Consider the following 144,179-nt stretch of genomic DNA (forward strand, 5'->3'; position numbering starts at 1 on the left):
CTAGGGAGCCAATCAGCAGGCTTAGGCTGCTGGCCAGGGGCCTGGAAGCTGCTACTCAATTCAGAATCTCTTAGGAGATAGACTCAATCCACACTCTGGAGACCTGCAAGTAAGGGCCTAACACACTTTTCACTCTAACAATACTGTAACTCACTCTCCTAGCCAAATAACGACTGTACAAGCCCAATAAACATAGCTTAAAATAACTAACAACAGATTACTGCTGTCTCAGACCACCCTCTGTTCAGTCTCTGATGTATAATATATCTGTTGCTAAGGGGTAAGGGGGGTGATTAATACAGTTTCACTCAATAGCTAAGACTAATTTGGGAGCTGGGGGTGGATTGCTTAACGCACAGATATGAGCAACGATCAAGGGAGAAACTAGGAGGTAAAATCAGGTAGTCACAAACAATTTGAAAATACAACAGATTTTGGACTCCAAAGCCCACAATTCAACAAGTACAATGAAACAATCACGGGCAAGTAAAAACGTCAAATTTCTAAACAAAACAGGGGGAAAATGATGCAATCTCGGGCAGGAAAAAACTTAAATCTTTAAACTGTAACAACCACAAACAAAACAGGCGAAATGATGATGCAATCATGGGTGGAGGGAAATTGCTTTTTAAATTTCGAGAAAGAGATAGCACAAGTCTACCTTCTGCCATTGGTCCTTGGTTTACTGCAATCTTGGGCACAGGGAAACTGCAGCTATATAGAGCACCCTGCAACACCAGTGACATTCTGAATCTGCTCACCTCTAAGGTTTGTTTTTCTAGCAAGATTTTTAAGCATAGGATTAGCACAGTGCCATCCATGCTGAGATCAAAAGGGACAAGGGTGTTTGCCATTTCTACAGCAAAGTGTTTAAGCATAGGATTAGCTAGTCCCTAAAGCCTTTTACAACTCCAGGTGCACTATTACAGCTTTGGATTGGTAAAATACCATCCAAGCTAACCTGGAATTAATAAAAGGAACCCTGGCATATGTTTCACTGTCATTACAGCCCTTCAGAGAGGTTTAGCCTTGTACAGACACAAGGCAGTATCCAATATAAGTCAAAACAACATCATTTAAGGCTTAGAGTGCCGCATAAATTATGCAACAAATATGCAAAGAACTCTGGATAGTTCCCAAGATTAGGTGGAGAGCAGCTCCTATATAGAGTACTCTACAGTGCCAGCGACACTCTGAATTTGCTCACCTCGAACCTTTTCTAAAAATGTGTGATATATCAAATACACACTACTACTACACTAAAATTAATAATTAATAAACAATAAATATCAAATTTAACACATTACAAAAAATAAACAAAATATTCAGATAAAATATAATTAACTCATTACAATTTAAAAAAAATCTGATTATCCAATTCAAATGTACTAATTTAACTAACAATTCATAAAATATTATAAAATAAAATATAAATATAACATATATTTTAAAACATTTCCTCAACTACTCACTTACAAATCCAAGACCATGTCAATAACCCCAAAAAATGTAAATGAATATATTTCATTAAGTATATTATCAAGGCCTAAAAAATAAACTTTACTAAATTGATCACAAATAAAATACCATTCCATAATACCTTATAGTACTAAAACTAGCAAAGCATTTTAAAAAATAAAAACAGATGTTATATAGAACAATATTACATAACATTATATTAAATATGTGTTATATTTTTAACAAAGTAAAAAAACTATATTCGTACCTGTGATATTAAGTCCTATGATATTATTGGCCTCACAATATATTTTTAATGGTATTAGGGTGCCAAAATATTTTAGAACAATATTAGGGCCAAGGGATAATTTTCTATCTTATATGCATTCTTTACATGAAGCAATCCTTTTTTTACTGTTTTTCCCAGCACTGGAAAAGCCAACAGTTCAGATTTTAAGGGGATAAACTGTATGTGTGAATGGGATGCACGTAAAGCGCATTTGTGAGTACCTGTACTCATATGTGCAGGTACAATAAATCCAGACCTAACAGGATTGCCAATGCTTGTTTAAGGTAGTTGACTTATGCCATTCAGGGCTTTTATGGTAATAAGAACAAAATAATGAAATGTACATGCCCTTTACATGAGTAAAACATGGGCGTTTTTTTGTTGCGAAAGTGAGTAGAAATAGGATTAGGGTTATGCACAGTATTTCTTGTGTCAAAGAAGTCAAGCTGGTTTTATTGTTTGTAATGCATGTATTCAATCCACTAGGGTCCTGCTGGATTCTAACATAATTCATGTTGGCACCAAAAATGAAGTACTGCTGAAACTCAATGGAGCACTCACAGGCACCACTGTAGCCCTGAAGACATGATTGAGTGCTCCTGTAAGCATCCAAATGAGCTCCTTCTTTAGACGCCAAATATAGGTCCTTTGGACACCAACAGCGGGGCTCAAGAGACATAAGAAAGATTTTGCATGTACCGAATGCAACACCTAAAGGAGCTCCTGCAGGCACCCCACTGAAGGTCTACAGGATCCCATTTAGCTCCTGTGGGCCCTTGATGGAGTTCCTGCAGACACACAACTCATCTTCTTCCAGTCCATAGGTAAGGTCTTCTGGCCACCCAACTGAGCTCCTGATGGCACTCACCAGTGTGCCTGCAGACACTCAACGGAGCTCCTGCAGCCATTAAAGTGAGCCATGCAGGTACTCAATTGACCACCTCTGTTCACCTCATTAAGCCTCTGTAAGCTCTCCGCTGAGCTCCTGCAGGCACCTGTATATCACCTGCTGGAACCCAATGGGTAATGCATGCTCCCAACAATGAATTGTGGTGTACTCAATGGAGGTACATTAGGCTACCAAGGAAGCTTCTGATGGACCCCACCAGAGTTCCTGCAAGCACCAAACAGAGCTTCTTCATGTGCCTCTACAATCTCCTATATGCACTTTACTGATCTTCAAACTCGTGATGAAGAATCTGCAGTCTGCAAGCCCCAAATAGAGTTCTGGTGGGAACAGATTTGAGTGCCTAAGGGCACTGAAGTGATCTTCTGTAGGCACTATTAGGTTCCTACTGTGACTGCTCTGAATGCTTAATGGGATCCTAAAAAGCCCCTGCAGACAACAAATTGATCTCCTGAGTTTGTTCCAAGGACTTAGTGTTGGAAAATAAAGTACTTCTGCAGGTACTCAGCTGACTTCCTGTATGCACCTAGAAGAGCTCAGATTGGTAGCCACGAGAGATTCTGCAGGCACCCTACTGAGATCCTGAAGGTTCCCAACAGAGCTCCTGCAGCCGTCCACCCCGATGTATACACTTTCCACAATGTTTGTTGTACTGTAGTTATAATAGAAAATCTCTCCCCCCACCCTTGTATGCACTTTCCACGATGGTTGTTATATTGGTATTGGAATAGTAAAGCTGGCCACCCTTTCCTTAATTTATGCACTTTACCCAGAGATTATAAAACTGAAGTGAGAATCCTAAATCTGACCTCAGCCTCGCGTCCCAATGTATGCACTTTCCCCAGTGTTTATTAGATTGGAATTAGAACAGTAAATTTAACCCACCCCTCCATGTTTATACTTTCCCCAATCATTGTTAGAATGGGGTTAGAATATCAACTCTGATCCCTCCAACGTGTGGTGTTAGATTAGCAAATCTGACCCTCCAAATGTATGCACTTTCCCCACTGTTTACTAGACTAGAGTTAGAATAATAAATCTGAACCTCCGCCACTCCCCTCCCCCACCAATGTATGCACGTTTCCTAATTTTTGTTAGATAAGAGTTAGAATAGCGCATGTAACATCCTATTTCATGCATTTATCCCAATGTATGTAGAATTTTAGTTACAATTGTATGTGAATTGTTTTTGTTCTTTTAAAAAATAATAATATTGGATTTGAGTTAGGTTACTGCATATTACTTTATCCTGGATTTTTAAAGCTATTTTGAGTATATGTATTTTAAAATTATGTTTGACTATTTTTTCATTCATTTTCTATTGTGTTTTTGTATTGCTTACTACATTTATATTGTTTGAGTATTTAAAAATACTTTTTTAAATATTGTTTATTTTTGTTTAATTCGTGTAAAATATGTTTTCATTTGTATTAAATGATTGAGTAGTATATGATTATGTTTTTGAAAATGTCAATCACTATTAATATATATCTGTAATTTAAAAAATGTGTATAATAAATGTATTTTAATTTATAATTTAATATATTGTTCTAATCAATTATAAATCTTTTTCTAAAGCCATATGTATTTTTTATTGAATAAATGATTGTTACATATTGTTTTTCTCTTATTTAATTATATGTTAATTAAAATTAAAAATACATACTTACCATTATAATGGTGATTATTTTGGACCACAATATTTTTGTACTTTACAGTATAAGTGTGTACAGTCAATAGTTTTGGTAGAGAATGTTTTCCACAATATTTTTGAGGTTGATATTTCCTCATACAACCAGGTTCCTAATTCACTCAACTGCATCAATTACGTGTTTAATATATTGAAGCAATGACTATAAAACACCTTCCTAATCAGAAAGGAAAGGAAGGAAGAAAAAGACATGATAAATCAAATGAGGACCGCTTACAAGACACAGTTCTTATTGAAACTTCAAACACCCTGGGTCTTAACCAATGAGTCAGCAGACTAATACGTGTAACAAGTCACACTTTGGATCTTGTTTTAGAAAGTGAAACTGTAATTCTTATGGGGCACCTTCTGTAATGGTCTGTCAACTCCCTGGTCACCTTCCATCATCAAACATATCCTATGGTTGAATATTCCACAAAAGGTGACTTCTATACCTGGTCCTACCAGATGTTGAAACAACATGGGCGGAATACTTCAGGAAACATTACCACTTGAAAAAAACGCATATGCTCCTTGCCCTAAATCAAGAGGGCTTTCTGATAGCCCAGCAACAGTCCATAAGACCATACCCACAACCTGGACAAGTGGGACCCCCAGCAATTTAAAAAAAAAAAATTCCGACCAAAGAAACACCAATAAATGGTTCAGTACAAAATTGGCAAAACTTTAGCGAGTATATCATTTGCTGGAACATAATTGCCAGAAACTACCAAGGGGGGATGTTAGCATACACTGCAAGCTGTAAAGAAAAGGCTACCTCAAAGTCATCAAAAGAGTTTATGTTGACAAACATATCCACAGAGTCCCAAACCAAATTAGACAATTTTTCTAATGTTATCACTTGTTGCTCCAAAGACATCACATTAAACTTCCCAACAACATTGCTACTATCTCATGATCCTCTTTGAAAATAAAAATTTCAAAATACTGGACATCATTTCACTTAGCCATGTACCACCAATATCATCGTCATATCCCGCAAATTTACCACATCCCACAAGGGCTTATTTTTCTGCATTTCAGTTCCTGGAAGAAGCACAAGCATATGAGATAAAAGCATCTAAAAGGGCACATTGACACATTCATTGCAGCGCATATAAAGCAATTTTTCTGATACTAGGAACTGACATTACAAAGATATTAAATGCTTCCCTGACAAAGATAACAGTCGCCAGTCAGTTGAAATATGATAATATTCTGCATCTCTGCAACTGCAAACCTGCAAGACATCTCCAACTCGAACCAACTTGGGTGCCTTCTGGATTAATAATGGTCCTCTGTCTCCTGATATGCCATACAATATGCTTTGAATGTTTAAAAGAATTTGAAAAGTTCTAATATGTTAACCATGTTCTATTTTATCTTATTAGTGGAACATCAAGTTGAGGTGCCTAATTGACATTAACCTATTGGAGTAATAGGATTAAACGAATGGCTTTGTAAGATGCGGTTATTTATTTTTATGTTATAGACTCATGTCAATTTTGAAAATTCAATTATGTAAGAGAATCTGCCCCTTTGCGACCGGTATTTTTGCATTTGGGATGCATCATCCCAAATGTAAAAATCGCAACTTAAGGAATCACTAAAATTGCAATTACTTAAATTGTGATTGCATTTAAGGAATCGCAAATTGCGTTTCCTTAAATGAAATGCATTAAGCAAAAAATTATTGCGATTCCGCTATTAGGAATCGCAAATTACCATCAAACAAAAGTTGATGGTAATTTGCGATTCCTTTGAAAAAAGTTTGGGGCATGTGTGTGCGCAACATGTGGAAAAAGGGGAATTTCTGGGGTGCAACAGGGTATCCTTTTGGAACCCTTGCACCCTTCAAATTGCATGCGCAATTTGCGAATACCTAGGGAGTACTCGCAAATTGCGCATGCAATTCCCATTGATTCCTATGGGCCTCTAGGCCCATAGCAATGAATGGGAATCAATTTCCTAATTGTGACTCGCAATTTGCGAGTTGCAATTAAGGAATTTTGAGGAATCGCATTATTTTTGCGATTCCTACATGAATTGCATTTTGCGATTTCTAAATAGCGAATCGATAAAATTCGCTATTTAGAAATCGCAAAATGCGGGCTTGATGCATGTGCCCCTTTCTGTTTTATGTTAGGTAATGTTTGCACCCACATTTGTCAGTTGAAAATTATTAACAGATATAATTGGATTTGTGTATAAAATGAGGCCTCAATATCTGTTAATAACTTTGTAAAAAACGTGCATTATTGGAATATGGAATTCTGAGATTGGAAATTATGAAATAGGCCAACTCTCTTTCATCTGCTATTTGATAAAGGGTAAACATACATATTTCTTTTGTTTATGAAAAATATGTCATATATATGAATTTGCATTAAACAATACAAATTTTTATATGATGGATTTCTAAATAGTTTGTGTTACATGTTGTGGCATTTCACCATAGTGGTGATATTCCTTAAAGTATTTTGAGATTGTATCATATGGCACTTTTAATGATTTGAAACATTATTGTTTTTCTAAATGATTCTTTTGTTATTTTTTTATAAAAGCCCTGAAGAAGTTTTTATAAAAGCCCTGAAGAAGTCCTTTCCATAGATTGGCATGAAACGCGTTGGCTGTATTTATTTATCCTGCTATAAATGTGAAATAAAGGAGAATACTAACAATACATGAATACTTTGGACTTGTGACATTGTGGAATAATTTTGTTGAAATTTATGACTGGATTTTACTAATTAGTTTATGTACGTGTGGTCTCCCCCTTCCATTATTTGCTTTCCATCTCCAACTACCATCCAATCTCCAAACCACCCTTTCCCAGAAAAATCTTAGGGAAGGATGTAATAGACCAGCTGTAAGACAACAGTGAGTAAAACCATCCCTTAATGAGGAACACAAACTGCACGTGCGAACCAGGCTCCTTAAGATACTCACTTATAAACTACAAAGGGTATAGAATGAGGCAGCCAAACTATGCCTGAAATTGTGAAAAAGTGACCAAGCAAAGCAAGCCCAAAAAGCTCTTCACTGGATGCTGGTAAAAGAGAAGATAAAATTCAAGATACTCTTTCCCATCCACAAAACTTACTGAAACACAGGGCCAGCGCCTCTCAAAAATCTACTATGCTCCAATCATGAACCTCACACCTAAAATCCGGAGAAACACAGAAGCAAATCACCAGGTGTCCAGAGCCTAAAATTCTGGAACTCCTTGAATACGAACCTCAGAGCAGAACCCAATGAGTTCTGTTTCAGATTTTTTTTTTTTAACTATTCAAGGCAGCATTTGACTAGAACTTTGCTATTCGCAGACCCCTACCTTTCAGCTCTCTCCAACTAGGTGCACCATCTTGGACATGGATAGCCTCTGCTTTTCTGCCTGATACATTACTTTACCTCCCCACTCAGTGCATATAGCCTAGACATCTGTACAAAGGGCAGCATGTTAAGAGCATCTTCCTCTATTGTCTTCCTGTTCAGGTCTCGAAAGGGTCTTGGGTTATAACACCTATCCTTTTGCCCAGATCGACATCTCCCACTTCAGTGGGTTCCGTGCTCGCTACACCACTGGATTCAAGAAAGCCTGGCTGATGACGGGTGATACCCCCAAACAAGTCCAAGGACGCTTGTTTCTGGTCCAGGGATGACCTGGCCTATCAGTTCAGACTGGACTGTTCCCATAGGGAGCAGGGTCAAGACTGTTTTGCATATGGCTGGGTCTAAACTGGAATAGAGAGCTGTTGGAGCCGGCCTCGTGGCGTGGTCCTGTTCCCCCTCGCCAAGCCGCACGAGGTCCCCTGCACCTCGGGGCTCCTCCATTTTGGATTGTACGTGACTCTGCGCACCAGCCTACGTGACCCCGCTCAACCCGGCCTCGGCCCCCAGCAAGCCCCGACATCAAGGCACCAACAACTGGCCAGGGGGTACCACGTGAACACTTCCCCACTCCCGGCGGAGGGCAGTATCGATGGGACCCCCAACCGTCCTCCCACACCTAGGTGCGATCGCCCCACAGTTCTCCTGGGCCTGGCGCCTCTCCTGCTGAGCGTCTGGCCGCTCCCGACCCGGCCTCTCCGCCCCCCCCGGGCGCAAGGGTCCGGACATCAAAGGGCTCCAGACCTATATCTGGGGCGACTCTGCAACAGGACAGCAGTTGTATCCCGGAGTCAAGAGCCCTGCTGATCGGATCGCGGCTGACCCTACGGAGAAAGACTCATCCTGGAACCACGCTCTGAGCCCTGCTGACTACGTCGCGGCTCCACCGTGCTTAAAGACCTTCACGAACCTTTGGGGCCCTGCTGACGCTGTCGCGGCCCGACCTTGTTGAATTTACCATCAGAGCCCAACTGACCTCGTCGCGGCTCGACCGAAGCGGACCTACCACCGGAGCCCTGCTGACTGTGTCGCGGCTCGACCCAAGCGGAACTACCACCCGAGCCCTGCAGACACCGTCGCGGCTCTCCACGTCCGAGCTGCTTTGAGACCAGCACCTGCCACTCCGGTCCCCGGAGCCACCTTCGGCCTAACTCAAGGTCTGGCGCAGAGCTTCCCCGTACCAGGTTGGTACTAAGACTGTCCCGCTACCCTGTCCCTACAAAGTCATTGAGACTCTTTCTGGATCTCTCGATCCCCCTGTAAATATTTCGAATATACTACTATTGATAAGTACCTAGATAAGCAACTGATACAGAGTCCTGTGTGGTGGTGTTACTGGGCCTAGTACGATCATAGGAGAAAGACCTCTCCTAGGAGGCTTCTCAGCGGCGCTCGGCTATAACTTTGCGGTAGGAAGGTGCCCCGGGGTGGCCCCTCTGACCCCCCGGTGGTCCTCCCTCCAACATTTGGTGGCCAGCAACGGGATCCGAGCCAGACGCAATCGTACAGGCAAGTAACGCACCCGCTGCCTAACCAGACGGAAAAAGAAAGAGAACCATGAGCAGCCAAGAAACAACCTTGGCCGCAACCTTCCAGCAAGAGAGGTTGGAAGAATACACCCACAAAGAATTGAAACAATTCTGCAAGGACAAAGGGATCCCAACCACAGGATTGGGCACCAAGGAAGAAATGCAGAAAGCCCTGAAAGCCTGGGCAGAATCCGAGGCCACTCCACCCCAAAGCGACCTCGGCCCGGGACGAAAACCTGCCGCCGACCATGACCCCGGCAGATGGGGGACGAAGCATCCCGGAAGCCGGCCTATCCCACGAAGAAATGCGAGAATGGGAGAGGGTCCGGACACACGAATTGGAACTCGCACGACTCCGGCTGGACGGTGAACTCCTGCTGGCGGAGAAAAAGTTGGCCTTGGAGCAACTACGGCTGCAGGAGGAAAACGAAGAAAAGAAACGGCATCGAGAACTAGAAGAGAAACGGCTAACCCTCGAGCACGAGAGGGGCCTCAAGGAACTCGAACTGAAATCCAAAACGGGGGAGACCAGCACCCCCGGATCCCGGGACGCTCTTCCACTGACCAAGCCAAAGGTTCATATCCCCAAGGATGTCATCAAGGAGTACTATAAAAACGACGACATCCAGCAATGGTTCCAAGCATACGAGGAAGCCATGACCTCCCATCGGGTACCCCGGAAGGATTGGGGTACCGGCCTATGGGGGAGGTTCCTCAGCGAGGGCCGGGATACCCTGCTGCAACTCCCCGACGCAGTGATGACCTCGTACGACCACATGAAAGAGTCCCTACTCACCCGCTACGGACTATCAGCCGAGATGTACCGGCAGTGTTTCCGGGACTGCAAGAAGCTCCCCGGTACCACATGGGTCGAATACGTGGACTTCTTCAGCAGAGCCTTTGAAGGGTGGATAAGAGGGAGCAAGGTCACCTCGTACAACGAACTGTTCGACCTCATTGTCTGGGAGCACCTCGCCAACAACTGCTTTGTCGAACTAAGGCAACACCTCCTTGACAGCAAACTGACCGAGCCCCGGAAGCTTGCTGCCGAAGCCGACCGATGGGTCAACACCCGGGTCCCCCGGAACCCCGTGGGGGACTACCAACGGAGTACCACGGGACCTCCTCGCCAGCGGGGCGGAGGAGGAGGGTCCCACCGCAGTCGAGAATTCCCAGCAGGGCCGCCCCAAAGCCCGCCACAAGGCCAAGCCGCCAACCACACGTCCCCGACCCTGGTCCGTAGGGGGACCCCCATCGCCAGGCCTGGACCCCGACCAACAGTGACCTGCTTCGGCTGCCAACAGACAGGCCACTATGCGAGCGACCCGGCCTGCCCCGTGAACCGACGAAACGGGACCACTGGGCCCCCTCCCCGACAAATAGCCGCCGCAGCCCTGGAGGAAGAAGAAGAAGAGGAGGAAAACCGCGACGTCGGGTCCCCCGAGTGGGAACCGGCTGCCATGTCACTCGTATGCCTGGGCACCCGAGAAATAGTGCCCCGAGCCCCCATCCCGAGCAACACCCAGAAGTACCAGCAGTGGGTCACCATCAATGGGCAACGGGCCGAAGCCCTCCGTGACACTGGGGCCAGTGTGACCGCTGTCCGCTGCCACCTGGTGACCCCCAAACAAATCCTGCCGCATGTCCTATGCCCTGTCCGGACCGCGGACAACACCGAAAGCATGTGCCGGATGGCCCGGAACCCCTTCGAGTGGGGAGGAGTGTCAGGCACCCTGAAAGTAACTGTCCGCGACGACGCTCCAGTGGACTGCCTCCTGGGGAACGACCTGGAGAGCTCCCCCTGGGCCCAGGTGGAGCGCCGAGAGCATCTGGGGATGCTAGGGCTGCCCGAATGGGCCTGCGCCACTACCCGGTCCATGACCGCCCAACCAGCCGCTGCAGCGGCCCCCGTCGAGCCGGCGGGTCCAGAACTGCCACCCTCCTCCGGCACGGAGGAGCCTGACGATGAGGCCGGGCCATCCGAACTTTCCCCCGACGAGGCCGCCTCCCTCAGCGAGATCCCCGAGCTGGCCCAGTGGCGCCACGACGGGGGCCCCACCCGCGAACAGTTCCAACAAGAACAGAAGGCCTGCCCGTCCCTCGAGGGGGCCCGACAGCAAGCGGCCGCCCAGGCCACGGGGGACCCCACGGGAACCCACTGGATCTATTGGGACAATGACTTGTTATATAGCGAACAGAAAGTCGCCGAACTAGGAGCCGGCCTTGTGTTGGTGGTTCCCCTCCGATTCCGAGAGTTCCTCCTGAACCTGGCGCATGACGTGCCCCTCGCCGGACACCTCGGGCGAGACAAGACCTACAGCCGCTTGGTGACCCATTTTTATTGGCCCCGAATGCGGAGAGACGTGGACCACCACTGCCGGTCCTGCCAGACCTGCCAAGCCAGCGGGAAGACTGGGGGTCGAGTCAAGGCCCCCATCCAACCATTTCCAGCCGTCCACACCCCGTTCGAACGGGTAGGGATCGACATCGTGGGGCCCCTCGACCCCCGAACCGCCCTGGGCCACCGCTTCATCCTGGTACTGGTCGACCACGCCACCCGATACCCAGAGGCCATCCCCCTCCGAACTGTGACAGCTCCAGTGGTGGGCCGGGCCCTGATGGGCATCTTCTCCAGGGTGGGGTTCCCCCGAGAAGTGGTGAGCGACAGGGGTACGAACTTCATCTCGAAATACATGAGATCCCTCTGGCAACAATGTGGGGTCACCTACAAGTTCACCACCCCTTACCACCCCCAGGGGAACGGACTGGTCGAGCGGTTCAACAGAACCTTGAAAGGAATGATCAAGGGCCTGGAAGAGCCCCTGAGGAGGAGATGGGACGTCCTGCTGCCATGCCTCCTGTTCGCCTATCGAGAGGTTCCACAGAAATCCCTGGGCTTCAGCCCCTCCGAACTGTTGTACGGGCACCCCGTCCGAGGGCCCCTCAGCCTGGTCAAAGAGGGCTGGGAGGCGAGCGCCCAAGATGCCCCCCCCGACGTCTACAGGTACCTCTTGACCCAGACTCGGAAGTTCCGGGCCCTGGCAAAAGCCAACCTCGAAGCCAGCCAAGAAGACATGAAACGCTGGTATGACGAAAATGCCTCGACCATCGAGTTCGAGCCGGGCCAGCAAGTCTGGGTCATGTCGCCCGTGGACCCCTGCGCCCTTCAGGACAAATGGACCGGGCCCTTCAAGGTGGTTGAGAAGAAGAGCCCCGTCACCTACTTGGTCGACATGGAGTCCCCAAGGAACCCCCTCCGGGTCCTACACGCCAACCGGCTCAAGCCCCACTTTGCCCGAACCGAACTAAGCCTGCTGCTGGCTACCGACGATGGGGGCAAAAGCGACTCCGAGCCCCTACCCAACCCCCTGGGGTCCTCGGACCAAGACGGCTCCATGGAGGGCATCAAACTCTCCACCACCCTGACCCCAGAACAGCGCCATGACTGCCGGCAGCTGCTGCAACCCTTCGCTGCCCTCTTCTCTCTCACGCCCGGGGTGACCCCCTGGTGCGTCCACGACGTGGATACCGGGGACAGCCCCCCTGTGCGACACCGCGCCTACAGAGTGCCCGACCGGGTCCGAGCCTGCATACAAACGGAGGTCTCCAAGATGCTCGCCCTCGGAGTCATCGAGCCATCCGACAGCCCGTGGGCCAGCCCTGTGGTCTTGGTGCCGAAGGCCGCCGCCCCCGGCACCCCCCCCGGAACTCAGATTTTGTGTGGACTACAGGGGCCTAAACGCAGTCACCAAGACCGATGCTCACCCCCTGCCACGGGCAGACAAACTGATCGACCGCTTAGGGGCCGCCCGCTACCTAAGCACTTTTGATCTCACCGCTGGGTACTGACAGATCAGGCTCACCCCCGGCGCCCAGGAACGATCCGCCTTCTCCACCCCCGATGGGCACTACCACTTTCGGGTGATGCCCTTCGGTATGAAGAACGCGCCAGCGACCTTCCAGAGACTGGTGAACAAGGTCCTGGCCGGACTAGAAGCCTTCAGCGCGGCCTACTTAGACGACATTGCAGTCTTCAGCAACCACTGGGCCGCGCACCTAGGACACCTCAGAGAAGTCCTGGCCGCTCTCCAAAGGGCCGGGCTCACGATTAAGGCCAGCAAGTGCCAGATCGGTCAAGGATCAGTGACCTATCTGGGCCATCAGGTTGGGAGTGGCCAGGTGGCGCCCCTCCAGTTGAAGGTCGATGCCATCACAGGTTACTACCGGCGATTTATCAAAGATTATGCAAGTATTGTGGGCCCCCTCACGGAACTCACTTCCAAAAAGCAGCCCAAAACGGTGCACTGGACACCCCGCTGTCAGACCGCGTTTGAAACCCTCAAGGCGGCAATGTGCGCTGCCCCTGTACTACAGGCCCCTGACTACGGCAAGGAATTCGTGGTTCAGACAGATGCCTCGGAGTACGGGGTTGGGGCGGTCCTCTCCCAGATGGACACCGAGGGCCTCGACAGACCTGTGGCCTTCATCAGCCGCCGACTGCTGCCCCGAGAACAGAGGTGGAGCACCATCGAGCGGGAGGCCTTGGCCGTGGTATGGGCTCTCAAAAAGCTCCGGCCCTACCTTTTCGGCACCCACTTACGAGTCCAGACTGACCACCGGCCCCTGCGGTGGCTAATGCAGATGCGGGGCGAGAACCCCAAATTGTTGCGATGGTCCATCTCGCTGCAAGGGATGGACTTCACCGTAGAGCACCGGCCCGGCAACGACCACACCAATGCCGACGGCCTATCCAGATTCTTCCGCCTCGGCGAGGAGAACCCCCAAGGAGATGGGTGACTCTCCCTGCCTTCAGCTGGGGGGGACGCTTGTTGGAGCCGGCCTCGTGGCGTGGTCCTGTTCCCCCTCGCCAAGCCGCACGAGGTCCCCTGCACCTCGGGGCTCCTCCATTTTGGATTGTACGTGACTCTGCGCACCAGCCTACGTGACCCCGCTCAACCCGGCCTCGGCCCCCAGCAAGCCCCGACATCAAGGCACCAACAACTGGCCAGGGGGTACCACGTGAACACTTCCCCACTCCCGGCGGAGGGCAGTATCGATGGGACCCCCAACCGTCCTCCCACACCTAGGTGCGATCGCCCCACAGTTCTCCTGGGCCTGGCGCCTCTCCTGCTGAGCGTCTGGCCACTCCCGACCCGGCCTCTCCGCCCCCCCCGGGCGCAAGGGTCCGGACATCAAAGGGCTCCAGACCTATATCTGGGGCGACTCTGCAACAGGACAGCAGTTGTATCCCGGAGTCAAGAGCCCTGCTGATCGGATCGCGGCTGACCCTACGGAGAAAGACTCATCCTGGAACCACGCTCTGAGCCCTGCTGACTACGTCGCGGCTCCACCGTGCTTAAAGACCTTCACGAACCTTTGGGGCCCTGCTGACGCTGTCGCGGCCCAACCTTGTTGAATTTACCATCAGAGCCCAGCTGACCTCGTCGCGGCTCGACCGAAGCGGACCTACCACCGGAGCCCTGCTGACTGTGTCGCGGCTCGACCCAAGCGGAACTACCACCCGAGCCCTGCAGACACCGTCGCGGCTCTCCACGTCCGAGCTGCTTTGAGACCAGCACCTGCCGCTCCGATCCCCAGAGCCACCTTCGGCCTAACTCAAGGTCTGGCGCAGAGCTTTCCCGTACCAGGCTGGTACTAAGACTGTCCCGCTACCCTGTCCCTACAAAGACATTGAGACTCTTTCTGGATCTCTCGATCCCCCTGTAAATATTTTGAATATACTACTATTGATAAAGTACCTAGATAAGCAACTGATACGGAGTCCTGTGTGGTGGTGTTACTGGGCCTAGTACGATCATAGGAGAAAGACCTCTCCTAGGAGGCTTCTCAGCGGCGCTCGGCTATAACTTTGCGGTAGGAAGGTGCCCCGGGGTGGCCCCCCTGACCCCCCGGTGGTCCTCCCTCCAACAAGAGCCGTGCAAAAAAATATGGATTTCACCCAGATCTGTGACGTGGGATGAATGTTTGATTTGTTCAACATTCCGTCCATCATTGGTTCTATTTGCATTTGTCGCTCTAAGTGGTAAGGGTATGCCCAGACGTCGGTCCCGTGCTCGCTATGCCTCCAGATTCTACCTGCAAAAAGAACAGATGACAGATGGAATGCTAAATTAATCAAAAAATCACCCCCAGTCACAGATCAGGGTTAAATCCATCATTTTTTGCACGCCACACCATACCAGTTTAGACCCAGCCATATGCAAATCAGTCTTGACCCTGCTCCATATGGGAACAGCCCAGCCAAAACTACCAGATCACCTTTTCCCCGGACCAAAAACAAACTTCTTGGTACAGATTTCAGGGTAACGCCCCTCATCAGCCAGGCTAGCTTGAATCTAGTGGCGTAGCATGCACAGGATCCATGTCTGGGCATACCCTTCCCTCTTAGGGCGACAAATGCAAAAAGAAAAGATGATGGACGGAATGCTGAATTAACCAAACCACCAGTCACAGAACTGGGTTAAATCCAGGGACGGCTCCTTCGCTATGGCGGAGGAGCATCACCCCACTGCTTTCTTGCAGTGCGAGAAGCAAAAACATAAAATGGCAATAACTTTTAGTTATTACGATTTTATGTTTGCGTTGTGGGCCAGACGGCGGGGTAGACGGAGCTGCTCTGCTCTCCAAGCAGGGCAGTGGTGGTGTGCCCACTCCTGAGTACGCAAAAACTGTTTGGTCGGCCCTCTTAGGCCGCCCAAACCAGTCATGCACACTTTTCTATTCTCCATGCAGGCTGCGGTCTGCATGGAAAACATGCCCACCACATAAGACCCTGGCACCAATTGCGTTGTGATTGGCTTAGGGGAGGGAGCCTGGCTGCATGCTTCCTGTTCCTGTTGGGAGGCAGGAGAGCAGGAGCTGAGAAAATGCGGGACCCGGCCTCAAGGTAAGTTTTAATTTTTTTATTTATTATTATAACACCTGCACTATCTCCTCCATGACCCCCACCCCGATTGACCCCTGCCTTCCCCGTGTGACCCCCCCCACTCCCTGCACGACCCCCCGCACCCGCCCCCTACCCGCAAGCCATGCCAGCTGCGACTGGTTAAATGTATTCTTTTTTTTGCATGTCACACTAGTCCAGTTGAGACCCAGCCATATGCAAGTCAGTCTTGACCCTGTTCCACATGGGAACAGTCCAGCCCTGAACTGCCAAGCCAGGTCTTCCCTGGACCAGAAACAAACATCTTGGGACCGGTTACAGGGTAACATGACTCATCAGCCAGGCTAGCTTGAATCTGGTGGCGTAGCGAGCACATGACCCACGTCTAAGCATACCCTTCTTACCTAGAGCGACAAATGCTAAAAGAACGGATGAATGAAGGAATGCTGAATTAATCAAACATTCATCCCCAGTCACAGATCTGGGTTAAATCCATCGTTTTTTATGCACATCACACTATTCCAGTTTAGACCCAGCCATATGCAATTCAGTCTTGACCCTGTTCCACATAGGAACAGTCCAGCCCGAACTGCCAGGCCAGGTCTTCCCTGGACCAGAAACAAGCATCCTGGGACCGGTTTCGGAGTAACACCCCTCATCAGCCATGCTAGCTTGAATGTAGTGGCGTAGCGAGCACAGGACCCACGTCTGGGCATACCCTTCGCACTTAGGGTGACACATGCAAAAAGAACAGAGGATGGACGGAATGCTGAATTAATCAAACATTCACCCCCAGTCACAGATCTGAGTTAAACCCATTGTTTTTTTTAATGCCACACCATTCCAGTTTAGACCCAGCCATATGCAAATCAGTCTTGACCCTGTTCAACATGGGAACAGTTCAGCCCAAACTGCCAGGCCTGGTCTTCCCTGGACCAGAAACAATCATCCTGGGAGCAGTTTCGGGGTAACACCCCTCAACAGCAAGGCTAGCTTGTATCTGGTGGCGTAGTGAGCATGGGACCCACCTCTGGGCATACCCTTCCCACTTACGGCGACAAATGTACAAAGAACAGAGGAGGGATAGAATGTTAAATTAATCAATCATTCACCCCCAGTCACAGATCTGGGTTAAATCCATCGTTTGTTTGCACCCCACACCATTCTGTGGGTCCCGTGCTCACTACGCCATTGGATTCAAGCTAACCTGGCTGATGAGGGGTGATACCCCAATACCAGCCCCAGGATGCTTGTTTCTGTTCCAGGGAGAACCAGGCCTGACAGTTCAGGCTGAACTGTTCTCCTGGGGAGTTTGAGTGTCTCCAAGGTGAGTATGCGTTTTTCACCCTCCATAATAGCCCTAGTGGTTTAGAAGCGCTTTTGATGGTTTAAGAGTGCTTTCAAGGGAGTGAGCATTTTTCCCCCTCAATAATACTCCCTAGTGGTTTAACAGCACCCTTGGTGGTGTAAGAGTGCCTCCAAGGGAGTGAGCGTTTTTCACCATCCATAATACTAACTAGTGGTTTATAAGCACCTTTGGTGGTGTAAGATTACCTCCAAAGGAGTGAGCGTTTTTCACCCTCCATAATACTCCCTAGTGGTTTAACTGTGCCTTTGGTGATCTAAAAGTGCCTCCAAGGGAGTGAGCATTTGTCATCATCCATAATACTCTCTAGTGGTTTAGCAGTGCCTGTGGTGGTTTAGGAGGGCCTCCAAGGGAGTGAGCATTTTTCATCCTCCATAATATTCCCTAGTGGTTTTAGCGCCTTTTGTGGTTTAAGAGTGCCTCCAACAAAGTGAGCGTCTTTCACCCTCCATAATACTCCCTAGTGGTTTAACAGCGCCTTTGGTGGTTTAACAGTGCCTCCAAGGGAGTGATCGTTTTTCACCCTCCATAATAATCTGTAGTGGTTTTACAGCACATATTGGTGATCTAAAAGTGCCTCCAAGGGAGTGAGCGTTTTTCACCCTCCATAATACTCCCTAGTAGTTCAACAGCGCCTTTGGTGGATTAACAGTGCCTCCAAGGGAGTGAGCGTTTTTTCACCCTCAATAATACTCCTTAGTGGTTTAACAGCGCTGTGGTGGTTTAAGAGTGCCTCCAAGGGAGTGAGCATTTTTCTACCTCAATAATACTCCCTAGTGGTTTAACAGCGCCTTTGGTGGTTTTAGAGAGCCTCCAAGGGAGTGAGCATTTTTCACTCTCCTAATACTCCCAAGTGTTTTAACAGAGCCTCCAATGGGTTGCAGACCTGTTCCCTCCTGGGTAAATCCTGCGTAATAGTCTGTGGTGCTTTAACAGTGCCACAGTGAATTTTTCATCTGTTGGTTCTTGGTAGACTCAATTTAATGCTCCTTGATGGCTCAGCAGTACCTCTAATGGGCTGCTCGGCTTTCACTCCTGGATAGGCTCCATGTAATACTCCTGATGCCATTCAATGCATGATACTGACCACCCAGAGTAGCGTCAGTCCATGCATGTTCATCTCACACGTACGCTTGTGCTCTGCGTCAGTGCGCCGTGTGCCCACAATGCTTGCAAACATCACGCACCGCATGCAACATACCCCGTACAGTCTTGTCCATAAACAACACCCTTTCAACCACACACTACAAATGGCACCTAGGAACTCGACGAAAATCGGAGCACTTTGTGACATCACTAGGGCCATAATGATCTATATGAAGAATTGTATTGTATTGTGATTGCATTTATATAGCGCTTACTACCTCTGACGAGGTGTCAAAACCCTTTTTTGGCGAGTAGCACGCTACTCCAGAACTCATAAAAGGATTAGTGGTGAATTAGTATAGTAAAAAATGAAAGTAATTTGAGTAGTGGATATGTTAGTCAGTTGTTTGGATTGAGAAGGATAGCGAAAGGGTAGAAGAGGTAAAAAGGTTTGCATTTGTATAGCGCTTGCTACCCCTGATGAGGTGTTGATGTGCTTTCTTTTTTGGCTATCGGACAACCCAGAAAAGTGCTTCAGGCCATCCGAAGGGTCCGGGAAGCGCATTCTAAAAACAATTACAATATAGCACTATGGGACGGGCAACAATACTGAACTTTCCTCACCAATGTGAAGTATGACTCTCTTTCTAATACTATTCAGCATCATACTCTTTCCAAAATAAAAGTGTGAAAGTGGAAAGGGTTATTGGAGAGAAAACTGAGATAAAAGCGGCGCCCCTGAAGTTGCATCACAGTTTGTGTTCAAGAAAGGCTTCCTTCTTTGAACGCCTTTAAAACGAGCCACCCACATAAATACGTCTCTTTAAAGGAAACAGATTGTTCGAGTGAGAATGGAACAAAGGCGCCTGGCAGAGCAGCTGTTTTGGGAGTAAAGAGCGCTTCCTGTTCCTCTGGAGCGCCTCATGCGCGCGGCCTCCTGGCTGTGTGAGGCGGCTCCCCTGTCACCGGCGGCCAGTCACTGATCTCACTAACCGGGGCTTCTGTGTAAGCCGAGGCTAAACAAACACAGATGGGGCTCAGTGTGCCGGCACCAGCGAGGCTGCCGCGGCGCAGCCGGTCGCGGATGACACTCTGACTGCGCAGGGGGTGTGGGTGGGAGGGAGGCGCGGGGCTGGGTCCAAGCTCTTGGACGGCTGCACTGGAGGACGGACCTGAAACACACCTCTCCTGAGGCGCTGCCACTGGGACCACTGACTGCGCAAAGCGTGGCGGTGGCGGCACGGAGCACTGTCCCACTCCACCAGAGGACGGGGAGGGGGTCCTGCCTCTCCTAGATACCGCCGCACTCCACCCGGGACCCTGGTGGTGGCACAGAGCACTGTCCCACTCCACCAGAGGACGGGGGAGGGGTCCTGCCTGTCCTGGATACTGCCGCGGTCCACCCGGGTCCCTGAGTGCGCAAAGCGCAGTGGTGACACAGGGGACTGTCCTACTCCACCAGAGGACGGGGAGGGGGTCCTGCCTCTCCTGGATCCTACCACGCTCCGGTCGGAACCACTGACTGCTCAGGGAGTGGTGGTGGCACAGAACTATAGGACGGGGTAGGGGGTGCTTCCTCCTCAACACCCCTCCAAGGGGCTGCCACAGTCCGGTCGGGGCTGTAGGGGACGCTAGTTGTTCAGAGGGCAGAGACACAGTGTCCCACAGACAGGGCTCCTGTCCTGGACACTCCTCCGGGGCAGTAACACAATTCCTCAGGGTGCACGGGAGGTGCGGAGTACAAAATTGAGTCCCTGCTCCAAAACAGGGCGAGGACGAGGGCCCCTGCACCTCTCTCTGGTATAGCTGCCAAAGGCGCAGAAGGGGCTTCTGGGCGCCTCTCCGCACAAGCTGCTGTAGTTTTGACCGGAGTGCAGTGGACGCTGACTGACTACTCGGGGACTGGGACGCACCGGCCTCAGCTTCTGCAGCAGGACGAGGAAGGGGCTCCCGCGGCACCTCTCTGGGGAGCCGGCAGCATGCGGAACCTGCAGGTGATGGAGGACGCGGCGTGGGGCAGCCTCGTCAAGGAGGTGAACGGCTTCAAGAAACTCAAGCGCAAGAATAAGGAGGCGATGAAGCAGATGCACGGCTTGAAGCGGTGCAGGGCGACCCTCAAGTGTGGCCCACCCTCCGAGAGACCCTCCACCTCCGACGAGGACGCTCCCCAGCTCAGGGTGCTGGCTGACAGCGCCAGGACTGATGCTGCCTCGGCCGCGCTGGACCTGAGGAACGGGGCTTTCTCGTCGGCAGCCGGAATCCCCTCTCGTCCTGCCGGCTGCTTGCCTACACAGAGGAGGGAGCCTTTCCTCAACCCCGCGGCACTGCCTGGCTTCGAGCCCCGGGGGTTCGCGGAGCAGCAGCAGGCGCTCCAGTCCCGCATCGTCTTCTGTCCCCAGCGGCCCCTGGAGGGTTCCTACGCGCCTTCATCCCACGCGCAGCATCAGCACCAGGTCATGTACAGCCCTCCCAGCCCGGACTCCAGCAGCAGCATCTCCCCACGGAGAGGAGGAGGGGACACCGCCGCAGGCCCCCCCAGCGAGGTGCGGGCCATACAGCAGACCCGGCGGCTGCTGGCCAATGCCCGGGAGAGGACCAGGGTGCACACCATCAGTGCCGCCTTCGAGGCGCTACGGAAGCAGGTAGAGAACCAAAGACACTTGCGGAAGCAGACGAGGGGTTGGGGATGTGCTAACCGTAAAACATGTCTGAGTAATACACGGACCCACAGAGAGCACCCTTGAGTGTAACACACAGCGACCCACAGCAAACTTCAAACCACACTGAGCATCCCTCAGTGATGGACACACAGAACCACAGCAGACTCCAGATCACAACGAACATAGGTACACATAGCGCAAGCATCCCTGTGACATGGAGCCCCACAAAGAGCACCCCTGAGTGTAACACACAGCAACCCACAACATGCTTCATACCACAGCGACCACCCCTGAGTGACGGGCACACAAAACCACAGCAGACTCCAGATCACAACGAACATAGGTACACATAGCGAGCATCCCTGTGACATGGAGCCCCACAAAGAGCACCCCTGAGTGTAACACACAGCAACCCACAACATGCTTCATACCACAGCGACCACCCCTGAGTGACGGGCACACAGAACCACAGCAGACTCCAGACCGCAGCGAACATAGGTACACATAGGGAGCATCCCTGTGACATGGAGCCCCACAAAGAGCACCCCTGAGTGTAACACACAGCGCCCCACAACATGCTTCATACCACAGCGACCACCCCTGAGTGACGGGCACACAAAACCACAGCAGACTCCAGATCACAACGAACATAGGTACACATAGGGAGCATCCCTGTGACATGGGCGTGAGCCATGGAGCACCAGAGAGCACCCCTGAGTGTAACACACAGCGACGCACAGCTCGCTTCAAACCACAGCAAACTCTAGTCACAGCGTGCACAGGCGCGTATACACACAGCGAGCTCCAGAAAACAGCGAGCACCCCTGTGCCATGGTCCCACAGCGAGCATCCCCGAGCGACAGGGTCACAGAACGACAGGTAACTCCGCAGCGAGCAGTCCCGAGCGACAGGGTCACAGAACGACAGTTAACTCCATTCCACAGCGAAAATCTCTTAGTGATAATAAAAACAGCCACAAGCAACTCCAGACTACAGAGAACATCCCTAAGTAATAATGACATAGCCACAGCAAACTCATACCGCAGCGAGCATCCACATGTCATGCAGCGACACAAGGGGGCACAACAAACCACAGCAAGCATTCCTGAGCATCAGGCTCAGAACCACAGAAAACTCATACCGCAGCGAGCATCCACATGTCATGCAGCGACACAAGGGGGCACAACAAACCACAGCAAGCATTCCTGAGCATCAGGCTCACAGAACCACAGCAAACTCATACAGCAGCGAACATCCACATGTTATGCAGCGACACAGGGGGGCACAGCAAACCACAGCAAGCATTCCAAGCATCAAGCTCAGAACCACAGAAAACTCATACAGCAGCGAACATCCACATGTCATGCAGCGACACAGGGGGGCACAGCAAACCACAGCAAGCATGCCTGAGCATCAGGCTCAGAACCACAGCAAACTCATACAGCAGCGAACATCCTCATGTCATGCAGCGACACAGGGGGGCACAGCAAACCACAGCAAGCATTCCTGAGCATTGAGGCTCAGAACCACAGCAAACTCACACCGCAGCGAGCATCCACATGTCATGCAGCGACAGGGGGGCACAGCAAACCACAGAAAGCATTCCTGAGCATCAGGCTCAGAACCGCAGCAAACTCATACAGCAGCGAACATCCACATGTCATGCAGCGACACAGGAGGGCACAGCAAACCACAGCAAGCATTCCTGAGCATCAGGCTCACAGAACCACAGCAAACTCATACAGCAGCGAACATCCACATGTTATGCAGCGACACAGGGGCGCACAGCAAACCACAGCAAGCATTCCTGAGCATCAGGCTCAGAACCACAGCAAACTCATACCGCAGCGAGCATCCGCATGTCATGGAGCGACACAAGGGGACACAGCAAACCACAGCAAGCATTCCTGAGCATCAGGCTCAGAACCACAGCAAACTCATGCAGCAGCGAACATCCACATGTCATGCAAACACCGAACCACAGCAAAAACTAGACCACAGCAAGCATCCGTTTACGAGAGACAGTGGCACAAGGAGCCACAGCAAACCACAGCAAGCATCCATGAGCATCAGGCTCACAGAACCACAGCAAACTCTTACTGCAGCGAACATCCACATGTCATGCAGCGACACAAGGGGGCACAGCAAACCACAGCAAGCATTCCTGAGCATCAGGCTCAGAACCACAGCAAACTCTTACCGCAGCGAACATCCACATGTCATGCAGCGACACAGGGGGGCACAGCAAACCACAGCAAGCATTCCTTAGCATCAGGCTCACAGAACCACAGCAAACTCATACAGCAGCGAACATCCACATGTCATGCAGCGACACAAGGGGGCACAACAAACCACAGCAAGCATTCCAAGCATCAGGCTCAGAACCACAGAAAACTCATACCGCAGCGAGCATCCACATGTCATGCAGCGACACAAGGGGGCACAACAAACCACAGCAAGCATTCCAAGCATCAGGCTCAGAACCACAGAAAACTAATACAGCAGCGAACCTCCACATGTCATGCAGCGACACAGCGGGGCACAGCAAACCACAGCAAGCATGCCTGAGCATCAGGCTCAGAACCACAGCAAACTCATACAGCAGCGAACATCCACATGTCATGCAGCGATACAGGGCCGGACAGCAAACCACAGCAAGTATTCCTGAGCATCAGGCTCAGAACCACAGCAAACTCATACAGCAGCGAACATCCACATGTCATGCAGCGACACAGGGGGGCACAGCAAACCACAGCAAGCATTCCTGAGCATCAGGCTCAGAACCACAGCAAACTCATACAGCAGCGAACATCCACATGTCATACAAACACCGAACCACAGCAAAAACTAGACCACAGCAAGCATCCGTTCACGAGAGACAGTGGCACAAGGAGCCATAGCAAACCACAGCAAGCATTCCTGAGCATCAGGCTCACAGAAGCACAGCAAACTCTTACCGCAGCGAACATCCACATGTCATGCAGCGATACAGGGGGGCACAGCAAACCACAGCAAGTATTCCTGAGCATCAGGCTCAGAACCACAGCAAACTCATACAGCAGCGAACATCCACATGTCATGCAGCGACACAGGGGGGCACAGCAAACCACAGCAAGCATTCCTGAGCATCAGGCTCAGAACCACAGCAAACACATACAGCAGCGAACATCCACATGTCATGCAGCGACACAAGGAGCCATAGCAAACCACAGCAAGCATTTCTGAGCATCAGGCTCACAGAACCACAGCAAACTCATACAGCAGCGAACATCCACATGTCATGCAAACACCGAATCACAGCAAAAACTAGACCACAGCAAGCATCCGTTTTCGAGAGACAGTGGCACAAGGAGCCACAGCAAACCACAGTAAGCATCCATGAGCATCAGGCTCTCAGGACAAAAGCAAACTCATACCGCAGCGAGCAAGTGGAGGATTATACTAGGGCGAATATAAGCCAGGCAATGATAGTGAGAGAGTGTGATTACGTAAGTGGTTAAAGGAGTGGGTTCATTAGTTTAGTCAGTGTGAGTGAAGAATAACGAGTGAGTGTATGAGTGAAGATATGTGGGATAGCGAGCCAGTGAACGAGTGTGTGGAGTTTGATACTCACACTGCAAAGTGAACCACTCTGAACCTTCAATTAAAGAAGCCAATGCATGGAGATAACATTAGAAAGTAAACTGCTGAACTGTGGTGTAAGTAAGAGGGGTTTTACTTTGGTCTGAACAAGGACAACTGAGCTACCAAGAAAAGCATGTGAGGCCATTAGGAAGAGACGTTTTTCAGTGAGCGGTGTGTCCCTCGCCAGAGAAGCTGCTATGCTGTGTGGTACTGTTTCCTACTGCATCGTGTTTGTATTTATAGGGCGCTTTCCATGACCCCTGCGAGGCCCTGAGCTCTTTCTTGACTGATGAGTAATTTAGGAATTAATACTACAGCGCAGCTGTTTTAGGCAGATGTTAAGGAGGATACTGGACGAGTTACCTCAGATTTAGTTTCACCCGTATTCAGAATATGCTCTCATAATCATTATGTAGCAGGCGAGGAGCAAGACCAGACTCATTGTCAGTGAAATTGCTCCCCCTCCCTCGCAGCTCCACCATTAAGTGAGGCCTTCCCACAAGCCTCTGCACTCTCGAGTGTTGGCGTTTGAGGCCCTCCTCCACCCGCAGGTTTCACCTGTGCCTCATCCCTGGTGGTCCAGTGGACCTTTGTCTCCATTCTCCTGCTCCGCTTTTTCTCTCCTTTTTCACTAGTTTTTTCCCTCACTTTTATCTCCCCCCTTCACTCTCCTTCTGGGTCTTTCCTCCATTTTCTGTTGTTTTTCCCTCATTTCAAGCTCCCCCTTCACTCTCCTTCTGTGTCTTTCCTCCGTTTTTCACCCATGTCTTACCCTCATCTCAATCTCCCCCTTTCAGTCTCCTGTGTTCTCTGTGTCTTTCCTCCACTCATTCTTGCACTTTTTCTGTAATTTTCCCCTCATTTCAATCTCCCCCTTTCACTCTTCTGTGTCCTCTGTGTCATTCCTCCACTCTTTCTTGCACTTTTGCTGCCTTATTTGCACCTTTCTCTCTCTTTTTGTCTTTTTCCTTTTGCCTTTTTCAGCCCGTTTTTACCTGCCGCTGCTGCCCCCGCGGCCCCTCCCCCAGCACGACCAGTGCGACCGGCCCAATTCAGCTCCCCTCCCCGCCTCCCAGCTGTCCATCCCTCCCAGACCCCTACTTAAAGGCGGCCAATGCGCGGCCACTGTGCGGCCACACCGCCGAGGCGCCAAAGGCAAGCTCCTCTGCGCCCGTCTGCGACCCGACTGTGACCAGTGCCAGGAACCCTGGATCTCTGCACCGCCAACGCTACGACCCAGCGGCACTCCACGCTCTCAACCCAGGCCGCAACAACAACTGCGAGCTAGCATCACCAGCCGACACCCACGGACCCTTTAGCTGTCACAGCTGCCGGCACACCTGCAGCACCGCCAAAACCACTGACCCAGTGCAATCCGCCTGCAAGAACACAACCGAACCGAAGACTCTGCAATGCATCCTCCTCAACGTCTGATCCCTCCACAAACACGCCACTGAAATCTGGGACCTCCTCGACAGCACTACCCCGGATATAGCATTCTTTACCTAAAGCTGGACCAACACCACCTCGGGACCAGACATCGCCACTACCATTCCCCAAGGATCTCCAGGAAGGACCCACCCACCCGCCGGGGAGGAGGAATCACCATCATCCACAAACCCACCCTCCGCCTGAGCACACTCGCTGACGAGCCCACAGACCTGATGGAACACCTTCACTTAAAGATACTGGCCAGCCCTACCTCACCCTCCGAGGAACTCTCATCTACCGACCCCCTGGACCCCGCAGACTTTTCACCAACTCCTTCACGGACATCATATCCCCGCATGCCATCGCGTCCACCAATTACACCCTACTGGGAGACCTCAACTTCCACCTCGACAACCAACTGGACCCCAGCACGACATCACTCCTGGACAACTTCCACAACATTGGACTTTGCCAGATCGTGACCGAACCCATGCACTCAGCAGGACACACCCCCGACCCCCTCTTCACAACAGGAAACTCCATCACCTTCAGCCACACCACCGAACTCCCATGAGCTGACCATCGATGCGTCTACGTCACCTTCAGAACATCCACCATCCACAGACACCAGCACCTGCTCCCAAGAAGAAACTGGACCAGAATCACCGATGACCAGCTAACCTCATCACTCAGCAACTCCACCCCAACCATCGCGGAAAACGATGACGCCAACACCGCAGCCCGAACCATGCTCAGATGGATCCCCGACAGCGCCAACACCATAGCCCCCCTCAAAAAAAAACAACACCCATGCCAAGAAAGCTAGATGGTTCACCACCGAACTTCGAGAGTCCAGACGCACTTGCCGCCGCCTCGAAAAGGCCTGGAGGAACACCAAATCCACAGAAGCCCACAACTTCAGAGCCGCCACCAACGCCCACCACCAACTCATCAGGAAAAAAAAAGCAATTGAAGACAGAATCTCCACTCATGCACACAACAGCAAAGAACTCTTCAACATCATCAAGGAGTTCACCCCACCCACCAGCGAGTCCACCGACATCACTCCCTCACAAGACCTCTGCGACAAACTCAGCACCTTTTTCCACCACAAAATCAAGAGTACCTACGACAACTTCGACAAAGACAACCAACACACTGAACCCTCACCAACCACCCCTGACACCCCAAAGCCAGCGATCGACAACTGGACAGCCCTCACCACCGAAGACACACTGAAGACGATGAAGACAATCCACTCCGGGGCCCCCACGGACCCCTGCCCCCACCACATTTTCAATAGAGCCGCCGACACCATCGCACCCATGCTCTGCCACACCATCAACCACTAACTGGCAACCGCCTCATTCTCTGATGACTGGAAACACGCTGAGATCAACCTCCTCCTGAAGTAACCCTCGGCGGACCCCACCGACCTAAAAAACTACAGACCCATCTCCCTGCTCCTGTTACAAGCGAAAGTCATCGAGAAAGCCATCAATAGCCAACTCGCCACATTCATCGAAGAGCACAACATCCTCGACTCCTCCCAATCCGGCTTCAGAAAAAACCACAGTACGGAAACCGCCCTCCTCGCCGCAACAAACGACATCTGTACCTTACTGGACAAAGGAGAAACAGCAGCCCTCATCCTCCTCGACCTCGCAGCAGCGTTTGACACAGTCTCTCACTGCACCCTAATAAGCAGACTCCATGATGCAGGGATCCAAGACAAGGCCCTCGACTGGATCCTCTCCTTCCTCTCTGGCAGAACACAGCAGGTCAAACTCCCCCTTTCCTCTCGGACCCTACACCTACCACCTGCGGAGTCCCCCAGGGGTCCTCCCTCAGCCCTACGCTCTTCAATGTTTACATGGCTCCGCTCGCCCCCATCGTCACAACCTACGGACGACACCCAACTCATCCTCTCCCTATCGAACGAACCCAACACCGCCAGACACAACTTTTGAGAAGGCATTGAAGCTGTCGCCAAATGGATGAAAAACAGCTGCTTACAACTAAACACCAACAAAACGGAAGTACTCATCATGGGCCCAAACTCAGATGCCTGGAACTACTCCTGGTGGCCCCCCGCCCTCGGAAGCCCGCCCACCCCCACAGACCTAGCACGCAACCTGAGAATCATCCTGGATTCAGAGCTCAAAATGGACCGCCAGATCAACTCTGTCTCGTCCTCCTGATTCCACACCCTCCGCCTTCTTCGTAAGACCCTCAAATGGATCCCCCTCGAACACAGAAAGACCGTCACTCACGCCCTGGTCACCAGCAGGCTCAACTACGGCAATGCACTCTATGCCGGAATAAACAAAAACCTCACCAGCAAGCTACAGAACATCCAAAATGCCACGCAAGACTGGTCCTGCCAAGACACTGCCACATCTCCCATCATATGCGCACATTCCACTGGCTTCCCATCGAAGCTAGAGTCACCTTCAATATGCTAACCCACGCTCACAAGGCCCTCCACGACACTGGACCAGCATACTTGAATAGCCGACCCAAATTTCACGCACCCCAAAGGACCCGACGATCAGCCCAGCTCTCCTACGCTGTGGTCCCCTGCACCAGAAAGACCAGATCAGGAGGCTTCTCCTTCCGTGCGGCCACAGCCTGGAACTACCTTCCGCTCCACCTCAGACAGATAACATCTCTCCCCATCTTCGCAAGAAACCTCAAAACCTGGCTCTTCGACAGACCCCCTCCTTGATGGACTAGAACCTGCGAACCCCTCCTCCCCCCCACGCCTCAGCGCCTTGAGACCCTTACGGGTGAGTAGTCGCGCTTAACAAACACCTGATCACATTATGCGGCAGGGTTCACTAAATTATGCAGCAAGAAAAGACAAATTATGTGGCATAATGCGGCACGTTTTGTGATAGTATTTCTTCATTGTTTTGTTATGTTTGCTCATCTTAACAGATACTGAATACACATTTCACCATGTTAGTACCAGTTTCATACCCAAATACAGCAATATGCAATGAAAAGATGATCAGCCAACCACTGTGAATAGTGCCACGTTTTTAGTAAATTTTGATCCTTTTTGAGCTAGGAACAATTTTTTTTGTTAAAATCTGCAGGATATGCAGCAGATGATGGATTATGTGGCAAATGCGGCAAAACAATATTTGCGCAGGAAAGGCATGCTTCCAGGGGCCTTGCATATAATAAGGTATATATACATTGCACACAATATTGTATTGTAATTTGTTCAAGTGTCAGTGACCAATGCAATCATGGAATATCTGCCAACATGTGTTCTAGATGTTAGTGAAGAGCACCATCTAAGGAGATAGAACTTCAGTGTGGGATTACAATACCAGACAGCACAAACTAAGGGAGCAGAGCCTCAGTGACAGCAGAGAATCCAATATCAGAACCTAAGGCAGAACAGCATCTGTGATAGAAGAGAACCCAACAGCATCAACCAAGGGTGCAAACTTCAGTAATGGCTGAGTACCCAGCAGCAGACACTTAAGGAACAGAGCCTTAGCGACAGCAGAAAACCCAACAGCCAAACCTAAAACAGCACAGCTTCAGTGACAGCTTGGACTCCACAGCAGACATTTAGATGACGGAGTCTCAGTGACAGCAGAAAATCCAAAAGCAGAAACTAAGAGAATAAAACCTCAGTGACAGCAGAATACTCAGAAGCAGATACTAAGGGTGCAAAGTCTCAGTGACAGCAGAGAATCCAAGATCAGAATCTAAGGCAGAAGAGTCTCTTTGACAGAAGAAACCCCAACAACTGAACCTTAGTGAGCTGTGCCTCAGTGATAGCCGAATACTGTACAGCACATGGCAAGTCAGTGACAGCAGAGTAATCCACAGCATAAACGAAAAGAGCAAAGTCGTAGTGACAGCAGAGTTCTAAACAGCAGGCACTAAGGGAACAAAGTCTCAGTGACAGCAGAGAAGTAAATATCAGAATATAGGGGGAGCGAAGCCTCAGCAACAGCAGAGAACCCTACAGCCGAACCTCAGCAAGCCTAGACTCAGTGACAAAGGAATACTCAACAGCATAGGGAACAGAGCTTAGTGACAGCTGAGGACTAACCAGCAGAAACAAAGGGAGCCCGTGCTCAGTGACCTCAGGATATACAACAGCAGATATTTAGAGCGAATAGCCACATGGACAGCAGAGAAACCAACAAGAAACGTTAAGAGAGAAGATCCTCAGTGACAGTAGACTACTAAATGGAAAACACTAAGGGAACAGAGTCTGAGGAACAGCTTATTCCTAACACTAAGTGTAAAGAGCCTCAGTCTCAGCAGAGTACTTAGCAACAGAAGCTGAGGGAACACAGCCTCAGTGGAAGCACAGAACACAGCAGCAGAAACTATGGGAACAGATCCTCAGTGACACCAAATTACTCAACAGTAAATACTAAGAGAGCAGAGCTTCATGGACAGCAGAGTGTTTAATAGCAGACGCTAAGTGAACTGGGTACTCAGCAGCAGAATCTAACAGAGAAGAGCCTGAGTGACAGCAAGGAAACCAACATCAAAAACTAAGGGATCAAGAGTCTCAGTGACAGCAAGGTTATCAATATCAGAACCAACGGAACAGAGCCCCAGCGGCAGCAGAGGCTCAGCAGCGGGAATGAAGGAAACAAGTCCTCTGTGACAGCAGAGTACTCCATGGCAAACCTAAGGGGAAACAGCATTAATGACAGCAGATAACCCAACAGCATAAATGAAGAAGCAGAGCCTTGGTAACATCAAAGAACCCAACAGCAGAACCTTAGCAAGCAGAACCTCAGTGACAGCGGAATACTCAGCATAAGGAGCAGGTTGGCTTTGACAGCAGAGTACTCAACAGTGCAAGCTAAAAGAGTAGATCCTTTGTAACAGCAGAAAGAGAGAGCGCACAGCCTCAGTGACAGTAAAGAACCCAACGGCTGAAAGTAAGGGAGCAGATCCGTAAAGACAGCAGAGCAATCAACAACTGAAATTATTGGAGCCTCAGTGACAGCAGATAAATAACCCAGTAGAAACATTTAGCTAACTGGGCCCCTGCAGAATAGTCAGCAGCATAGGAAGCAGAGCCTCAGTGAGAGCACGGTATACAGTAGCAGAAACTAAGGGACCAGAGCCTTAGAAACAGCAGGGTGCTCAAAAGCAGGCACTAACGTAGTACAACCTTAGTTAGAACAGATTTCAACTGCAGGCATTAAGGGGCCATGGTTTCAGTGACAGTGACAGTAGAGTATTCAACAGCAGAAGTTAAGGAAGCAGGTTCTCAGTGAAAGCAGAGTACCCAATAGCAGATGCTAGCAGGTCACAGGATCTCTGACAGCAAAGCACGCAATAGCAGAGCCTTAGTGACAAAAGTTACCCAACAGTAGAACCTCAGCAAGCACAACCCCAATGACAGCAGAATAGTCAACAGTGCGGGAAGCAAAGTCTCAGTGACAGAAAAATACCCAACAGTATAAAAAAGAGACCAGGGCCATAGCGACAGCAGAGTACTCAACAGCAGAAATTAAGGGAGTGGAGCCTCAGTGACAGCAAAGTATCCAACAGACACTAAGAGGCCTGTGCCTCTGCAACAGCAGAGTACTTAACAGCAGGGACTAAGACTACAAGCCTCAGTAACAGCAAAGTACCTAACAGCAGACAGTAATGGGCAATAACTGCAGTGACAGCAGAGTACTCAACAGCAGAAACTAAGGGTTCAAAGACTCAGTGACAGCAAAGTATCTAACAGACTGTAAGGGGCCTGAGCCTCTGCAACAACAGAGCAATTAACAGCAGAAACTAAGGCTACAAGCCTCAGTGACAGCAAAGTGCCTAACAGCAGACAATAATGGACCAGAGCCCAAGTGACAGCAGAGTACTCAACAGCAGAAACTAAGGGTTTAAAGACTTAGTGACAGCAAAGTACCTAACAACAGGCACTAGGGGAGCGTAGCCTCAGCAAACGCAGAGCACCCCACAACAGAAACTGGGGTGCAGCGCCTCAGAAGCTGCAGAGGAAACAGCAGCACGTCACATTTTGTGGTTGAAGAAAGTCTCAGTAGTAACTGCACTTCTCCTGTAGGATGAACTCGCAGTTGCAGACAATTTGACCAATCAGGAACCAGCTTTCTTCTTACTCGTTTATAAACAAGCTCGGCCGAATGCTCCAGCAGGATTGGCTCGCAGAGATATCTGTGGATTGCGATATGGCCAGTAATATCATTACAATGTGTGCACGACGTATCAGACTCGGCTGTAAACCTACAAGGCAGCCATTGTTGATGAAGAAGGGGCTATCGTGCCTGTGTTCAGAGGCCAAGGCCCTGCTGTTGTGTTCCTGTAGCAACATCCAGTCAACAGTGGGGTCATTTCCTGCAGACACAGCTACTTTGTGACTTTTTAGAGTTTGGAAATCCTTCCTTTGTTTCAGGACAATTTAACCCGTTTTGCACTTGGTTTAGAATTGGGAAGGGGTTTTTGGTGTACCTTGCAACTTCATAAAAGCAGTGCCAGGTTAAACCCTGTGGAGGCCCCTCGGTAGTCGAAATTTAGGGGTCCTATTCGCATATTATTCCCTAATACGTTTTTCATTTTACCAACCAACAATTTTAATAAACCAATTTTTTTACACAAAGCTAAACATTATCAAGTATTAATGTTATTAAACAAACGTTATTATTTTTTAATTTTAATAAACCAACAAAACTTTAAATATTCACTTTCCTCAATTTGTTTGTGGTGAAATCTTTGAGGTTATCCTAGAAGACATCGTATTCACGCATGCCCTTACTGACTGCTTTATTTGTAAAAGAATTAGTGCTTGTGGCAACGCTTTTCTCGGAAGTTCACCTGTGCCACTGCAGAATGTCTGGGTTGGGAAATATCTTGATTCCACCTCATGCCTCCTTCCTCCTCCACCTGCCTTTATCTTGCTCTTGCAGATTCTTTGTCATCCCTGTTTTTTCCCCCTTGTCACTGTTTTGTTGAATTTTTTCCACCTTGATTCCCCTTCTGCTGCATTTCTTACTCTTCGTCTGGGTTTAAATCATACATTTCTGCTGGTATTTTGCTTTTTCAATGCGTGCTGCATTTTGCAGTACACATAGAAACAGTAAATCACCTTTAAAGATTATGTGCAGGAAGGAAACCTTCCTGCACATAAACAAGCGCCCCTGCAGCACAGGCACCCTTGCAACACGGCGCAAGGGTGCCTGCCCTGGCCCTAGGAAGCTTTTTTTAGCACCAGCGCTATGGGAAATGCAGGGGTGTGCTGTATTTCTATAAATACAGCACAACCCCGCATTTTGAAAATGTCAGAGCGCAACGTTGCCAAATTTGGCATCACACTGTGCTCCAACATTTTCTTGTACATACCCTCCTGGGTGTTGTTCTTCGGTTCAGTGCAGTTATGAATACAAAATTCGCTGCCAAAGTTAAACCTGCAGTGGACATTTCTACAGACATTTGCCATTGTGCATAGAATTATCTCACAATGTGAAAACACCATCAGCTCGGGTGAAGACGACCAGGACCCTTCACACAGTTCACGAAGAATGAAATTCAGCAACTTTAGCAAACTCACCAAAGGAATATATATATTCATATATGTATATATATATATTTTTTTTTATATAGCTCGAACGAGACCCTATGGCATCAGAATGCTTTGCATGAGCACCAGCTGCGGTACAGATGGACACATCAATTTTTTGTTCACAGGATGTTGAGCGTCCCTGCCGAGATTGGAACGCGGTTCACCCACCTCCGAGGTCGCCACTCTAGCCCTTAGGCCACATCCTCTCCCCATTCTAAGCTGCTAAGCGTAAAGACTGTTCCTTATAAAGGTCTCGGTAAAGACAACTGTGTTATTGTCTCTATTGGATGTCAGCTTTGAGGGAATCCCCCGCTCTGACGTAGTGAGACACCTGTCGCTGAACCTAACTAAGGCAGTGCGTCTCATCACTCTGCTTGGGGAATTTTGGAGGTCGTGTGGGATGCATGTTCAGAAACAGGGACACACCCACTGGCTTGAAGGGGGCCTCTCTGCAAGGCCCGTGGAGGGCCCCCCTCCTGGCTCAATCAGGAGCTCTGCAGCCGGAGTGCAGTGCTGAGGGACCCCACCACCCCCGCACAGCGGGGACTGCGGGGGTCTGTGTTACGCCCCTGGACACGCCTTCTGTCGGCCTGCTTCTTATCTCCTCTCTGTCTGATTCATATGATGAACGAGAAGCACAAATATTTGTGGAGAGAGGGGACTGAAGCAAGGCTAGTGGTAGCAGAGGCGCAACTAGAGCCAAATTTCGAGGGGGGCTAAGAAAAAATGTCGGGGTGGGGGCTGAATCTTTAAGCAATAGGCAGACTGGAGCTGCAGGGGCTCTTAGAAGGGGTAAAACAACAGCAAGGCCTCATTAACATGCAAATGGTCTTTTAACCCTTTCCGTGCTCATGACAGAACCACTCCATCATGAGCCACGGGTGCCGTGTCCTCATGACGGAGTGGTTCCGTCATGCTGCGGCCGTTGGCGGCCGCTCTGCCCACGCGGCGCTAATTCCCCGCCTGTGCGGGCGATTAGCGCAGTGGGCGGAGACGTGACGGAGCCACTCCGTCATGAGCACAGCTCACCCATGACTCGTGACGGAGTGGTTCCGTCACGAGCACAGCGGCACCGCAACTGCCCCCAAACCCCCCCAGCGCCGCGGCGGAATTCCTGCCGCGGCGAAGGGGTTAAAGACCTGTGAAGTGCTCGAGTGCGGCTGTGTGTCTGCCCGGGAAGCTGTCTCAGCCCCGGCTGCCACACACGACGGGGGTGGGCTGAAGCCCTTTGAGTCCAATGGGTGTTGCGTGCCTGAGTGGTAGCCAACATTGGCGAGCAAAGAGATTCATGTGTTCGCAGACCAGCTGCTTCACCGTGCTGGCTGTATAAAGTTTCAACGTGTTTCTGCCACACGCCTCCAACAGGGCTGCAAACGGGGGTTTCTCCTCGAGCAGGGATCCGCAGGTAATGCGATAAAAGAGCAGCAAAATTACAACAGGAGCTTCCGTGAGCACATTCGCCGACAGAATATGTACCGGGAAAAGGTCTGAATTCGGGAATTATCTCAAAAATGTCCCAACAGCAGGGATCTGTGCCTTCATACCTAAGGTTCTTTTGTTTTGTTTTTGTTTTCTTGCTCACAATTTTTCTTGTAAAATGCACGGGTGACTTTTTGCACCCTTAAGTATGGGTGACTTATTGCATCCTACTGTAGGAACAGTGTCCTTCGTTGGGTTATAAATACATGTATCAGGAGCATGGACACTGGACCTTTAGTGGCTCCTGGGTCCCCCCCTCTTTTTGTTTAATATATATTGTACGGCGGTTCAGCCGAGGGACCTTACTATCTTTGCGTATCTTTTCCTTTCTCAGACACACGAGTACCCATTACTATGACATTAGGAGTAGTTTGTACACTCCCTCTTGACTCACTTATGACGATTAAGATTCATATGCAGCTCCCTTGTGTTTCTTGCGGTTATTATCATTGCCCTAATGCGTGTTCCTTTTCATTAATATTTGGAGTTCACACCTCCTTCTCACTAGCCCCTTTAATAGTATAACGGTTGTCGCGATGTAAGGGGAGGTAATTGAGGAACAATGCCTTTAGCAGCGATATGACAGGTTGCGCGCATGAACTGGGGAGTAGTTCTCCCGTGCTGTGCACCTGCGCACCTGTCTCGGCCGCTACGCATGCGCTGTATGTCATTTATCCGAGGGCCGATCCGGCCATGTAAATCTCCGAGAATCCCGCATTTTACCTACACTGGATCTGTCTCTGCTATAGCGTATGCGCTTAGAGTCAGAATTCCGGAGGCGTGGCCGGAAATGGAATAAACCACCCATACCTTTCTCCATTACTTTAACAACCAGTGCCGGCACCTCATTACCGGTGAACGCAATGGAGGGGTAGGTGTGGAGGAAGTAGCCCGCGCTTTAACGCGTAAGTGGATGTACTAATTTATTGACCTTCCTGAACCTATGAGCTCAGCAGCTCCAGCACCCGGGAACTTCACCATTTATTTATTTGGTTATTTTTACAGCCCGGCTTTGTGTGGGGACCCATTGCTTTTGCCTTTAGAGGGATTGTCTCTTCAGGGCCAGGTAAGCTAACAATGGGCACAACTAATCATGTGTGTCACCAGCTTTTTTCCTGATGGGACCTTTATTTGGCAATATGTTAGAACCTTGGACGCCACATAAATATGGGATTCTGTTTCGGTGATGGGTGTCTCGTGTGTCTGCTATTCTCTTTTTATTTAACTAGAACTTATGTGCACACAGCTGTGGCACATTATGAGGCATCAAGTTGTACTGAAGTCCATATGTTCGGTTTATTTTTATTTTTTGTTTTTCTTTCCTAGGTATTAATCATGAGCGGCATCCATCATACAGCTGTTGCCATACTGTGGGTATATAAGTTGCTGTTCCGCCCTGATTGAGATAGAGGGTATTTTTATCTTATTTACACTGTTCACGTGCACTTCACTGAATCGTTTTATGGTCCTGAAGAAGCGCAAATGACCCTGGTTGGGCAAAAGTAGCGCGAAACATGTCGACCTATGACCTATGACACCCAGGCATAGTGAGCCTTTGGGGCATTGTTTTTTATTGAGCGGTTTTCGGACTGCGAAGGGTACAACAGTTACACTGTCGCTGCATGTTGACCCTTTTTAATTCATTGATTATTTTGCACGCACAATTCTCCGTTGATTTACCCTCTTTTTGAACCCACTCCCCACACACCCGCATGCACCATCCGGCAGTCCTAAAAAGATCTCCGACAAAGCGACCCTTCGGGGGACCCGTAGGGAATTGCAGCGCCGGCCCTACGAGGAGCAACTGCCCGATGATGAAGCATGACACCCCTTGGGGTGTGTGAGGGCATCAGAGGACAAAAACGTTTTTTTTCCCCTCACTTATGGGCCCTTCATACCTAAGGTTCTTTTGTTTTGTTTTTGTTTTCTTGCTCACAATTTTTCTTGTAAAATGCACGGGTGACTTTTTGCACCCTTAAGTATGGGTGACTTATTGCATCCTACTGTAGGAACAGTGTCCTTCGTTGGGTTATAAATACATGTATCAGGAGCATGGACACTGGACCTTTAGTGGCTCCTGGGTCCCCCCCTCTTTTTGTTTAATATATATTGTACGGCGGTTCAGCCGAGGGACCTTACTATCTTTGCGTATCTTTTCCTTTCTCAGACTCACGAGTACCCATTACTATGACATTAGGAGTAGTTTGTACACTCCCTCTTGACTCACTTATGACGATTAAGATTCATATGCAGCTCCCTTGTGTTTCTTGCGGTTATTATCATTGCCCTAATGCGTGTTCCTTTTCATTAATATTTGGAGTTCACACCTCCTTCTCACTAGCCCCTTTAATAGTATAACGGTTGTCGCGATGTAATGGGAGGTGTTTGAGGAACAATGCCTTTAGCAGCGATATGACAGGTTGCGCGCATGAACTGGGGAGTAGTTCTCCCGTGCTGTGCACCTGCGCACCTGTCTCGGCCGCTACGCATGCGCTGTATGTCATTTATCCGAGGGCCGATCCGGCCATGTAAATCTCCGAGAATCCCGCATTTTACCTACACTGGATCTGTCTCTGCTATAGCGTATGCGCTTAGAGTCAGAATTCCGGAGGCGTGGCCGGAAATGGAATAAACCACCCATACCTTTCTCCATTACTTTAACAACCAGTGCCGGCACCTCATTACCGGTGAACGCAATGGAGGGGTAGGTGTGGAGGAAGTAGCCCGCGCTTTAACGCGTAAGTGGATGTACTAATTTATTGACCTTCCTGAACCTATGAGCTCAGCAGCTCCAGCACCCGGGAACTTCACCATTTATTTATTTGGTTATTTTTACAGCCCGGCTTTGTGTGGGGACCCATTGCTTTTGCCTTTAGAGGGATTGTCTCATCAGGGCCAGGTAAGCTAACAATGGGCACAACTAATCATGTGTGTCACCAGCTTTTTTCCTGATGGGACCTTTATTTGGCAATATGTTAGAACCTTGGACGCCACATAAATATGGGATTCTGTTTCGGTGATGGGTGTCTCGTGTGTCTGCTATTCTCTTTTTATTTAACTAGAACTTATGTGCACACAGCTGTGGCACATTATGAGGCATCAAGTTGTACTGAAGTCCATATGTTCGGTTTATTTTTATTTTTTGTTTTTCTTTCCTAGGTATTAATCATGAGCGGCATCCATCATACAGCTGTTGCCATACTGTGGGTATATAAGTTGCTGTTCCGCCCTGATTGAGATAGAGGGTATTTTTATCTTATTTACACTGTTCACGTGCACTTCACTGAATCGTTTTATGGTCCTGAAGAAGCGCAAATGACCCTGGTTGGGCAAAAGTAGCGCGAAACATGTCGACCTATGACCTATGACACCCAGGCATAGTGAGCCTTTGGGGCATTGTTTTTTATTGAGCGGTTTTCGGACTGCGAAGGGTACAACAGTTACACTGTCGCTGCATGTTGACCCTTTTTAATTCATTGATTATTTTGCACGCACAATTCTCCGTTGATTTACCCTCTTTTTGAACCCACTCCCCACACACCCGCATGCACCATCCGGCAGTCCTAAAAAGATCTCCGACAAAGCGACCCTTCGGGGGACCCGTAGGGAATTGCAGCGCCGGCCCTACGAGGAGCAACTGCCCGATGATGAAGCATGACACCCCTTGGGGTGTGTGAGGGCATCAGAGGACAAAAAAGTTTTTTTTCCCCTCACTTATGGGCCCTTCATACCTAAGGTTCTTTTGTTTTGTTTTTGTTTTCTTGCTCACAATTTTTCTTGTAAAATGCACGGGTGACTTTTTGCACCCTTAAGTATGGGTGACTTATTGCATCCTACTGTAGGAACAGTGTCCTTCGTTGGGTTATAAATACATGTATCAGGAGCATGGACACTGGACCTTTAGTGGCTCCTGGGTCCCCCCCTCTTTTTGTTTAATATATATTGTACGGCGGTTCAGCCGAGGGACCTTACTATCTTTGCGTATCTTTTCCTTTCTCAGACACACGAGTACCCATTACTATGACATTAGGAGTAGTTTGTACACTCCCTCTTGACTCACTTATGACGATTAAGATTCATATGCAGCTCCCTTGTGTTTCTTGCGGTTATTATCATTGCCCTAATGCGTGTTCCTTTTCATTAATATTTGGAGTTCACACCTCCTTCTCACTAGCCCCTTTAATAGTATAACGGTTGTCGCGATGTAAGGGGAGGTGTTTGAGGAACAATGCCTTTAGCAGCGATATGACAGGTTGCGCGCATGAACTGGGGAGTAGTTCTCCCGTGCTGTGCACCTGCGCACCTGTCTCGGCCGCTACGCATGCGCTGTATGTCATTTATCCGAGGGCCGATCCGGCCATGTAAATCTCCGAGAATCCCGCATTTTACCTACACTGGATCTGTCTCTGCTATAGCGTATGCGCTTAGAGTCAGAATTCCGGAGGCGTGGCCGGAAATGGAATAAACCACCCATACCTTTCTCCATTACTTTAACAACCAGTGCCGGCACCTCATTACCGGTGAACGCAATGGAGGGGTAGGTGTGGAGGAAGTAGCCCGCGCTTTAACGCGTAAGTGGATGTACTAATTTATTGACCTTCCTGAACCTATGAGCTCAGCAGCTCCAGCACCCGGGAACTTCACCATTTATTTATTTGGTTATTTTTACAGCCCGGCTTTGTGTGGGGACCCATTGCTTTTGCCTTTAGAGGGATTGTCTCATCAGGGCCAGGTAAGCTAACAATGGGCACAACTAATCATGTGTGTCACCAGCTTTTTTCCTGATGGGACCTTTATTTGGCAATATGTTAGAACCTTGGACGCCACATAAATATGGGATTCTGTTTCGGTGATGGATGTCTCGTGTGTCTGCTATTCTCTTTTTATTTAACTAGAACTTATGTGCACACAGCTGTGGCACATTATGAGGCATCAAGTTGTACTGAAGTCCATATGTTCGGTTTATTTTTATTTTTTGTTTTTCTTTCCTAGGTATTAATCATGAGCGGCATCCATCATACAGCTGTTGCCATACTGTGGGTATATAAGTTGCTGTTCCGCCCTGATTGAGATAGAGGGTATTTTTATCTTATTTACACTGTTCACGTGCACTTCACTGAATCGTTTTATGGTCCTGAAGAAGCGCAAATGACCCTGGTTGGGCAAAAGTAGCGCGAAACATGTCGACCTATGACCTATGACACCCAGGCATAGTGAGCCTTTGGGGCATTGTTTTTTATTGAGCGGTTTTCGGACTGCGAAGGGTACAACAGTTACACTGTCGCTGCATGTTGACCCTTTTTAATTCATTGATTATTTTGCACGCACAATTCTCCGTTGATTTACCCTCTTTTTGAACCCACTCCCCACACACCCGCATGCACCATCCGGCAGTCCTAAAAAGATCTCCGACAAAGCGACCCTTCGGGGGACCCGTAGGGAATTGCAGCGCCGGCCCTACGAGGAGCAACTGCCCGATGATGAAGCATGACACCCCTTGGGGTGTGTGAGGGCATCAGAGGACAAAAAAGTTTTTTTTCCCCTCACTTATGGGCCCTTCATACCTAAGGTTCTTTTGTTTTGTTTTTGTTTTCTTGCTCACAATTTTTCTTGTAAAATGCACGGGTGACTTTTTGCACCCTTAAGTATGGGTGACTTATTGCATCCTACTGTAGGAACAGTGTCCTTCGTTGGGTTATAAATACATGTATCAGGAGCATGGACACTGGACCTTTAGTGGCTCCTGGGTCCCCCCCTCTTTTTGTTTAATATATATTGTACGGCGGTTCAGCCGAGGGACCTTACTATCTTTGCGTATCTTTTCCTTTCTCAGACACACGAGTACCCATTACTATGACATTAGGAGTAGTTTGTACACTCCCTCTTGACTCACTTATGACGATTAAGATTCATATGCAGCTCCCTTGTGTTTCTTGCGGTTATTATCATTGCCCTAATGCGTGTTCCTTTTCATTAATATTTGGAGTTCACACCTCCTTCTCACTAGCCCCTTTAATAGTATAACGGTTGTCGCGATGTAAGGGGAGGTGTTTGAGGAACAATGCCTTTAGCAGCGATATGACAGGTTGCGCGCATGAACTGGGGAGTAGTTCTCCCGTGCTGTGCACCTGCGCACCTGTCTCGGCCGCTACGCATGCGCTGTATGTCATTTATCCGAGGGCCGATCCGGCCATGTAAATCTCCGAGAATCCCGCATTTTACCTACACTGGATCTGTCTCTGCTATAGCGTATGCGCTTAGAGTCAGAATTCCGGAGGCGTGGCCGGAAATGGAATAAACCACCCATACCTTTCTCCATTACTTTAACAACCAGTGCCGGCACCTCATTACCGGTGAACGCAATGGAGGGGTAGGTGTGGAGGAAGTAGCCCGCGCTTTAACGCGTAAGTGGATGTACTAATTTATTGACCTTCCTGAACCTATGAGCTCAGCAGCTCCAGCACCCGGGAACTTCACCATTTATTTATTTGGTTATTTTTACAGCCCGGCTTTGTGTGGGGACCCATTGCTTTTGCCTTTAGAGGGATTGTCTCTTCAGGGCCAGGTAAGCTAACAATGGGCACAACTAATCATGTGTGTCACCAGCTTTTTTCCTGATGGGACCTTTATTTGGCAATATGTTAGAACCTTGGACGCCACATAAATATGGGATTCTGTTTCGGTGATGGGTGTCTCGTGTGTCTGCTATTCTCTTTTTATTTAACTAGAACTTATGTGCACACAGCTGTGGCACATTATGAGGCATCAAGTTGTACTGAAGTCCATATGTTCGGTTTATTTTTATTTTTTGTTTTTCTTTCCTAGGTATTAATCATGAGCGGCATCCATCATACAGCTGTTGCCATACTGTGGGTATATAAGTTGCTGTTCCGCCCTGATTGAGATAGAGGGTATTTTTATCTTATTTACACTGTTCACGTGCACTTCACTGAATCGTTTTATGGTCCTGAAGAAGCGCAAATGACCCTGGTTGGGCAAAAGTAGCGCGAAACATGTCGACCTATGACCTATGACACCCAGGCATAGTGAGCCTTTGGGGCATTGTTTTTTATTGAGCGGTTTTCGGACTGCGAAGGGTACAACAGTTACACTGTCGCTGCATGTTGACCCTTTTTAATTCATTGATTATTTTGCACGCACAATTCTCCGTTGATTTACCCTCTTTTTGAACCCACTCCCCACACACCCGCATGCACCATCCGGCAGTCCTAAAAAGATCTCCGACAAAGCGACCCTTCGGGGGACCCGTAGGGAATTGCAGCGCCGGCCCTACGAGGAGCAACTGCCCGATGATGAAGCATGACACCCCTTGGGGTGTGTGAGGGCATCAGAGGACAAAAAAGTTTTTTTTCCCCTCACTTATGGGCCCTTCATACCTAAGGTTCTTTTGTTTTGTTTTTGTTTTCTTGCTCACAATTTTTCTTGTAAAATGCACGGGTGACTTTTTGCACCCTTAAGTATGGGTGACTTATTGCATCCTACTGTAGGAACAGTGTCCTTCGTTGGGTTATAAATACATGTATCAGGAGCATGGACACTGGACCTTTAGTGGCTCCTGGGTCCCCCCCTCTTTTTGTTTAATATATATCTGTGCCTGACCCCATTGTTACAGGTCTGACCTCTGCTGGGCCCATTCAGTCTTTCATTGTATTGATGTTGATAAAATGACTCCCACTGAGGCTGGTAACAATAAGCTTCTGTGACAACGCGCCAAGACCCCCCTCAGCTCCAACTGGTAACGCTGAAAGCCTTGACACTGGAGTGGCCCCCAATCACAATTGCCCATATTTCAAGCCCTGAATGCCTCCCTGCTCCGTAGCAGGCAGCCGAGCCCAGTAGCCCAGAAGGTGGCCCGAGCCACTGCTCCATAGGATGGGATATCTAACCTGTAATTGACTGTATTTTCATTCACACCTTGAAAGCGTCTCATGGTGTGAGAGATAACAGGTTAGGGTTGCAGAATGAGTGGATCTTGTTTGCCCCTGTCACAGAAACATGCATACAGGTTACCATGAGAGTAGATGGCTGACCTGCTATACAGGTTCGCATAGGTGTAGATGGCTGACATTGTATACACGTTATCATGAGTGTAGATGGCTGGCCAGTGTACAGTTCGCATAGGTGTAGATGGCAGAACTCTTATACAGGTTACCATGAGAGTAGATGGCTGACCTGCTGTACAGGTTTGCATAGGTGTAGATGGCTGAGCTCTTATACAGGTTACCATGAGAATAGATGGCTGACCTACTGTACAGGTTCGCATAGGTGTAGATGGCTGAGCTCTTATACAGGTTACCATGAGAGTAGATGGCTGACCTGCTGTACAGGTTCGCAAAGGTGTAGATGGCTGAGCTCTTATACAGGTTACCATGAGAGTAGATGGCTGACCTGTGTACAGTTCGCATAGGTGTAGATGGCTGAACTCTTATACAGGTTACCATGAGTGTAGATGGCTGGCCTGTGTACAGTTTGCATAGGTGTAGATGGATGAGCTCTTATACAGGATACCATAAGTGTAGATGGCTGACCTGCTAAACAGGTTCGCATAGGTGTAGATGGCTGAGCTCTTATACAGGTTACCATGGGTGTAGATGGCTGACCTGCTATACAGGTTCGCATAGGTGTAGATGGCTGACATTGTATACAGGTTACCATGGGTGTAGATGGCTGACCTGCAATACAGGTTCAGATAGGTGTAGATGGCTGGCCTATGGAATAGGTTAGCAGGAGTTTGGATGGCTTACCTGTTGTACGGGTTAGCATGAGAGTAGATGGCTGACCTTCCATACAAGTTAGCATTAGAGTAGATGGCTGACCTGTTGTACAGGTTAACATGAGTGGAGATGGCTGACCTGCTATACAGGTTAACATGAGTAGAGATGGCTGACCTGCTATACAGGTTCCCATAGGTATAGATGGCTGACCTGCTATACAGGTTCCCATAGATGTAGATGACTGACCTGCTATACAGGTTCCCATAGGTGTAGATGGCTGACCGTCTATACAGGTTCCCATAGGTGTAGTTGGCTGACCTGCTATACAGGTTCCCATAGGTGTAGATGGCTGGCCTACTATACAGGTTAGCATGAGAGTAGACGGCTGACCTGCTATAAATGTAGTATCATTCTGCATGGATGACTCCCTCTACAAGTTAGTAAGGATGTTGACAATTGATTTGCATTTGAGGGGTTTCACATGGATGATCCTTAGAGCCTGTAATGAAATAAAAGCTCAGGGTTGTTGCATGACCTTACTGTTCATCGGTCTTTTAAACCCATTATAACCTGCATTCTGGTGGCCACGGGTATCAAATGTTTTGCCGTTGCTACTTTTAAGTACAGGATGCACATAGGCTATCAGCAGCACTTGACTTGTCTGGTCTTTCTGGAACCTCAGGAAGTCTAAGATACAGAAAGGTGCTCCAGAGAGTGAAGCCATGAGTTTGGAAGGCCCTCCCTCCAAACTCCTGGTATATAAACAAGTGGAAGGGGAGTAGGTTGGGAGAGTCTAAACTTGGATGTCTACTCAGAAGAATAAATGATCATCTTGCATTAATTGCTTTCACTGACAAATTAATGAAACCACCCTGGAATTTTGGTTCTGGCTCCTTACGTGGCAACTCAGACCCATTCCCATAGCTTAGCGCAATATCGCTGTGCCTGTCATACTGGAGCAGTCCTTCCATTTCTCTGCTGTCATCACTGAACTGCTTCGCATGCAGCTGGGCGCCCTTGGCGTAGTGCTGAAACCGACACCGTTCTCCCGGGACCGGTCATCTGCGAGTGCAAAGCAGCAGCCGCTGGCATTAATACAGATATAGAGTTCTCACTCTCGCCTCTCCCGCTTTGGAAAGGAATTCTGGTCCCAAATCAAAAGCACAAAAATAGAGCGCAACACATCCAAAAAGGAAACGATAACACAGTCCTATTCTTTTGCTGACATTGGTCCAAGAGATCAAACCAGAAATGCAGGTCATGTTGTCTATGTCACTCTGCAAAAATGTCTTCTGAAAGAGCTGCCAAAGACGTGTTATGTTATGTTAGGTATCTCGTATATGACAGAACACTTACACTACTTTGAGATATAATGAGGAGAAATATCTTTGTTTCTCCTAGTTTATTACTTTTTAGGTCTCGCCTGACCCAGCGCATGCGCCGGTCTGGCGAGACTTTTTGTGAGGGCTCAAAAAAGTGCTACCACTGTAGCCCAGAGCTACAGTGCATGTGCGCGGGCTTGTGCGCCTCATTTTCGCGGCCGCACGGCCGCTTTGATGTTTGATCGCGATTGCTATCACTTTCACTTTCGCGGCCGCATGGTTGCTTTGATGTTCTCCGTGAGCCAGGTTTTATTTTCCTGTTTATTACTTCTATGTAGTAATAGTGGCACCCGTGCGCCGCCATTACTACAGAGCAGTAATAAACAGAAACAAGCATTGGCATAGCCAATTGGTCTCGCTTTTGGGACCTTATAAGTATTTAGTTATGCAACTGTTGCATGGCTAAACACTTATAAGGTCCCAAAAACGAGACCTATTGGCTATGCCAATGCTTGTTCTATGTGTGCTGCATTCTGCAGCCTACATATAAAGAGGAAAATGCCTCAGGGTATTGTTTTTGTGCAGGAATGGATTGTTTTTGTGCAGGAATGGATTGTTTTTGTGCAGGCAGGTACTCCTTCCTGCCCAAATACAATCCTGTTTAGAACGCAGGCACCCTTGCACCATGATGCACCTTTGCACAATGATGCAAACGTGCATGCATTGACGCTAGGCAGCACATTGTTCACCAGCGCAGGGAAATGACAGGAATGCGCCATATAATGTTAGATACGGCGCATTCCTGTCCTTTCTCTATCATGCAGCGCAGCACAGCAAGGTCCCTTGCTGCGCTGCGTGATTATTTGATACATTTGCCCCGCAATGCTTTATATCAAGGCTTTGCCCCAGTTTGCGTCGCTTTGCATGACTTTGCATTCGCACAAAGTCATGATAAATCTGTCCCGTCATTGGCTTCTGCTCTAATGCAAATTAATTTTGTTCGAATCAACGTTTAGGATACAAGCAGACAAGTATAGCACATCATGATGGCCCTATTCTGAAATCAATTTCATACTTTTGTGTGTTTGATATTTGGCACTTCCTGACATTTTTATGTTGGTGTATTTTGAAACTTTTGGGGAAAACTCAGCTGCAAACGCGTATAGCACCAACTCCATGTAGAATAGCACAGTCCTATTCCAGGCTCAGGTTCCATAACTGCATTGAACAGATCAGCAGGTGGGTGAGCTACAATGATTTGAAATTGAGCTAAAACCGAGGTTCTGCTGTTCGGAAGGATCACCTGCGTCTCCAAGCTGGTGGCCCCTTGAGCGCCAGGTCATCTGCCCACCCCAGTAACAGAAGTTAAACACCTGGGGATCTTATAAAACAGCAAACTTTCATCCGGAAGTCAGAGTAATGCCATTCCACCCTCCTCCTCCTGCACTCTGAAACTTCTAAGGAAAGTCTTTCCCTTTATCCGGCAGGAGTTGCAGATTACTGCGGTATCTGCCCTCCTGCTGCCCAAGCTGGTCTGCAGCAGTGCTTTACTTATGCATTTGCAGAAAAGAGCTTCAGACTGTACAAAACACAGCAGCTCCCTTAAGGTTGCAGATCCTCAAGCATCAGTCTGCCTCTGAAGCCCTGGGCAAGCTTCATTGGCTTCCCACAAGGAAACGCATCGATTTAAAAGCGCTCTGTATTGCTTTTAAGGCCGTACATGAGCCTGGCCCTGACTCCCTCCAGGTCCATACGCTCATCTGCAGCGTTTAATGTAAGTGTTTACAAAGTCAGAAGATCGTACTGGGGCCGAAGAAGCTTCATCACCTAAACCTCCAAGCTTTGAAATACCCTTCCCCCAGATCCTAAGAAACTGACAGGACTGCGAGCCTTTAGGAAAGGTCTGAACACATGGCTTTTTACTCTATACTCTGCTCTCATTCATATTTTCAATATACGTTTTTTGGGTAACCTCTCTTATCAGCTTGCGCCAATGCGCCTTCGGGCAGTAGCGCACTTTCATTTTATTTATTTTATTTCAGGCTTACCTGCAGCTCTGGCTGTGACTTTATAATTGTGATAAACATATGAGGATCTGATGAAAACAGGTTGTTGCGTCTTATTTGCACTAACGTTAAAAGTTCAATCCATCTGCCTGGTAGTTTTAGCTGCAAGCTCACATTTGTTCTGCTCTTGAAGAGTGGGACGTCGAGTTTAATGGAGGTTGGCAGAACATTCTCAGCACAGGCTCCCCCAATGCTTCTCACTATGGCCAATGGTTCCTGCCTGTCTGTGAGAGTCTGATAGAGGCACCCCTGCCCCCTGAGACCATGACCGCTTCAGTTGCCAGCATGCTATGGGTAGCAATGTGCCATCTGAGCCTCTCCAATCCTGGCCATCCAGCCACCTGGCATATGGGCCTGCTGGAATGAGATCTTTGGCTCCAGGCTGGTCACAGAGTGAAACCCGGCTCTCAATACCTCTTGATACAAGCGGTGGATCCCCTCCGTAACCTTACCCGCTCTTCTCTCCGCGGGGCTTGGGCGCCAAGCCTGTATGCGCGAAAATGCAGTCAGGAACGTTTGCGACGGCAGGTTGACGGAGACCTTAGATCTGCCCAGCTGTCCAATAAGTCCTTTGCCAGCTGTCTATCTCATCCCCTCTATGGATGGTGACTCATTCCTATGACATCAGTGTATCACGAGTGTGGTGTAGGCGTAAAAGGTGTAGATTACGGAACGCACTTCCATCAACCTTCTCTTAGGCATGTAAAAAAACTTAAAGTGTCAGACTTACTTCTGGGGACACTGGGTGTGGTTCTCAACCCAGTTTTGTGATTGAACACAACGATAACACTGGATTACCCTAGTTTCGATGTATCACGTATGGTACCTCGTTTGCATGTCTATCAGAATGAGGATAAACTTTATTTGATGGAATTAAATAGACCATAAAAGTACAATAAAAGTAAATGCATTAAAATACAATTAAGATCCAAATATATCCATAACATTACATAATATTAAAACAGTTCATGTAAGAGCCCAATCATGTCTCGTCATTCCCCAATCCGTGAAATCCAAAAAAAGACAATATATGTTCAAAATCAGATCGAGAAGGAAGGAAGGAGAACAAAAACCTCAACTAAGGGTCCGCTATGCGCTACAGCCAACAGGATTGCCGCTTCAAAATGTCTGATCTTCTCTGAAGGGTCCACCTGTGGGTCAGCCTCATGGGACTGCTAACTCAGGCAGGAGAGAGCAGAGCATCGTCAGGATTTCAATCTACTCAGCAAGCTTAATATTAGGGCCCTATCGCCGGGGCCCTAAACCATGTTCTCTCACCTCAATACATGAACAAGAAAGAAAAATGCCACAGCCCTATGACGTGAGAAGGGCTAAGGGGGCCTAGCGGGGGCTACGAGGGGTCGAGTAATTAAAGTGTTGATAGTGTAGTACAGGAAAGTTAGATAAGACTTAAAAAAGATCGTCAATTATCTGACCAAATCAATACAATTATAAAAAATACAAAATCAACCTTGTGCAAGAGACCCAACCCGAAGGTGCGATAGTGTAACATGACCATGGGGCGGAAGATCCGCATACTGCGCCGACACGGGGCGGCAGCATCATATAATCCTGAGCCATTAAATATTGGCTGCTCAGAAGTGACTTTCCCTTCTAAACCTCTCATTCCTCCTAATCTTTGCTACCAATCCGAGGTTGGTGTAAACAGTTGTTATAATTTCGTCAGTGGCTGAATATTGAAGGAAGTAAAGGGCCTGCCTGCAATGACTTGGGGAAGATGTGTTCAAAAGAACTTCAATAGTACATGAGGTGGGTTTAGCATAAAAACTACAAAAAAGCATGACATGTGAAGTACTTTGTGAATAGATGGAATTACGGGATAGGGCTGGAGGTGACTCTCCCAGGTATTGCAATAAGGGAATGCCACGAGCCGATAAATAAAGTATGAACCTTAAAAGGAGGAAATTCTGATGATGCGGAGCATTAAGTAGCAAAAACGGCTGAGGGCCAGCGCGGTATAAGATGCGGTAACTTTGTCCCCCTGGCTGCCCCATACCTTGCATGTCCCTCACTATCCTTTTGTTGAGGGCGAAGAGGGATGAAGGATTGTCAGACAGCTCTGGTCTAGAGAGAGTCAAGGTCATATCCCTGATCTCCCTCAGTCAAGGCATTTCAAGGCCCCGATCCAATGGCAAACAATCTTCAGTGATCGCTCTATTTAATGCCAGCGCCTCATTAGTCCAGACTCGTCCCCACAGCATAAGAGGGTGGGTCTGTTTTTGTCTTCCAAGGGGATTAGCCCCAATTCATTAAGACAAAAGTGGCAGTGCTTTGGGGTTGGGAAAGCAGGGGGCGAACCTATTTTGGTTAACTATGGACCATGGAGTTTATTGAGGCCTGAGACCCCGGCCCTGCAGGTAGCCACACTTACACATTTTGTGTGATAGATTACTAACATACGATGTACAGGTCTCCTTCCTAATTTAGCGGCAAGCTCGATATCACTCTAACATCAAATTGCTTCAGCATCTGCCATGAATTCATGCTCACTAGGGTATTATTGAGGATGTCCATCTAGTTAGTGATCCTTACCTAAAGGAACGCAAGCATTCTTCATATATTTGTAATAAATATTTGCCAGAGTAAAGCATAGGCATGGGTGACCGCTGGAGGGCGGCTGTGGTGGCATTTTACTCATGTGGAAGCAGCATGAGCCAACTTGAAAAGCATCTGTTGGTTTCCTGGACTAATGCATCCGATGTAGGGACCTGCGTTTAACCTCATGGTCACAGGTTCAAACCCCAGCAGATCCACTTATCCTCGTCAAGTCAATAAAATGGGGAATGTGCTAAGATACCTTTCTAGGTCAAGCTGTGCTTTACAAATACACACTTTATGTTAAAAGCTAGTCTGTGAAGGGCCTCTCTGCACATACTACAACAATCCCCTTCACTGAAATAGTTCCTTCTTTAGCTTTTGCAAAATTTAGGGAATTTTACCATAACAATATTTGTACATATCAATAACCAATCAGTATTTGGTGCCACCACAGAGTTCTCTCGTACAGAAAATGTCCCTAGACAGATTGGGGCAGAGTCTTAGACAACCTAAGGTATTATCTAAAACCGTGTAGTAGCAAGCACACACTTTGGTGTGAGTAGGATGGATTGGATGAGTGTGTGCCAACATGGGTACCATTCACTCAGAGAGTTGTCCATACCCCCACCAGAAGCAGTGAGGTCTCTCTGTAGCGCAGAGTAGTATCTCTAGGAGATGCACCGTATTGAAGTTTCACATCTTCTACATAAATAGTCAGGGCATTGACACGTTTGTTTGCAGCATGACTGCAGCACAAATTACAAAACTGAGTCCTCAGAGCCTAGGAAATTGACAGAGATCAATGTATTTAAATAGAGAACACAGGGTAAAACGCTGCATGATGACAGCATTTCGGTTGGTGTCAGGGCTTGCTGAGCTGGTTGATCAAAGTCCCCCAGTCCTGAATCCGCATTGAGGCAAGAACAAAGTATTGCTTATAAAGGTGTGATTTGCTGCTGTGGAAAAATAATGCATCTATCCACTCTGTTGCACCCTTAAATACTGGAATATTGCATGAGCTCCTCGTCAGAGCTTATTGTAAATGTTGTCTTCTAATGCAATAAATGTGGGGAATTGAGCCGCAGAATTAACCATTTTGCACTACGAAATAAAAAAAAATCTTGAGAGAAGAAGCTTCCGTGGGACTTTCTTATTTGCTTCCTTTGTCCAGCACGGGCTGTTATTAAAACATTTTCTAGGGCTTCTAGACCTTTCTGTATCTTGTAAAGTGTGCAACCCTTTTTTTGTACTACATCGTTGTCAATGATCTGCATTTCCTTTCATTTCGACTCTCTACTAACTTGACTTTTTTCTGGGCCATATTAGTCACTATGTATATTATTATTTCTAGAATGATAATGTACATTTTATATTAGTTTCCATTGAAACATAAACTAGTAATTGTGTGGAATGCACTAATCGATCACAAAACACAAAGGGGACGATTATGATGTCGGTCGGAAAGCCTCCGACCTAGCCTCTGCGGCCTACGGTTGGTGGTCAAGGGGGTACCTAGGGTACCCCCCTGTAAAAACCTGCACTGTGTGGCAGGCACCATTGGGTGCCTGCCACAGGGTGCAGGATTTTGCACACACCCTAATTTCTCTATAAGAGTCTTATTACGGACGGTTTACGGCCATAACACAAGCTCCTATCGAGGATAGTGACTATACGACCAAACAGTGTTCCGTCGCATCGTGATAAGGCGGTCGAAACTGCCGACTAGAGGTCGGTCAGAGGAAACTCCAACCGACATCGTATTGGGTCCCAAAGTGTTGTGGATACCCCACATAGCAAGTTGAATGTTACTCTGAATTCCACAATTTCATCTTCTGGGTTGACTAGGCTTAGGTTTTAAGCATTATTTGGTCATGCATAGAAGTAGATATTTTTTACCACGTCTTCAAATTTGAAGTGTTCAGCAATCGACAGAACACAAATGCAGTGGCGGTTGGTACCCCAAATATTTCGGGGGCCAACCAACCCACTAACAAAGAACTGGGAAGCTCATTGCGCCATGACTACAAATCCTTGCCTTAGCACTAGAGTGAAACATGCGTGATTCCAAGCGCAAAACAAGCAACGCTGTAAAGAGAAAGACATCCAGATCGTTTATTGAGCTGTTGGATTATAGAACATTACAAACACGGTTCTGCCTTCAAGGAAAGATGTTTTGAGAAACTCAACAGTGATGCGGTCTGATACTGCTCTTCGCTTGTGGAGACGGATCTTCAAATTGCAAGATTGTGCGTTCGGGACCCAGCTATTTCCGCCGTCACCTTGTATGACTTGAGGCACAGCGTTTATAAGCTTGACACTTCCCTTCCCTTAAATAGCACCCGCTCCGAGACGCCGATTTATCCTACAATGCTTGTGTTGTAATCTGTCGACTTTACAAATCAATCACAAAGCAATGCTTAGTCTGGGCAAATGACTTAATTTCCCTGCATCCAAAATTACACATTCCCCTAATAGATCCCGACCCCTCCAGGCCACCTCCACCCCGGCTTTAAAAAATAAAAGTTAACTTGCCCATTTCGCCGGCTCCGATCCTCTGTGCTCCTTCAGTCCGTCCGTGCCGCGCTGGTGGTCTCTGTAGCAATTAAAGTCTCCAGTCCAATCCACACACTTCTGTCATGCTGCTGATAATGTTCAGCCGCATGACAGCAGCGCCAGGATTGGCTGGAGCGGGCTGCCGCGACGCTCCAGCTGGCACAGGAGGCTTGTGTCTGCTCTTCACCCAGCTGTCTGAGACAGCTAGGTGGAGAGTTTATACTGCGCAGGTCAGGCTGGCCGTCGCAAGACAGCCCGCCAGCCTGACATGCGCTGTGTAAACTGGTGGAGTGAGCACCACTTCCCTGCTGCCAGTCAGCCGCAATGCCCTGCCCCAAGAATGTCTCGGGCTGAAAAAAGAGAAACAAAATGGTAATAAATTCAATGTATTGCCATTATATTTCCCACCTTTTGCTGCGCTGGCAGCAGGGGGGCGACGCTCCTCTGCTCCAATGGAGAGGGGGCTGCTGGGAATGAATTCAATTTATTATCATTTTCTTTTTCACCTTTTGCTGCGCTGGCAGCAGGGGGGCGATGCCCCTCTGCCCTAATGGAGGGGCCACCGCTGCACAAATGAATATGTTCAAGTTTCTTTCATAAATAATATCATAAGAGTGTATAGAGCCCCCATAATTCACCATCCATCTCAACGTGAAAGGATTGATGGAAAATGTAAAGTGAGTGATGTAATAAACTCAGAACTATTTAGATTTGGACATTTATATGAACCTTCTGGGGTTCTTTTTGGCTCATTGCTCAGCACAAACAACAGAGACCGCTCAGTTAAACCAAATGTTCCAACAGGCTCATCTGGAGTCAGCCAACTACCATCCCTGTGGGACGCAAACATACTTTAACTCCCTGTACAAAAATAAAGCGCGAGAACCAGAAGATAGGGAAATTCAGTAGATTATCATGGCCTGTCAGCAGGGCCAACTCAAGGTCAAATGTCCATCAAGAAGAACGAATGCTGACATGCAGGAGATAATGAATGCTGACCCCACTGAGTGAGGACTGGAAGAAAAATAGCTGCTAATTTGAATTCAGTATTCAGCATTGTTTGTGCTTCCAAAACGGGCTTCCGGAGGTTGAAGCAATTGTGAACGATTCTTGCTTAGGAAACCCTCCTTTCCTAATAAATATCTTTTTGGGTTTTCACACTGTTGGGATAGTTATTTGTTGGTGAAAGGAAGCTCTTCAGAGGACTTATCCTGTGACACCATGGATATACATTTTGGAATACACTGAAAACCCTTCCTAATACAGAGGCCTCTCTTACAAACCTTAACCACGCTTAGTGCTACTACCACTTACGTTGTACTGTATTAGCCTCTCGGCTCCCCCTTCCAATACCCCTTTGTTGAGAGCATATGCACTATTGTGAAAAGATAGCAGGCAAAGAGTTATCAGCTAGTGCTTCTATGCAGACTTCACTAACAAGCTGGAACCAGCCTACACTCACTTCCAAGGTGTAACCAGCCCAACCTTGCTGGCAATAATTTACCACCACTCTCACATATATATGGTGTTATATCACTCCTCATTCACTCCCACAGTGGAACCACTACATTGTCACTTCTGAGTTGTGACCATCATGCTTACTTAAGAAGTGCTACCACCTCGCCCTCGCTAGCAAAGACCCAGAAAGACGTTCTCAAGCAACTCTCTGCTGGGGTGACCACAAGTGGAATCCATGCAATTCCTGATTTGCACTGAATTACAAAGAATTATTTTGTTTTGCACCACAGCGAGTACACAGTATTCACGCGATAGTAAAATTGACAGGCCCCAGAGGCCAACTGAAGCAAATGCGACTGATTGTATTAAGAGATGCATCGCTGGCTCAGGTGATGCTACAAAGTGAACATGATGGGCTATCTAGGACCATCTGAGCAGGCTTTTTCCATGCACTAGCATGCACCATTAGTAACCCTCGGTCAAATGTGCAGGACAAAACCAAGTTTAAATGATTGCTATCCTCTGTTGAGCATGTATAAGCTGTAGGTATATATTATCTGTCCCTGGGCGTGAACCAGAGCAGCAGGGTTAGCTTTGCACCATCTCTACTTAACCAGCGTTACAATAGGGATGTGCTTTAAGCAGCACAAGTTGTCCACGAACATTACTTTTATTTTTGTTTAATCTTTGATTTCTGTGTTAATTTTGTGCATGAAAAAACTCAATCAGCAGCTGGTGCTCATTTTACAATACATTGTCATCATTTAAAGCACTCCATGGCGGGTGCTCCCTGCGGGATGTGGTGGTCACTGGTTACCTTGTTTCTTTCACAGGTGCCGTGTTATTCGTATGGCCAGAAGCTCTCCAAACTGGCCATCTTGAGAATAGCCTGCAACTACATCCTCTCCCTGGCCAAGCTGGCAGACCTGGATTACACAGTCGACCACAGCAGTATGAGCTTCGCTGAGTGCGTAGAGCAGTGCACGCGCACCTTGCAGGCAGAAGGCAGGTCTAAGAAAAGGAAGGTAGGTTAATCCAATCTGATTGCATGTTGGTTTAGGGAAAAATACTATTGATTGATATTGGTTGATTTTTTTGTCTACCTGAATATATTCACACAACTTGTCTATGAGATGTGTACCTTACAGACTTAATATTACACTTTTTCTAGGTCTGCACTTATAAGACTGAACAAAGCATGTCATTTGTAAACTGAGTGTGCTTTAAAATCTGTTACCAGACAATTCTGCAGTGGTGTAGCATTGATGTATGTGTTAAGTGCAGGTCTTTAGCCACAGATGGGGGGGCAAGAAGCCTCCAGTATTCAAGAAAACATCCTTTGTCATGGATGCATCGCATGCGGAGTAGATATGTTCAAAGAAGCTCCAGTTGGTGCTGGTCCACAGCTACCTAGCATATGCCACTAAACTTGTACAACCCTTGAAGTGTGCAACTTCCACACCACATCAAATGCGTGGCTTCATGAGTTTGACGAGGACTATGGCAGGCTACCCACAGAGATCAAGGTAATCATACAGGCCCACTGCTCTGAGCATGCGTAATGGGAGACACTGGTCTCTTCCAAAATCCCAGGTGACTAATGACACAAATAGGTGAAGGTGCAAAATACTCCAAGCAGCAGTGTCAGATTGCGAACATTTGTGGCTCCTATCAAATTGCACATAATAATAACTTGTCTTGCTTACAGCGCCTCATGCGCTGTAAATGTTGATGTCACAATTTATGGCACTCTATTTACTGACCTTCAAGACAGGATAAAAGGCTGATCAGGTTTGCCAAGATTCAAACTTGTGAGGTGCCAATCAGCATCTTCTACAAGGAATCAACTCAACACATTGAGCCATTCTTCCAGCATGCTTGTCATAGTTTCTCACCTGTGACAAGAATGAAGCACAACAGAGCCCATGAATAAAATTAAAAGTACTTTATTAAATTTGGCATGCATTTGCATCATTGTTTATCCAGTATGATTTAAACATATGGATTCAAATAAACGGGTGACAAGTAAAATAATGTCCAACATTTGTTTATAAAATAAATTGGGACTCCCCTGTTAAAATTGAGAGTTCACCAAACTGCTACCAAAGATTACGAGGGATACAGAGATGCCGTTCTAACATTAAGTGCCACCACACCAGTAGTGTGGTGTATAAGCAGACAGTGGGTGTAGTGATGCTGCTGAGGCCTGGATTAGAACTAGGAATTTATAAATTGTGGCTAACCATCAGCAACTGGACTATACTCAAGCCACATCTATCCCATGCTTGTCTTCAAGTCGCTATAGGTTGCGCAACTTCTTCAGTAATGCGCGTGTAAAGAGGTCATGTGATCACATTTCGCAAACAGTTAACACCAAAGTGGACCTGAAACTTTCTTCTGTCTACAGAAATACACCAATTGCCTTACCAGCACACAATTTTTGTCTATTGCTTCCAGCGGCAAGAGATAATTTCAGGTTGCGTTGGCCATGTCATCCCAGCGACCTACAGCCAACGTCATACGAAAATGTGACTCAGTTCCACTGGCGATAAAAAGGCAGACATCCAAGTTGGCGCTGGAGTTCTGTAAACAAAGACACATTCATAGGACGCAACATAAGACTTTGAGGCTAATCTGATTTGTAGAATCACGTGCTGCTTTGGGTTTTAAGCCCGGCTTGGAATATCATTCCACAAGAATGGGTGAATTGCTCTGCAAAAGGTTATGGAGTAGCTTCAAGCAATTCCCTGTGAATGCTTCTGCGTCCAGATTAAGCTGCATGTGTGCTGTTGTAAGACCTCTGAGAAGGATAGAAGCAAGGGAAAACTGAGAACAAACGTACTATTATCGCCATTTATGCAACCGCGTTGTGTGGTTTTTTGTGATACAATGAATGTGATTCACAAAACTTTATGCAGTCGCGACACCCCCAAAAATGTTGTTTTGTGGTTAGAATTCTTGATTTCTGACTCAGGATTTGGGGATTTTTTTTCCACAAAAATTAGTTACTACTACAGAGCAGCTGCCTGTACTGCAAATGTTCTACAGTAGTAAGTTTACGGCCGGGGGTAGGGACAAGGGTGTTGCCAAGGGAGAGGAGGTGTTTACAATTTGGAATGTGGGAAACACCTACCAAGTGGCAACTTTGTGGGTAGTATAAATATTTCACCCATTCCATTTTCACCCAATTCTTGCACTTAATTTTTGAACAAAAAATGCTGAATGTGTAAATCTTGTATGAATTAGCCTTGAATACCCCCATGTTTTCATGGGATGTAGAAGAATACTTTTCTACACATGCAAAAACATTTTCAGCAGGAGGGAAAATAAGAAAAATATAAAATGTAAAAATGTACCTCTCCGCTTTACTCACTTTGACGAATTGGTAAAAATACCAATGGAACTATGCATTATTGACACTTTTGACAGTAAGTGGGCAGGCATTTTTTTTTTAGACATTGGCCCAGCTGGAAGAGGGGATGAGGGCCAAAGATAGGCTTGGAGACTAAACAAGATCATCCTTTCGTAGATCTGCTACGTCTTGCGAATGGCCGTGAATTATCCCTGTATCACAAGGCAAGGAAATACCAACAGTGTCATTTATTTATCCAACTGGAGAATCAAAGTTCATGTTTCCCACTGGACTCCCCGTAAAGAGGTGTAACACAAGTTCCTGCAGCCCCTTGGGTGCAGGGGGGCAAATTCAGCCAAAAGCCAACCAATATCTGTAAGATATAAGAGACTCGGGGGGCTCATCCCATTCTGCAGGAGATGGAACATCATTTTGTGCTACACTACTGCTGAATTATCATTCAAACTTCATGCAGTAGTGTTGCTACCCATCCACTAAAGCGTTTTGATGCCTCATCTGGAGTATGAGGCACTATATATAAATTCAGTTTGTGTCTCCATCTGATTGTCCAGAGTGTGAGTACTCGGGGGTATGTCTAGAGTCCAACGCGTATTGTAAATCACACATGACATGCATTAGCTAAGTAGTTTAGTTTTACATAGAACATTACACACACACACACACACTCAGCACAGATATGCCACATAATTGGGTGTCACCATGCTCACAACGGCACTGTCTACCAAGAAACACTACGTATCACCCCACAACAGCAAACATTACAGCAGAACCCTGCATATGCGGCCAGTGTAGTCTTGTTGTCCTTTCTGACAGTCAGCAGTCTCAATATGTAATAAAGTGACTGTAAATGAACCCTACTGTCAGCTACCTTTGAGGCAATGGGCCCCCACACCAGCCGAGCCGACACATAAGTAATTTGGTACCATTTTCCAATCTCAGCAACCAATCCTCATAATTTATTAAAACTGACACTCTCCTCCGGGAAACAGCCTTTGCAACACAGACAGAACTATGCAGTGCCATTACAACGCAGGCACTACAACGAATGCGTCTTTACCACACATTCCATTACCACGCAAGTCATTACAACGACTTGCTTTAGGGAACGCGTTGTTGGATTATAAATAAAACACCTTCCCTACTGTTGCACAGACTGGAGTTGGAATAGTAAAATATGCTATTGCAAAGTCCAACACATCCCTAACGCAAGTCGTTGTAATGACTTGCGTTGTAATGGAGCACGTGGTAATGACGCGTTCGTTGTATTGCCCGAGTTGTAAAGTCATGCGTTGTAAAAGCATGCATGTTTACATCATACATCCCACTCCTCCACCTGATTGCAGACCACCACAAAACAAATCATACTCTAGCCTGCAATGGAAAAGTTTGGGAATTCATACCGTGGACCAGTATGCGCCCATGTTACCATGTCTCCCGTGTGCGCGTGTGAGTGTGTGTGTGCGCGCGTGTGTGTGTGTTACTTTACAGACCCCAATCAATGTCACTCCATATTCTTCCATTCACCTGTGTAACTTATCCAGGGGTGTCTATTGCTAGTGCAGCAGGTGCAGTAGCACCGGGACCAGATGTGTGAGAGGACCACTGCTTCTCAGTTATGGATTTCTTTTACTGCAAGAATGGGCTCTGGGGGGCATTCTCCTTGTATTTGGGCCTATAGTGCCGTATCAACGAGGCATTGCCCCTTAAAAAGACAGCCACACTAGATGGCTGAGGGGGGCTTCATAAAGGGCGCAGCGATGGGCAAAGTTGTAAAAAGCAAATGAGCATCACTCAGAAGCAGCCCGAGCCCAATTAGAGACGCCTTCCTGCAGGTTGCCCACCGTAGGGCTGAAGCAATTAGTGCGAATCATCATCAAGCCGGACTCGGGAGGAAGCCAAGCGCTCAGCCGGCCTTCCTCTGCAGAAGGGCCGGGTACATTCAAGGGCTGATTGATTTCTCTCTTCGGCCCCTCGTGACAAAAGGCCTTCTGTAAACTTGGGTTGAACTTCCCTCGGCATCCTGGACCCGTCGTCAAGGGCGGCCGTAAATCAGCCTGACTTTAATGGCCGCATAGGTGACTGGCAGGGGAGTTGCTTTGTGTTCTGGTTTCCTTTGTTTTGACACTTTTTTTCTGGCACTTTGTGTCTTGTTTTTCCTAGCGATGCCGCTTTGAGCCGACGATCTCTCTTTTCTTGGAAGCTTTTCGCTTTCAGTCTCAGTTCTATGCCTCTTAAGGCATTCCTTTTTTTCTTGTTTTACAAGTTTGAAGCTGGTGTCTGAGTCTATAATAGACGCCGCCCCCCCCCGTGTCCAATATTCAATCCTTCACAACATTGAATAGGGGCGATTTCCATCAACTGGCGATATTACCAACCTACTACTTATTTAACTCTAACCTTGCGTTCCGAAGTAGCGTGTTTCAAGCCACAAAGCGCTTCAACCCCTCGTCAGGGGTAGTAAGTGTTATATAAATACAATATACAATTATTTAATCACCATGCCCCCACCAAATTTTTAACTTCGGAGGAGACAAGATCAGTCACCAGCTCACCGCCATCCTCAACGCGTCCATCGCCACAGCTACCGTTCTCGACTCCTGGAAACATGCATAGGTCAGAACCCTCATCAAGAAACCCTCGCAATTAGCTGCCGAACCTCCGGGATGTCGGCTGAATAGCTGTGTTCCTGACTTATAAGAATAAAGGTTTTAAAAAAAAAAAAAAAAAGAAACCCTCGCAGACCTCATCTGCCCCATCTCGCTGCTCCCGTTTCCCGCCAAGGTCCTAGAGAAGGCCATCAACATCCAACTCACCGAACACTTGGGGGGAAACAACCTGCCTAACTCCTCCCAATCCGGATTCAGAGCCAATCTCAGCACAGAGAAAGTCCTGATCGTCGCAACAGACAACATCCGCACCCTATTCAACAGAGGGGAATCAGCCGCCCTGATACCACTCAACCTCTCTGCAGCCTTTGGCACTGTCTCCTACCACATACTCATTGATGGACTGCGCCAGATCGGAATCAGAGATGGTGCGCTCAGATGGATACACCCAGAGAATCCATCTCCTTTCACCCCTCAACCCAAGCACACGTCCTGCAGCATCCCTCAAGGCTTATCCCTCTGTCCAACCCTCTTCAAAATCTACATGACTCCACTCGCAGACCGTCAGAACCCACAACATCAACATCATCTCCTACACTGACAATACCCAACTCGCCCTCTCACTCTCAGCGGACCCCACCACAACAAAGACCAATTTCCACAATTGTATGAACACCATCTCAGCCGGGATAAAAAATAACTACCTGAAACTCAGCATGGACAAAACAGAAGTCCTGATCTTTGGCCGACACCCCTCCCTCTGGAATGATTCCTGGTGGCCATCAGAACTCAGACCTACCTCCATCTCCGAAAGACCATATCTGCAACCTCGGCATCATCCTGGAGAGCGAACTCTCCATGAAACATCAGGTCAATGCTGTATCCTCAGCCTTTTTCCACACTCTCTACATGCACCGCATAGGATTCAAGTGGCTACGCACAAACACCAGGAAAATGGAAACTCAGGCCCTCATCACCAGCCGGTTGGACTACGGCAATGCACTCTATGCAGGCACCACCACAGAACTCTTGAGAAGACTCCAGACTATCCAGAATACAGCAGCCAGACTGGTCCTCAACCTGCCCAAGAGAACACACATCACCCAGTACCTAAGAGACCTCCACTGGCTCCCCATCCAGAGAAGATGCCACTTCAAACTACTGACCCACGCCTACAAAACCCTCCACAGCCAAGGACCTGCTTGCATGAACCACCGCCTGAAATTCACCTACCATCCAGAAACCTTCGATCACCTCGCACATCTGTTGCTGCCACACCGGAGGAGGCTGTATCTCCCACCTCGTCGTCAAGTCCTGGAACAGCCTTCTCCTCCACCTCCGTACTTCACCGTCGCTGACTGACTTCAGGAAGGAACTCAAGACCTGGCTCTATAACTAAGACCCTCATCACAACACCTGGATACCCTCTTGGGTGATGAGCTGTGCTCTAGAAATACTGTTTGATTTGACCTCATCCTGACCTCTTGTCAGCTTCCGCAGAATTGACTACACTTTCACACCTGAATTCCCCCACCTATCTTTTCCTTCTAAGGCTCCCACTCTGGGCCTCCGTGATCAGTCCCTCCCCTAACCCTACCCTGCCCCCCCCCCCACATCCCTCCCCAAAGACACCTCTGAACTTTAGTTCTACTCGATTATTTATTTAGGTATTCACTTAGACAGCTGGCTTGTGACCAACAGCCCCTTCACAGCTGTATAGTTAACCGTACATCCTTTCCCTAGCTATGAGACTCTCCACATAAGGGGGCTGCCAGACATTTACATTGGGCTCATGGGCATAGCTACCGTGGGTGCAGCAGGTGCAGTGGCACCCGGGCCCAGAGCCCTGAGGGGTCAATTGAAGCCTGTTACTTGCAGTAGTTTAATACTACAGCAGTAGTCAAAAGGGGCATTGTCCTCGCTCGCACCAGGGGTCTTTGCATCCTCGCTATGCTGCCCGGTAGGCTCCGGGGTAGTGTGGCTGGAGAGCAGGAGCTGGTCTCTCATTGGCGGGAAAAGACTTGTAAAACATCCCGCTGTCAACTTGAAGTATATTCGACTGGATTTTATAATTATTATTATTAGCAGTTCTGCAAGATTAGGTTGCTTTTGGAAAGGAAACAACCCTTCAGACCTTTTTCCATCAAAATAAAATGAAATTTCATCCGCGGGCCGCCAGCAGGGCCTTGCGCCTCAGCTCTCCAGCTGTCCTTACTCAGTACGTTCCCTTCAGGTTCAGAGCCGCTGCTCTGTACTTCTTTCAAAGGAAACCCTACTTCCCCGAACATCTGCCGCACACCCTGCCCGGTTCTGGAGGATTCCCTGATCCTAGCGGGACTTGTGGCGGGAGCCGGGCCCCCAGTGAGGCCGCCCAGAGGGCCCCGCTCCAGAAAGCTGTCGCCGAGAGCCCGGAGCCCGCGCCACGGATTAACCGCAGGTGGCTCGCGCCACCGGCCGCTGCATGTGGGTCTTGTCACGAGGCGGAGAGGGGGGGCTGCAGGGGAGGGCCGCGAGAACACTTTGGATTGTGAAGAGGCAGACTCCATGGCACCAGCCCTCCGCGCTCGCCTCTCCCTCCCCCTCGCCCAGGAGGGAGAAAAGAGGCTTTTTTCACTGTAAATAAAGTAAGGCATTAATAGACAAATTGCCTGACAGGCGGCGGGTCAAATGGACGTGGAAAGTGATCTCTCGGGCCTTAAAACTTTTTTTTTCTTTTATAAAAGGGCTGTATGCTTCAGGGCCCCCAAGTACCACGGCCGCAGGTAGTCAAAAGGGCACCTTCTGCAGATTCAAGCTTGCGGGCTATCCTCGTCAAAACTTTTCTTTGTGCGCTAAATGTACGCCTGTGGATAAATGTAGCTGTTTCCATACTCCCTCCACACCCTAAATACTTCAACTCACCCGCAACCTCAACTCAACCTCAGTTGGAGGTTGTGACCCTCCGTGGGTAATCTTCACTCCAAGCCAACAACATACCTCCCATGGCCTCAATTGGAATCCAGAGCTTTAAACGGGCAGGTACTGTCCTGTAGTGAGTACCTGCACTTTCTTAATTTGAAAGGGAGAGTACGTGCACTTCTCAGCACCGGTGTAGTACTTTGAATGAGAGAGTACCTGCACTTCTCAATCTCAGGTGCTGGTGCAATACTTTGAATGGGAGAGTACCAGCACTTCGTAGTACTGCTGCAATACATTTAATGGGAGAGTACATGCACCGCTCAGCAATGGTGAAATACTTTGAATGGGAGAGTACCTGCACTTCTCAGCACTAGTGCAATATTTTTATAGGGAGAGTACCTGCACTTCTGAGCACTGGTGCAATATTTTCAGTGGGAGAGTACCGGCACTTCTCAGCACTGCTGCAATACTTTCTATGGGAGAGTACCAGCACTTCTCAGTACTGCTGCAATACATTTAATGGGAGAGTACATGCACTTCTCAGCACTGGTGCAGTACTTTCAATGGAAAAGTACAGGCACATATCTGAAGCAAACAGCTATTCTAGATAGAGAATACCTGCACTTCTTCTGTTACCATTCAAGCACGGCGTTGGATCACCCTCCAAAGCCACTGAATCTCACCCTCCCTTGAAGCTCCAAAGGTTGAGAAGTATTGTGTAAGCCTCTCCCCCTTTCTCATCCTCCCTGTCTTTTGTCAATGTTTGATGCTCTGGTTCGCTTTGGGGCTTCGCTGTCCCCTGTCAGGCTACCTTCATTTCTAACACATCTACTGGTCTTTTGCACTTAGATCTGGTACTCAGGCGAATTAGTCCACTCATATACCAGGACTGACAAAAGTTGTAACTCTCTTGGGGCTATCCACTGAGGTTTTACGTGAGTGCTCGTGTGGTGCGAAGTGACTCACAGTATTGCCACTCGAGCACCCGTACAAACATTAGCAAAACTACTTTCTGTCTACCCGTCAACCTCCCAAGAAATATACAGTCTTTCCCTAGCGACCTTCTACCTGCTGCTCTCAAGAGACGATCAGCAAGTCTACCTACAGGCTTCGCTTTACAACCGATTCCCCTCTGAACAAACCTGCCTCGAAAAATGGAAGCCTACAACTGTCCCCTTTCCGCCTTCAATGATAAAGTGATACTGGAGGGCCATTTCAAAGTAGCCCTGAGAAAATAAAGCCATCGTCCAACATACATGCCTGCTGCGGAAGGATAGGCCTCCTCCGAGCCAAACAGCCAGTGGCGAGACCGTGATTCATCAATATTGTCTCTCCTGAATTCCTGATTCCTATCAGCCTGCAGGAAAGGTAGGCTGTTTCTCTTTCCACCAGGGTCTTTCAAGGAGAAGCAAACCTCCCCATCCTTGCAGTACTGAATATGTCTTCCTTTGCATTCAGTGTCATCCGGTCAACGCTCTAAATCTACAGCTGGTGGGCGTCCAGGTTCCCATTGCAGACCGATATCCATGCTTGCAGTCACAAGTGAGCCTCACACTACAAGAGGTGGCATTCTACTGGTGGGTTTATTTATGCTGACTTTTAGTACTTGATCTAGCCTGTCAAGTCCCTGGGCACAAGGTGGCAGGGTGCTTTACAGCATGGCTAAGCCATATATGGCACAGGCAGCAATAAGACCATTTCCTTATCAGCGAGATTAACAGTACAGCAGAGAGAATATCGACTGAGTGAGGTGGGTGTTGTTGTGTGACGCTACAAGCTGAATGCTCATTTAAAAAAAGAACTTGTTTTTATGTACAGTATAATTTACAGGCTACAGTATAATTTACTGGCCAGCATGTTTCTGGGACTTTTGTGGCTACCTGAGCTTTCTCGACAAGTGCTAAGAGACCTGCAGGTGATTATGCGCTATATAAGCTACAATTAACATAACATAACATGTGGTACTGATTGTGCACTTTCACTATTTCTAAGTACCTGGTATAACAGCTGTGCCTATTTTTCAAGTTAACGGTGCTCAATACATTCACTGACTTCAGAAGGATGGAAGGCTGAGTCAGCCTTGTTGCGCTTCAGACAAATGATCTGCAGGTGACTGGGGTGATAGCGGTGAATGCTTCACTCACTTACTGCCTTGGCCATCTACGCACCAATATTGTGACAAAGTGGTAGTCACAAGATCTAGAATAGGTAGCCGCATTTATACAGTCCACTGCGGCCTTCTTATAGTCAGTCTCACCTTCATCAGTACCTCTGAGATCCTACTCCAGTTTGATTTACATGATTATGGCTGCTTACGGTATTGTGGCCTTTCACCCCTCAGTGTGAAGTTTATGCAGCACTGTCGAATACATCTAGCTGTACGTTTGGATGAATGTACATTCACCTGCTCTTGCGCACTCATTTCAACAGGCCTCAAAAGGCTTTGTTTCATGACACTGGGAGCTTGAAAATACTGATTCAGTGTTTTGTGATATCACTGCAAGGAGGTACAGCAAAGGACGGCAGCTGCTGCCCCTTGCTTACCCTTTGGCACCCCTGGCACTGCCCTTGCAACTCCTGGGCTCAGGTACCATTAAGGCCCATTTACTGTTCATAGTTTCCATTCATTGCCCTTCTCTTATTCCTCAGCCACCAGCTGGAGGCTCCTGGTGTGTGGGCCCAGAGGGCCACCCTTGTGATGACCTTCAAGGGTCAACTTCCACCTCCCCTGACAACTGGGTCAGTTTACAACCTCTGATATCAGCTCTTCAATGACGTATCCTTGCCCTGTGCCTAGGGTCATCACAGCTCTTAATTGTCTGCCCCACAATTATGGACCCAAGCTATAAAGCGAAAGGGCAAGTAACAAACAGCGTGTGGCCAATGTTTCTATGAGCACATGTCCTTCTAACCTTTCTCAATCCGCCCTGCCTGATCTTGATGCTCCAAACGCTCACTTGAAATGGAATTTAGCCAAATAACTGTAGTTAGTGCTCAGATTGTATTAGTTGTGATTGACCGAGCCAACCAAATGATTCCATACATTGCACTAATGTTAATGAGCGACCGACTGCCTATATCTATCAGAAAATAAGCATAACTTGTGCCTAGACATTAGTCCACAAGGTTGACGGGACACCATGGTCTTCCATGTCCCCACAGTGGTATCTGTGTGTCCCAACCATCCCACCCAGGGCTTCGTTCTCGCAGTCTGTGATGTCACTTGGAACCCCTAGGTGCAAAACATGTCCTTTGTTGATAGCAGCACGCAATTGTAGACGCTGCCGCTCTGGACTGCGAAGCCACGGTACTAACCGAGGAGTAACATGAAGGAGCCTCTTCTGCTTGCCCTTCAAGCCTCCTTCTGCGCTCACACTGCTGCCCTTCTTCCTGGTCGGGGCCCTCGAATCTTCACCTACATGTGGACACTACTCCTTTTCAATCCAAATAACGGACTAATATGTCCACCACTCAAATGAATTTCATATTTCCCTATACCGATGCCCCACTATTCCTGTTTTTGGGTTCCGGAGTAGCGTGCTACTTGCCAAAAAAGCACTTCAACTCCTCATCAGGGGTAGTAAGCGCTATATAAATGCAATTACAATTACGTGTTGCGTGTGACTGTGGAGATATTCTTTGTGCGCCATTGTCCTCTGATGCCTTCTGGCTCCACACACTAGTAACTTCTAGCAGCTAACATGTATGCAGGGTGCACACGCCACACTTTGTACGAAATGCAGATGACAGGACTTTGCAGACAAAGCTTCAAGCTTAAAGGGTAACCATGGTTCCAGATTCTGCTGTAAAGGAGTCATTACTTTCCAATAATTACTAAGTCACTGTGATATTTTGTCTGATCTCTTAGACGTAGACGCAGCTGTTGAACATCTTTCATCGCCGCTGTTCTTTTCTGTTTGATACCTCACCCCTCATCCTTCTCCCCAGAGACCATCTCTTCCACTGAATTATGATAGGCATTACAGCTGTATTACTGACTCTCTGTAAAGGCCATAATTTCCTTAATATAGAGATGTTGTTGTGACGTAGAAGTTGAACTCCGTGTTCAGCTCTCTCCATCTTTTATCCTACTGTAGGAGATAAAATGAGTACCTTTGAGAAGCAGAATGTCTTACAGCACTTTACATGCCATAGATTGATGACCTCATTCAAGTCATCATTAGTAGTACTAGTACTATGTTATGTTATTATTTATAGCGCTTGTTCATCGAGGTTTCTTGGCACTGCAGCAGAACATAACACATAAACATACAGGTAGGACTTCATAGACTAAAATGATGGGTTATAAACGAAAGGGAATCATTATTAGCAATACCATTATTGTTTCCCTTATTCTCAGGAAATTCTCCAAAATGATGTATTGAAAGCGACAAACAGAGGTGGACTTTTGGGGAAATCAGGAGATTGCTAAATCAGTCCAAGGCTCTGCCTCATGTGACTGGTTCTGCCCCGGCCCTCTGGGACTGGAAGAGGCATCGGTGTCTTGGTAACTCCAGATTTTTCCAACAGCAAGTTTGCCCCAGATGTAACACCAACATTTGAAACTCCCTTCGGTAGCCTCACACTGCATCATAGCTTCCTACCTGGCAAGAGACACTGGGGCATATTTATAATAACTGACGCATCCCTGCATATCAGCAGGGATGCGCCAGTTATTTTGCGCCCCAGCTCCGCCACCATGGATGCGCCGCATTTATAATGCGGCGCACCATGGGGCAAAAACGGCACAGATGCGTCACGCATCTGTGCCGTAAAAGTGGCGCATTGCTGAAGTTGCGTCGAAAGCGCGACGCAGCTCCAGCAATGCTCTGGGGGGCCCTATCTTCACATTGCTGCGTCAATCCTTACGCCTGCTTCAAGCAGGCGCAGGGTTTTGACGCAGCATGGGCTCAAAAGTGACTGAGTGAAATCTTGTAGATTTCACTCAGCCACTTTTAGGAGGCGTTCCTGCGCCGGAACGCCCCCACCTGCCCTAGAACGCCTACATGTGGCGCAGGGCTTTACAACGTGACGCATCTCCCAGATGCGTCACGTTGTAAATACCCCGCACCATGGCGCAGAATTTGCGCCGCTGCTGCATCACAAAAGTGACGCAACGGCGGCGTAAATGAGGCGCAAGTCAAACATAAATCTGCCCCACTGTCTAGAAAAGGATCTGCATAAGATGCCACAGCCAATAGGTCTGGGTTTAGTGTGCTAACACAAGACATGCGTGCTAGCACATTAAAGCAAGACCAATGGGAGGGAGGCACTAGGGAGGACTGAGAAGACTTTATCTGACTATTTGTTCCCCATGTAGCTCAATGCAACCACACAAGCGGCGCTAGAAGGGCATTTCCAAGTTGTCAATAGCATAAGGTCAAAGATGAATGCTATAATGGGCAGCACCAAGAAGTGAGTGATCACGCCTCAAGTCAAGGTCTGAAAGGATCTGATGGAGAAAGTCAATGGTTGAAGGAGCCCGATCCAGAGTCACTCGATGCATATTGTTAGCAATGGGTCGTAATTTAAACAGTTAAAACCCAGACCTAAAATACAGGGATTAAAAGGAACCCGCAAGAGCGCAGCTGGGCACGTCACACGTAGGGCGACATAGAGGGGACAGCATCCTAGCGTTGCTCCCCTGCTACGAGGGTAGACGAGCCCATGGGGCCTACATAGAGGGAAAGATTGGTCATCGCCTCAGTTTATGGCCCGGGAGTGTCAGGAGGGAGGAGCAGGAGAGCTCATAAAGGGTCACCTCCTAGGGCAGGGCCACTTTGGCGGTCAGCGTTAAAAGTTGTCAATAACATAAGGTCAGAGATGAATGCTATAATGGGCAGCACCAAGAAGTGACTGATCACGCCTCAAGTCACGGTCTGGAAGGGTCTGCTGGAGAAGGTCAATGGTTGAAGGAGACCGATCCAGGGGCACTCTATGCATATTGTTAGCACTGGGTCTTTCATTTAGACAGCTGTGCCGTCAAACCCCAGACCTAAAAAGCAGGGATTAAAAGGAACCCGCAAGAGCGCTCTAAGCGGAGATGAAGTCTGACTTGGGCGAAGAAAGAAGGAGGGAGTGGAATCAACACCAGACAGACTTGAGACCGCCATTTGCAGCCCAGGTGGCCAGCTCCTAATAATGTTGGGGGCCTTCGCCTATTTTTATGTTATTTTTTATTTCAGCCACACGCAGGCGCCGGGACTCGCTCTGCCCCTCCGCGCGCCGCTCACAGGGGCGCGCGCGGCCCCGCGCCCGGGGTCGGCGCTGCAGCTGGCGGGCCCGGCCTCCTCGCGGCGCTTTGTTTTTGATCAGAGCCTGTCATGTCCCAGGCAGTACAGAGAGCTGAGCCGGGCGGGCTCCTGGCGCCCCCCGCCCGCTCCCCGGCAGGCCCAGACTCCAGATGTTCAGAGCGCTCGTTGGGAAGTCCTGCTGGCGCCACTGAGGGCAGAGGGCAGGGGAAAGGCACGCGAGCTGGAACCCGAAGCACTCAGTCACCGCGGGACCTGGCACATTCCCCAGCTTTCTGCTGGCACATTCCCCAGCTCTCTCCTGGCCATCTGTTCCAAAAAAACACTTCCAGGACCTCGGCGGCGGCCGGGATCCTACACTGAGAGCAGCTGTTCTCCAGCAGGAGGAAAAGCCCTGCGAAAGGAGTCTTTGTGAGAGGAAACTCGCTGATGAGGAACAGCACGGGCGCCGGAGCCCAATGGAGCGGCGAGAACTTATCGCTTAAAAGCAGAGACGCAGCGCATGTCTATATGTGCCAATAAAACGCCTTGGTGTCGGTACCTTACCACATAAATACACAGACGCAGCGCATGTCTATAAATGCAAATAAAGCGCCTAGGTGTCGGTAGCTCACCACAGGAATAAAGAGACGCAGTGCATGTCTATAAATGCACATAAAGCGCCTTGGCGTCGATACCTTACCACATAAATACACAGACGCAGCGCATGTCTATAAATGCAAATAAAGCGCCTAGGTGTCGGTAGCTTACCACATAAATACAGAGACGCAGCGCATCTCTATATATACCAATAAAGCGCCTGGGCGTCAGTAGCTTACGATATAATTGCAGAGATAGACCACACATCTTGATGTGCCAATAAAGTGTCTGGGATTAGTAACTTACCAAATAGAGACATAGCACGCGTCTGGATGTGCCAATAAAGTTTCTGGGTGTTAGTAACTTAGCACATAAATACAGAGACACAGTGCATATCTATATGTGGCAATACAGTTGCTGGACATTAGTAGTTTACCCCATTGTTGGACTTGGCCCTTTTTGCAGGGTCATCCCTAAACTTTTTGCCTTTCTCCTAGCCTTTTCTCTGACATGGTGTTGGTTGTTTTAGGATTCTGGGCACTTAAGCACTACTGTCCAGTGTAAAGTGTGTGCGCTCTCTGTGTTACATATGGTAAGATTGGCCTACACCTGACTGGCATATTTAATTTACCTGCCAGCCCCTTGTAACGTGGTATCTCATATACCCAGGGCTGGTAACTTAAATGCTTCTGGTGGGCTTGCGCCTGATGTGATACTGATTGCATAATATGATTTATGTTGCAGGATATAATGCTGAGTACAGTGTTTTGCAGTGCTTAATTTGTAAAAGGATAAGTGCCGGGGCTCTCGTCGGGAGGCCACTGCAGCTTGCACCTCACATAACCCATGCCAGCACTGCCAATGACAGTACATAAACAGCTACTAACCTGTACACTCCTACAAGTGTGACAAGACTACTACAGGCCCCCAAAGCCAGAAGAATGGTTTGGGAGGTAGATATTAGTAATTATTAATGCAAATTGAATAAATAACCATCTGTTGTTGTGTTTATACCTAAATTTGCAGGACAGCGCCACCATGTGGCAGACTGTCATAGCCCCGGTGCTGACAATAAGGTGCCGGTGCTGAGCACCGGAAAGCACCGGCTCAAATTAAGCACTGTTTTTGCCAGTAGTTACTGGTTGTGTTCTACATTTACTATTTGTGCTTGTGATGGTTCTGACTGTGGTCCAATTGGCCCTGTCATGTGTATAATCCCCCAAAAATATTGCCTAGTGCCAGTTGGCACAGTGTATATTGTGTGATTACTACTTCTAATGTGTTTTAGATAATACAAAGGCTATTTTTATATATAACCTTGTGTGGAGTTCCTTTTGTGGTGTGCCTAGTGTGTTGCTGCTGTGTGTGTGTTGCGCAAATGCTTTACACATTGCCTCTGGGATAAGCCTGACTGCTCGTGCCAAGCTACCGAGGGGGTGAGCAGGGGTTATCTTCAGCTTGTAACTCCTTTGCCCTGACTAGAGTGGTGGTTTCTGCCTGGCTTTGGCGCAAGCCTTAGCCAACCAGAAATCACATTTCTAACACCCATCAATACAGAAATAGAGCACACATCTATATGCATCAATAAAGCGTCTGGGCATCAGTAGCTTACCACATGAATAAATTGATATGGCACGTCTATATGTGGCAATAAAGCGTCTGGGCGTTAGTCGCATCACATAAAAAGATAGGGCGTCACTAACTTGCCACATAAATACACAGACACAGCGCATGTCTATATGTGTCAATAAAGCGGCTGGGCGTTAGTAACTTTCCACAGAAATACAGAGACGCAACACATGTCTATATGAGTCAGAAAAGGGGCTGGGCGTCAGTCACGTCACATGAACACAGAGAAACAGCACAACTTTATATGTGCCAATAAAGCGCCTGGGCATTAATAACTTACCACATAAATGAAGAGATAAAGCACATGTCTATATGTGCCAATAAAGCAGCTGGGATTCATTCACTTCACATAAATACAGAGGTACAGCATCAGTAGCGTACTGCATAGATACGTAGACACAGCAAGTTCCTATGTGCCAATACATTGGCTGGGGTTAGCAACTTACCACATAAATACAGAGATACAGCACAGCGCCATATGTGCAAATAAAGCGGCTGGAATTCAGTAGCTTGCCACATAAATATAGAGATAAAGCACATGTCTAACTGTGACAATAAATCGTCTGGATGCAGAGCATGTTTATATGTGCCAATAAAGCGGGCCTGGCATTAGTCACTTACCACACAAATACAGATGTAAAGCAGACATCAATATATGCCAATAAAGCGTCTGGGCGTTAGTCAGATCACATAAATGCAGAGGTACTGCGCATGTCTATATGTCCCAGTTGAGCGGGCCAGGCGTTAGTAACTTACAACATAAAACAGAGATATATGCACATGTCTATATGTGCCAATAAAACAGGGAGGAGGCGTTAGTAACATCACATAAATACAGAGATACAGTACACGACCTTCGGCTGTGCACAGTGAGAATTGGTCTATGATGAGACCCGCCTTGTAATTTTTAAAAAGTTTTTTTGCTACCCCAGTGGCACGAGGGTGCTCCCACAGAACTAACCATCCAAATATATTTAACTTTTTCTGAGGGTTAACCCATTCATACCAAACCGGAACCCCTCTTTGAATGCTAATTTCAGAAAAAATGGCGGAACAGATTTACATCAAATCACAACAACACACTTCTGAATAAAGGGGCCGATTTACAATAACTGGCACATCTCTGCATATTAGCAGGGATGCGCAAGTTAAGATGTGACACGCAAAAATACCCTTGCGCCACCAAGGATGCGTCTCTTTAAAATGCGGCGCACCGAGGCGCAAGAATAGACAGATGCGTGTCGCATCTTGTGTCGTAAGGGCAGCGTATTACTGGAGTCGTGTCGCAAACATGACGCAACTCCAGCAATGCTCAGGGGCGGCCAATACTTATTGTGCAGCGTCACTCCTTACGCGTGCTTCAAGCAGGCATAAAGTTTTGACGCAGCGGGCCGTAAAAGTAACTCAGTGAAATCTTGTAGATTTCACTAAGTCACTTTTACAAGGCTTCCTTGCGACGGAACGCCCACCCTGCATACATTATACCTGACGTAGGTATAATGTAGCGCAGGGCCTTACAACGTGACGCATTTCCCTAGATGCGTCACGTTGTAAATATGTCGCATAGTGGCGCATTGTTTATGACATCGCTGCGTCACAGAAGTGATGCAACTGTGCTGTACAGATGTCGCAAGGGGCTTGTAAATCTGCCCCAAAGGTCTGCTGAATATGTCCTAATTCTATTCAGCCATTTTTTGTTTTTATTTGCACAGTGCTTGCGTGGTGCTTGTGAAATCTATTGTTTTTAATATATCTTAAAAGGGGCTTCTATTATCAGTTCCCAAGGCCAAAGTACTCATCTCAATCCGCTTTAGTGGGTGGAACTTTTTTTCTTACATTAAGGCTGCATAGCATTTACTGTTTGCAGATACTTATGTTCCCCTGGCTGCACACATTTATGATACTCATCTTCTACTAAAGCTGTTCACACTGTTTAAGCCCCATTCACTGTCCAGACTTCAGGGACTATTAAACTATAAGATAAAATCTATTCCCAGGGAAAAGGCAGACAGCTTCTAACAGTATGCTGGAATGCTTGCTTTTTTATTAGTTGGTTGTGTAAAGCAGATGCTTTAGCCTTAGAACGTTTGTGGCATTTCCAATTCATGCAAAAGCACATTTCTTTGCTCTTTGTATCATTATCAAATCAATTTTACTACTATACAGGCAATCACAACTGCATTTAAAACGGACTTGATTTAAATGGTGTGGCAGGTGCAGTGGCACCGGGGCCAAAAGTTGTCATAACTACACTAAATACCAAATATTGCTATATTTTACTACTAAACAGGCAGTCGTAAGTGCAGTTATCTAGCAGACACTGGGGTCATGATTTTAATAGTGCAGCAAGTGCAGTGGCAATGGGATCAAAAGCTCTAGGCACCCCACTAAACTCCGATTATTGCTATATTTTACTACTAAACAGGTGCAGTTATCTTTCAGGCACTAGCGTCAGGAATTCAATGGTGCGGCAGGTGCAGTGGCACTGGGCCAAAAATTGTTAAAACTCCTTCAAACACCTAACATTGATATATTTTACTGCTAAACAGGCAGTCACAATTGCAGTTCCCTTGTCGTTAAAAGGGGCATAATCTGAATGGCACAGCAGGTGCAGGTGCACTGGGGCCAAAAGCTCTAGGAAACTCACTGAACACAGATTATCGTTAACTTTTACTATAAAAAAAGACAGTCACAAGTGCAGTTACCTAGCAGGCAATAGGGTCTTAATTTCAATGGTGCAGTGACACCAGGACCAAAAGCTCTATGCACCCCACTAAACACCTTATATTGCTGCCTTTTACTACTAAACTGGTAGTTACAAGTGCAGTTAACTTGCAGACAACCGGGTCATGATTTGAATGGTGCAGCTGGTGCAGCTGGTGCAGTGGCACCAGGGCTAAAAGTTGTCATAACTCCACTAAACGCTGATTATTGCTGTAATTTACAAATAAATAGGCAGTCATACGTGCAGTTACCTTGCAGTTGAAAGGGGCTTGATTTATAACGGTGCAGCAGGTGCGGTAGCACCAGGGCCAAAAGGTGTCATACCTCCACTAAACAATTATTATTGCTATATTTTACAATTAAATAGGCAGTCACAAGTGCAGTTATCTTTCAGGCACTAGAGTCATGATTTGAATGGTGCTGCAGGTGTAGTGGCACCAGGCTGAAAAGTTGTCAGAACTCCTCTAAACACCTAATATTGCTATACTTTATTACTAAACGGGAAGTCACAATTGCAGGTCCTATGCTGTTAAAAAGGGCATAATTTGAATGGTGCAGCAAGTGCAGTGGCACCAATGCCAAAAGCTCTAGTGTCCCCACTAAACACAGAATATTGCTAAATAGTACTACAGACAGTCACAAGTGTAGTTATCTAGCATGTACTAGGGTCATGATTTCAATGGTTCTGCAGGTGCAGTGGCAATGGGGCCAAAATTTGTAATAACTCCCCTAAACACCAAATATTGCGATATTTTACCACTTACCAGGCAGTCACAAGTGTTGTTCCCTTGCAAGCAGTAGTGTCACAATTTCAGTGGTGCTGCAGGGGCAGTGACACTGGGGCCCAAAGCTCTAGGAACCCCTCTATCACCAAATATTGCAAAAATTAACTACTAAACAGGCAGCCACAAGTGCAGTTACCTTACAGGTAATAGGGCCATGATCTAAATGGTGCAGCTGGTGCAGAGGCACCTGGGTCAAAAGTTGTCATAACTCTTCTAAACACCAAATATTGCTATATTTTGCTACTAAGCTGGCAGTCACAAATGCAGTTAATTTTCAGGCATTAGGAGCACAATTTGGTGCAGCAGGTGCAGCAGCACTGAACCATACATTTATCAGAACTCCTATTAACACATAATATTTCTATTACATCAATTAATTCTATTATTTCCCTCTATACATTTTCAAAATGTTGCTATTACTTACCTGCACTATACCACTATACCACTATACCACTATACCACTATCCCACTAGTAACAGCACAATATATAACGGCATAACATTTTAACAGACTTTCTGTAACTTACGTTGTGCAACTACTCAGCAAGCTACAACTTACAACAAAAACAGCTTATTATTAATCTTATAGGTGAAACTTAATGAATTTACCAATGCTTGTTTCTGTTTTGGGGCGCAAAGATTCCTATGGGTATTAACATCATGCAGATTCGTCGAGCACCACCAAAATTACTAAAGAAACAACAATGCTCTTCCTATGGAAATTTTGACGTACCTATATCTACACAGTATTGACAAATATGCAGATAAACAGTGCATGGTAATAATGTGAGCAGAGATATGGGCCCTGTTTAGCGGAGCATCTCAATATTGTGAAGAGAGATGTGCCTTGTTTTGCGGAGCACGTTAATAATGTGGCGGGAGATGCACCCACATTCAGCAGGGCATCTAAAACGTCCCAGAGACACATGTGGTTGCATCTTAGTGACACAGACAGGTTGTCATCAGCACATGCATGGTGCACAGCACCGAGAGGAGAATCTTTTGCCGCTTCATCAGTGGCAGTGCGTTCTGATGACGCCCAATGCATACAGTAATATCAGCCTTACGTAGAATCAGCAGCAATCCATGGGTGCCATGCGGTGTCCATAGCGTCCGCTACTGCCGTAGTGCTATAGATAACATGGGAGTCTTGCAGTCCGTGCAGCATGGACCAGAACCTATGACCCACAGATCTTGTACCAATCTTCACAGCCAGAATAGACCGAGCCATCCTTTCTGATCATCAGTAGCATCAGCAGTCTCGGCGCATTGCAAGCTGGGGTTCCAGCACACTCTTCAGTAAAAACTGTGTTACTGCCCCCCCCCCCAATGTTCCATATATATTCCGTTCTAGCCTCCAAGAGAAGTATCATGTAGCAGTACAACGGGGTTTACTGCCAAGATGTCTGAATGCGTTGTGAACACCTAGGGCCTCTTTAGCTATATTTTGATGCACTGGAACGCAGCAAGCCTTCCTGCTGCGCTGTAATGCTTCAAAATAAAAAGGCAGGAATGTGCCGAATCAACAAGATATGGCGCATTTCTGTCCTTCTCCCCTGTGCTGGTGGACAAACAGCAGCCGTGCGCCAACGCAGACACACTTGCGTCATGTTGCAAGGGTGCCTGCGTTGCGGGGAGGATTGTTTTTGTGATTGATGGCATTTTCCTCTTTCTATGTGTGCTGCAAGATGCAGCATGCATAGAAAGCCGAAAACGCAAGTAGAAATAAAAGTATTACTCCTCGTTGGGCTACTCCTATGCCTCCCCTGGAGATGAGTAGAAATCTGACGCATTCACAGCTTTACAAAACATTGTAATTCTGGCGATGTGGCAGGTTCCATGGATGTTGCGTGGGAACACCCACAGCAACACCCATGGAACGTCCCTTTCACGCAGAGTAATGCGTCAAAGGGTTTCATATTTACAAGGCCATGAAAAGTCACATAGGGTGACTTAACGTTACTTTGTGAATATGAACAGGCCCATTGCGCTGCCAGTGTGCTAAAGAAAGGCACATCTGGCGTGTAAATTAGGCCACTCATCCATGCCTAGTCCATCTTTGCATGAACAGTTGAAAAGATGTGTCCCATATGCCTGGGAATCCAGTCCAATCCCAGAGTGGGAACTCTTACTCTCAGAGCATGAAAGACTGGGAAACTGTATTCATATAGGTGGCATCCATATTTACTGATTATCACACCTGGGGATGTGTATTCACACTCATGGACTTCCCCTGCTCTGTCTATTAAATATCTGAGACACTTAATTCACACACCTGGAATCCTCATTCACCTACTGTAAACATCTGGCAAACCCCATTCACACATCTGGACTCCTCACTGGCCAGTTGTGTCACATCTGAGATCCTGAAATTCCAGTTCTCCGTCAGTGAAGGACAAATAAATCCAAATGCTCACTATTGGAATCCCCATGCTCCTACTGTATCACATCTGGGACTCTTCATTCACACATCTGGACTCCTCCATGCAGTGGCTGCATCACATCTTGGACTCTTCATTCACACACCTGGACTCCTACATGCACTGGCTGCATCACATCTGGGACTCTTCATTCACACATCTGGACTCCTACATGCACTCGTTGCATCACATCTGGGACTATTCATTCACACCTGGAGTCCTCCATGCACTGGATGCATCACATCTCGGACCCTTCATTCAGACATCTTGACTGCACCATGCACTGGCTACATCACATCTGGGACTCTTCGTTCACACATCTGGAATCCTCCATGCACTGGCTGTATCACACCTCGGACTCTTCATTCACACATCTGGACTCCTACATGAACTGACTGCATCACATATGGGACTATTCATTCACACCTGGAGTCCTCCATGCACTGGATGCATCACATCTCGGACTCTTCATTCAGACATCTTGACTCCACCATGCACTGGCTACATCATATCTGGGACTCTTCATTCACACATCTGGACTCCTCCATGCACTGGCTGTATCACACCTCGGACTCTTCATTCACACATCTGGACTCCTCCATGCACTGTCTGTTTCACATCTGGGACTCTTCATTCACACACCTGGACTCCTACATGCACTGGCTGCATCACATCTGGGACTATTCATTCACACCTGGAGTCCTCCCATGCACTGGATGCATCACATCTCGGACTCTTCATTCACACATCTGGACTCCTCCATGCACTGGCTGTTTCACATCTGGGACTCTTCATTCACACACCTGGACTCCTACATGCACTGGCTGCATCACATCTGGGACTATTCATTCACACCTGGAGTCCTCCATGCACTGGATGCATCACATCTCGGACTCTTCATTCACACATCTGGACTCCTACATGCACTGGTTGCATCACATCTGGGACTATTCATTCACACCTGGAGTCCTCCATGCACTGGATGCATCACATCTCGGACCCTTCATTCAGACATCTTGACTGCACCATGCACTGGCTACATCACATCTGGGACTCTTCGTTCACACATCTGGAATCCTCCATGCACTGGCTGTATCACACCTCGGACTCTTCATTCACACATCTGGACTCCTACATGAACTGACTGCATCACATCTGGGACTATTCATTCACACCTGGAGTCCTCCATGCACTGGATGCATCACATCTCGGACTCTTCATTCAGACATCTTGACTCCACCATGCACTGGCTACATCATATCTGGGACTCTTCATTCACACATCTGTACTCCTCCATGCACTGGCTGTATCACACCTCGGACTCTTCATTCACACATCTGGACTCCTCCATGCACTGTCTGTTTCACATCTGGGACTCTTCATTCACACACCTGGACTCCTACATGCACTGGCTGCATCACATCTGGGACTATTCATTCACACCTGGAGTCCTCCATGCACTGGATGCATCACATCTCGGACTCTTCATTCACACATCTGGACTCCTCCATGCACTGGCTGTTTCACATCTGGGACTCTTCATTCACACACCTGGACTCCTACATGCACTGGCTGCATCACATCTGGGACTATTCATTCACACCTGGAGTCCTCCATGCACTGGATGCATCACATCTCGGACTCTTCATTCACACATCTGCAATCCTCAATGCACTGGCTGCTACACATATGGAATTCCAGTCACACCTTTGTATTCCTCATTCACTGCGACCCAATCGAGAATCTGTAGGGTATCTGGACCATTTCTTCCTTGCGTGAAACCTCTGGGGATCCTAATTCACACAGCTGGAACCCTTATTCATTTGCTGTGAAACATCTTGGAATCTGCATTTCATTTCCTGCCGGTATCACCTCTAGGGACTTGCATTCACACCTGTGTTTTTCTCCTTTGCTTACATTCATTTCCTGCCTGTATCACCTCTAGGGACTTGCATTCACACCTGTGTTTTTCTCCTTTGCTTACAGTGACCAAACTGAGAATCTACGTTTATCGCTGGAATCCTCATTTTCTGCCTGAAACATCTGAGAATCCCAATTCACACAGCTGGTATCCTCATGTGCTTGCAGTGAAACACCTGGCAGGCACATTCACACAGCTGGGACTGTCCCTTACGGGCCGTGAAACATCTGAGAATCGAAAACCACACTGCTGGGGTTCGGCTTTCCACTGCCTGAACCCTCCTCACACTCCGACCATGAAACATCTAAGACTCTGCATTGCACCTCCCTATAGAATCTTAGAATCCTTGCTCCTAACATATAGATTGCTAACGGAGAACTTGGGCGCACAAAGAAAATATAAAGCGCCAGAAAGATAATCCAAGCTAAAATCATTCTGCAGCAAATATCCGATGCATTCCCAAGCTGCAAGTGGGCGTCTGTTTACAGTGGCACCTTGTTTGAATGAATGATTGAATAATCTCATACAGGGTTCTGAGGGGCTTCACCCAAAGATGCTCCTGGCTTGGCCGAGTGGAGGTTTAGACACACCTCCCAGAAGCCCATTCATCACTCATCCGCCATTATCCAAACTGTATTTAGTACTGGCCAAGGATGTGCACTGTCCCGCCAGATGTGGGAGATGCAGGGTGAAAGACGAGATTGCAGATATTCGGCAGTGCTTTTGAAAGGGACAGAGCTGAAGGCGCACCCGAATCTGAAGGCAGCACCAGGCCACCTCCACTCCCAGATCCCATCTCCGCCTCCAATCACTGATTGGCTATGCCGTTGCCTTTGACCCTGTACATCACTTAGCTGCCTTTTGGCTATGTTCTCACTATACAAATTCCACAGTCATTCTTAGACACCTGACCTCTACTTCTCATGACCACTGTCTACAATACGCTTGGATCCACAGGTCACGAGCAAGGGCGAAGCTTCGAATTATTAACTATTAGCAGTTGCTTTAAGACAAAAAAGTAAAATGATGAAGAGCGTCAAACAAAGCTTCAGTATTGTGTAAATAAGACAATATTTGTACTAGTGCTAAAAATAGGACAAATCCACTTCCACCATTTCTGTTGCAGGTGTAAGTGGGAACGAGGCAAACTGCTTTTTGTCAAAACAAATGTTTTGCACCAGTCAAAATGAGAGGCAATCTGGCTTCAAGCCATTCTTTCCCCTAGGGTATGATAAGAAATTCTGAAAATAGATTTTCTCCTCTCTGAATTTAAATATGTGACTGAAGGTCCTGATGACCAGTTGCGCGATACAAGTGGCGCGGAATCCCTGCCTCCCACCATTCTTTCCTGCATGTGCTCATGCACTTCCAAGTCTTTCCTAGACTGGCACTCCCGTTCCAGGACCCTATATCTCTTTGCCCGTCAGTGCCCACCTGCCTGTGTCCAATGCCCCCAGTGCTCTATGGTCCCAACCCATCCCCCATACCTAGCATGCCCATGGTCCTCCCTGCACTTGCGTGCTGTGTCCAAGACCTGTACTGTTTTCTCGCTCGGTCCTAGCGCCATGAAGCCATTGGTGCATGTGTAATGTGTAAATTACTTCCACACAGTCATGCCCATCTGTTTCATGTGACTCCCTGTCTGTTTCCACCTGTCTGCCTGTGTCCTCCACTGAGCGTAGTGATTCTTTGCCTCTGACTTGTCCTTCCTCTGCCCATGGGCTTTTTGTCTCCTTGCCAACTCGCCCTTCTACGTCCCATCGCCATATCCATCTGTGCCTCCTTACTCGTCTCCTCCTTCCTCCTTGCCCTTGTTCTCTAGGCCATGCTCTTCCCTGCCCCTGTACCTCGCTGGCCTCTCATCTCCTTGCACATCTGTGTCCTCTGCCTCCTCACTTCTTTCCCTCTCACCCACGGGAAATGGCATTTACAACGCGGGCAGAGCCACGCATGGCATTTCTCTTCAAGCGCAACCAGGCTTGCCTTAGCCAGGCACATGCGTGGTTGAGGCAGTGCATGGTCCAGATGTGCGGATGGGCGGGCACAGGAAGAGGAAGATCGGGAGAGGGTGCAATTAGGTAAGTGGGGCTGGCTTTTGGGGGGCGGAGGGGATTTTTAGGGGTGGGAGTAGTTTTTAGGGCTCGGGGGTCAGGGATGTTTATAGGACAGGGGGCCGGGTTATTGGGCTGAGGCTACGGAGGTTGGAGTAGGTTTTGTTTTTAGGGTTGGGTTGGTTTTTAGGACTCAGGGGGGGCGGGTTGTTTATAGGGCAGGGGCTAGGGTTTTAGGGTTCAGGGCAGGGGGGTCGGGGTCATTTTAGGTTTTAGGGGTGGGGTAGTTTTCAGGGCCTGGGGGGGGGGTCGGCTGTTTATAGGGCAGAGGACAGGGTTTTAGGACTCAGGGCAGGGGGGTTGGGGTGTGATCTGTACCACACATCCCTTTACCAATCATGCTTTTACTACAAAATTGCACAGTAAAGGCAGGTGTGGTAAAGGCAGGTGTGGTAAAGGAATGCGTTCTTCAGACGCATTTGTTGTTCAGGCTGCGTGGTAGAGGAACGTGTGGTTTAGCCACCTACTATGTCCTCTGTCCTATTACCCACTACCTACTTTCCCAACATATATCGTTTCTTTTTCCAATAGCTACCTCTTCTGCCTGTGAGCGGAGCTTGGATTGCTTCTGCTTATGTGTCAATGGCCATTGTGCCTTACTGGAGCTGGAGAAAACATTTTCACTGTAGTAGAGTTCAAACGATTGGCTTTGTCAGTCCTTGCAGTCTGTACTCCATTTAACACAGGAAAAGAATACACAGCCAGTCTGACTGACCCTGGTGATCCACTCGCCCATAACCTCAGGGCTCATTTCCAGATCTCTTTACACCATCTGACGCTGGTGCAGAATGTGGCAGTCAGGCTGCTGACGTCATCTGGCAAGTAAATCAGCACTCTTAAAAAATTCATAAACAGGGCCACTGAAATTATGGGGTAGGGGAGGACCAAATTATGCTGCAAGATTATACTAAATTGTGCAGCAATAAAAGTCAAATTATCTGTGTAATGTGGTACATTTTGTGATAGCGTTCATTATTTTGTCATTTTTACACGTTAACACGGTGGGCTGAAGTGTCCCCTCGTTATTACCAGGCTGACACCTAAATACAGGAAGAAGCAACAGGAAGAAGCCAGCCAGCCCTTGAGAAGGGCCTTCCACTGTCATCAGCATGTGTGGCCGCATTTTTTAGCAAGTTTTGATCCGCTTGAGCTAGAAACAATTTTTCTTAATCTGCAGATTATGCAGCAAATGAGGGATTATATGGCAACTGTGACATATCTGTTAAAATGCAGGAAATGTTGCAGCTGAAAAATCGCATAATTCCAGTGGTCCTGCTCATAAATAAATATGGCACTTCCAAGTTACACCATTAGCCTCCTATCTCCTTCTTTCTGCCCACAGTTCTGAGGCTGCCACACAATCTGAGGAATGACTGACTCTGCCTTAAGTGCTAGTTGCGCATCTCCTTACAATAGTTTTTTGGGTAACGAGACACTTTGTGAACACTGCCCTGCTTTCAAGACTTGTGGTTCTGCTTCACTATCACATCGCAAAACTGAAGAACTTCCATCCACGTGGAATATCAGGCGCAAAAGTAATGTGTTGTTCATTCAGACATTCCTACATTTGGATTTATTACAAGAAGATTCAGGACCAGACGTTTCTAAAGTTCAGTAGGGGCGCTTCACTCAGTGTACCTATTATTCGCAAAAGGTGTGTTCGGGCGGAGTCTCTCGGGAGAGAATCAGAACCGAGGTGGGCTTCCAGCTCAACCCTCTTCACGACCACGTGTAACTACGAGGCGTGCTGATGGCTACTTGTAGGTCCGTCTAAGTTCCATTGTGTCGCGGATATGGGACTGTACATGAATCGGATTTACAAGTCTCTCACACTTCTTTACCTTTTTCCATGCACAAAGTACGAGTGGCAAAGTCTGTGTTGCAAAACACTACAAGGTTCTGAGTTTTGCAGTTTGTAGTGTTAGAAAACATGCAATAGTCTCTAATTTGTTGAGCAAGTGCTTCATCTCCGACTGAAGTATCCTCTGGTGGAGAGTCCATCAGCGGAATTACCGCCTTCGCATAACTTGTACTATGGAGGTAAGGTAGGGTAACCAGCGGAGAATTTGATGCGTCTTCTGCAAATCCGAGGGTTTTCACATTCACCTTCAAGCCGAGTTCATGGAGGCCATTGGCGACTGATGTCACAGTAGATCTCCTGCTGTCCCCGGTGTGCCGGACAGGGTGCTGACTTTATACACATGATCTGGGGGTGTCCTGGCTTAGATAACTACTGGTAGACCATTTTGGAGTCCCTCGCTGCAGCTACGGAGTGGGCCATCCCCAGGGATGTTGGCCAATGTCTGTTGGATATGGTACCGGCCCGCAAGAAAAAAAAGTTAAGCAGGGAGTTTATCCTCCTGGGATTGGTAGTTGCTAAGAGGAGAATAGCTATCAAGTGGTTGTGTTCCATAGCCCTGACAGTGTCTGAATGGTTAGGAGATGCGGAGGAATGGGCGGTGGCAGAGGAAAGTCACTTGTAGAGACAACAAACTGGCAGAGGACCCACAGTGATGCTGGCCGGACTCCTGGAGCTCCCAGATGCCCCAGCCCGTGCGCTAGAGGTGTGAGACTGAGAAGTGAGATGCAAGTGCAGGGTATGGGATGCATACCATCAGTGGACCTATATGTTCTCGCGACTCAGTATCAACCCTACGGATGTACTCATGTCATTAATGTTTTGGTTTTGTACCAGTACTACTTGTCCGAGTAGAGCATGCTGAGGTGGGTGGGGTTGAGGGGTTGATCTGATGTTTTCTGTGTACTACATGTTGAGATGTGTAACCTTGGCTTTCTTAAATGCCAATAAAAATGTATACTAAAGAAAAAAACAGTAGTTGGTAAGCCATGGCTGCGCTGGGAAGTAATTCCCCATTCTGCAGTATATACCGGCTGTGGTTTACTTCCCAAATAACAGTCCACTCACACTGAGGCCCCCCCGGGGGCTACTTGTGTCTTTATCTACATACCAATGATGATCACTTCCAAAATTGTCCACGTGTTCTATTTAGGGTAAATCCGTGTTAACATGAAACTTTCTCTCCTCAGTCTGAGTAGGAATGATAAGCAGAATGCCATTATAATTATTTGTTTTTGTTTTGTTTTTCAGGAATGAAGTGTGCCGAGGGTGACTGAAGCGAACCCTGAAACAGGGCTTTCCCCTCCTTTGTGAAAATAACGCTGTGACCCTTTTCTAACAGAGATCATGTAAGGTTGCCATTCAGCTGCAGGACTTCTGGTCTCGGAGAAAAAACTTTGTTCTCCTGTGCTTTTATCTGGATTTCAATCCAGCCATCTTTAAAGACTATCTAATTTATTTATCCCTTGTTTCTTTTTACCACTGTTTCGACTTTACCTTCAGTCCAGAAAACAATCAGCGGCTGCTGTGCCAAAGCTTCCACAGAGCGCCTAGACTGAAATAAAAGTGCCTTATAAAGTATTTTGGAATGTCCAAAGAACCAACAGAAGCACTGATGACTCGCCTGCGTCTCCATTGGACAGCTGCACACTTTGGGTTCTTCTGAGGATTTTAGTCGTGCTGGCTGACCCAAATAATCTTACCTCACATCTGTTTGAGTCATCTTGGTCATGGGAGGCAACTGTAGGTATCAAACGTTTACGCACTTGCGCCCAAAGGGTGACAGAGGGACTTGAAAACCATCCCATCATCATTATCGACAAAGGATTATTTCAGGATCCGGGTTATTGGCATTTGATAAAGCGCTCTTAACAAAAGTTTATTCGCTCTCGACTGTGATGTAATAAGAACAAGTACTGCCATTTTGTACTGGCATGGGTGGTAAGATAGACCTGTGGGTTTTGCACCTGTTCATGGACCTGAAGGTCACAGATTCAAAACCTAGCCAGACCTACTGAGCCTTTCATTCGTCTGAGATCAATAAATTGAGTACCATCGAGCAATGCAGTAATAAGTGTCTATAATCAATTGCGGTTGTATGTCGGAATCCTGCATGCGCTTAGCACGCATGCCTTTACAACGCTGACATTAGAACGCATGTGCTGTTACGACGCGTTCTTTTAGCACACACTTGCCTTTGGGGAGGCGCTGGACTTCGGAATAGTATAATTTACTATTCCAACTCCAGTCTGCGCAAAGGTAGGGAAGGTGTTGGACTCAAAATCTAACACCACCCCACCAATGCACCCCCTAAATCAAATCGTTGTTATGACTTTCGTGCTAAACGGATGCGCGGTAAGGACGCGTTTGTTCTTTTGCCAGCGTTGTAAAGGCACAGCGTGTTTCCGGCTTCATGATAAGGGATGTTTCCCGCCAATTTCACATATGATGGGTGTTATTAATGCCACCTTTATTTAACTTGACAGTGAGAAGGGAGACATATCTCAAGTGTGTTGTAGTGAAAAGAGACTCATAAAGCAGATGCTCTTACTATGCAGTTTCACAAATGTGCCTTTTTACTGGTGCTGCACATAACAGTGAACATACCCTAACCCTGTGCTGAGAAGTCCACATTGTGAGATGCACCTGCTTTCCCTCACTTCTAAGAACCAATGCTGGGGAATAGATGACTACACCCATTCGATGCTATCATCATAGGTGTCTGAGTATACTCAGGTCTGAGTAATGTGAGTTTCCACACCCTTCTTGAAGTTAAATGACACCTTCAAAAAGTGTGTTAATAGAGAAAAAAACAGAAACATACCATTTTGTTGGCTAATTTATCAGCAAAATAAATGAAACATCCATACATGTTTTTCTTGCTTATTTTGTGCTTTTTAGGGGAACATTTTCAAACAGAAACAGATTTTTGCAGTGAAACTTGGCTGGAGGTGTCATGGAAAAATAATTCAACTATTTGTAACTTCATGAAATGCAAAAATCATACACATGACATACTTCTGGGTTCTCCAAAGTTGGTCCTGGAGGGCCGCATCCGTGCCAGATTCCTAGCTTATTCCCATTTATATAAATGTAGTGATCTTAAAATTCTGGCATGGATCCTGCCCTCCAGGACCGACTTTGGAGAATCCTGACCTAATTCATACCCTGAATAAGACCTTTGCCCAGCCCTAGTTTTGACCTATCGCCGGGTCTAAGCGTGTCTGGCAGACATTTGTCTAAAGGCTCAGCTAGTCAAGGTCGTGAGCGTCAGACCCTCAGAGTCCTCGGCATGATTTCATTGTTTGAGCTGAGACCCCTACGGTGAGAGGCATTATTCTAGAATAGGTCAGGGTTAGTTTGTGGGAGGAAGCCACCAAACACAAAAATTGAAGCATTTCTGATTACTCTACTGTTTAATCTGGATTAAAGTTGGGCTTGCACTGCAGTAAACCTAAATAAAAATCTAAATACAGTATCACAAGTTGTAACCCGCAGTTTTGAATGCCATCTTTAGAACTTAATATGATGATAGAGATAGCATTTATGTAGTAGTCCTCTACAGACGGTCTGTAGTACTTTGAGAACATCCTTTCCAAGGAGGCAGAATGTCCTATCTTTTTCAGGGAGAGATAGAAAGAGGTATCTGTTGGATCAGAGGGTCTATTCCTGTCCTTACTTGTTGTTTGTTCTTTTAGTATCTTAAATGGCACTCCCATCATTGCAATGTTCAAAAGACATGACTGTGTTATCACACACATGAACTACCTGTAATAGCAACAATCACTCTGCCGCACTTGAGCCTTTTTTGAACTAATAATGAACTTGAAAATGGATCACAAAGCACTTGTCCTATTATTATTATTTAATTAAACAGGTTCTTCTCATAAAACGGATTTCTTTACAGTCGTGGCAAGTCGAGCATGTACGCTAGAGCAATAGTAACTAATAATGCAATACGGATTAACTTTGAATGTGATGTCGCCACCCATAACACAGCAATAAAAGAATAACATGTCAATCTTGTCTAGAAAGTGTCAGTGTTCTACTCTGCAAACAAGGGTTGCTATCCCTATGTTCATTTGCCTATGCTTGGGTCAAAAAGACGTATCCGGAGTCAAAGCAACATATATACATGTATTTGTGTAAGTGTCTTGCAATTACCTTCAATTGCCTTATTGTAAAGCGAGCAATTAAATTTAAGGACTACTGTCTAGTTTTTGCATCTCTCAATCATGATTCATTTTTTAGGAAGACAATGACCAATGGACAGTTGCGGCCGCCACAATATAGAGATGGTGGGGCGGGTCAGCTCGGGAGGTGGAGGGGGCGCAGGGGAGCGCGGTAGGGGGAGCGGGCAGGGGTGGGTGTTGTAATAAAAAAAATTAAAATTAAAAACTTACCTGGAGCTGCCTCCCGCCTCCCGTGTCGCACTCAGCACAGTCCTTCCTGGTCCCAGCAAGCACTGGGACCACGTCACGGACTCCCTGCAATCCCCTGTGCTGCTCTCACGTGAGAGCAACCCGGGCATTGGTTTTGCAGGCAGGAAAGACGTCCTGCTCAGACCAGGGAGTCTGTGGGGTTTCTCCAGCCCGGCTGCTCAATGCACCTGGGCTGGAGAAAACCTAAGTGCACATGTGTGTTTTGGTCGGCCTGAGACGGCCGGCCAAAACACATATGCGCACTTACGGAGTGGCGTGCACGTCGCGCTCCTCCTCCCAATGCCCCGCCCCTCCCTTCACAAGCTGGCTCAGAGCCAGAAAATGACAAATAAAATGATGAGATTGTTTTATGTTTCATTTACTGGCTGTGAGCCAGGCAGTGGAGCGACGCTCCACCACCATTGCGGAGGAGCCCCCATGGCATGGCCAATGGATCTATTGGTCTACCAATCTTGTTTGGAAGCTGCTCCCAGGACCTATGTGCAGTGAAGCAAGATTGGTCCATTTGATAGTTTGTGGGGGCCCGGGTCTAAAAGTGCTTGTGGGGCCCTGAACCTTACCCGGTATTTTACTGAGGAATTATTATGACAAGTCAAGGCAAATGGAGAGTTTTTAAACAAACCGACTGATTAACATTGGACTGATTTAATAGAACTTAAAGGGCTCATGGGTCTTCCAGCCTCACCCAGTCAACAACATGATGAGCTGAACATAAAAAGTAGACGTTCCATTGGGGGCCGCTCGTATACCAGGAGAGCGGCCCCGGAGGAAGGAGAGGGCAGCGCGTTGCACGGTGGGGGCCGCAGTGAAGTATGCGGAGCGGCCCCCTTTATAGTAGCAGTGGGTGAGGAGCCGGGCAGCGCGGTAATGGAGAGCGCTGCCCGGAAGACTGCAGGGAGGCGGGAGGGGTCGGGAAAGTGCCTGGGGTTTCGGCGGGAGTTGGGCGGGAGGCCTCGGAGGGGGGGCGCGTCACGTGGCTCACCCCGAGGTCGCAGGCAGAGAGGGGCCGCTCCTATGCTAGGAGAGCAGCCCCTGGGGGGATATCTGGTTTGGCAGGGCAGCGGGGGCACAAGGTGGGCTCCAAGTTCTTAGGGAAGGGGTTGGGGGGGTACAGGAGGCCACTTTGCGAGTGGACCAGCAGTGTGGTGGAGTACAGGCAGGGGGAGAAGGGGCGGTGGGCGGTGCCGTGCTAGGGGGCATGGGTCTGGCGTCGGGACAGGGAGGGGTAGGTAGGGTGGGGGGATTCCCCTTTGTTGTTTGAGTCCGAGGGGAGTGAGCGCGATTGGGCAGGCCTGGACATTTTAAGGGGGCAGGCTTCGCGGCGAGAAGGCGGGGTGCAGATGACTTGGGGGGGTGCGGCGGAGGACGAGGTGGTGGATATGAGTGCAGTGGGTCGGGCTGGTGTAGCCAGTACGTTAGGGGCAGGTAAGCGGGGATGGGATGGTAGACAGAAGAGAGGTGGGCCCAGCACACCAGACCATTCCTTTTTGTTTCAGGCGGTGGAGCGACAACCTGACTGTCACGGGGCGCCAGACTTGGTAGGGCTGGGAGCGGCCCAGAGGCACCAAGGAGAAGGGAGGGTGGAGCCTTGGGCGGCATGCCCATTACCGGTGGGGGATCCCGGCGTGGCTGGCACAAGTAGGCCCGGGACGGGCTCGCCGGCCCCAACACCCACGGGGTCGCAGTGCCCCGGGGGACAACGACGACGGAGCAGCGCCGAAGAGGATGTTTATTTCTTACGTAGGGTTCAGTCAGCTCCACCAGCGGGGAGCACTGGGGGTGCGAGGCAGGAGGAGCATGATTATGAGGAAGATAGTATGGAGGAGGGAGAGGTGCGAGATGTGGAGGAGGACAGGGCGGGGGAGCCGAGTAATGCTGTGTCTAGTGTTTTACACGTGTCACGACGCCAGGCGAGGCCCACGGGTCGGACATCGAGGTGGGAGACCGGCTCGGCCCCTCGGCCAGGACACAGAGAGGAGCGACGGACGGAGTCCTTGGCGCCAGGTAATAGGTCTTTGCTTGGGCGCCCAGTGATGGTATCCGTGGGTGTGGGTAGGTCTGACAGAGAAGGGGGCTTGGGGGGAGGTTGCGCAAGGGTGCGTATGTGGTGGATGTGGCAGTTGGCACAGAGGAATCAGGTAAGGGAGGAAAAGGCAAGGACGTGGAGAGTTTGACGGACACGAAGGGGACGGTAGATTGGCAGACGGGAGAGGGTGAGACAAAATTAGAAAGTAAAGAAGTGAAAATAAAACGTTTGCCATATATGGGGGTAACTAAGCCCTTAGTCGCGCATTTGATGCTGGCTACCAAAGAGCGGATTTGGAAAGGGGAATATGTGGAAATGCTAAAGCTCCTTCACAGGGAAGTGCGGGCGAAGGAGGGCTCGAAGGAGGAAGAATTTGAATTGGATAAAAGGCCTAAGGTGCCGTTGACGATTGAAAACTGGACAGCGGCTTTCCTTATATACACTAGCGTGTATTGTGAAAAATTCCCAGAGAGGTCGGTGGCCATGTTTAAATACATGGATGTCATACGAAAGGCGCAGATTACGGGGGGTGGATATGCCTGGGCCCAGCATGATGAGGAGTTCCGGGCGCGCATGGCGTGGGACCCAGAGGCGAAGTGGGGCGAGCTGGATACAGATTTGTGGCAGCATACGATGGGACTAGCGGGGTCTGGGAAAACAATTTTCATGGCCAGCGGACTACCGCTCGTGTATCGGCCCTTTCGAGGAGGCCCCACCCGCGGGGGGGTGGGGGGAGCAGGCTGGGGACAGGCAGGGGAAAAAGGGGCTTGCTGGGATTATAATAAAGGACTGTGCACACGGGAGTACTGCCGTTTCCGGCACGAATGCTCCGGATGCGGGAAACGACATTCACTGGTCAACTGTTGGGGGGCCCAGGGTCAGTCGCAGGGAGCTCAGCAGTGGCAGTCAGGAGCCTTTAAGGCAGGAGATCAGCAGCAGCAGCAGTCGGGAGGGGGGCGGGGGGCGGGGGGCTAAGGGGCCTGGGCCAAAGGGCTCGTACTCCGGTTAAAGTGGGGAACTTGCTGGCGGCCTTGCAGGGGTATCCAGAGAGGGAGGCTGCGGAGCGGTTACGTTTGGGGTTTCTTGAGGGGTTCAGACTGGGGTACGAGGGCCCACGGGTGAGGCGCTGGGCAGACAATCTGAAATCGACACGAGAGCACTCTCAGGTAGTGCAAGACAAACTTGACAAGGAGGTACGGGAGGGCCGCATGGCGGGCCCCTTTCAGGAATGGCCGTTGCCAAATTTGATTGTGTCACCCATTGGAGTGGTGCCTAAAAAAGAGCAGGGGCCGTTTTGCCTTATTCAACATTTGTCCTGGCCGGAAGGAGGGTCGGTCAATGATTTTATTGATGAACGAGAGGCCACTGTATCTTACTCTTCTGTTGACGTTGCCATGTCACTGGTGGTGACCGTGGGTGCAACAGCGCAGATGGCAAAGTGCGACATAAAGTCAGCTTTCCGGCTGCTTCGAGTTCACCCTGATGACTGGGATCTGTTGGGCATACAATTCGGCGGTCACTGGTACGTGGACAAAGTTTTGCCGATGGGCTGCTCCATGTCCTGCGCACTTTTTGAATGTTTCAGCACGTTCCTACAATGGTTGTTTACGGAACGGACGGGTCACCAAGGAGTTACGCACTACCTGGATGACTTCTTTTTTGTGGGCACCTCAGACTCCACGGACTGCCAGAAGGCTCTGGACAGCTACAATGAGATAATGAGGGAACTGGGTGTGCCGCTGGCTCCAGAGAAAATGATGGGATCCAGCACGGCCCTTGCCTTTTTGGGAATCGAGTTGGATTCATGGTTGATGGAGGTATGCCTTCCTGTGAACAAAAAGCAGCAAATGTTGGGGCTGCTGGCAATCATTTTGGCAAAACCAAAAGTTACGGTTAAAGACATACAGGTTCTGCTGGGCCATCTCAATTTTGCCTGTAGGGTGGTCAGAGTAGGGAGGACATTCTGTAGGCGACTGGGGCGGGCACTGGCGGGACAGAGGCCCCCACATCATCATGTACGTCTGTCAGCCGGGGTGAGGGAAGACTTGAGGATGTGGCAGTTTTCTTGCACCAGTTCAACGGGATACCTCTGATGAGGGAGGCGGACATGGTGTGGGATGTACAGATTTTCTCAGACGCAGCAGGGAGCACTGGATTTGGTCTTTATTGGCAAGGGAGGTGGTGTGCCGAACCCTGGCCAGCGGAATGGTTGTATGGGGGCAGGAGTATTGCCTTTTTGGAATTTTTTCCCCTGGTGGTGGCCGTCACGCTGTGAGGGGCTCTGTTGGCTCACAAGAAGGTCAGCTTTAGGATTGACAACATGGCAGTGGTGCATGTGGTCAATCGACAGTCTGCGATAGATGAACAGGTTTTGAAGTTGTTGAGGGTTTTCGTGTTGGGGTGCTTGAAGCATGATATTGCTTTTCGCGCGATGTATGTGCCAGGTGTGGACAATGACATTGCGGATGCTTTGTCTTGTTCACATTGGGGGAGATTCCGTGGGCTCGCCAAGGACGCGGACGTGACCCCGACCAAAATGCCGCACCAGCTGTGGTACGTAGGCAACACAGGATGTTGCAACTGGTTTTAGGCTCATTAGCACAGTCCACAAGGTCAGCATATCGAGCAGCATAGGAAGGGTTCTTATGTTCCGGGGCACGGCGGCGGGCCTCTTGGGTGGCTAGACAGGAGGACGTGGTACAGTTTATCTTGGACTTGGTGGAGAAGGGACTTACGAAGGTCACGATTGTGGGCAAGCTGGCGGGAATTGCTTTCGTCGGGAAATTGTTGTGGAGCTATGCCCCCTCCGCGGGGGAACTTGGGCCAAGGATTTTGGAGGGCTGGGCGCGGGAGTGTGGGCGCGCCTCTCGGGTGGGGAGACCTTTGTCGTGGGAACTGTTGAAGGGGCGCTCGGGGTGTTGCCTTGGGTGTGTTTTGATGCAGGGGAAGCAATCCTTTTTTCTACGCTCATGTCCTGGATGTTTTTTGGGGCCTTTAGGGTTTCAGAGTTGTTGGGGTCCAAAGGGGAGCGGGGTTTGTCTTGGGGGGAGGTTTCCTTCGGTACTGAGAAGGTCAATATCTGGCTCCAGAAGGCGAAAACGGATCAGAAAAGCAAAGGGAAATGGGTATCTTTGAAAAGGGGGCGCACCTCGCCAGTTTGTCCTTTTCGGTGGGGTCTGCGGTGGAAATCCTTGTCAGAGGTTTGGGAGGGCTGGTCTTTGCTCATGGGGATGGGCGGTGCGTCAAGGCTTCACAGCTGCTAGCGGTACTGAGAAAAGCGCGGGGTTGACTGGGGATCGACGGGAAGGGGTTTGGCACGCATTCTTTTCGGATTGGGGCTGCGTCGGAGACCCATTATAGGGGTTGGGAGCGAGGGGACATTATGAGGCTGGGCAGGTGGTCATCGGATTGCTATCAGCGTTATGTACGTAGCGACGTTGGGGGAGGTGTGGTATAAAAAAAAAAATGTTTGTCTGGTGTTTTTCTTGTTTCTCATTCTCGTTTCTCTTTTCAGGTTCGGTTATGGGTCCCCTTGCCAGGGAGATGTCCATCTGGATTGTGGGGCATCCCTTTGTGAAACGGGCGCAGGTCCAGGCCCGCTCAAGCTACTTTGGAGACAGTTTGGGGTTTAACAAAGACTTATTCTCGGTTGCTTGGCGAGGTAGGGGCGGTATGCGCAGGAAGGAGTTGTTATCGGTGCTGAACGGGCTTTTGGTGGCTGGTAGGTGCCCGGATGTTTTGGTGGTGCATTTGGGGGAAAACGACATGTCAGGGAGACGGGCTTGGTGCTGATGCGGGCTATGAAGAGGGATCTGTCGTTGATCAAAGCTCAGTGGGCGGGTTGCTCCATTGTATGGACGGAGTTTGTCCCCCGGAGAGTTTGGAGGGGGGCGGTCAATCCTGGGGCAGTTGACAAAGCTAGGCGGAAGTTGAACACTGAGATGGTGAGGTTCTGTCGGCACTTGGGGATTGGTAGGATTGTGCATAGGGAAATTCATTACGACACGCCTAATTTTTTCAGAGATAATGGGGTACACTTGTCTCGGCTCGGCATGGACCTGTATCATTTGGAGTTGCGGGAGGTGTTGGCCGGGTTGTTAGGGGTTTACCGTCGTTAGGCGGGAAGGGTACTGTTGGGGGGGCAGAAAAAGGGGGAGGCGGCGTATCCGCCTTCACTCCAGCCTTTTTCTGGGTGGCGGGGTGGTTGACAGTTGGCCGGGATTGGCTGGAGTTTGTTGTTATATGTTTGGTAGTTTTTGAGCAGGCGCAGGGAAAGGGTAACCAGGTAGGATACGTTTAGATTAGAGGTTGGTTAGTTACAGTAGCACAAAGGCAGGTAGGGATTACAGTCAGGGGAGTTTAGGATTTGGAAAGGCTAGATTGTGTAGGATTGGGTTATATTATGGTTATGGAATGTTATGTTGTATTTTGTGGGATGGGGGAACTGATGTAGGGATCGTAGGGGTGGGGGGAGGAACAAGGGGTCAGGAATTTCTTGTATAGTGAGGTGTTTAGTTTTGTAAGGCAGTGGCCAAGGGATGAAATTGTGATATGCACCTGTTTCAATAAAGCAGCCTTTTTCACACACAATAAACTGGTCTCGTGTCGGCTCGCCCCCCCCAACCCCTTTATCTCCCAAGGAAGACGTGCGGAGGACAGGTGTCGCCCAGCAACCAGGACTCTGCCAAGGTGCGCTCCTGCTGACGAACGAGTCACCCAGCAGGACATCAGCATTGCATCAAGTGGAAGAGCTGAGCCTGACTCCGGAAGAGCCCTCCTGCTCCCCTGTGCAGCCGCATCCAGGATCGAGTGCCCCGGAGAACGGAGGGGCTCCACACCTAAAAGCGGAACTTCCTCCCCCCTATGGTGACAATCACGGCCCGGACTCGCAGAGAGAGCCATTGCGGTACTGGGGCCCATTCACTGAATTCGGGGGCCCTAAAGTACTTAAAAGGACACACTAATTCCGACGTGATTGACCCCAGAACCAGCCTAACAGATATGAGATAGTTAAGTTACCGCCGAAGCATCCATCTGTCAGCACCAGTAAACTGGACAGGTGCCGGTAACTCTTTAACGGCTGCAAATCAAAGGCGATCCGCCTCAAATCTATGACTAGATTATCCTACTGCATATAACTGAGAAAGTACAGAATCCGCAGGCCCGGGTCTGCACGGTTTCCCCAAGAGACATATACCTGGAAACCTTGTTACTGTGAGAAATTCTTGCAGTTTTTAATCTTGCCAGAATTGAGATAAAGATACTTTTATTTTTATAATGACTGGTGTAGTGTCCATTTGTGGGGGGTCTCACTGGGTTGTTGTGGGCGTGTTGCACAAGTATTTTACACATTGCCTCCTGAGCTTAGCCTAACTGCTCTGCGCCAAGCTACCAGTGGGTGGTCCCGGGTATTTGGAGACTCACCCTCTCAGAACCGGTGATCCCTACTTGGACTAGGGTGCGTACCCCTGCCAACTAGAGACCCTGTTTCTAGCAAAGCCTTTATAACTTCAATTGAACACTACAGGAAGTGATTTCAATCACTTTCCATAGTGTCGCATTGAAGATGTAAATAGTTATGCCGTTGAGGAACAATATAATTCAGAGGCCACACTCAAAGCTGAAGTCATTATCCCACAAACTTTAGTCCAACAATGTACTTATGTCAAAAAAGGAAATAGCAGGTACTTTGAGACTGTAAGTTAGCATTCATTTGTTAAAGTGGTTTCTCCTTGTCAGTGTTGGTCTGGAAGAGTGCTTACAGTTCCTAGATAGTTAACTATACCTTGACTGTGATCCATTGCCCTTGACATAGAGGCAACCCCAGTTCACAGAGCAAGGTTCCCCCGTCACAACGCACTATACATACTAAAGATACAGATGTAGGGATTCACTGTTGTGTGTAAGGCGCCATCTTGCATACAATGACATGAGCATACATATTAATCCATGGGGGCGTCATGAAAAACCCCAGTTAAAGGGATTTTTGCAGAGGAGACCAATTGGGCTCCGCTCTTACGGATTGCATAGTGGTCAATAGGCCTCTCTCTCACATTGTGGCGTGGATGGTAATCGGGCTTTTCTCCCAAAGGGTGCACGTAAAACCGTTTGTATGGCTCAATAACAAATCTGTTTCTCGAATCAACTATGGAAGGTTAAAAAGTTGAGTGTGCCGAAGCTCATTGGAGGTGAGTACTCTAACAAATAACATGAAGCCAGCCCACCTGTGATCTCACAGCATGCAACATGCTTCAAGATGTTACCGCTGACTGCACTGTGCAGGTGCTGTCATCCTTACAGCAAGGGAGAGTGCCAATCACCTTTAAAAATACTGAGGAGTGGGCACCAAATCCTCGCTTGCCACTAAGTTTCACAGGCAGTGACCCACCCAAACCCTGCTTTGACGTTAGATATCAGACTTTCCAAATGTTATGGTACATGAATGGTTTCAGCAGCAGCAGCAGATATGAGCATCAATATCGGGTTATATGGTGATGAACACAATAAAGGGCAGGTACTCTAATAAGAAGTTTTCTGTGGTTGCTTCATTGGTATGACTGGGCCACAAATGAGAAAACACACTCGGGCCTCAAGGAAGGTTCTCAATGGAGGGCACTGAGCATGGACATTATTTAGGGGATGCAGCTTGCCCCTTCCCACCCCAGGCACTGCCTTTGCGAACCTGGCCTCAGGTGGCAAAATCAGTGCCAGGAACACAGGGGCAACTTGTACTTCTGGACGTTGCTAGGGTTCCAGTTTCCTTTCTTCTTTTTTGTCAATTTTTTATTACACTAATAGTGAATAATATAATATTTTTCACTATTATAGTAATAAATAAATGGGGTACAATTAGCTGGAAAATGACCCTGCCTGGCAGCTGAGGTTAGTAAAAAATGCTTGTAAATGTATGCTGTGTGCATGCCTGCAGATGACTGTGTGATTATGTGAGAGACAGTGTTTATTTATATATAGAGGTTTATATAGCGCAAACATAACCCAAGAGGGTATCAGAGTGCTTTACAAATAATCAGGAATAAATAAGAGGGAAACAAGCAGGGAAAAACAACAACATGATCGTGAGAGATAAAGGCAGTCATAATTCCGAGCTGGAGGCGGAGGACCAATACATAGCAAAGTCGATAAGTCGACATACAAGAGCATATAGGAGATAACAAACAAAACATGAGTGGGGAATACAAACAAATGTTCTAGAATGATACAGGAAGTCGCAACACTAATCTGGGAGATGAAGACCAGTACAGAGTAGGCCGGTTAGTAAATATACAAGGACGTAGATAACAGGTGAGAAACATTTTTGAAGAGGAAGCAACATAACTTGGGCCTAAGGGCAGAGTTGTTACATTTCTAGTTAAAAAAAAGTAATACTTTCACTTCTTTTATGAAAGATGATGTTGAGGGATTCTGTCTGGTTTCAAGAGCCAGGGAGTTCCACATTATCGGGGCAGTACCCGAAAAAGCACAGTTATACGTTTTCTTTGTTTGAAATTTTTGTGGTTTCAACAATAAGCTGTAGGAGCTCCTGGAGGATCTGCAAACACCTGATAGTTCCAGTTATTGCGTGAAGTACAGAGGAGTGTTGAAGTGTAGGGCTTTTTGGGTTCATGCAGGCAATTTTTAATTGAATCCTGGCATCTTATGGAGGCCAGTTTAGGGATTTCAAATCCAGAGAGAAGTGGCTGTTTCTTTTGGATCCTCTGATCAGCCTTGCAGCCGAGTTCAGAGAGGCCCTTAGTGGAGCCAACTTGTACCTAGGTAGACTGCAAGGGGCTGTACTACCGTAAGTCATGAGGGGGAGGGAAGGGTTTTATTTCTCCTAGAATACTCATATGGATGTTCGCTCCTTTGGTGGCTGAGCTGATGTGCTCCTGCATGTTCAAGTTCTTATCTAGAATTATTCCAAGTGATCTCATAGAATCTATGATGTGTGGTATGCAGTTTAGAGCTGTAAGGGGCATATCAACAACAACCGGCGATAATTATCGCTGAGCGCACATAGCGCTCGGATAATTATCGCCGGCTAGCGCCGATTTTTATCGCTGAGATAGCGTGCTATTAGCAACGCTTATCTCATTGGCGATAAAAATCCTAGCGCTAACTGGCTAACGAGAGATTATCGCTGGAAACCCAGCGATAATCTCACGTTAGCTAGTTGATAGGGACTCACAAACTTAGCCATGATATCCACCTTCCATAGGATATCATGGCTAAGTCAGTCCTGAAGCAGGTGTTAGGAAAGTAGCGATAACAGGTGTTATCGCTACTTTTCCTGACGCTCTGCTTCATAGCGTGGGGCTTGATGATAGGAGAAATGTCGCTTAGCGACATTTCTCCTATCATGTCAGGTCAGGAACGCCCACTTTGCATCTCATTAGAGATGCAAAGCTGGGCGTTAGAAATCCCCACGTTAAAGCAAGGTTTCACGCGTTAACGTGACCTTGCTAATATAGCGATAAAATTATCGCCGCTTTTCGGCCAAAAACGGCCTCCAAAGCGGCGATAATTTTCTATCGCCTCGTTGTAAATATGCCCTTTAGTTGTTTAATATTGTCTTAAATAATGGGAGATTGTTTGGGTGGGGAGATTAGGAGGAATTCAATTTTGAGGGAGTTTAATTTGAGATGGTTGGAGGTCAATCAGTTTTGGGTTCTGGGAAGAGTTGTGTTGAGTGGCATGATGTAATCAGGTGAAGAGATTTTCAGGTACAATTGGGTGTCGTCCACATAAACATGATGGTCGACGTTATAAGTTCAGGCAAAGGCTCCATGAACAGTTGAAGAGAGTGGGTGAGAGAGATGACCCCGGTGGGGCCCCTAGTGTGATTGGAGTGGACTTGGAAAGCTACTGATTTATCTTAATTCTTTGCGTTCTGTTGTCGAGAAATTAGACAAACCAGTTTAACACTCACCCTTATAGTCCGATCCTGCGTTCTAGTAGGTAAAGGAGGTTGTCATGTTTGACAGTATCAAAAGCCGAAGCGAGGTCGAGGAGGATCAGACAGCAGGATTTGTTCTAATCCGGCATTTTAAGTGTGTCATCAACTATGTGAGTAAGGGCCGTTTCAGTGCCGTGACCTCGGCGGAAATCAGATTGGAATTGGTCTAGTAGCTGGAATTGATCTATGTGCTTGCGTAGTTAGACATGAACACAATTCTCGAGGAACTTCACCAGAGTTGGAATGTTAGTGACTGGATGGAAGTTATTTGGATCCTCGTGATCGGCAGTGGGTTTTTTGAGAATGGTAGTAACCTACCCTGACTTTACTCAATCACACCTTGCAATAGGGAGGCATTTACTATCTTGGTACAGGGTGGGAGTATGGGCATCTTCATCGAATTTAAGAAATTTGAAAGTAGATCAGTGATCCTCTACCTTCACTTTTCTATGACTAAGTAGGGAAATTGCTTGGGGATCCTGTGGGCTGGCTGAAAAGCTAGGCCACCTCTCTGGTGTGTTGGGGTCATTGTTGGTTATGGAATTCTTGATGATGGGGACATTTTCATCAAAAAGCCCTCGGTTGCGTTCTGAGGCTTGGATAAGAATGATCCCATTGTTATGTATGGGGAAGGCGGCATCTGCTATGAAGGTGGGTGAAAGGGCTATCTTGAGTTTTAGACCATGTGAGGATTTCTTGCAGGTTAGGATCAAGAGTATTGAGTGGAGTGCTTTCCTCCGTTGAGCTCTTCTTTTCATGTAGAAAATGAGGTCACTTATTGTAGTTCCTTTGTTCAAACAGAGGTATGGGTCAGAGATTAGGATTTCTGGATAAGATTTGAGACATATGTGTTTGAGGCATGTGAATGCATTTGTTGATAGGTTAGGGCGGTATTTAATTATAAAGGGTTTGAGGGGAGGAGCCAAGATGGCGACCGGGACGGCAGCGTAGTCTCCCGGCTCTGTGAGCCTCCGCGTCCCGCACAGATATCCTGCATGAGATCCTTAGCCTGCGCTATATGTCCGTGTTGGTGAATGATAGCGGCAACCGATCGTGTGACTCCGAAGTTTCTGGCGGCGGTATCGCCGGAGAAATGTCCAGTTGAAGTTTGCGGCCTGTGCAACCCTGGAACCGGGACCTCGAGTGGACAACATGGCCGGGCGGCAGTTCAACAACAGCGGCCTTTGATGACTGGGTGGAGCCGGCCTAGCCGGAGCGGTGCGAATATCGGCCTACATTTCGCCGTGGTCGTTCCTACCGCTAAGCGTAGCGGAACGAGTGCATGCCCGAGGTGACTAATCCAAGATTCCCCGGTGATTGTCTCAGCCTTCGCCGGTGAGCCGCCCGGCCGCCGCCCGTAACTCGCCCGGATTTTTGCGGACTGCTCCCGGATTTTCGCGGGCGCAGGTCCGTGGAGGGGATGACTGTTGCCCGTGACCACACGTCGGATATATTGTTTGCCTGCCCCCGAAACCCTGATTCCAGTGACATGGAACCTGAGGCGCTTGTCCCTGAGTCCTGGTCCCAATCTGGGTTGGCCCTACCCGGCGGCCATCTTGACAGGACGAAGTCTACTATCCTGTCCACTGGGTCGCAGCACGATTGGAAGTGTGCGACTATGAGGAGCGTCGCGGTGCGAGCGCCGAGAGCTGTGCTGGGGTATGGTGATCTTCTCGAGGCTCTCGGTGCCCTCCATTCCACCTTGGTTCACGGCGCCTGGGTATTGGGGAGTAAGCTTGATGGGGTGACATCAGCGTTGGAACAGCTGCTGCCTGCCGGTCCCCAGGTACACGGGGAATTCCTATACCGCACACAAGAGGACAGTGTCGTGGCCGCCCCTGTGGATAGTGACCAGCTGGAAACTCCGGACAGTATCTTAACGTGTGATCGGCTGGCTGTGGGTATGGTCTGTTCCGGAGGTATTGGACCTGAGTGGGGGGTGGTGGCCTTGTCCCGTGCGCGGCCTCCGGCAACCCAGGCAACATTCAAGCAACGGTCGCCTGCTCTGGCTGATTTCGCTTTCTTGGACCTTGTGTGCGGTGCAGATCCTGGAGCAGCACTGGGAAAGATGACTCTCCATACTGCTGACTGTGTCGGTGATCAGAGACTTCCACCCTACCTGTGTGTGTCGCTTCCAGTTCTCTTTTGGACGCTCCTCTTCTTTGTAGCATTGGACATGGCACTGGGTCGATGGGTATGCATGGGTAGATTCGCAAAGAGTGGCCAAGGATGAGGCTGATCCTTCAGAGGTAGTCATCTAATAGGCGGGCGGGCTCAGGGGTTGCGTGCTCTCACGGCATAACTGTTAGTGTATTAGGCGCATAATGCTCCCCACTCTTCTTTGACTTGGTCGATTCTGTGTTGCTTAACGTTTGCTTTAGGGGAAAACAAATTGTGCGGGAGGGAGAAGCCGGGGGCATGTTTTGAAGGCCCTCCTCCAGTTTATTAATATTCTCTCTACCCCCCCGTCTGGTGGGGTTCTTTTCCTACTCCTCTTTCTCTGTTTCTTCTATATTTCGGGTCTGGTTCCGGGGCGACAGGCTGGGGGGGGGGGCCGTACTCATCTGCAGAGGTGCAGGGTGGGGGCTTGGGGGAGGGGATCCTTTAGTCTTTAACCTCCTTTTTTTCCATGGCCTCCTTTTTCTTCTCTTACTCTTCTTTGTCTTTCTTTTCTGGGACCAGCATGGTAGAACTCCTTCGTCGTTAATCGCTGCGTTTTTATGTGTGCCACAATTTCCGTGGTGTTTTCTGGGTTTTAGGGCAGGGGACTGCAGGTGTAAATGGCCGTGATATTCCTCCACATCCTGAACTTCTTGTTTCAGCGCCATTGACTAGATAAATTGCTGTTTATTGTGGACGTTTATTATTCTGCCTGCCATTTCTTGCCGCCGGGAAACTGTTTGGCACCTGATCCTTCCATTCTCCCTTATTATAAAATGAAAACCTTTTGTATCATGGTCTCCTACTTGGGCTGTTTAGTAGCCGAGAGTATACCAGCATGGAGATTCTGCTCCCCGAAGTGCTGCCTGTGATAAATATTGATTTTTGTTACTCTGATTGCTTAGCAGCCGGCCCCGGGGGTTGTAGGCCCATACTTGTTATTGGTTGAACTGTCAATAAAGGTTTTTCAAAAAAAAAAAAAAAAATTATAAAGGGTTTGTGGCCCACCAGCTCGAGCTCGGTGTCAAGTACTCTCTGTGAGGTAGGATCCATGTCTGTCCAGAGAGAAGGGGTCCTGTTTCTGGTTTCTAACAGATTAGAATTGAAAGAATCTTTATAATCTGTGGACATCAGCTATCCTGGAGTGGAAGGGGAGACCTCCTGCCATTACAGAAACTGACAGACTAGTGGCATTTTTTCAATCCAACTAAAACTGCATAGTAATCAGGCAAGGTTGACCACAATTTTGTGAGAGGAAAGGGATGTTATGGGGGTCAATGATGTAGGCTGAAGGGAGGGAGTGTATTTAGAAATGGGCTGGAACATTCCATAATCCATCATGTCATAGATGCCCTAGAGATTCGTAAACTGCACCATATCAAGAAGGTCGCTCCCTTGGAGCTAGTAATGTGCTATTGAGCCCTTGAGTCCTTTTTTATTGACAAAAATGGACAGACTAAGTCCCATGTTGATTCCTATTCTGTTGGTAGAGCTGCCATTTTAAGTTTGGAAGGGACCTTTGGGAGGGGAAATCGACCCTAAAAATGGAGGGCTAGTCAAGCTCATCAAGACTCCCACTAAACATAAAGAACCCCTAAACAGCCTCAGGGCAAATGAGTTAGGCATCCAACATGCCAACAATAGAAAGGACTGTCAACAGTGAAGTTGAGAGAAGCGCAGGGAGGAGGGCTCTAATGTACGGAGGTGAGCAGCGCCGTAGCCCTCTAAACAAAGCTGAAGGATTAATGGTCCAGAGTGACCAGAGGATTATAGGCATCCTCCAGTGGAGTGTCGGAGCCCTCCAAGTAATATGCGGCCCCCGGGGCAATTACCCCCGGGAGGGGCTCCTTCTGGGCCGTTGCGGGTGTTCGTGCAGGCCAGTGCTTATTTTGTAAAATAATAATTTCCAGGGCTCTTGTCAGGAGGCCACTGTAGCTTCCACCACACATTGCCCCTGTCATGCTGCCCAGGACAGTAACAACACAACTACTAACCATCACACTCTTACAAGTGTGACAATTCGGACTATTTGAGGCTCCTAAAGCTATAAAACTGGTTTGGGCACAGGTTATAGTCATTTTAAATGTATATTGAATTATTAATTGACTGTTGTTGTGGTAATCTCTAAATTAGCCAGACAGCGCCACCTTGTGGCAAACTGTGACAAGTGATGGTGTTGACAATTAAGTGCCGGTACAGAGCACCGGAAACCACAAGCTCAAATTAAGCACTAGTGCGGGCAGATGCATGTGCTTGCATGGGTGAGAACCAAGCATGGGGCCGTGATGGGGTTGGGGGAGGGCCCGAGTCCAGGGTTAACAGTGAGCGCCGCTGCGGGTGAAATTGCTGGCCAATATGAACGCCTCTACTGGCGGGATACTGGCATGGGGAAGTGGGGAGAACCAGGCAGCTCTGTGGGAAGGCCAGAGCCAGCCGCAAATCAGATTCGTAGAGGGTCAGTGGCCACAACATAGAGCCCAAGCATGCAGCAGACCCGCAGCTGGAACATGGGGGTCAGCTCCAAAAAGAAATGCTTAAGGGTGAACCAGTCACTCATGATCAGATGGCAAGCCTGGACTGGACCATCGCAGGTCGGCAGGGACTTCAGACAGGTCGTTGTTGTAAGAAGCTGGCTCTGTATATACTATACCAGATTGAGGTAGTCTTAGTCACCCTTGTCTTGACCCAGTGGTCTACTTTCTTTTCCTCTTCTTGGGAAAAAATTGGACCTAGGTCTACCAGATGCTGATGCAACTTTTTATTGATACAGTTACATAAATTGTGTTCCGTCATAAACAAATTAGAAAATCCTTCATAATACAACACGTTACTTCCAGTCAACCAGCCACCTATGTTTTTACTGACTAGTCTACAAATTCCACTCAGGACTCACTCTTGGATTTCCGAGCCCCCCTGCTTTTAATTCTGAGCTCCTCAGTAGTGAGTCCAAATCCCTCAATCAGGGTGCCATTTATGAGTTCATAATACTCTGCTTCTTCCCATTTAAAGGTCAGGAGCCTGCCTCTGCACTTACCAGAGAACAGTTACCAAAGGAGTACCCCCCCCCCCATTGAGTCTTCCTCACTTTTCTGATCTCACAAGCCCTCCCAAAGGTTGTGAACCACTTGGTGATATCATCACCATCCTCAAATGTAGGGGCAATACCTCTGGGGATTTTAGGATCATATGATCCTTCTTTTCTTGACTTTTTAAATTGCTAACATTTCTGTCACCATTGAAGGAGCCTAGGCCCATCTCTGCTCTCTCTTTTTCTAGGGCTAGGAGCCTAGTCTCTAACTCTAGCCTTTTGGTCAACATTTCTAAAAAGGTTGTCCTCCTCAGTAAAGTTCTCCTCACTGTCTGGTACAGAGTTAGCCCTACCTCTGAAGGATCTAGACCCTGTACTTCTTGGGTTTGGAGGGTAGGACACAAAGTCCCCATCTTCCCTAAGTATTTGAGGTGGGTGGTTTAAGACCTCTTCATCCTCACTAAGTTCTCCATTCTCCTTAAAATCCTTACCTACAGCAGTAGGGTGATCCCCTGCCAAGAACTCCTGGAGTTGTCTTCTGGTAGGGTTGGATCCATTTCTTATTTGCTTAGCTTTACAGAGAAGCCTCAACTCTCTAATTTCTGGGTTGGAGTAAGGGGCGAGGTTGAGCTCCTCATCCATCTCCTCTGGGTAGCTCATTGTTTTCTAAAGTGTGGTTTCTTTTTAGAAGATCTACAACAGTTCTAAGTACTTCCCCCTTAACTTCAGTGACTTTTATGTTTCTAAAAACAAATTTACTACAGGAACTTAACACAAGGCCCTAACAAGACTTTTAGAAATGTGAAAGATAGGCAATTAAAAAAATCAGTTGTCCTACAGTCAAGTTTTGGATTCTTATAAGGTGAGTGTTGGGCAGGTCCTCCAGACGCTGGGGGGCTGCTGGCTGCTGGACATGCCGGCTGTAGTCAGGTTGGAGTCGGGACTGCCTGGTAGGACTGGGGCCAAAGCAGTCAGTGTCCTCTTCTGCCTGGCTCGGCACTGCTTTTCGGTCCTTCTTCTTTCTTCCTTGAACCTGAGGAGGCAAGGTTCAGGGGTGCCCCTAAACACTAAATTTAGGGGCATTAAAGAGGTGTGCAGGTTGGAACCAATGGGTAGGTACACCCCTTATTATGCCACCTTCCAGTGGGAGGGAGGCATGAGCCTCTTCCTAATTGGCTGAGTCCCCTCATCGTCAAGATGGAAGCGACAGAGATGTGTGCTTCACCTCGCATCCCCCACCTGAGGGGTGGGGTTGGCAAAGGTGGGTATATCTCTCCCCCTAGCTTGGTTTTCCCGCTGATTCTCCCCCCCACCCCCCCCCCCCCGAAGTGAGGGTCAGAACCAGTGGGAGCCAGTTGATGGGGGCCAGTTGCTGGGGACAGCAAAAGGCAGGCCTTTGAAGATTCCCCTTCGTGGACCCAGCCATTCCTGGGGAGGAGGCATGACATCTCTTCCCAGGATGGGCTGTCTTTTCTGGACCCAAAAGTGGAGGCTCTATACCCAGGGGTCCAGAAACCTGTCCAGTGGTGGGAAATGGTGGGCAGTCTTTCAGGAACCACACCAGGGCTGGTCGTTTTCCAGGGAGCATCTATAAGATGCCCTCTGAGTGCATTTTATATTAAATCCCACTCTGGAATCAGTGAGTTTAATGTGCTGAAAAGTTTGCTACAAAACATCCAAGGTTTTAATAAAGCCATTATGGAGCTGTGGAGTTGGTAATGACCAACTCCCAGACCATAGACTCTTTATGGCTTTACTACACGTACAATGTGTGTGAATGGACTTAGAAACTGTAGGGGTACAGTGCTCATGTGACTGTACCCTCACCTGAGGGCTAGTGCACCCTGCTAGAGGGGTGACTTACCCAGGCCCCAGTCAGTGGGTTGCAGGCATGGCACACAAGGCTGTGTGCCATGTCGAATCTTCACTTTTCTCTACACCAAAACATGCAGCCTGCAATGGCAGTGTGCGGGTGTTAAGGAACAGGGTCTCTAAGGGTTGCACAATAGGTGCTGCAGCTCTTAGAGGCCTTCCCTGGTCACAGTGCCCTTGGTACCCGTACTATCTTTTGCAAGGGGCTGACCTGTGGCCAGAGATGTGCCAATCGGGGGGTACAAAAGTACAGTTTTGGGAAAGAACACAGGTCATTGGTACCTGATTGGCAGAGGAGCCATGGCACATCAAGTAAAGTTGCATCAGATGTCAGACAAAAAGTGGGGGATAATTATGCAGAAAAGGGTCATTTTTCTGCAGTCTTCCACAGGGGTTGCAAAAGGGCAACTCTCACCAAGCCCCTTTGCATGAGCTGCGATCAGTCGGCCTCATCATTCGGTGTCCAAGCCGCAGCTCTGCTGAAATCTTCCATCTCAGGAGAGTCTGCGCCAAAAAAGGCAAGTTGATGCAATATGGGGCTCGGGACCTATCGGATAGCCAGCAGATGTGCACTGCCGCGCAGAAACGAGGAAAGTGGAGGGGGTCCAGCAGAGCGGTGAATAGGAACGCCCAGGACACACTCATCATTGTGTGAGTGAATGTGAATATGTGTGTGTGAGTGAAAGTAAAGGTCAAATTGGCCTTGAAAACTTTAGAAGGCATATGAAGAAAGAAGAGCTTCTCTTGACTAACAATGACGCGGATAGAGACGTAGAAGCCTGTAATAGTAGGCTCTGGAAGCAGCTGGGCAGTTTTGTGAGTCCTGTGTTTTTGAAATATCAACACCTTATCAGGGGAAGCAAGCGCTATATAAATGCAAATGCTTCCCTCTTCTATCCCTCCACTATCCTTTTCAATCCAAATGACAGGCTAACATGTCCACTGCTCAAATTAATTTCATATTTCCCTATACTAATTCACCACTAGTCCTTTTTGGGTTCCGGAGTAGCGTGCTGCTCCCCGATAAAGCACTTCGATGGTTCCTCAGGGGTACTAAGCACTATATAAATGCATTTAGAATTACATCCTGGCATTTGGGTGAATTTACATCCATGGCACTGATCTGCTGCTGAGGACTGGGTCTAGAGAGTGCAGATTCTGACCCGGAAGAAAATATTCTGGAAATTAAAAATACCCACATGAACTAGTGGATAAAAAGTGAAATTTCAGATTGCAAGTAATAAACAACTCCTTGCATTACTATCCTAAAGTTTAATTATCAAGGGATTGTGCCTACATTAACGCTCCAGTGTTGATCATCAACGGGCCTCCTACCATACAGTACACAACAGAAATGTTTTCGTTTTTCGAGCGTGGTGCCAGGCGAAGGCGCCACACAGACCGCAAGCTCGTGTTTTGTGCGCGCGCAGATACCGCCTTTCACTTGCAACATTTTAGGTCGACTTCCCGTAAATGTTGACACAAATAAAAGCTTGGATCCCGGCCTCGGAGATTGTTGGCTGCCTTATCAGCTCAAGGGCGCGAAACAACATTCCTCTCTGTCAAAGCACTTTGCGTGAGGTACTTTGGTAAGAAACCAGCTGGCGGGGCCAAGTGTGTCCGGTAGCCGACGCCTGGTTCATAGCAGCTGACTGTGTTTGGAGACCCAAAGGCCGCTGCAATAACACTGCAGGCTAATTAGAGAAACTAACACACACCAAAGGTAGCCACCAGCGTGGAGGTGGGGGAGAGTTGCGGACACAACGCTGATAGGTGGAAAAACAGCCAACAAGGACCTATTTAGTGCCTCCACCCAAAAGGAAAACGAACCAAGAGATGGTTTTCTGAATTTGTAGGTCTGTAAGAGATTTATCAGTTTAGCGAACCCTTAAACAAAAGTGAATGTGTCCTTGTGTAATGTAACTGGTGCTCATGTAAAATAAAAAACTCCAATACCTTCTGGTCGAGTTAGCAGTTTGTAAAACTGCAAATGAAAAAGAACAACACAAAAAAACGGTGGCAGTGATGTCTTTGTGTGTACTATCAGACCAGGATGTGCTCATAACGTGGCTTTACCACAGCTAAAATAACACACCACACTATGTTTTCTGGAACGTTCATGTTTATTAACCCCACTCCGTCATGAGCCACGGTTGCGCTGTGCTCATGACGGAGTGGTTCCGTCATGCTGCGGCCGCTGGCCGCCGCTTCGCCCACGCGGCGCTAATTCCCCGCCTGTGCGGGCGATTAGCGCAGTGGGCGGAGACGTGACGGAACCACTCCGTCATGAGCACAGCTCAACCGTGGCTCATGACGGAGCGGTTCCGTCACGAGCACAGCGCCACCGCGCTGCCCCCAAACCCCCCCCCCAGCGCCGCGGCGGAATTCCTGCCGCGGCGAAGGGGTTAAGAACAGGTTTGGGTTTAATTTACAGGCAATCATTCTTAGGTATCGATGAGGTGACCTAAGCCGATGGCCCACCTAAGGTGATATCACCCACCAGGTATTGTTTTGTTTGCAGTGTTGTCCTATTCGACTTCGATTCGCAACAGCACCCCACAGTCCACTGTAAGGTAGCGCCTACATTTGATGTAGCGATAGCAGCCCAGCGCTCAAGATATCAACTGTGTCTCAGGAGTATGGGGGAGCATTGCGTTCCTCCCAGGCTCTGTCTCGCAGCCCCCTTTGCAACCATTGTTGGTGTTTTCTGCTTCATGAGTTCTCCTGTTTTAAAAGGGACCTGAAACTCCATCGCCTCAACAAATACTTTCCCGACCAACATCAACGAACCTAGACTTCAATATCCGAGTTGACTCCTCTCTCTCTTGACATTCAAGGATAGTTGGTGACTGGACTGTGTTAGCCTACTTCGTTTGTTTTCTCTCCCTCCCCTGCACTGTTTACCTATTCTTCTTCTTGTATTTGTTTTTATCTCTGTTTTGCTTCCTTACCGCCTTCCTACTATGTAATGCAATTTTTTTCTTCTGTCTTTACTGTGTGTATGTAAAGCGCTCTGATATCCACGGGTCAAGCTAGCGCTATATAAAACGAAATAAATAAATAAAATGAATTATTTTCGCCACGCCCTGTAACTCTTTCTGCAAACTTTGCATAGAGAAATCAGAGAAAAACAATCACAATCACACTAACAATAAATTAGAAAGAATGTAAATGTAGGGTAGGCAGGGTGAGTTTCCCAAGAAAATCTTAACGAGGAAGATCCAATACAACCCTGTGAGCGCCATCCAGGTCTGCTCCGGAAGTGATGTTTTGGGGGTGTGGCATCTCTCATGGTTCATGAAGATGCTGCAGTTCGGTCAACTCCTACAGGTGGCATAACGGTGTAGGCTGGTGGATCTAGGGCCTGACCCAGGTTATTTGTCCCATTGTGATACGTTTACGCTTCCTACCCTAGAGCTATATCCCCTATGGACTGGAATACACAAGGGACATGCCTCTGCCTCTATGAGCTGAGAACAGCAGACTTTTCATGCCCCCCTCAGGAATTGCATGGTACTGTCTGGCTTCTGCAGGTGGACAGGCGGCATTAATAAGAGGGTAAGGAAGCCAGCCCAATCTGTGTTTCATCTCAATATCTCATTATTACAGTTCTTTTTTGCTCAGAAGATCAACATGGGCTTGGATTGTGTGGGCAGGCAACCTATATAAAATCTGAGATATACAATCGCCTTCAACTTGTGCTTCCAGGGCTACATTAAAAATATGAACTTTTGGTTCCTGGAAGGAAGCCTACAGCCTTTCCTAATGCACCCTTCCAATATTCTCTCCGACAAATTCTTCACAACCCAGGATTAGGGTCTGATCATATAATTGACTAATATCCCGTAAAAAAGAGCCAGTCCAACCGACTCTAAATATGGATAATGAGTGCTGGAGACGCGTCTTCCAAACCAAAATCTTAGATATGTGTCCCTGAAGTTGTGGCTGGCTTAATTCATAGTTTGCATAAAACCCTTGAGATGGAACCCGAATGTTTAGCTCAAGCATTGGAATCGGCCATAGGGTTACTGGAGCAATCAGTGCTGAATTTAGAGGAGTGGTTTCATCAAAGGCCCTCCCTGCAGCCATAACACAACATACTGCACTCAGGATGCATAAAATGAGTCTTAAAACCTGGTGGTTCTACATTTCATACTTCGTAGGACAAACTCCAGGTAATAAAGGTACTGCAAGTCAGTTCTCCAGCCCATATTACATGCATCAGTAACAAATTTAATTCCTTAAAGAAGATCTTTATTGGCATGCGCTCCAGAACATATAATCCTCAAGGTACCATGATTATTCCCATAACAGACATGGGAATCGTCAGCCAAAAATCAAGTAGCTTCTCACAATCCTCCGACAATAGATCGACATTCTAAGTGAATTCCTCTGACATATGTTGACTAATTAGTCACCTTAAATACTTCAAATGTGCAAGAACAGCAACTAGCAGATATCACTCTAGAGCAGCTATAAGCCATCTTCAAGAAGCAGAGATTTGGACAAGAGCAATTAATATGGAGACCTAATTGTATTCCAAATGGCTCTATGAGCTCAAACATCTGTGGAAAGAGGAGCTCAGGATCTCACATATATAGAAGAATGCCATCTGCTTATAAGGAAATTGTAGGGTTTGCAGTACAAGTAAGATCACATCCCGTAAGAATGTATTATTCATCAGTAAGGCCAAAGGCACTGAGCTCAGAGCAAAAACCTAAGGACCTAAATGGTACATCTGTCTGATTCCCTTGCATATTATCCAGAAAAAAGGGGGTAAATTGCATGCCAAACTTAATTTCCCTTAGAACAGTGAGCATGCAATGCAAGTCTACATTGTCAAAGGCGTGGTGGCCATGTAATCTTGCTAACGCATATGGAGTAGTACAACTCCTTGACAATCTTTATCTACACACTTCGTCATCTTTTCTTAATGAGCAGTTGATTAGCCCAGCAGTGCTCTTATTATATTTTTTGCATAAAGAACAGTTGTCCCAAGAAAATAGATATCACAATCAAGGTATATATTTCCTCACATTATCAATTAATTCAATTGTATATCAAAAGTATTAAAAACATTGTAAGGGCGCAGAGGGTGGGATGCACTTAGAGATAACTCCTAGAGATTATAATTTACTACTGTAGACATTACAGACCTTCAGGCACCACACTCGGAAGCTAGGTCTTTCATGATGAATTGCCAGGGGCACCTCTGTTACCCCCTCCACATGTACCAATCTCACATGCATCTCAGAGGCAACCCTTTGATGATCCTCCCCAACCCTGGCCCGCGACCCTGATTTTAGCTTGGCCCCCCTACCATAATAACTAAACTCCTAACTTCCCGCCAACAGGACAAAATGAGGATGAAGTGATTAATGGTAACATCAAACTACTCCTGATGTACTGGGAAGTAAAAAACAATAACAGATGTTATATAGCAAACTGATAGGGTATTTCCAAACAGGCTATTTTCATTTCGGCATGGATGCCTTCTTTGGTGTAATATCGAAGTGGTACCTTTGATGTATGACCAGTGATTGGTTCTGATGACAAAAATTTCCATCTACGGCCCTAATAAGTTCAAGGTGCTTCTTGAAGGTTCCATGTAGGTATAATTTGTCCGCTACCTGAGCATCCACAAAATTACCCATGGCTCCATAATCTATCTTGTCAGTAACAGATACTGCTTTTGTGTTAGTAGCACAGTTCGTAGCAGTCATAACATTACTGATGTCTTCCCCATTGTTTCTAACTTTTGGTTTCATGTGACAGTTGTGGATGAAATTTACTTTTTTCCACAATTAATAAATTGACCACTACGTCACCTCAAATCTTATTCTTTCCTTTGAAAACGGAGCACAAATGCTACTATCACCATAGGTCGATATTAGCTTCTGCTCCTGTGGCTGCAGGCATTGGACAGTCAATTTGTCTGGTACTATCCTTTCTTTCAACTACCTTTTTGCTCACTTAGCCTATGGCCTAGACCAAGGGTGAGGTTACTCAAATCCACACAAGTCTGTGGATCAATCTGTATTAGAACACCCTTAAACTCCTCATTTAGTCCTTGATAAAAGAGCAATGCTCTTTTTTTCTTCAAGGTACAATGTTTTAGCTGTTAATATAGATATTTGTGCGTTTGTTGATAACAATTAACTACCGTCCTTATCAATAGAATCACCCACTCTGAACTCCACATCTACCTCGACACGCAAGTATGCATTCAGGCAGGGATTGCTGAATGATGGGTCACAGGTGGGAGGGTGTATAACTGACAGGCGAACACTTGGACAGGAAACTCTTGATCAGTTCCACAGATAGTCTCAGCAACATTACAATGATCAGGGGAGATTGTCCCAATAAAGCACACATGGCCGGAGGGGGTACGCCCGCTTCTGAAAACACCTTAAAGTAAGAGGTCACATAAGTTAGGAACATATGCCCAATCAGGACCTAGCACACGTAGTGATCACGTGCTCCCCATGCTGGTCATCTGGACACATACACCACTGGCCACACTGTGTTCACACAGGTCAAGACCCACCTGTAGTAATCATTGACCATTAAATTATGACTCCAAAGGCAGCAACCAACATTCCTCACTATATATGGTACACTGGAAACCTTTATTGCTTTCAAACAAAAGCACAGGTGCACCACACCACAACAAACAGGTCAATTGGGACAACTATACAGTCCAAATCCAGTCGATAAAAAGGAGAAAGTTCCTTGATTTTATCTCTTTATTCCATTTTCTTGTTACGAAGAAAAGGAAACACAACACAGCCGACGCGTTTCGTCCTGATACAGGACTTTTTCAGGGCTGTTAAAAACACATGAACATACATATATAAAAACACATACAACAATTATAAAACATCAAACATAAGATGACAAAAATAACAATTTCAAACAAAAACTATTTTTAAAGCCAATATCATATCATGATAATCCAAACCTTATTATTTTATACATCATAGAACTAAACGCGTCGGCTGTGTTGTGTTTCTATTTCTACTTACCAAGAAAATGGAATAAAGAGATAAAATCAAGGAAGTTTCTCCTTTTTATCGACTGGATTTGGACTGTATAGTTTTCCCAATTGACCTGTTTGTTGTGGTGTGGTGCACCTGTGCTTTTGTTTAAAATTCTTAAGTTCCTGTAGCAACAAGCATTGTGACGGTGGGTGCTGTTCGGTGTGCACATATACTAACAACAGACCTCCCCCTCTTCAGTTCTTAATAGGTGATACATCCAAGAATAATTAAAAACCTCATTAAGCCACAGAATTTTTTTTGCTTTTAGGTTTATTTTTATGAAAGCAATAATATAGAAAAACAATTCAATTTGGACAATGTCTGTAATTTTTGCTTACAAATATCAAAAAGAGCCAACCTTCAAAGAGCAGAAATGTCAACAATACACAAAATCATACCTCACAAAACACTACTAAACAAAACATACAAGCAGACAGACAATACATGAATTGAAAAAAGAAAGAAAAAACAAAAATATTTCACATATGGAATGGTCATAAAGATTATTACACAAATGAACAATAAATATAAATCTACACATAGCAAAGCAAATCCTTCATATCAATCAGTTAACAACCAAAGCGCCGACGCGCATTTCGGAGTGGACCTACAGTCCACCAATTCCTTCGTCAGGGCACAGAAGATAATGATCATACGGTGGTCATAAGTCCCATCCGGGAAGTCTTTTGATTGAATTCAAACTGCGAGGTGAAGGGGCTCCTTAATTGCACATTGTATAACCATAAACAATCTGTGGACAATAATGAGGCACAAAGAACATATATATATATGAAAAACAAGATTAGATATATCTATTGGAGCTGACCACAACCAGGAAAACACCAGAGTAGTGAGATCAGTATAGGTCGGGCACTCAAATTCCCAGGTGGAATGTGAGAATACAACATACATAGTATGTGAACAGAAAGAACAAAGCAATTGCCCAATGTGGAAGAGAGAAAATAAGCAGATTACTGAGAATACTCTTAGATAATTTAAAAGTATAGATACTGAGAATAATATGAAAAAGATGAGAAAAATAGAAGAATATACACGATCAATCCTATGTAATTACCGACTTATTGTATGTCAAGGCTTCTAGCTGCCAAAAGATAGAAGACAGTCTAAATGGAGGAGGAGGTACCAGGGATAGAGGACCCCCTACGAATAGATACACTGCAAATATAAAGAAAAAATAAATATAGAGCCCATGACAATTGGAGAAAATATACCATATGGCTATCGGGTTACTAAACTTACTCTGTTTATGTAAATCAAGAGCATATAGAAGTTTCCAAAAATGTGCCAAAGAATGGATAATACTCAATTAAACAAAATGGACGTTCCCTGAAAGGACGACAAAACGGAATAAGTATGAACGCATGCGTAATTCATGACGAAAAGTAGATAAAGAACCTAGTAGTATAGGGTTAATAGAACATATGACTAAAAAAAGATAGTCAGACCCTAAAGGCTGCTTACTTGGTGAATATATGCTGATGCTGCTTGCTGTATTCAATTCACACATGCCTCATGTTTTAAAATTGGAAAGGTGCCGTGGACCAAAATATGAAATAGAGGCTGAAGATAAATAGAACACAGCGAATCAGGGGAAACATGTTTAAGACTAAGACTGTAATGCATTCGCTACAACTCCTATAACGCCACTGGCGCTTACCTGATGAGAAGATAAAGTCCGGTACGGCAAAGTCTGCGGCCCATCAGAGAATCCAACCTATTCGTGCCGTGTCTATGGTAATAAATACAAGTCAGAATTTGGCACACCTGAGTTACATACGCACGCAGGACGAAGAAGAACTAGTGCGCGTATGGGTGTGCGCCATCTTGAGTGTATATGAGTGTCTTGTAGCCACGGGAACAATTAAGTTGAAGAAACAAAACAAGTCGAAAAAACAAAAGACAAGTACGCATATAATGAGCAATTTTCAAATAAATAAATGAAAAAGGGCATATAATAAAGACTCAGAAGAATAATAAATACAACTCTATATACGGGCAGTCTGGGGATGGAAAGAGAAATAAAAAACAGACAACCAGTAACAAAGAATGCAGTCTAACTCAAAATAATGCAAACCTAATTCTCAAGTAAGAGGTTAAACACTGATACAGAAAAATAATATGAACACATATATAGGATACGTCGAAAATATATCACCAGAAATAAGTATATATGGTGTCAGAATAAGTCATACAGATTAAAAAAATTACAAAGAAATAAATCTCAAAATACATATAAAAAAAGGAGATATATCATAAGTAGAAAATAGAGAGTGCAATGCAGATGCTCAACTGATTACTACAAAGTGATAGAGAGCCTTCCAATGAAATATAAGTACACCAACAGTTGTTGGGTGCCTATAAAAGGGATGAACAATCGAAGATAGAATAATTATAATAAGGCATTTTTCCAGACGCAGCATTCATTGAGTCCTGTAGCCGCGGTACGAAGAGTAAAAATCCAGAATACTTCTCTTTTGCTCCTAAGGCCATTGATGTTGTTATCCGTGGGATTATGGACTTTTTCTAGTATGGTCCATTTTAACTCATTGTCAGAATGTTGGTGATCCAGCCAATGCTGTACGAGAGGAGCCCCTCTTCGTTTATTTTTGATCGCCGATTTGTGCTCACTGAAGCGGGTTCTGAATTCTCTGCCCGTTTCACCCACATATCCCTTATTACAAGGGCACAAGATTAAGTAAATAACGTTGGCAGATCTACAATTGGTCATTTCTTTAAGTTGGAATTTGTGCTTATCCCATAGTAATTCCGAAGATACTATAGCTGCACTACAAGCATGACAGTTCCCACATCTGTGGTTTCCCATCACCGGAGTGGTACCCATAATGGATCTCTGATTAAAGGGTTTAATGTCATCTAGTTTGGTTTTGACCAAGATGTTACGTAGATTTCTATTCCTTCGAAAAGCAAACAGAGGTCTGGGCAGTGGGTTAGACTGTTGTCCAGAGTTTAATATGTGCCATTGTGAACAAATGACTTGGCGTAGTTTGTTATTAAGGGTAGAGTGTCTGGTAACACAGATGAGCTTGTTTTTGTCTTTAGTGTGTTTTTCTTGAAATAGGGCATCCCTATTGTAGTACTTTGCCCTTTTGTAGGAATCCAGCACGAGCCTATGGGGGTATCCTCGACTAAGCAATTTATTGCGGAGTTCCTCCGCATGACTCTCAAAGTTTCTGAGGTTGGTACAATTTCTCCGTAGTCTTAAAAATTGACTGAATGGAATACTGTCTTTTTGACTTCGGGGATGGAAACTTTGATATTGCAGTAGAGTATTCCTGGCCGTGGGTTTCCTATAAAGGGATACCTCAATGGTTCCTTCGACCACCTGAATCCAAATATCCACAAATTCGATCTTTTGTTTACTGGTGTTAGGGCTGAATTTAAGGTTGGGACCACATAAGTTCAACCATAAAGTAAATTCAACCAACTGTTCTTCCGGTCCGCTCCATATGAAGAAGATGTTATCAATGAAGCGGTGCCAATGTAGTATATTTTCATCAAAAGGTGCAACCTCATTGAAAACAAAGCGGGTTTCAAACTGTCCCATATAGATGTTAGCTACATTTGGGGCACAGGCAGCACCCATGCTTACACCTTGAATTTGTTTGAAGATGGATTTATTGAATTCAAAATAGTTATCTTGGAGTACGATACTTAGACATTCAAGAATGAATAGTTTGTCATCAGTACTATTCTTTGCTTCCAAAGTGTGTTTGACTGCTTCAAGGGCACCATTTTGGGGAATGTTAGTATATACCATAATCCATAGATACCAAAGTATCGGTGTGACAGTTGAATGGAAGACCTTCGATGGTACTAATGAGGTGGCCCGTGTCTTTTATGTATCCCCGAAGTCCACTAGCCAAGGGTTTGAGGAACCTGTCCACATATTTGGACAGGGGTTCTGTAATAGATCCTATAGTAGAAACTATAGATCTAAAGGGTGGTTGCGTAATACTTTTATGGGTTTTAGGTACCCCATATAATATAGGGATGCTAAAGAATGGTCGGTTCAAGTAGTGAAACTCATGTTGGCAAATGGAGCCTCTATCCAGAGCTCCTTGGGTGATACATAAAATATCTTCTTTAATTCTTTTGCTGGTGTATGAATTAACTCTTAAATAATGTTCCGGTACATTGAGCATATTTTCAATTTGTTGTTTATAATCAGAACTGTTAAGTGCTACAATACCCCCACCTTTGTCACAAGGTTTGATGGTAATTGCCTTGTTAGTTGAGAGATTTTTAAGGGCCTTATATTCATCATAGTTAAGGTTGTATGTGGGTTTGGGAACAAACTTCATCAAATCATTAATTTTGGATGTAACAACTCTTTAAAAAATACCAACCTCAGGTCCCACTTCATCAAGCGTAGGGGTGAAAAGAGAGTCTGGACGTAATCCCGACCTATTGATGGTAAGTGGTGGGCTATAATTTTCAAAAAATCTGTTGAGTCGAATTTTCCTAAAGAATGACTGTAAATCTCGCTGGAACTCAAATTTGTTGAGTCCCGTACTAGGAACAAAAGATAATCCTTGTGATAATAAGTCAAGGGCCTGTTCATCTATAGAGGTATTGGATAGATTGAAAATAGGTATGGGGTTACTAGGAGCAGAGGTATTAATTCCCGCCAGTATTGGTTTCTCCGAGTCTGGAGAAAGTGTTGCTGGTTCTCTGGGTATGAATACTGATGTTCCTGGTGTTGGTACTGGCCTCTCGCTTGGTTCCTGAATCTTGTACGTGGCGTGCCCTGTCGGCTCCCTAAAAACGGTTCCCTCTATTGAAATTTTTGTAGGGAGGTCTCCTGTAGTTAGTATTCCTAGATGGACCAGCTCCTACTTCACTGTCAGAATCAGAAGACTCGGTAAAGGTAAGAATTTTCTTATTGGACCAGTGTTGTTGGTCACTGTGATAGGTCTGCTCCCTAGTAAGACTATAATACTGGCTACCTAAATAGGGATATATCTTTTCCTCAGAAAAGTACCGGATATCCTTTCTCAGCTTATCTCTCTTCTTTTTGATCAGATAGTCACTAAAAGAATTAAGTTCTGCATTCACCTCATCCAATTTCTTCTTGGCTTCCGCAACTGAGTTGTTTTTCCTACGGGTTTCTTCAATTTCAGATATTTCTTTTAGGAGTGTCTCAACTACTTCCCTAGCTGTCTCTATAATGAGAATCATTAAGTCCCTAGAACACCGATTAGCTATTAATGACCATTTTTCTAGGAATTTCCTAACTTCAACGAAAAGGCCAGGGATATTCCTAATTCTTAGTCCATTCGGTATAACTCCCGCCTTTAGATATTCTAACATAAAATCAGCATGTGATTGAGTTCTTCTTGTTTTCTTTTTAATGTTCAGGAGTTTAAGCCATTCATCATTTTCAGTTTTGTTAAGAGAAAAGGGACGCTCAGCTGAAATACTTTGTCCCATTAATCTGGAGAAATCTTCATCACTGAAACCAAAGGTTTTGATACTGTCCATGAAAACGTAGGACAATTCAGTATAGTGCACCAACCAGTAAGTAAGGAAGAATGAAAGAACAACAGAACAATCCACATAAAAATAATAAATAAAGAGTGATAAGACAAAGAATAGATAAAAGATAAAAGTGCTCCAATAGACTAGATAGGCTAAATACCCTCCCAGCAAAGGTGTGCACATATATCCTTGGAAGTACAAAAGGGATAGAAATTTGGGAGTAATAGTGGGTTAGGTGCTGGCAGTGAGAAGGTCCCACTGTTATCTTTAAGTCTGTTTGAAACCTTTATTGCTTGTTGTAGTATTGTATATAAAGAGACCACAAACTCGATGTAAACAGAGACAGTCCTCAGACCCGTAACTGTTCTCCTGGCTGAACTGGTTAATTAAACAAACTGTTCCTGTTTTGCCAAACGCCTCTTGGCTTCTGTTTTTTAAGGGAATTCTACTTCGAGCAACAGCTAATAGACAGTTAAACACTAGCAACTCTTGGTTTTCCTGGTTCAGCTCTAGCAATTCCCTATTTGCTGACAAGGTAGCTATTTGTCTAGCAAACACTTTAATAAAAATTCAGCCCTGAACGTTTTCCAATTCTTTAGGATAGGATTGTCATGTGTCACACGTGGTCCTGACATAATGCAACTGCCCTTCCCAAGTAAGAAATTAAAAAGGCCATCTGTGATTGGGAATGTCTAAAATCATTGGGTCAGCAGGTGAATTGAAATGTGACTTGTACTAAAAACCCTTCTACCTTCATGCAATCTCCAGTAAACCATTTATGACTCACCAAAGGAATCACAAGAGGAACTATGGCTCAGATTTTTAGGTCGAGGGTTTCAAGCTGCAGTGTTGTGAGTTGATGTGCTTGAGTACCTAAACCTCAATAGTGAACTGTGGCAAGCTGGGGAGTTCAGGAGTTGGGTCTGGTGCCTCAGTGGACTAATGCATCTACTGGAGGGACTTTTGTTTGACCTCATGGTCACAGGTTCAAACCCTGGCGGCTCCAGTCAGCCTTTAATCCGTCTGAGGTTGATGAAATGAGTACCACAGGTTAACAAAAAACATCTGTTATTCAGCACCAACATACCCTTCTGGGTGAAGATGCGCTTTACAAATACACATGTTATGTTCCTCTAGCCTGAATTGAGCCACCCTGTTAGCCAAAGCTGCAGTCTCGGTATGAGGAGTGACGCTGTCCTGCTGAACTTACGCTAAATTTTATTACATGTCATCTAACATTGCCATTTTGAGACCATGCCAACCAGAAGGACCAAAAGTTGTAGGGTCATAATTCTGTCATGTTCCCTGATGTCCTCAGTATTGGCAGGATACTCAAAGAGGGTCCACCTTCAGGAAACACCAACTCTGGCTACGGCTGCAGTACAGAGTAGACGAATGGTCAGATAGGATGAGGGCTTGGGGAAGAGGACAGTAGGGCAGGAGATATGAAACAATAAAAAGCGAGCATTAGAGATAGGGCTACTCTGTTCTTATCCCCACACCCTTATTAGTCTGGTACCATATGTTATTATCCAGTCTCCTACCTTCCTGCCAACAAGAATACATGCGTTTTATATGATTACTGGAAATATCAAAGTAATCCTGATGTTCTAGGAAAGTAAAAAACAATCACTGATTATATACACCAAACTGACAGGCTATTTCTAACCACATGAATACACATCAAGAACTATTAGCTCAAATAATAAATATAAATAAATTAGTAGCATATCAGAATGTGTCAAAGAGGATTGTTGATCTGGTCCAACTTCTTAACCTCATGGTATTCACAGCACTCTGTGCTTTCTTAAGGCTTTCAGAGGTTAGTAGCACCCTGTGATTGAGTCTCACAAATCAAACATTGCCAATAAACAATGGAAGGATAGAGGATTGTCCCACAGTGAAGGTTTATTTGAAGCATGATTCACAAACAGGAGATGTTACACTTATGCACAGCAACTCTGAATCAATTGTTTAAGAAACAAATAACAGTGATAGGTTTCTCTAACTATAACAACAACAAAGGCCTAGTATCAGCAATAAAAGCTTTTGAAGATGTAAATCATAAATAGTATCGGCCAAACATGAGTCTCTACGACCTGAAGAAAGAAAGATCGTGGAAGGTCAAAAAGAAAGTGAAGGCTCATGTAGAGCTCCTACCCTGGACCCATTGGCTACTGCTCCAGATTTCCGCAGTCTGGTCGATCCCTTAGTGGCTGATCTTCAATCAAGAGAAGTGAACCACAATGTTCAAGATGCCTGTTTGTTTTTGCAAGTAATGAAATGAATACTGGGTGCAAGGTCTAGAAAAGGGCACTTTTTTATATTGGGCACCTGCCCGAGCTGGCCACAGCTCTTACCACTGTGGGATTTATTGCACTACCAAAACATTGCATTCTGCTGCAGCACCACCTTCTCCTGATTTGTGTTATGGGCACGAAATGCCTCAGGCGGCAAACACTCTTATATGCCTAGAGAATCATAAGGCCATGAAATGTTTGGAGGGTAACACAAGATGCTGGAAGGAATGACAGTCCGGAGTGACTTGCCTTTCTTCTTCATCTTCCTAACACTGCTTAAAATGTCTTGCCTTCTTACCTGTCAGTGCCAAGGAGGTTTTTCAGCCCTTTGAACTTTTTCATCATTCTGGGACCCTTCTTAAGACACATGACACCTTTTACTTATTATTTAAGTGCAGGGCAGCATTGTGGCTACTAGAAGAAGTCACCCTTTCCCCTGGCAATCAAAAACAGCAAAATAAAAGTGTTTGTGTTGCCCAGCCCTGCCAATCCCAGAAAGTGGCACATTTCTATGAAAAGTTCTGCGTCAGGATATCCATCTAACTCTGAATGAGGCATTAAGATATCTGAGTAATAATTTACAGTACTAAAATGTAAATTCCAATCCCATCTGTGAAATACATAGACAAATCCTAATCCTTAATGAAGGTTTGCAGGGAGGATAGTTAAGTAGCAAGCATCAGGGTGTGACTCAATGCTGGTACACCTGCAAATAAATGGATTTCTCAACACATTTATTGGATTTGGAAACAGGAACACTCATCAAAGGCTGGCTCAGTAACATAGGAGAGGATTGGGGAAGGGAAGATGGTGGCTTGACTACGCGCTGAGGACACTCGTCTCTGCTCTGACCCCATGAGCCTCGGATGAACTGCCACTCACCCGTCCGCCCGCCTGCTGGCTTAATCAATTTGCGGTCACAGCTCCCGGGTGCAAATTCAACCTTAGTACTGAGTAAATAGTGAAAAAACTTGCAGAAACCCCTCAGTTGATGTGTCGGATTACGGACCGGTGAGCGCTGCTCGAGCGGCTCGTTGGCTCACTCAGCAAGTACGGCAGGCGCCATTGGAGCCGGTGAGCACCAAGAAGGTCCGAGGAGGCTGGTGGAGATCGGCAGCAACGTTGGAAGAGCCACAAACAGCGAGAATGGTCCCGCCACGCACAACAAGGGGATGAGGTCGTGTGGAGGGACCAGCAGAGGCTGGAGCAACTGCGGGGGGATGGCAATATGATAGAAGGAGCAGCGGTGGCAATACTATGGGCGATACAACAGGTGAGCTGATGGGAAGTGATGTTACCCTTGCTCTCTGCTTAGATAAAAACACTGTTTCACGGCTGGGAAAGCCTATACTGAAACTGTTGGACTCTGCGAAAGGCACTGAACTGCTCCAGTCCTGCAGCACAGAAACTTCCAGTTCATGTTTTGCAATGGCCGAGCTGCTGAATTCAGCTGTTCAGGAGGGTTTTGGAGATGGGGATGCTTTAGTAAAAAGACCCACTTTGTTTGATGCCTGCCATAGAATAGATGGGAAAGGTGGGTCAGCTACAGAAACTATGGCCGATAATATAGTGGAAAAAGGAGGAGTGAAAGCAGCCACAACATTGAATAAGGAGATACACCGTCTCCCTAGAGTTTGTTTGGCCTCTACTTCTACTTCAGCAATAACGTCAGTTATTACTGCGGATTTGAATAGTCTGATATTAAATCCTTTCAAACCAGCGGCTACTTCTGACTTGGGCAGTCTGATAGTAGAAGATTTTCTAGTAGCAAAAAGCCAGACAATTCAGACCTCTGAGGAAATGTCCAATGCAGCAGAAAGAAAAGAGAACGGGAATAGCGCAAGCAATGGTACAGCAGATCAGCTTGAAAGTTTATTGTGCAGCTCTTTGGGTGTCGGGCCTGCAGAAATGACAAATGATGATTTGGTTACAGATGATTTGGTTATAGACGTGGTGTTTCTGAGCTCGGCTCAAGACATTGAAAATGGCCAGTCCAGCCCCTCGACGGAATTTGTGAAGGAGCAGGATGCATTGAGCTACATGCTGAGAAGTCATACCAATGATGCACAGGCTTCTTTTAACTCTAAGGTTATCATCTTCGAGGGGGCGAAAGGAGGCAAAGCAAAAGGTTCAAGGCCGGGAAGGTTGGCAAGGGAGCCAAGGTCTGGGGTGGCGGAGCAAAGCTTCAAGTTGCTAACACGGTGGGGCGGCTTAAGGAGGTAGCTGCAAACACGGCTAAGGTTGGCTTGGCAGCAAGTCCTTTATGCAAATGGGTTTCTACAAAGGGCAAAGTCAAGGCTATTGTCTCTAGGCTGTCTATTTCTGGCAGTATGGCGGCAGTGGCTCCGGCAGTAGGAGTTGGAGTAGGAACCCACTTCAGTAATGAGCAAGCATTACAAGTAGCACCCTCAGAGGCTGCAGCAAGCATTCATGAGGGCATGAACGATCAAGGGCGGCTATCGGGCACCCTGAAAAACGGACTTGCAGGCCCTCCAACAACGTCAATTGAAACTGCTACAGTAACAGCAGTGCAAATGGCGGAAAATGTACCCTCAAGCTTTCAGTTGTCCTCACCATCGGCCCTGTGTTCTACATTACCGGCGAGGGAAGCTCCCACTGAAGGTTATCAACCGGCAGGTGGTGAGGAGCCATCACTGTCCAGAATAATTCAGGCATTATCAATTCAGAGAACGGAGGCACAAGAGTATTATCAACAGGCCAAAGTAGACAGTAAAGAGATAAAGCAAGCTCTGCTGGATGTTACATCCAAGGTTATTCAGCTCTCCTCTGAGGTCGTGGATTTGCAGGAGCGGGTAGCAGAGGTTGAGGAGGCCAACACATATTCAGTGAATCTTGCAAAATCGCAAAACTCTCAAATTGGGCTCATGCAAGCAAAGTTGAAAGACCTCGAGAACTGTCAACGTCGCCAGAATCTAAGGGTCTTTGGTATCCCGGAAGGGAAAGAAGGTAATGATCCTCGGGCATTTATCGTCAACCTCTTTCAGAAAGCCTTTCCTGACCTAGGAGATTGGGACAAGGATTCTCAGGTCCAACGTGTGCATAGGTTACCTCTGGTCTTAACACAAGCTAATAAAGGCCGGCCTAATTTTGTACGCCCAATTCTGGTGTTACTTGGCTATTTTCTGCTTCGGCAGGCGATATATTTGAAGGCTCGCCCATCAGCACCTGTAAAAATTGACACAATGGAGAGCGCTAGGTGGCGCTAATCAAGATGGCCGCACCGATGTGAGGCTCCTGATGCTTGACCCCTCGCATCCGATCTCCATCCCTGTCTTGCTGTCCTAGCAGCGATCCGAAGCTCACCTTCCGCAGCGGGGCTGCTGCGCCACACTCGGTGCTACTTACAGCCGATTTCCCGCACCCTGGGCTGAGTTCTGGTGCCCGTTCGCCGAGACGGCAGGTGGGACGCAGCCGGCTGGTTCTGAGGCCGGCGTTGTGCGCTACGCCAGTCCCGCGGCGCCCTGAGGGGAGCGAAGGCCGTGTGGCTGGCGGCGGCCTGCCGCCCATCGCGGGACCCGGGGGGCGAACCCCTGCCCTCCACAGACCATCAGTGTGCTGCAGAGGGTGATGATTGGCGGGGCGCCCCCCGGAGCTGATACGGGGCGGAGGCCCGGGACCTGCGGAGGCCCTGCAGCGAGGACGGACCGGACCGAGTGGCGCGGGCCGTGCGGGCGGTCGCCCCCGGCCTTGCTGGACCTGGCACCCATTTCTCCTCTGCATCGCCGGCTGGGGACTCGCACCGGTGAGTGACGATGACCCCCCCTGGTCTCCCCTCGCCCTGTCTCTGGTGTCGGGCAGGGAGGCCTTTGTCCGGGCGACCGGCCAGGCGGCGGCATCCTGCTGGGCCCCGAGAGTGGACGAACCGTGAGGGGTGAAGGCGCTTTGTGGGTGCAGGCAGAAGCGGCCGGCGTGGGAGCTCGTGTCTGGCCTTGCTGACGTTGGAGCCCATCCCCACCCCATACTACCAGCTGGGGGTTGCCGCCGGCGAGGGGGGGCGTCCCATTCCCCCCGGATCTCGCCCGGCCTGACCGGACGCGGGGCTTCCATCTATGCTGCCGGCAGGGCGGTGACGTCCCTGCCCTATCCCCGGAGGGGTCCTGCTGTCGGTCCGGGGCCGGTGGCGAGTGAGGGGTGGCCCCACTGTACGTGACGAGCCTGCAGGCCCAGCGCGGGCGACAGTGGTGCGGCGGATCTGGGACTACGCTTCAGCTGGCGACGTCTATGAGTGTGGGTCGCGCCAGGGCAGCTGTTGTGAGGTGAGAGGGCGGCCCGGCCCGGATCGGAGCGGGGAAGTGCCGTATCCGGCGGACTCCTGGCCTCCCCCCGCTGGGGGACAGACGTGCCTTTATCCTTCCTCTCTTCCCAGCCCTGCGGTCCCTGGCCCTGCACCGGCCGGCTAATTGACTGACGGGCGTGCCTGGCAGGCGGTCCGCCGTACCACGCCTAGGGACCGGCGCATACATCCCGGACGCCGCCATGGGCAAAGACAGGGGCACCAAGCCGGTGACCACGTCCCGCCAAACCAAAATCGACCACTTTACGAACCTGGACCCGCCGGGTGCGGGCAGAGAGGCGGCATCGACTCCTAACAAAGACCTGGCCGTCATCTTGCAGGCCATCGGCGCCTCCCGCATGTCCCTGGAGGGGATGGTCGGGGAGGTGAAGATGGACGTTACGCTCTTGTGGCAGGACCTCCGCAACGCCACGGCCCGCATCACGGAGACGGAGTTGCGGATCTCGACGGCGGAGGATGACATCCGCCAGCTCCAAGACCAAGTCCGGGTGCTCACGACCCATTCCAAGGAGCTGCATCGGCGGGCAGAGGATGCCGAAAACCGAGCCCGCCGCAACAACCTCCGCCTGTTGGGCTTTCCGGAGGGGGTCGAGTCTGGCCGCACCGACGACTTCCTGGACGCGTGGTTCAAATCTTGGATGCCGGCGGCCAGCTTGTCAACCTGGTTCGTGGTGGAGAGAGCGCATCGGTCATTGGCAGCCAAACCTCCGGTGGGGGCCCCCCCGCGCCCCTTCCTTTTGCGGATCCTCAACTTCAGAGACAGAGACGCTATTCTGCGGGAGGCGCGGGTGAAAGCCCCCTTGTCCTTTAACAACCACACCATCATGATCTTCCCGGATTACACCCGGGAGGTCCAGGAACAACGCTGCTCTTACACGGAGGGGAAACAAAAGATGCGCTCCATGGGCCTCAGCTACCAACTTCAGTTCCCGGCCCGCCTCCGCGTTGTTTTCCAGGGCAAGACTTTGTTCTTTGACACTCCCGGGCAGCGTGGACCTGGCTCACCGAAGAAAGTCCTTTGCGCCAGCCCGGGCGGGTGTCGCCTGCCAAACTGCCTCAGGACCAGGATTCAGCCAGGCTTCCGCGACCACGACGCAGGAGGCGCACGCAATCCCGGCGGCGCCGAGGCGCGGCGGCGGCTGGGACACGATCCGCGAGTGTGTCGGGGAGGGGACCGAGAGACTCCTCCGCCTCATCCGGGACGTCCTCTCAAGCAGCTGGGGGATCTCAACGCCACCCATCGCCCCTGCCGGTTCAGTCTCCGACCCCCCTCAACGCGCATATAGACCTTTCCCCGAGCGGCGTGGACCTGGCTCACCGAAGAAAGTCCTTTGCGCCAGCCCGGGCGGGTGTCGCCTGCCAAACTGCCTCAGGACCAGGATGCAGCCAGGCTTCCGCGACCACGACGCAGGAGGCGCACGCAATCCCGGCGGCGCCAAGGCGCGGTGGCGGCTGGGACACGATCCGCGAGTGTGTCGGGGAGGGGACCGAGAGACTCCTCCGCCTCATCCGGGACATCCTCTCAAGCAGCTGGGGGATCTCAACGCCACCCATCGCCCCTGCCGGATCAGTCTCCGACCCCCCTCAATGCGCATATAGACCTTTCCGACCTCTCCCGCAGCCCTGCCATGTGACTTTTCTTCGTGCTCTGCATTGGCGGGGGGGGGGTCGACGACCTGGTCCCGCTGTGGGGGCAGCAGACTCAGCGGTTTCCCGCTCTTATGTAATAACCTAGGACAGAACACTTACATCCGTACTTCAGGAGGGGTCCACCACGCTCTTTACACCCAGGCGCTCCTGCTTGGGGCCTTGTGGTTGTCAGTTAACGTTAGGGCGACAGATGCTTCCTTTCTCGAAGTGTAGGGTGGGGGGTGGGGGGTTAGGGGTGGGTGTTAGTTGGTTGTTCCTCCTTGGGAGGGTGTTCTTTTTAGGTTGGGTTTGCTTCCTACTGGGCCCGTCACACAGCAGCTCCCTGCGAGTGCCACTACGTGGCTCCACACAGACACTGCCTCGCGCTCCACTGGCGCTCGCTCTCCGCCATCCTTCATTGGCTTCCTCTGGTCTGGGATTCGTCATCCCCCTTGGGATTGCATGCTCCTCGTCCCCTCCCTGCGCGCCCGCACCGTTCGGTGTCCTCCCAGCACCCCCCTGGTCGATCCCCCTCCGGCGCGACTTGCATCCACCACTTCCATGGAATACCGAGCCCCTAAGGCCCAGCTGCGCATCCTATCCTGGAACGTGAATGGCCTGTTGGATAGACTCAAGCGCACCGCAGTCCTTAAGTATGCCCAGCGCACAGGGGTTGACGTGCTCATGCTTCAAGAAACCCACCTCCTCGGTGAGAGATGTCCCTTTCTGGCACGCTACGGGTATGATCGGGTGTGGCACTCGGGGTTCTCCCGCGGCTCCCGCGGGGTTGCCATCCTGCTGCGCTGTTCCCTCCCCTTCGTCCTTACACAGGTGACCCACGACCCTCACCGAACCGGGATTGCCATCTGCGGCACCCTCGAGCGTAGGCCGATCAGCTTTCTGTCGCTCTATGCGCCACCATCTGGACTGTCGCAGGCTTTATCTCGCGCTGCATCTCTGCTGGCAACCTTCCCTCTAGGTACTGCTGTGCTTGGAGGGGATTTCAATGCCGTCTTGGCCCCTCAGCTGGACTCGTCGGGACCGATTTCAGACTCCCGCGCGGCGCGAGCAAGGCAGCTGGTGGGTTGGGCAGAGGCTCAGGGCCTATGCGACGCCTGGAGGAGTTGGCACCCTCACACACGTCAATACACCCACACCTCGGCTGCCCATCACTCCCACGCGCGTATTGACGCGATTTTCGTCCCCCCCGCCGATTGCGTGGGCATCCAAGATGTCCGTATCCTCCCCAGGGGGATCTCGGATCACTCTCTGGTCCTCCTGAGTCTGGGCCCTCCACCCCGTACGGCCCGTCAGATGTGGCGCTTTAACGCTTGGTTCCTCCAGGACAAGACACTTCATAAGGCGGTGGGAACCGAGCTGACCCAGTACTACTGCACCAACGAGGGTTCGGTCTCCTCGGCGGGCACCCTTTGGGAGGCCTGCAAGGCGACCATTAGAGGCGCTGCCAAGGCGCACGTGGTGCGGCAATGCCAGACGCAGCTGCAGCAGCTCACCGCCTGTGAGGCCCGGGCGCTGCGGCTGGAGCAGACTCTCTCTGAGCTCAGCGACCCAGCCGGGAACCGGCAGCTGCGGCTCCTTCGCGAGGAGATTCGTCAACGATCGCTTGAAGCGGCCAAGCTTCTTTGGCAGTCTTCGCTAGCGAGGGTGTATGGATGGGGCGATAAGAATGGCGCGTTGCTAAATCACCTGGCTACCTATCCCAGGATGTCACGCATCATTCCGGCGATTGCCAACTCTGCCGGCGTGCTCCAGTCTTCTTCCGTGGCGATAGCGGAAGCTTTCGTCCAGTTTTATTCTCTGCTCTACCGGGCCCTTGAAGAAATTGGGGACACGATAGGGCGTACGTCCGCTGGGAAGACCCCGGGATCCGACGGCTTCCCTCAGGAATTCTTTGCCACCTATAAAGATAGCCTGGTCCCGAGGTTGCGCGATCTCTATGTAGAGGCAATAAAGAAAGGCTCCTTTCCCCCGGAAGCCGACATGGCCACGATTGTGGTTCTGCCCAAGTCTACGCCGCCGCCCACTGACAGAGCGGCTTACCGACCAATCTCTCTTAATAATACCGACATTAAGCTCTACGCGGCTGTCCTGGCCCAACGGCTCCGGCCCTTTTTATCGAGCCTGGTCCATCCGGACCAACGTGGCTTTATGCCCGATCGGGGCACTCGCCATTGTCTACGCCGCCTCCACGTGGCCCTGGCTCACCGCCACCGCTTAACTCCATACCTCGCCCTCCTGCTTGCCGACTTCGAAAAAGCCTTCGATTCCGTGGGGTGGGCCTACCTGTTTGACGTCCTGACCCACATGGGTTTTGGCCCCAACTTCTTGGGAATGGTGCGGGTCCTCTACGCCCGGCCCGTGCCAGGGTATTGGTCAACGGGGCACTGTCGGGGCCATTTTCGATCGGCCGGGGGACACGGCAGGGATGCCTGCTGTCGCCCCTTCTCTTTGCGCTTGCGATGGAACCCCTTGCGGCCCTGATCAGAACTGACCATCTCCTTCAGGGCTGGGAGTGGCCGGGCCTAGAGGCTGACAAAATCGCCCTCTATGCGGACGACGTCCTGCTGTACCTTGGAAATCCGGTGCGCTCCGGACCTCGTGCTATGTACATCTTGGGCCGCTTTGACCGAGCATCTGGTCTGTATTTAAACTCGCGGAAATCGGTTCTGGTTCCTTTGCACCCCTCCCGGGAATGTTTCGAATGGCAGGATACCATTCCCCTCCGCCGGTTGTCCTTCAAATCTGGGTCTCCCTTCTCCCGGAACTGAGCTGGGCGCTTAACGTGACCCCCCTGGTTAAGAAAGCCAAGGCGGACCTGGCGAGATGGCAATCACTACCCCTCAATCCGCTGGGGAGGGTTTCCCTCTACAAAATGATGATTCTTCCCCGGTTCCTGTATGGGCTGCAAAACACTCCCCTCTCCTTTCCGAGACCTTGGTTTCGTGAGCTTGACGGGATGGCAACGAGATTTCTTTGGGGTGGTTGGAGGCCACGGCTGGCTCTATCGTTATGCCGCCTGCCCACCTTTGATGGGGGTCTGGGCATGTCCAATCTCTACCTCTACTACTTGGCCACCCGCCTCCTGGTCATTCATGACTGGTTTGGGGGGTATGGTCCGACCCGGCCTATAGGGTGGAACTGGGGGACCTGGGTTTCTCCGGTATTCAGGCCCGCCTGTATGGTGCCTCCATCCCCGCCTCTTGCCCGGATATTACCAAAGCAATATTCCTGGCCTGGCGAGCGGCGCTCCTTCACACCCGATGGACTAGGAGGCTGACCCGCGTCACTCCCCTGTGGCATGGGACAAGGTTGAGGGAGGTTGTGGAGCTAGAGGTCTTTAAATCATGGGATCTACTCGGCATTTCACAGCTGGGAGATGTCTGGCGGGGGGCGTATGTGCTCATATTCAGAGCTGCAGGCGCGCTTTTCCCTCCACTCCTCCCAATTTTATAAATACCTTCAAATACGCCATGCCATGCGCACCTACACCCCGCTGGACGTTAGATTGCCGGACCACAGCCCCCCGGAGGCTCACGTCATGATGGGTAACCTGGGGAGGGGGGGCATTTCCAAGATCTACCGCTCCCTCATCAACTGCACCCCTACATCCCTGGAAGGCCTAAGGAACGATGGGAGGGGTGGGTGGGTCCCTTGGATGAGGCCGACTGGCGGGATGCTCTTATGGCCCCCCGACTGGTGATGGCCTCCGCCAAATTGCGGCTTATCCAAATTTACTACCTGCACAACGCTTATCTCACACCGGCTCGCCTACACCGCGCGGGCCTCTCCGCCGACGCGGCTTGTCCCCGTTGTGGCTCTGAGCCGGCCGACTTCATTCACATGGTGTGGTCTTGCCCGGAACTGGAGGGGTACTGGAGGGGCATAGAGTCCGAACTCACGGAGGTCCTGGGGTGGGAGGTGCCACATGACCCTCGACACACCCTACTGGGCATCACTGACGGCCTGGATGGCACACGCCCGGAGAAGTTATTCCTCATGACGGCCTTAATGGTAGCGAAGCGAGACATTGCAGCGGCATGGAAACAGCCGCAACTGCCTAGCTGGGCCAAGTGGAGCACCGGGGTGGACTGGTGTGCGGCACAGGAACGAACTCTTTACCGGGCACGGGGTTGCCCCAAGAAGTACCGAAAAGTCTGGGGGAAATGGATGGGCAACATACCATGAAAGGGTTGTTTAGCGGACGGGGGAAGGGGTGGGGGGGTTTCAGGGGGAGGGCGGGACTATGATGCGCTTCATGCTGTATTGCTGTGTGGTGGTGGTTCGAAGGGCCTGAAAGTTTCTTATGTTGTACAACCTAAAACAATAAAAACTTGTTTATCAAAAAAAAAAATTGACACAATGTCTATATTTGTGCGTTCGCACCTGTGCAAGTGATGGAGCAGGTAAAGCAAAATGTTGAATACCTCCTTTATTCTGCATGAAATTATTAATCATTTAACCGACTAATATAATAACTTAAATTAACCGTGTGCTGTGTTATACTGATCAACTATTTGCACCCTTGATATAATTTTGGCAAAAGAGGGTGGAGTCTGTGGAATGCTGAAGGTTCAACATTGTTGTACTTACATTCCTGATGAAAGTAAAGATCTGAAGACATACATAAAGAATATAACTGATTTGCATGAGGAGATTGTTCCACTGGAGGTTGAAGGTATTTGGGAAAAGATTGGGAAAAAGTTTGCTACTATTAGGGACTTTCTACTAAAATTAGGTAGTACCTTTATGGGTAAGATTTTATTTCCACTAACGTGTGTGATATTTTTAGTGTTAATTCTGAGACTAGGATGTTTATGTAGTAAGAAAACACATAAAAAGAGAAACTACAAAAAGCAAAGAGAAAGAAAGAAAAGAAAGAGAAATGGAAGAGAAAGAACTAGAAGAATGGAAAGACAATGTGTATAAGAAAGCAAGAGAAGAAGAGACAAGGGAAACAATTATGTGATCTAACAAAACTTAAGAGAACTGAATTCATTTCTATCACAAATTTTATGGGATTTTGTGGTGATATTAAAAATCACCAAAGGGGGGATTGATGGAGCAGGTAAAGCAAAATTTTGTATACCTCCTCTATTCTGCATGAAATTATTAATCATTTAACCGACTAATATAATAACTTAAATTAACCGTGTGCTGTGTTATACTGATCAACTATTTACACCCTTTTGTAAACACCAATTACACGTGGGATTTATTGCTATTTGCATGGCAGAATAACTATAATAATTAACTGTGGTACGCATATTAATAATAGTATGTGTGGTAATAGAATATCACATGATTCTTGTTGCTTTTGTGATGTTTGCATTCCCGTGGAGGACCGAGGGGTGAGTTTTATTGCTTTAAATGTCGCTAAAAACTAGGAAAAGACTAATACATAAAGGGATTAGTGAGGGTTTAACATTAGAATCTTCATTTCTGTCTATTAATTACTCATTTGTGTTTGTTTTGCTTAAGTTGGCATTTGGACCTTCCAAAAATGGCATCCAAAATGGAGTTCGGAAGTGGTCACCGTCTCGTGAGCGTGATGCCTACTGCGCAGACTCGGATGGCTTCGTAAACCTCCAGGCAACCTCCGCACAGTGTTCCTGGTCAAGGATAGGAACATGGAGGACTGCCAAACTTCAGTCAGTAAAATCTGGTCAAAATGAACAATTGGGACATACAAGCGAAACTTTTACATTGTTGCATAAGGACAACATGGACAGAGGAAGTGAACCAGCAAAATCCATGAGAACCTCAAGTACTGTAAAATCGGATGTTTTCTAACAGCCAATCATCTGCTTTCTTAGCCTAAGGATGTTTAATGTTATCCCGAAATTTATTATAAAAAGGGCCAGTAGAATAGGGAGGAGTTTAGAATGGAGATCGATTGCTGACCGCACACCACTACCGACCCCACAGGCGATGATAGATGCTTGCACGATTTCTGGTCCTTTGGAGATCTTTGGGACTGTAACGTGCTGAGCAGAGAACTTTCCGGACTTTGAGCCTTGGCCTGCTTTAGTGGGACAATCGAGCAGCTAAATTTGATTTGTGCAGAGCCAATTGAATTAGAAAAGTCCCGCTAGCCAGAATAGGTAAATATAAAAATGTCATGCGATTTGTGCTAATTGATTAAATTACTGAAATTTGATTGACAATAATGCTAATTTTAATTGCAAACAAAATTTAGATAAACAAATAATTGATTAACCGAATTTATGAGTTTGTCGATCAGGTGATTATAGGTTTCTGAACTCAAATGTGTTTTAGCTGGTTCTAAATCACCATCAACCAGTCCAACTAATTGGTCCATCGACCAAGTGGTGGAGTGTCTTGATGTAAAGGTTAGGATCCTATAGATGGTGATGCAAATGTATATTCTGTAAATAGCCTTTCTTCCCTATTGGTAATAAGGTACTCCCCCACATGTCCAGCGCTTTATTATCATCCCTCCTGTGTGCAGACTCGTGAGATATGACGTGTGCATGTTGGTGTTATGGGCCCCGCCAATTCATGCGTGAGTGAATGAGTTAGTGTGACGGCGAGTCAGCGACGCAGGGAGGATAGTTGTAAATTTGATTTTCCCCGACATTGCGCTGGATGACAAGCAAACAATGGACGAGCGGTGGAAGCTGCACCAACTGATGGATCCTTTCAAGAACCTGTGTTCACAAATATTCCTGCAAGAATCGGCTCACTTAAAGGTTATGAAGGACGGCCGAACACACTTTTATTTTAATGAACATGATGCTCAACAAGCTCTTTCAGATTGGCAGTCTGCTGTCAAGAAGAGACTGAATACTTGATGGCATATGCTCCTTTCCTCTCTTTTGAATGCTTGGGGGATAGCCTCTTCTTTTTTTTTTTCTCATCCATCCCGGGCTAATAGTGAGTAACAACTTGTGAATGTCTGTAGAATATGTTTTATAATATTCAGAGGTGCCAATTACGATCCGGTAAAAAAATTCCCCGTGCGACTCGTATCCGGTCTTTTTACCGTACGAATCGTACAAGTGCCGTACGAACTGGCAATCACGATTCGCATGGTAAAAAGTCCATACGAACCGCATCGGGAATGATTTCCCACACGTCCTCGGGTCGGAAAATGTTTCCGACACGTCCTCGGACGATTTACCGTACAAATGTGAAAAGTGAAGTCCGACCGAGGAATCACGATCCATCCCGTGCGTCCGATGTTACAACCGTATGGAAAAAACACCGTCCGCACCGAACTCCCATAGCAACCATGGAGACATGTGCCCGCATACGCGCCCAACACTCCTCCCCTGCCCCCGTACGTCCAAGACGTACCCCCCGTGTATGTACACCCCCACCCGTGTATGTACACCCCTGTACGTTCGAGTCGTACCCCCACCCCTGTACGTGTCGTACCACCGTCAATGTACACCCCAGTACGTTCCAGTCGTACCCCCACCCCTGTACGTGTCGTACCACCGTCAATGTACACCCCAGTACGTTCGAGTCGTACCCCCACCCCTGTACGTGTCCGACCCCCATGTATGTACACCCCAGTACGTTCGAGTCGTACACCCACCCCTGTACGTGTCTGACCCCCATGTATGTACACCCCTGTAAGTTCGAGCCATACCCCCACCCCTGTACGTGTCCGACCCCCATGTATGTACACCCCAGTACATTCGAGTCGTACCCCCACCCCTGTACGTGTCGTACCACCGTCTATGTACACCCCAGTACGTTCGAGTCGTACCCCCACCCCTGTACGTGTCGTACCACCGTCAATGTACACCCCAGTACGTTCGAGTCGTACCCCCACCCCTGTACGTGTCATACCACCGTCAATGTACACCCCAGTACGTTCGAGTCATACCCCCACCCCTGTACGTGTCGTACCACCGTCAATGTACACCCCAGTACGTTCCAGTCGTACCCCCACCCCTGTACGTGTCGTACCACCGTCAATGTACACCCCTGTACGTTCCAGTCGTACCCCCACCCCTGTACGTGTCGTACCACCGTCAATGTACACCCCAGTACGTTCGAGTCGTACCCCCACCCCTGTACGTGTCGTACCACCGTCAATGTACACCCCAGTACGTTTGAGTCGTACCCCCACCCCTGTACGTGTCGTACCACCGTCAATGTACACCCCAGTACGTTCGAGTCGTACCCCCACCCCTGTATGTGTCGTACCACCGTCAATGTACACCCCAGTACGTTCGAGTCGTACCCCCACCCCTGTACGTGTCGTACCACCGTCAATGTACACCCCAGTACGTTCGAGTCGCACCCCCAACACAACCTCCTAAGTACGGAGCGCACCTCAGGCCCCAACATCACAACCGCATGTACGAGTCGTACCAAGCCACACACAAGGACAGCACCGTACAACCAAATGGCCCATGTACACACCGTACACAAGCTAAAAACGCACGTACATAACCAGGACAAAACAAAACAACACAAGAATACACCATTCGAATGGCACAAAGCCACAAAACATGTCCAACAAACACTAAAAAAACACATTCACTGACCTGCAACTGCCAAAAACAAACAGAGGCCCAAAACACCACCACTCCTTATAACACACCCACCCAAACTTCAAACACAGCCACACCCACCAATGGACCAATAAAAAGGGCCCACACACAAAAACCATGAGCCTTTGCAACAGACTCACTGCTGCCAGACCCCTCAGACAACCTACAGCACCATACTACAAGCTTCACCACACCTTACACTTGCACACCTTCACACAACCACCTTCACAAACACAGCCTCATCACATTCACACACACACACACCTGCACAACCACACCCACACACCCACAACCATCCACACCCCCCCCCCATCCACACCCACACCCCTCACCATGCCCACTAACAAGAATCCAAAGTTCAGTAACCGAGAGTTGGAGGTCCTTGTTGATGAAATCCTCAGAGTCGAGCCACAGCTCTTTGGAACATTGGTCAGACAGACCAGCATGGCAGCTAAAACAGCCATGTGGCAGACCATCGTCGATGCTGTGAATGCTGTTGCAGACACCAGAAGGACCAGGCATGAATGCCAAGCCAGGTGGTACGATCTGCGGAGGAGAGTCCGAGCCAAGATGCTGGAGGAACACAACCAGGCCAACGCCACTGGAGGAGGGCCCTCCCGCAGACCCGTACACTACCAGCCCTGGGAGGAGAGGGTGATGGCCATACAGCCGGTGGAGGCAGTCGAAGGATTAGGAGGACTCCGAGACCCGGGTGAGTACACAAACAACGCACCTCACATGGGGGGAACGTCATCCACAACCAAAATCACTAACAGGCACGCAACCACCCCAAGCTATTGCATGACTCAACCACACTCCATGAACACGCACATGCCACTGGCGCCACCATGCCCCATGCACCCAGCTGGACAATGTCAAGTCACAGGCCACAGAAGACACCAACACATGACACGGTAACCCGGATGGCGGGAGGGTGGGCCCCAAAATTCACATAGTGCAACTCAGAAGCAGACAACAATGCCCTCTGCCCATATGGCCTAGGTCACAGCCATACAAACACTGTGTCCCCACACAGGAAAGACTCGCCAGCAAATGGCGGACGCCTTGCATCAACACATGGGGGTGAAGGCACTGTTTTGCACATGACAGCAGCTAATTAACAGCCAACATTGTGAAAGAGTGGCAGCACACACCACCACAGCAGTAGCGCAGAGACAGACACTACACCCAATGGGTGCCTGAATATCACAAACAAACTCACATCAACAAGCCAAGGGCCATTCAAAGATCTGCTAACAGTGTGTGCCCAGGAAGCTGGGCTGAGGTGACAGAGGGGGTCACAGAGGGAGAGAGAGGGGGACAGAGAGGGAGGGAGACACAGGGAGACGGACAGAGGGAGGAGGCTGACCCACGGAGGGAGGGAGAGGGGGACAGAGAGGGAGGGAGACACAGGGACACGGACAGAGGGAGGAGGCTGACACACGGAGGGAGGGAGAGGGGGACAGAGAGGGAGGGAGAGGGGGACAGAGAGGGAGGGAGACACAGGGACACGGACAGAGGGAGGAGGCTGACACACAGAGTGAGGGAGAGGGGGACAGAGAGGGAGGGAGACACAGGGAGAGCAAATCAGCCGTGTGGTGTGTGGGAATGTCTGCTCGTCAGCAGGTAGACTGCGTGCATGTAGCCAAGGGTGGCCGGTGCCAGAACCCCCCCTCTTCCCCATGGCAAAACATAGGGCCATGTCACAACCTGTTCACGAGCACAACGACAGCTGCCTGCATTATATAAGTGTGTGGATCCACTCCATGTGCACATGTACAGTGCTACACGGAAGGCGCCAATGCATGGCTCGCCACACCTGCCCACTCCACTGCTGACTGCAGTCACACTTGACGCAGCAAGTAAGCCTGTGCCACACATAGTGAAAGGGGCCAAAGTTGTGCCCAAGGGACACACCCATGCACAAGTGCACTGTGAGTGGAATGCAAGACAGATCCTAATTCCAAGAGGAAATGTGTCAACGTTGAAACTGATGAAACATGGATGTTGCATGGTCCAAAATTAACATTGTCTCTCTCACACACAGGTCAACGTCGTGGTTCACCCCCAACACTGGGGGGGAAGACTCACAGGACCCGGATCTGCGGGAGCCCGATCCCACCGGCAGCGACGACTCTCACCACTCTGTGGACGACCCTGACCAACCTGGCCCCTCTGGTGTCCAACCACCTGCAGCACCTGCGTCAGGTACAACGGGGCCAACCACCACCCCCACTCCTGCCACATCCCAGGAGACACCCAGGATCCCTGCCCCAACACCACAAAGCAGCCAGGCTGGCCAGGAGGGACACGGTGTCCCGGGCACCCAGGAGGAGGCAGGCGACAACGCCAATGCCACCCCTCAGGGGTCCCGGAGACCCGATGTGCCCACAAGGGCAGGCCAGGTGCAAGTGGGCAGGGGTGGTGGGAGTGGAGGACGGCGGAGGCGCCAGCCTGACCAGTTGGCTGGGGATCCGGTATATTCCCATGTCCGTAACATCCTGGATACCGGCAGGACACCACGGGCATGGCCCAGGTTGTGTCCGTCCTCGAGGGGATCAAGACCCAGCAGGCCCAGCAACATGCGGAGCTACATGCCTGTCTACTGCAACACCAACGGAGGATGGAGGACAGACAGGCTGAGCAAGTGACGGTGTTCCAGGGGATTCACGATACACTCCGTCGGATGGCCGACAACATGGGCAACCCTCCCTGTGCCAGAAGGCGTAGAACATCACCACCCACAGGGAGGGATCAGGAGGAGGAGGAAACATCCGATGGAGCATCCCAAACATCGTCACGGCCTGCTTCTGAGGGTCCCCGCAGGAGGCCGGGTCGTCCACGGAAAGGACCGTGAGGGTCGGCGCTACATCACCATCTCCCAGGACACCTGGCCTGGCACCTGGCCCACTGGAGCAACAGCATCACAGCATCAAGAGACATTCTCTGCCACATGGCCTTGCTGGTCACTGTCTGACCAATGTGGACAAAGACTGTGGCATGGACTCTGAGGATTTCCAATGGCAAGGACACCAACTCCCCTACTGAACTTTGGATTCCAAACTCCCGGGAAGCCCCTCACGTCATACACCCCCCCCCCCCCCCCCACAAAAATAAAAATTCACACCATGAAGAGAAGATGCCTGCTGGTTGCATTATTACCTTACATGTGTCTAGTAAAGTCTAAACATGCCTGAGTTCTCTTTTGACTTCAACCATCCACACCCTGGGGCCTGAGTCTGGCACAGGACACACGGGCCACAGTGTATTAGGCAAGACAGACATGGAGCACCATACACACCCGTGATGGGCCCAACCAGCTGAGGGGGTGGCCGCACAACCGTGCTGACAGACACATTGAGTACAGCAACAGTCATGCGCAGAGGTCAGGGATCCCGTCCAGTGTCCTGGGGGGCACCCAGGTATGTTTAGACAGGTGGCAGAACCATGTCCTGCAAGCGTGAGTCTGGTGGATGCAGAGAATGGGGGCCTGGCCAACGTTGGATGCATGGGGATGGCACATGTCACAATACCCACACACTCATGGACATCATGCATAATACACAGTCTCAGCCCACACACACAGCTTGCATCTTGCTACTCGACACATAGACACATGGCCACTATCAGGGACAACCATTCCAGACATGCTGGATGCACCGTGGCAACACACCAGCATTGACTGAGAAGAGGCACCTTGGAGGCATAGGGACACCTTTATTAGTCATGTTTTCTGGATTGCAGAGGCAACTCGAAGTACACATGAACACGTCATGTGGAGTAACATGTGGGTCCAACACTGGCACCCCCCTTCTGCAGCACAAATGCGTGATAGCCATGGAACTGGCACACAAAAGTCGGCCAACAGCTAAACACCCACAGCTGCTCACGGAGAGACAGCCATACACCATTGATCCGCTGATGTAGTAGTCCCACACCATGTCAAGCCAATGCAAACCGTATGTGTCCTAGGGCAGTGTTACACACATTGATGCCATCATCACAATCCACTATCCCATCACTGATGACTGTCAACCAGTCAGACCATCTATTCAGGTGTACACAGCTGCATGTCGTGTCCCATGGTGATGCTACATGGCTGCAGAGGAACCAAACATCGACAGGGGCAGTGTGCATACATCGTGAACAACTGCCACACCCAATACACCCCTGATGCATCCCTTACCCTAAGGAGACTTCCAAACTTGTCCGTGCGTGTAACGCTGAGTCAGCACACGATGACGTGTCCATGAGGAATAGCAGGGCCACAACAATGCAACCAGCAGACGGCATGCGCAAATACCTGGGGATGAGAGACACACAAGAAGTCAGCCACTAAAAGCACAGCCACTTGCATGTGCATGTACTCGACACATGTATGGATGACAACATGCTAGTTCACAATTATGAGTGGGGAAATACAACCATCACTGCCACCATCACTCCAGTGACACACCCACACACACCTCTGACTCACGTGCCATACATGCAGGTGGAGACACACATCACAACACATGCCACACGGGGACCAATGCGTGCACAATCAGACACTGGTACTCACCACTAAGCGAAGAAGTCGCGTATGAGCCGAGTCCAGATGTCCTCTTGCGGCTCCACATCCTCCACATCACTAGCCCCATTGCCAAGCCCTTCGTCCTCCACGGGTGGATGGTCCTCGTCATGTTGATCCAGGATGAGTGGCACAGCTTTCTCAACTGCCATGTTGTGCAGCATGCAGCAGACCATGAAGATTTTGCAGACCTTCGCAGGGGCATATGGGAGCGTGCCGCCGGTCTTGTGGAGGCACCGAAATCGGCTCTTCAGCAGGCCAAACGTCCTCTCTATCACTCGCCTTGTCCGGCCATGGGCGGTGTTGTAGCGGAGCTGGGCCGGTGTGATGGGGTTGCGGAGAGGTGTGAGCAGCCATGGCATGTTGGGATAGCCAGCGTCCCCTACATGGGAAGCACATGGACATCGTTAGAACTGGTGAAGCGGTTGTGCTGGTAGGCTATGCAAAATACAGGACAGACAGACTGTACCCACCAACAACACATGCTCTTTCGTTGCGCAGCTGCATCATCATTTCAGGCATCCTGCTACGCCTCATGATGTAGGCATCGTGTGCTGATCCTGGAAAACGAGCACAGACATGTGAAATCACCATGTTGGACAGACACACCACAAGGGCATTGATGGAGTGGTAGTGCTTCCGATTGCGGTACGCTACCTCCCGTGCGTGTGGTGGTACCAAAGCTACATGTGTCCCATCTATGGACCCAATGACATGGGGCATCCCTCCCAGGGCATAGAATCCACGCTTGACCCCAGTCAACATTTCAGGGCTTGGGAACTTGATGAAGTCATCCAGGTGAATCAACATGGCCTCTAAGAAATCATGCAGCACACGGCAGAACATGCTCTGGGACATGCCACCAACATGAGCTATGGTATATTGAAAGGTACCCGTGGCAAGAAAATGTAGGGCTGCCATTACCTTCAGCTGGGGTGTCAGTGCCGTAGGATACCTGTGCTGCGGTTGCAGGTGTGGTGCCAGTCTCGCCGTCAACTCCAGAATCAACGGTTGGGGGAAGCGGTAGCACCGGATACTGTCATTCTCCCGCATGTCAGCCAAGTCCGGAATTGGTCGGGCAAGAGGCGGTGCTCTGCAGTAATTTGGAAGTGACAAGGAAGAGTGAGTGCACTACGACAACAATTTATATGTACTGAGCACATTTAATCTGTCAATACACATATGCTACATAGGGAGTCAGGTATGTGCTACATGCCCTGGACACGTATGGCTGCCAGGTGACACTCCTACCAAGACCCAGCTACACACGGAGATTGAGAACCTTGCCATGCCATGGGATTAGCTGTGTCCCAGTGCAAGTGAACAGCCAGACGCAAGACAGGAGTGACATACGCCCACACATCAGCAGAAGTAGGATGCCGATTGCAGAGACTGGTAGCGGAACACTAGAGCCACAGGTCACATGACATTACACTAGGACAGCCCACACACCTTGCCATGAAGGTGCACATGTCATGACTCACCACACATTCATTGAGAGGATGCAGACATGTCCTTGTCACGCTACTCCGTGTCCCATGCATACATGCACACCTCACATCCAATACCACATGTGGCATGGTGTGCGGAACAGTGTGCAATGTCAATCTACACACAGACACATGTTGGTTGCTGCAACAGCTGCAGCTTTTGAGGGTGCTCCAACATCAACCTGATGGGAAGCCCCCACACATACATGACATAATCACATTGTGCACCGTGGGTAGTGACAAGTCAGGTGTGGTAACCCCTGTACCGGGCATCAGGGGACACTTCTGTGCGTTGGTGTCCGTGCCATGCCAGTGACGCTCATCCCAAGTGTGCAGTACGACATGCACACATGTCAAAGGAGTCAAGGGCATGCCTGGCACACATTGCACCGTCACACAGTACATCTGTACACATCTCATCATACATCTGGTGCCTTCTCGACTCAGGAGTAATGTTCCACATCACAGCCTGTCACACCTGTGCCCCTCACATGTAGTAATGCACAGACGATGCCTTGATGTCCATTCATGGACAAGTATGTCCATCCATGGACAAGTATGTCCGCCCTATTCCTACCTGTGTGCCGCCTGTCACCACTGTGATGTGTGAAAACCGCCGTACTGCTGCTAAGAGGGCCTGTGTACGTTCCCATATCACTATGGGAGTGCTGCTGTATGTGTACCCATCGTGATGGTGAGCGTACAGGCATGTGTACGGTCCGTACCACTACGAGTACGCATACGCAAGAACACCCATAGTGGTAGGGCCGTACACACGCCTGTACGCTCCCTATCACTATGGGTGTCCTCGCGTATGCGTACTCGTAGTGATGCGGGCCGTACACACGCCTGTACGCTCCCTATCACTATGGGTGTCCTCGAGTATGCGTACTCGTAGTGGTACGGGCCGTACACACGCCTGTACGCTCCCTATCACTATGGGTGTCCTCGCGTATGCGTACTCGTAGTGGTACGGGCCGTACACACGCCTGTACGCTCCCTATCACTATGGGTGTCCTCGCGTATGCGTACTCGTAGTGGTACGGGCCGTACACACGCCTGTACGCTCCCTATCACTATGGGTGTCCTCGCGTATGCGTACACGTAGTGATAGTGAGCGTACAGGCGTGTGTACGGCCCGTACCACTATGAGTACGCATACGCGAGGACACCCATAGTGATAGTGAACGTAGGCACACGTGTACGGCCCGTTGCAATGCATTTGGGGTGCCCTAGGGCCCCGGAACGCACCGTACCTGTGTGTGAAGCTCCAAATTACATAGGGGACACATGAGGGACAAGTATGAAGGCCTACATGCATGCTGGTTGTCATGGAGACCAAGTTTAAATTTTGAATTTGTTCAGGAAGGTGCACAGCAGAAGTCAGTTGGAATGAATCTACTTTGTTGCAATGTGTTTGTGGGGCTGACATCATGCAGGAGAAAAAAACAGATTGAGAACCCACAGACTGCTAGGTTTGAAGGGATTGGAGGAAACATAGGATGCAAATGTGAGTGACCAATCACTCTGTACTCCTGTGCATGAGATGGGCCAGCAAGGCAGATATAAGGCAGCCAGGTCCCATGAGGGAGCACTTGCCTGCACATCTCTGTATTCCACGACCCAGCTGCTGCTACTGATTCCCTGGAACCATGTGAAGGGCTGTGGAGAGGTCACAGCCATTCACCCTGGAGGAGAACATGGCTTTGGTGGATGTGATCCTCCCACGGTACCCCATGCTGTATGGGCGACCAGGTTATCAGGTGAGTGCAGTGTCCACTGGCACAGACTGTGTCCCTTTTTTGTGACTGTGACTTCTGCCATTGTGTCCAGGTGTGACACACATGCTATGTACTGTAGGGGGGTCCCAGGGGGGGGAATGCCTGATGTCTCCCAGCAGTGCCCTGAGACAGGAGGGGTGTGTGCCTAACACTCCCAGCAGTGCCCTGAGACAGGAGGGGTGTGTGCAGAGCCCTCCCAGCAGTGCCCTGAGACAGGAGGGGTGGGTGCCTATCACTCCCAGCAGTGCCCTGAGACAGGAGGGGTGGGTGCAGAGTCCTCCCAGCAGTGCCCTGAGACAGGAGGGGTGTGTGCAGAGTCCTCCCAGCAGTGCCCTGAGACAGGAGGGGTGGGTGCAGAGTCCTCCCAGCAGTGCCCTGAGACAGGAGGGGGGTGTGCAGAGTCCTCCCAGCAGTGCCCTGAAACAGGAGGGGTGTGTGCAGAGTCCTCCCAGCAGTGCCCTGAGACAGGAGGGATGGGTGCAGAGTCCTCCCAGCAGTGCCCTGAGACAGGAGGGGTGTGTGCAGAGTCCTCCCAGCAGTGCCCTGAGACAGGAGGGGTGGGTGCAGAGTCCTCCCAGCAGTGCCCTGAGACAGGAGGGGTGGGTGCCTAACACTCCCAACAGTGCCCAGACATGAGAGGGGTGGGTGCAGAGTCCTCCCAGCAGTGCCCTGAGACAGGAGGGGTGGATGCCTATCACTCCCAGCAGTGCCCTGAGACAGGAGGGGTGGGTGCAGAGTCCTCCCAGCAGTGCCCTGAGACAGGAGGGGTGTGTGCAGAGTCCTCCCAGCAGTGCCCTGAGACAGGAGGGGTGGGTGCAGAGTCCTCCCAGCAGTGCCCTGAGACAGGAGGGGTGTGTGCAGAGTCCTCCCAGCAGTGCCCTGTGACCGGAGGGGTGGGTGCAGAGTCCTCCCAGCAGTGCCCTGAGACAGGAGGGGTGGGTGTGATGCACAGTGTGAGCCTGGATCATTGATTGTGTAGTTGCCCTCATTCCACCTGTGTCCTTTCAATGGCACGTACTGCTTTTGGCCTTCCCCCAGAGGATCATGTCCCTATGACAAAGGTGCAATGCGTTGGATGCACACTATGCCTTGTTGTAAACAGCAAATGTGTTCTAATCTGTGTCCCTGTGACATGTGCAAGGTGTATTGATGTAGTGTCACTTGTTCATCCTCACAGGTAGACGCCTCTGCCAAGGAGCAGATATGGCTGGACGCCGTCAGCGCCATGAGGAGTGCGGATGGTCGGAGGCGGCACCTGTCCCAGGTGA

General features: G+C 48.5%; 1 protein-coding gene across 1 annotated transcript; it reads left to right on the forward strand.

Annotated features, from left to right (window-relative positions):
- The first annotated feature begins 19,777 nt into the window (after positions 1-19,777).
- Positions 19,778-87,452, forward strand: ATOH8 (atonal bHLH transcription factor 8). Its single transcript, XM_085642611.1, has 3 exons — positions 19,778-21,261; positions 54,916-55,107; positions 84,488-87,452. Exons 1-3 carry the CDS (start codon positions 20,599-20,601, stop codon positions 84,491-84,493), a joined length of 861 nt encoding a protein of 286 aa, XP_085498737.1. The 5' UTR covers positions 19,778-20,598; the 3' UTR covers positions 84,494-87,452.
- Positions 87,453-144,179: the final 56,727 nt, after the last annotated feature.

Source organism: Triturus cristatus, chromosome 2_2 (genome assembly GCF_964204655.1).
Source record: "Triturus cristatus chromosome 2_2, aTriCri1.1, whole genome shotgun sequence".
In the NCBI taxonomy this organism is placed as follows: domain Eukaryota; kingdom Metazoa; phylum Chordata; class Amphibia; order Caudata; family Salamandridae; genus Triturus; species Triturus cristatus.

Coding starts and splice junctions, on each gene's coding strand:
- ATOH8 (XM_085642611.1), top strand. CDS start 20,599: ATGCGGAACCTGCAGGTGATGGAGGACGCGGCGTGGGGCAGCCTCGTC. Junction 21,262..54,915: donor TCGAGGCGCTACGGAAGCAG/GTAGAGAACCAA, acceptor TTTCTTTCACAG/GTGCCGTGTTATTCGTATGG.